A 130,584-nucleotide genomic window follows, 5' to 3' on the forward strand; every position below is an offset into this window, starting at 1 on the left:
TGCCTTGGTCAGACCACATCTGGAGTACTGCATCCAGTTCTGGTCACCACACTTCAAAAGAGACATTGAAACCCTGGAGAAGGTGCAGAAAAAAGCAACCAAAATGATTAGGGGATTTGAAACCAAGACTTACAAGGAGAGATTGCAGGAACTGAGCATGGATAGCCTAGAGAAAAGGAGGGCTAGAGGGATATTATAGAAGTATACAGGTATGTGAGGGATTACCACAGAGAGGAGGGGGTCACTCTATTCTCCAGAGCACCAGAGAACCGGACGAGGAACAATGGCTGATCTTCACTTTTATAGCTGGATAATTTATTCCAACGTCTTACTTTATATCTTCTTTTTTTCTGCAGATTTTTATATGGCTTGAGATGGTGGCAAGATAACAGATTAACAGAGTTGGAAGGGATTTTGGAGGTCATCTAATCCAACCCCTGCCAAAGTTTTCTGCGGAAAGGAGCGGGAAGCAGAGGAGAAATGGACAAACTTTAATTCTGGATCTCCATTCGGGGCTACTTTGCAGGGAAAAGGGGGATCCCATGACCCACAGAGGGCGGGGGCTCGAGGGGCAGGAAATCGGAAAGGGCCAGTTCATCCAGAGGGTCCAAGCAAGAGAGATGCATGTTTAAGGAGAGGAATCACCCCTTTTATCCTCTAAAGCAAAGCTGTGCCTCTCCCTGGTCTGACTGAGGGTTTTCTGTGGCTTCTCTCCAATTTCGGGGGTGTCTGTTTGTGATCACTAAGTCCTCGCTGGCTGCGGGGCTGCCCCTCCCCCTCCCTTATTATCCAAGGCAGAATCCCTCTGGCAGAATTTTGGCAAAGATTCGGGTTCGGCATTCAGGAGGCTGCCGAGAAGCGCCGCCGCCTGGCTGTCACCTTTTCAGAAAAGCCTGGCCGGCCGAAACGTGGACTCCAGGAAGGATGTCTTCATGATGTCAAAGCTCCGCCCATGGAATTCCCTATTGGGACGACCAGCCGACAGGTCAGCGGCCATAGTTCCCTCTAAGCTGAGCAGTGAGCAATCGCTCACTTAAAAATCATCATCAACTCAGAATTTTCCAAACTTGCTCAGAAGCCGAGAGGGAAAGAGTGAGAGGGAAGGAGAGAGAGAGGAAGAGAGAGAAACAGATAGAAAAAAGAGAGTAAGGAAAAGAGAAAGAAAAAGAATGAGAGTAAGGAAGAGAGAAAGAAAATCAAAATCTAGTTTGAAACTAGCTCAACTATTTAAGTGGCATTTTGATATTGATAGTGTTGCCCTATTATGAGCTCACTGTTATAGACACACAGTACAATATTTTGTTTTGAAATTCTCTGAGGCAAAACAGGGTGGGTTTTTTATGTTTGTTTGTTTGTTCATTTATTATCTCTGTGCCGCCCAGTCCCAAAGGGGCTGCCGCTCAGACACTATACTTTTCTGCCCACCCCCCCAAAAAATTAGAGGGAACACTGTCAACGGCTCTTCTGAAAAGGTGACAGCCAGGTGGCGGCGCTTCTCGGTGTTCTCACGAACCTGAACTTTTGCCGAACCTCCGGGTTCGGCGTTCAGGGGAACACCGAGAAGCCCCCTGGCTGTTTCGAAAGGTGACAGCTGGGCGGCGGCGCTTCTCAGCGGCCTTCTGAACCCGAACTTTTGCTGAACTTCCGGGTTCGGCATTCAGAACGCCGAGAAGCGCCCGGCTGTTTTAAAAGGTGACTGCCAGGCGGCAGCACCCAGCAGAGTGCCGTTTATGCGATTTTTTTTCCATGCACGCATTAATCCGTTTTACATTGTTTCCTATGGGAAACATTGTTTCATCTTACGAACTTTTCACCTTACGAACCTCCTCTTGGAACCAATTAAGTTCATAAGACGAGGTATCACTGTATTTTTCTTCTCTTCCATCCCCCCATCCCCAAGGCAGGCCTCCACTGCAGGGCAGTGGCTGACAGGCAGGGATGGATAGAGGGAAAATCCACCCATTTCAGGGAAGAAAGGGCGACCTCACCTACAAAAAGATATTGACAAAATTGAACGGGTCCAAAAGACGGGCTACAAGAATGGTGGAAGGTCTTAAGCATAAAACGTATCAGGAAAGACTTAATGAACTCAATCTGTATAGTCTGGAAGACAGAAGGAAAAGGGGGGACATGATCGAAACATTTAAATATATTAAAGGGTTAAATAAGGTCCAGGAGGGAAGTGTTTTTAATAGGAAAGTGAACACAAGAACAAGGGGACACAATCTGAAGTTAGTTGGGGGAAAGATCAAAAGCAACATGAGAAAATATTATTTTACTGAAAGAGTAGTAGATCCTTGGAACAAACTTCCAGTAGACATGGTTGGTAAATCCACAGTAACTGAATTTAAACATGCCTGGGATAAACATATATCCATCCTAAGATAAAATATAGGAAATAGTATAAGGGCAGACTGGATGGATCATGAGGTATTTTTCTACAGTCAATCTTCTAAGTTTCTATGACTCTATTTCTACAGATGTTGATCCTGGACCCCCGAGACCCCAAGATATACCTTGAGAATCATAAAAGGTCCGTTCCATCTCAGAGTACTTTGCTAATAATGCCTTTGTTGAGGCATTGATTTAATAACTGTTAATTCTATAATGCGGAAGAACAGTGTGGGTTTTGTTTTTCATATTAAGCCCATTTGCATCTGGGAACATTAAAAATCTTTGTGGACTAGATAAAACAAAAGGCAGTGATTTTACAAAGTGAAAATAGTGACTACAGTATTTGTTTGAGGGAGAAATGCAAATTCTAGATGACAAAAAATATTTCAGCAAGAAAATGGATGGAGCATTTTTAAATAAGTGGGAAGTGAAAAGTTTCAATTTGACATTTTATTTAAACATCTTCAACACCTATAGATTACTTTTAGCAGTTGATTTCATCCTTCTGAGGTCACTAAAATGAGGACCCAGATTGCTGTGGACAATAGGCTGACTTTGTAAAGCACTCAGAGATAAATTGGTAAAGCATTTGGGAGTAGCATATACATCTAAATGTAATTACTATTACTATATAGTTTCTCCTCAGCATGGATCCTTTTATGAAAAGATAAATGACCATTCTGAGCAAAGGTCTTTCCACACTCCATGCATTTATACTGTTTCTCCCCTGTGTGGATCCTCTTATGGGAAGTAAGTACACTGCTATGAGCAAAGGTCTTTCCACACTTTATGCACTCATATGGCTTCTCCCCTGTATGGATCATCTTATGGGCGGTAAGTGCAGTGTTATGAGCAATGGTCTTTCCACAATCCATTCATTTATATGGCTTCTCCCGTGTGCATCTTTCTGTGAATAGCAAATGCGCTGCCATGAGCAAAGGTCTTTCCACACTCCGTGCATTTATATGGCTTCTCCCCTGTGTGGATCCTTTTATGGGAAATAAGATAATTTCTATGAGCAAAGATCTTTCCACACTCCATGCATTTATACGGCTTCTCCCCTGTGTGGATCTTTTTGTGAATAGCAAGTGCAGTGCCCTGAGCAAAGGTCTTTTCACACTCCGGGCATTTATATGGCTTCTCCCCGGTGTGGATTCTTTTATGGGTGATAAAAGTATTCTTTCGAGCAAAGGTCTTTCCACACTCCATGCATTTATGCGGCTTCTCCCCTGTGTGCATCATCTTATGGTAAGTAAGATTACATCTTTGAGCAAAGGTCTTTCCACACACCATGCATTTGTATGGCTTCTCTGCTATGTGGAGCATTTTATGGGCAGTAAGTGAACCTTTTCGAGTAAAGGTCTTTCCACACTCCATGCATTTATACGGCTTCTCTCCGGTGTGGATCCTTTTGTGGACAGTAAGTGCACTGTTATGAGTATAGGTCTTTCCACATACCATGCATTTATATGGCTTCTCTGCTGTATGGAGCATCTTATGGGAAGTAAGTGAACGTTTCCGAGTAAAGCTCTTTCCACACTCCATGCATTTATATGGCTTCTCCCCTGTGTGGATCTTTTTATGGGTAATTAAAGTTTCCTTCCGAGCAAAGGTCTTTCCACACTCAATGCATTTATGCGGCTTCTCCCCAGTGTGCATCATTTTATGGTAAGTAAGATTACTTCTTTGAGCAAAGATCTTTCCACACTCCATGCATTTATATGGTTTCTCCCCTGTGTGGATCTTTTTATGGGTAATTAAAGTATCCTTTCGAGCAAAGGTCTTCCCACACTCCAAGCATTTATGTGGCTTCTCCCCTGTGTGTATCATTTTATGGGAAGTAAGATTACTTCTTTGAGCAAAGGTCTTTCCACACTCCATGCATTTATATGGCTTTTCCGCTCTGTGGATCCTTTCATGGATAGTAAATTGCCCCCTTGTTCTAAAACACATTCCACATTTAAAACATTTATAAGGCTTCTCTTTTTTGTCAATTGCTTTTTGAGATGTATGGTAGTTATTTCCAAGAGAAAGAATGGATGTCCCATTGTAATTTTGTCCCTTGTGTCTTGTTATAACATCTTCTCCTTTGTTTTGGGTTAAATAGTGTTCATTTACTTGTACTTTAGTTTTGATTAGCTTCACACTTTTCGCAGTATATTTTTTCTTCCTTTTCTCTTGTGGGGCAAGAATGTTTTGCAACGGAGCATCAGTAGAAGATGAGCTTTCCTGATTCCAATTCTCTGACTGGTTTCTCTCAGGGCTTTTGAATTCCATCTGAATTCCAAACTTCTCCATTCCATCTTCAGCACTGATTAATTGGAATGGTTCACAGGAATCTTGATTCTCCTGCCCATTAATACCTTCAAAGCAAAAGGGAAATAAAAACGATTAAAAGTTAGAAAAAAAGATCAAAATGTAGACAGTCAAGTGAACTTCCTTCTGAATGTCCCCACAATTCCATTTGGTTATATTTTGCATGCTCACAGTGGTGGAAATACACACAATGATTTCTATATTCAGGAGTCATGAAAGCTTTGAATATATCTAGAAAATATCTTTTTCTTTACCAGTCTATATCTATATCTTTATCTATATAGTGTATCAATGGTAATTGAAACAAATGTTCAAGTGCCTCCTCTATGCTGGTTGAGGCAGGTAGGATTCCCTTTGGGTACCATTTGTTGGAGGTCAAGAAAAAAGGAGGGTTTTGCCTTCCCTTTCTGCTCAAGATCCAGGGCAAAAGTCTTTAAAAACAAAGAGGCCTTCCCTCTCTTGGCAAACATTTTGCCCTGGTTCTGGTGCAGGCCTTGGTTAGCAGAGAGCATTATCACGCGTGATCACATGAGATCAATAGTGCTAGATTTTCCACTACTGATCTCACGTATATCTCACTACTTTAGGCTCCTTTTTTCTGCAAATGCAAAGCAACCGAAGGCTTACCACATTGTTGCAAGGTAACATAAAATTTAGAGAAGGAAAACAATAAAAATATAATTTTTGGCCTCTCTGTGTCCTGTCCAAGGCTCGTAATAGCTCTATAAGATGCACAGACATTTCCGCTCACTTTTGGAATGGTGGTGGGAGAATGGGGGGGGGGATATGTAGGGTGAATGTTGCAACACCTCTGCTGTCATTTCTAAGTATGAACGATGTTGGTGGTGCTGCAACCCTCTTATTTCAAAATGGGGTCTCAAGTACTTGGGGGAGAGCTGCCATAACTTGGAATGGTCACTAAGTGAACTGTTGTAACTGGAGGGTTCCCTTTGCCCTTGGATGCTCTGAGTGACACTGCACAAAGCCTTTGTTCTTGAATTGGATTGGGAGAAAACTATTTCATGGGCTCAGTGTGAAAGTTCTGTTCTCATACAATTTTGGAGGTTTCAGACAAATGGCAACACGCTCCTCTCACATGACCTCCAGAGGACACATAAAAGCACACCTCGTTCTTTTCAGACTCCACAGATAAATTCAAATAGAAATGGAAAAATACTGATAAGAACTGGCACATAAAGCATCTAAGCAAATAGACATTGACGCTTTCCTTCCTTGGAGCACCAGAAGACCAGATCCTTTCCCTCTCCTTCCCAGGGGACGGTATCTCATAATATTGATTTTATAATAAAAATAACTAACTATAATCTGTCTTTATGAACTCTGATTCGCGACTAGAAAATTCTTACCCAGAAAGACCACGTTCCTGTGGTTTTCCAGCATGACTTCCGAATGCAGCGCTTTCTGGTCAGGATCCAGCTGAGACCATTCCTCCTCAGAGAAAGACACAGCCACCTCCTCGAAGGACACAGGACTCTCCTGAACACGGGAAAAAGAACAGAACAAGAGGATTGGAAGATCTTTTCATGTTCATCAAAGATTTAGACAAGAGGATGGAAGGGAAACTCATCAAATTTGCAGACAAGATCAAATTGACTGGAATAACAACACTCCAGAAGAAAAGCTCGAGATATAGAAGGATCAGTAGATTGGTATCCTTCTAACATAATGAAATCAACAATGAGAAATGTAAAGTTCTACATTTAGGAAAGAAAACCCAAATGCATTCGCATAGGAGAGTTGATACCTGGTTCAACAGTAGTAAGTGCAACAGGCATTTTGAAGTCCTAGTGGACAACCACTAAAACATGAGTCTGCAGTATGTTGCCCCCCCCCCCCCAAAAAAAACCCCAAGAGAATCACAGGCTGCATTAAGAGGGATAGAATCAAGATGACATGCAGTGTTAGTACCACTTTATTATTATTATTATTATTATTATTATTATTATTATTATTATTAATTGGATTTGTATGCCGCCCCTCTCCGTAGACTCGGGGCGGCTAACAACAGTAATAAAAAACATCATGCAAATCCAATACTAAAAACAACTAAAAAAACCCCTTATCATAAAACTAAACATCCATACAAACATACCATGCATAAATTATAAAGGCTTAGGGGGAAAGGGTGTCTCAATTCCCCCATGCCTGATGACAGAGGTGGGTTTTCAGGAGCTTACGAAAGGCAAGGAGGATGGGGGCAATTCTAATCTCTGGGGGGAGTTGATTCCAGAGGGTCAGGGCCGCCACAGAGAAGGCTTTTCCCCTGGGCCCTGCCAAGCGACATTGTTTTGTTGACGGGACCTGGAGATAACCGGTCGCTGGGATTCGTGCCTTGATAAGACCACACTTGGAATATTGACTCCACTATTGTTTGCCAGATGTAAGAAAGATCTCGAGACTCTCGAAATAGTGCCGACAAGAGCAACAAAAATTACTACTGGACCAGAGGTTAAAGCATTGCTGTTTTACCGTTGCTGGAATTGGGTATGTCTACTTTCATGAAAAGAAGGACCAGGGAGTGACATAACAGCAGTGTTCCAAGAAGAAATAGATGGAACGCTTTCAAGGAGAGAACCAACCCACAAGTAAAGGGAAATTTCCTGATAGTGAGAATGATTTTCCTCCAGAAATTGTGATTGCTTCAACAAGGCACTTATGAAGGAATTGAAAATCCATTTATCTGAAATGGTACAGGGCTTCCTGTCTGAGCAGGGGTTGGACTAGAAGACCTCCAAGATCCCTACCAACTGTTATTCTGTTCCATTGTTCCAAAATTACCAAAGGAAAGCTATGCACCAAATTAATTGGTTGTGCATCACACAAGTCCTATGTTTAGGTGAGAAAATGGGCAAATCTGAAAAGTGCTTTCACTGAAATAATATTTGAGGAAGTTTTAGCAAGTTCATTGATTCTACGAAACCTTCAGTGTCTTTCAGTAAAGTAATCCCACTTCTGGATCAACTGATCTATTGCCCTGTCTATCATTGATTGATCTAGTAGTCTGACCCATTGGCTGAAAGGAAGAAAACAAAGGAGAGAAAATTCCCTGGGAAAATAATTTCTCAGCTTTTGCAAGGCGGAAATGTTTGATCTCCTAATCAGGGCACAAATCAGAGGAGTGCAAAATTATTTTGTATTTGTTTCGTATATATTTATTCTTAGTTTTTGAAGGACTTTTTAAAACTTGCTTCTTTTAACCTCAAAGTTGGAAGAATACCTAGCAGAAGAAGATAACCAGAGGAAGCTATGCTGGCTAAAAGGAACTTGAACCTGCTGTTCTGCTCTCCATGTTGTGGTAGAACCCAAAAATAATCCGGGCCAAACAAGGGGGGGAAATAGAAGGAGAGAGCACTCTGCACACCCGCTTCACTTCCTGAGAGGAGAATAGAAATCTAATAGCTTTTCCCTTTCTTACTTGATTTGAAGGTTCAACCGCTGTTTGATCTCCGTCATAAAAACCAGAAAGCTTCATTCTTTGTTTCTCTGTAAGGAATTAATGATTTCAAAATGCACAATTAACAAAATAGGAGGAGATATTCTATAGAAGAGAAAGCAAAAATAAGACAGATGGGCAATGTGAGGATCTTCCATTACCTCCTGAGCTATCCGGACTTTGATCTTCCCAAGGGATCTTCCTGAAAAATAGCTCCTGAGGGGGATTTGATAGATTCTTCTTTCCTTCAAGATCTCTGATCACCACAGTGTGGCACTTCAAATAGGAGGAAGGAAAAAAGAAGCAGAATTAATGTACATCAGACGACACAAAGAGGATTCTCAGATTCGGAACACAACCTCAAAGCCCCCAATATACATCCGTGAAGGTGAGTGAGAAAACAATGGAACAACATCCCAGGATTGGAGAACTGCCACGTATGATGAACGCTAGAGAGGTTTGGAATGGAGGGGTGAAGTATTCAACCACATTCTCTATTCCCTTCTGAGCTCTCACCTGCAACTGGACCTGCTCCCTCTGCTCCTCCGCCTGGCTCAGGAGGAGGCCTTCTGCTAGGGCCACCGCCTGGAAGCTGGTCTCTGCTCCACACTCCCGCACCCAACCTTCCATCTCTGGCGGAAGAAGGAACAGAAGCTGCTCCAGAACCACCAGGTCCAGCATCTGGGCTTTGGTGTGCTTCTCTGGTCTCAGCCATTGCCTGCACAAGTCATGGAGTTGGCTGCAAAGTCCTCGGGGGCCCTCAGCCTCCCGGTATTGGATGGAGTTCCAAGGCTGAACTTCTGAAGGGAGGATGGGTTCTTCCTCCAGGATCTTCTGCCCGGGTCTTGTCCAGAGCTTCCCGCCCTTCCCAGGCTGAGCGGCTGCAGGGCCTTTTCCGCTTCCCCCCTTTGCAACAGGTGGGGTCTCCATCCTTTCTCTGTCCTGCAGAGCAACTCCAAAGGGGTCCAAGGACTCTTGTGGGTCTCCAGACGCCTTTTCCTTCACGGGACCATTTCTGGGAACACAGGACGGATCCCTCCAGGTGATCCCCCTCTTTTTTTCTTCCCCCTGGAGAAAATGTGGCCTTGCAAAGACCACAAATGGCTTCCGGTTTCTGTCTCTGAGATGGAAGGAAAAACAAAGGCCCAGAATGAGAAGGTGGAATTCAGCCCCTGAGCGACCTTCACCCAACCTGCCCGGAGCCCCAAGAGGCTCATCCCAGCGCAGGTCCCAGGTCCCCCGAGCAGGGCCGGGAAGGAGGCAGCTGCAGAGGCCGCCCCGCTTCTCTCCCCCTCCGGAGACAGGATCGGGCCCTCGGGGAGCCTGGTACGAATCCCGCCTTCTCCTTCTCGCCCGGCTTCTCTTCTCTCCTGCTGGGCCTCTAGTAGCCCCTCCTCCCTCGCATGGGACCCGAGAAGAGCTCCTCCCCCACACCTCTGGATGTCCTCCCGGCGGAGTCTCCCTCTGATGGGAGCACCGTCGGTTAAGTACAGCGAGTGCGACGTCCTAGAGCGGCAAGGTTTAAAGATGTCACTTCCTTCTCAGCCTCTTCTGTAAAGTCCCTCATGACGTTCGCCTTCCGGTGGGCCAATGGGGAAGCGCCTGGAGTTCCCTTCTCTTGACAGAGCCCACCCCCTGATGGATTTGCGGCAAAGTGCCAGGAAGGGAGAAAAGGCGGGAAAGAGGAGCGCCTGACAATTCAACCTTAGCTCGGTTTCTTTTGAATACTTTTAATGTGAAGAAATTAAATTTAATGGTTGGAGAAGGAAATTGCACAATGTCCCCAATCCCCGTTGTGGCTAAGTGAGGGCGGGCTCCTGCCTGAGGGGATCTGCGCTATGATTGGTTGCTGAGGGTGGAAAGGGGGCGTGTCCCTTCCCCCGCCTTTTTCTTCTGGGCGCTGTTTGAGATTTACCTCAGGATTTATTTTATTTATTTATTAGATTTGTATGCCGCCCCTCTCCGAAGACTCGGAGCGGCTCACAAGAAGAAACAGTACGAATGCAATACTTTAAAACAATTTAAAACCCTTAATATAAAAACAATCATACATCTCATACAGACCATACATCACCTCGAGGTTTGAGTACTGTAATGCTCTCTACATGGGGCTACCTTTGAAAAGTGTTTGGAAACTTCAGATCATGCAGAATGCAGCTGCGAGAGCAGTCATGGGCTTCCCTAGGTATGCCCATGTTACACCAACACTCCGCAGTCTGCATTGGTTGCCGATCAATTTCCGGTCACAATTCAAAGTGTTGGTTATGACCTTTAAAGCCCTTCATGGCATCGGACCAGAATATCTCTGGGACCGCCTTCTACCGCACGAATCCCAGCGACCGATTAGGTCCCACAGAGTGGGCCTTCTCCGGGTCCCGTCAACTAAACAATTGCGGTTGGCGGGCCCCTGGGGAAGAGCCTTCTCTGTGGTGGCCCCGACTCTCTGCAACCAGCTCCCCCCAGAGATCAGAACTGCCCCTACTCTCTTTGCGTTTTGTAAGCTCCTTAAAACTCACCTTTGTCGTCAGGCATGGGGGAACTGAGATATCTCCCCCGGGCATATACAATTTATGCATGGTATGTTTGTATGTATGTTTGCTTAATAATGGGGTTTTAAAAAAAAAATTTAAATTGTAATTATTAGATTTGTTATGAACTGTTTTATTGTGTTGTGAGCCGCCCCGAGTCTGCTGAGAGGGGCGGCATACAAATCTAATTAATAATAATAATAATAATAATAATAATAATAATAATACGTAAAGGATGCTCCCGACTGTCTTCGTTACTGCGGCTGCTTAAGAAAGGAGGTTTATTGATATAAAACTACAACTTTGTGTCGGTGTCCTCCTCTTCCTTTGGACCACAGCTGCATATTTCCTCCACATTAACAATTGCACCTTCCAGTGGTGGGTTTCCATTCCCCCCCCCCCTGATATTGTCAGAAGGAAAATCAGGCCCAATTCCAAGAAGCGAATAAAATGAAGGCTGCTTAAAAAAAGGTTTATTGATGGGCAGAACCAAGAACAGGGGACTGGAGGAAGGACGCTCACTGAAGGAGAGAAGGGAGGAGCAGTGGAGGGAGGAACCACTCTAGGGGGAGAACTTGGTGGGTTCGGAGGGTCAACCCCTCTTCCTCATTGAGGTCAACAACTGCAGTTCTTCAAACAAAACCGAGTTGCCATTTGCAGGGGGTGGGTCAGAAAACCCCACAGTGCTGGGGTAAAAGCAGCCCTCTGGCAGCCCCTTTCCCAGGAAGGGAGCAAAAGGCGAAAGCTGCCCAGAGGGAGACTGCGCCCTCATCACTGGGGGAGGGGCAATTGCACCCAGAAATTAATTGTGTGAGTGTGTGTTTGTGGGGGGGGCGTGAAATCGCCCACGGGCTCCACATTTCAGCCCAGAGACCCCCACAAAGTCCAGACTCCTTCGGGATTGGGCGACATAGAAGTCAAATACATAAATAAATAAATTTATGAGTTGGTTGACTTGTTTTAATATACATGGGATTTTTAGTAGTAATTTTTAATTAGATTTTTTGTCGTGCTGTTTTTTTGTATTCTGTGAGCCGCCCCAAGTCTTTGGAGAAGGGTGGCATACAAATCTAAATAATAATAATAATAATAACAATAACAAAACAACAATAATAGTAATAATAACAACAATAATAAGTCTCAGGTGGCTGTGGGGCTGCGCCTCCCCTTTATTAATCTGCAGCAGCGCCCCCTCCAGGCAGGATCCAGGGGAGAAGGCAAAAGGAGGTCCAGACGCCCCTACAGGGATGACATGAACCCCCTCATTTGAGCTGCGGCCCCCCAAGACTGATCAGTCCACTTTCTCCGCTACTCCCTCCCTTCCCCCCCAACTAACTCTTCTATCGGGTGAATTCAAGGGGGACTCCTCCCAGGGAGGATTTCTATTGGTCTTTACATTTTTCTGGGCATTCCCAATTGCGAAGTTCGGAGGAAAAACACTCCCCCCAAATCAAACCCCACCGATTCCGCCTCTGGAGCTGGGAGCATCCACGTCCTTCTCTTTTTCAGGCGCTTGTAGGGCAGCATCCATGGGCTCTGCAGGGTTCCCCCTGATGCTGTTAGTGGGGGCGAAGTGGGGAAGGAGACCCCCTGTGAGGAGGGGGCAGAGCAGGGGAAGGAGAGGGGCCGGGAGGGGCCTTCAGTGCTCTTGGAGGAAGAGGAGAGTCTACCTTAATTTGAAATAAACCTTTAAGCTCCATAAATATCACAAAAATTGAATATTATGAAGGAGCCGGATTCTCAATTCCTGCGGTTTCGTCTTTGCCAAGGATCTCAACGTTTTACCTGCAAAGATGGTGAGAGAAGAACCGTTGCACTTACCTGAACGGTCTTCTCGCTGCACTGCAAGGAGAGTCCAACATGGGTTAATCTACAGCCTATTGGAAGGGACTGAGTTAAAAATTAGCATAAATAACCGGTCCAACCCCCATGTTGCCCTCTCTGGGTCAGTCTTATAATAAAACGAAGTCATAGTGCTAGCAAAACAAGGAAACTTTATTCAACTGATTCAACAGAATCCAAACTTAACTATGAATCGTCTAGTGACCCTGGGCCCAATAGCCGGGCGGGTTTGGACTCTCCTTGCAGTGCAGCGAGAAGACCGTTCAGGTAAGTGCAACGGTTCTTCTCCACTTGCACTGCTTCGGAGAGTCCAACATGGGATATACCCAAGCTTTAAACCATTAGGGAGGGAGAAGGCTGGACCAGGGGCGCAGACTCGGTGCACACTCTCTGCAACACTCTGCGTCCAAAGGCCGCTTCAGCTGAAGCGAAACTGTCCAAACGGTAGTGCTTGATAAACGTATTGGGGGCAGTCCAGGTTGCTGCCCTACAAATATCTTCAAGGGGGGCCTGTGTCGCCCAGGCCGCTGATGTGGCTGCACTTCTTGTAGAGTGGGCCGTGATACCCCTAGGTATTGGTGCAGACCTTGATTTATATGCTATGGCGATGCAGGAGCGTATCCAACAACTGACAGTCTTAGAAGATACTTTATTCCCCATGGATGCCGGGAAGTAGGAAACGAACAGGGCCTCTGTTTTCCGGAAGGAACTTGTCCGTCTTATGTATATTTTGATGGCACGACGGACATCAATCTTGTGCCACTTTAGTTCCAGTGGATGTGACCCTTTGGCACAAAAATCCGGAAGGATGATGTCTTGTGACCTGTGGAAGACAGTGTTTACTTTTGGTAAAAAGGTAGGATCAGGCCTCAGGACCACATTGTTTGTATGAAAAATGCATAAGTCCGGTCTGATTGACAAGGCCGCGAGTTCGGATACCCGCCTCGCTGATGTGATTGCTGTTAAGAAGGCCGTTTTAAACGATAAGAGACGAAGTGGAATATCTCTTAGAGGTTCGAAGGGAGGTTCTGTCAAGGCCTGTAGGACCAGAGGTAAGTCCCATGTAGGGAATCTGTGAATGGTGGGGGGTCTGATGTTCGATGCTCCCCTGATAAAATCCCGAATCCATGGGTGTTGTGAAATTGGGCGAGAAAAGTCCATTTTAAGGATTGTGGCTATAGCTGCCGTTTGCCTGCGAAGCGTGTTGGGTGACAGTCCTTTGTCCAACCCAGCTTGTAAGAATTCTAGGATCTGGATTACGGATGGGTCCTGTGGGTCCTGATTACGGTTTCTACAAAATAAACAGTATGCCCTCCATGTGGCCTGATAAATGCGGGTCGTGGAGGGTCGGCGAGCTGCCTGCATAGTATTTATCACTTTGTCCGGTAGTTGTTCTCTCCTCAATCTCTCCCCCTCAAGTGCCACACGGCAAGACTCCACCACTGAGGGTCTGGGTGGTAAATCGACCCTTGTGTCAGGACCACCTTGTGGTGTGGGATTCGCCAGGGGGGAGAAATTGAAAGACCCATCAAGTCTGCGAACCAAGGCATCCTGGGCCAGAATGGGGCCACCAAGAGGATTTCCGCTTGTTCTTGCAGCAGTTTGTTGACTACCTTTGGGATCAGACAGACTGGGGGAAAGGCATATAGCAGACCCTCCGGCCACTGGCATGACAGGGCATTGGTCTGCTCTGCTCCCGGCGAGGGGAACCTTGAAAAGAACCTGGGCAATTGGTTGTTGTGATGGGTGGCAAACAAATCCACCTGTGGTGTCCCGTATTTGTGAATGATCTCCATGAACAGATCGTTGCCCAGGCTCCACTCCGCCGGATTTATGGTGGTCCGGCTGAGCCAGTCTGCTTGAAGATTTGAGATGCCGGATATGTGTTCCGCCCTCAAGGATGATAGGTGTCGTTCCGCCCATTTGAACAGGGACTGGGATTCCCTCATCAGGCGACCCGATCTTGTGCCGCCCTGATGGTTGATGTGCGCCCTTGTCGCCACATTGTCCGTGAGGATCAATACGTTCTGACCTCTGACCTGTGCAGTGAAATGTCTGAGAGCCAGGTGAACGGCTCTGAGCTCCAGGTAATTGATGTTTGGGCACGTGAGCTCCTCTTCGGTCCAAAGGCCCTGGGCCACTCCCACCTCGGAGTGCGCTCCCCAGCCCGAGAGGCTCGCGTCCGTTGTTATGGTCATCTCCTGTTGTGGCAGGAACGGTGATCCTTGCGTGAGGGCTGATGACTTCCACCAAGGAAGTGATTTCCTTACTTCGTGCGAAATTGTCACTGATGCGGATGAGTGACTCGTTCTGTTCCGCTGAAAGGGAATGAGGAACCATTGCAGAGGCCTGGCATTGAGCCTGGCCCAAGGTAGAATGTCTATACAAGATATGAGTACCCCCAACAGTTGAGAGAGGAAGGCTAAGGTCGGAGAACGGTTGCGTTGTAGCTGTGTGACCAAGGTTTTGACCTTGGCCTGTCGTTCTGCTGAAAGGAAGACCATGCCGATTGTGGTGTCTATGTTGGTGCCTAGGTGAGGTAGGTACCTTGTTGGTGTAAAGTGGCTCTTTTGATGATTGATGGAGAAACCGAGGTGTTCTAGTGTCCTCATGGTTTCTGTTAGGTCGTGGTGAGCCCGTCCAGGACTTTTGGACAGGATGATGATATCGTCCAGATACGCCATGAGGCGTAGTGGACGAGACCTGAGATGAGCTGTGAGTATGTCCAGTAACTTTGTGAATGTCCTGGGTGCAGACGATAGGCCGAAAGGCATGGCCTTGTACTGGAAATGCTGGTTGTCGAGGCAAAACCGAAGGTATTTCCTGTAATCCTGATGTACTGGGATATGCAGGTAGGCCTCTTTGAGGTCTATCGACGTTAACCAATCCCCTTGGCGAATTGCTGCTAATATTGTCTTTAGGGAATGCATCTTGAAACGCCGATATTTGAGATATATGTTTAGTTGTTTCAAGTTTAGAATGAGGCGGCAACCACCGGAGGCCTTTGGTACTATGAACACGATTGAATAGTATCCCCGCCCCTCCTGATGGGACGGGACCCTTTCGATGGCGCCTATCTGGAGGAGGTGGTTGATCTCGTGATACAGAAGGTTGTTCTTGAGGTTGTTGAGGGTTGTTGGGCATTGCAGAAACCTGCTGGGAGGTTCCTGAATAAATTCCAAGGTGAGACCCTGGGCTATAGTTCTTAGAGCCCAAGAGTCTGTAGATATGGCTTCCCAAGAGGCGGTGAAGTGTTGTAGCCGTCCTCCTATAGGAAAGTTCTCGATGGAGTCATTTGTTCCTTCTATAACCTCCTCTGCTGGAGCCTCTGTATGGTCTCCTTGATTGTTGGAATTGTTTATTCCGGTCTCCAAAGCCACCCCTGTCTGCTCTGTACGAAGTTTGAGAGTATGACCCCTGAGTGTATGACCTTCCAACCTGGGGTGCATTGGAGGAGGCCTCTGCCCGAAAGGGTGGACGTCTGAAGTATGGTGTGGTCCGTCTGTCTTGCCTCCTGTAGGTTCTGGGTAAGACCTTCTTCTTGTCTTTATCCTCTATGAGGACCTTGTCAAGAGATTCACCAAACAATTTAGCACCATCAAATGGGGCTGAAGCCAGACGCCATTTGGACTTGGCGTCGGCTTGCCATGTCCGGAGCCAGAGTAAGCGTCGAGCCGACTGATTTGCCGCTAAAGCCCGTGAAGAAAAGCGGGATGCCGATAAAGTGGCGTCCGCGGAGAACTCTGCTGCCGCTAATAGCTTGTTGAGGTCTTGCCTCAAGCGGCCATCTTCCGGTCCTAATCTCGTGAGCATGTCTTGCAGCCAAAGGACCGACGCTCGGTTAAAAAATGAAGCAGCTGAGGCTGCTTTGAGGGCCCATGCATTCATTTGATGGGCCTTTTTGATTATGCTCTCGGCCCTCCGGTCTTCTGGTCGTAGGCCGTCTGCCACCTCTGATGGCACTAGCGCATTAGAAACAAGAGCCGCTACAGGGGCATCAACAGATGGGAATTCTAGTAAATTCTCCAATTCTGGTTCAAATGCATAGAATTTTCTTTCTGAGACAGTTGGGCCTAGAGCACCCGCTGGGTATTGCCAGGGTCTTTTAACATTGTCCAAGAACAATTTGGGAGCAGGTATACAGTCTGCATCCCTCTGGGTTTCAGTAAGTACCCTTGAGGTCGGTTGAGTGATTTCTGCCTGGTCAGCTGGCTTGCCAGGTGCATCTGAGGCGATAGTTAGCTTAGCCTTGTTCAAGAGTACACGAAAAATAGAGGGCCTAAAGAGGCCAGTATATGCCGGGGGTTCTGGAGGTACACCCTCATCCTCTGAGAGGCCATCATCCGGATCAGAACCATGCTCTCTAAAGCCCATGTCCTCCTGAAAGGATTCGTGCGTGGGAGATGGGGGTGCCGGAGCTGCCCATATATTCCTCTGGACAGATGGAGAAGGGCGAGGCGAAGCAGGGGGGGCACTGGGCATGTGTTGTTGGGCCCCAGCCACTATGCCATGGGAATAGGCCGAAGCAATCATGTCCTGCAATGCAGGTGGTAGGCGTTACCAGGTGTCTGGGGAGGATCTGAGGCCAGCTGCTGTCGGGGTGAATGAGGCAGTAGGCATTGGTTGAGATGCCATGTGCCATGCCGGGGAAGAAGAAGAAGAAGGCCTGGTAGTTTCTGGCCTAGTTGGCTCTGCCACCTGGGATGCACCCCCAAACCTATCCGGTGACCAGTCCCGATCAGTTGCTGATCCCATGCCCTCCGGGAGCCCCGGGGGGGTAGTACCTGTTATAGGTGCATTCTGTGGCATGGCAGCCTGCTTTTGCGCCTCCAATTGCTCCTCCAGGGCTTTGATGCGCCTTTCAGCATCTCTCATTGCAGAGGAGGTTTGCGAAGTTTTAGACTTGGGCTTGGAAGAGTGAGACTTCTCCTTAGCCTTTGTGATCGGGGCCTCTGCTGTCCCCTGTTGGGCTGGATCGGCCATGATGATGATTATAAGGCTCCGTGAGACCAACAGGTAATTATAGCTGCGTTTGAGCAATTTGGTCAGTAAAAATGGCCGCCGCTATTATGTTCCGCCTCTTCCTGTTACACAGGACATCCGGGCGATATAATTGGGTAATCGGGCTGTCCGTCAACCCTCCAAAATGGCGGCCCGGAGCTAAGCCTCAAAATGGCGGCGCCCTGTGTTTGGCGCCTTTATTGTCATGGCCGCGCCCATTACAGCTGCCGTTACGAACGGCGAAGATCTTTCTCGGGCTTCCTGGCTCAGCGCTCCGCTCGCCGGCTCGTTTCCCAGCCGCGGCTTTTCTTTCCTGGCGGGAAATTCAAATCTCTTTTCGTCGTGTCCGGCTCCCGATGGTCGCTCCGAACAGAGGTATGGCCGCGCAGGCCGGGGACCTCGTTCCTTGGGCGACGCCCGGTCCTTGGAGCTGTACCCTCGCAGGGAAGAGGCTCCGACCTGGGTGAAGAGAAGTGGGCATAGCTCCGCAGAACCAGGGGCCCAAACTGCCGAAATACATCCTGCAGTCTCTGAAAGACAAACAGAAAAAAATTTTATGTTAGTGAATATCTTAATATGCTTTATAATAAAACAATAAAAACAGTAAAAAGTTAAACAAATGTACAAGTTAAAACAACAAGACTACAAGAGTCATAGGAGTAAAACTCATGAGTCCCTCCACTATGACTGAGTTTTTTAGACTGACCCAGAGAGGGCAACATGGGGGTTGGACCGGTTATTTATGCTAATTTTTAACTCAGTCCCTTCCAATAGGCTGTAGATTAACCCATGTTGGACTCTCCGAAGCAGTGCAAGTGGAGAAAAGGAGATTTTACGGGGACAAAAATCATCCCTGGGATTCCCAAGTCCTAAAAATCCTTCGAGATTATCTTTCTTCTGGATGAGAGATGAAGGAAATACACATCTACAGAAGAAGAAGAAGAAAAAAAGAAGAAGAAAGAATCCACATCTACAGATATGATGTGTTAGAGGATCTGAGGCAATTTTGTTCCTTGTAAAAGGTTTCAATATTATTTTAAGAAGGATGGATCGGTGGACAATATATTAAACCAAAGAATAACTTTATAATTTCTTGCACTCATCTTTCACTGCATCCGTAGAAAACATATTTTCTAAGTCTTTGGAAGAGATTTGGGTTCCGCTTAGTTACATAAAGGCAGGTTAAATAGATCCTCAATTCCAAATTCTGTTTAAAATTTTTTGTGGGTCCAGAGGTGGCCTGGATCCTTTCCAGAGATGGGGGCTGCAGAGGTCAAACTCCCCCCTTGGCCCAGCACCGGCCTTAGCAGATCAGAGCTGAGTCCCTCCTGCAACTGAAGGAGGCAGCAGAGCCTGAATCTGCCCCACAGTTGTGTAAGTAGGCACAGCCAGTTTCACAAAGTCCGCCCTAGATGTGGTGTGTCCATTGCTCATCAGACTTAGACAGAACCTCTGGGCTCCTCCTTTCATTATTCCACCCAAATATTGCGCTTTTCTCGGAGATCTACCACCCTAGACACACGTGCAGTTTCTTTTGCGACTCAAAGGTGCACTGACAAAAATTGTAGTTTCATATTAATATAAATGTATTTAACATTCACAGCAGAGAAGATGGGAACATCCTGACAGGTAAATCTCAAAAGGCACCCGGAAGAAAAAGGCGGGAAAAAGGGGAAATGCCTCTTTCCACCCTCAGCAACCAATCAGAGTGCAGATCCCCTCAGGCAGGAGCCCGCCCTCACTCAGCTACAACAGGATGCTTGAGACCTTTGTATACTTTCCTTCTCCACCTATTAAATTGAATATTTTAACATTTAAAGTGTTTAAAAGAAACAAACCTAAGATCTAATTCATTAGATTGAATTGTCCTTCTAGAAATTGCTTCTAGATCTGCTGAGTAGAGGGATTTTAGCTTGGTTGTCTCTTTAACAGATTGCATTATGGGTAATGTAGTCCATGACATATGACCAATTCTGTGTCCCTGATTGACCACTATGGGACAAACAGCCTAGAGGCCAGAAAAAGCCCCGACCATTATGAATTCCAAACCGACCGGAAAGCAGCAAGTTGGTGGTGGGTTGCAGCCGTTTCTTGTGAACTGGTAATAAAAACAGTGGGAGGCTCCCAATGTCATCACAGGCAATCCGTTCATGTGGACAACCTTCTGCATGAGCAGAAAGGCCACACACGCACAAAGTGTGCATGCACTCCCAACCCAAACTGGTAGCCCAGGTAAGTAGAACCAACTACTAGTGTGCATGCTCTCTCTCTCACCATGGGAGCGAATTTACCTTCTTTTTGCACCGTGTAAGGAGACAGATTATGAGCAATTCAGGTGAATCTCGTCATGACTGTAAGTCTTTCCTATGAGAATGCCTGATAATAAATATTTTCTGCATGAAGTACCTTTATTGGGCGTTTATCTGCCTGGTTCAACTAAAGCCATAAGTTGGGAACAGAAGTTGAGGCTGGAATGTTTTCTCGCACTGTGCTAAAAAGAGCAGGAAGTCAAAGCCTATTTCCCTTTTAACCTCCGACTTTATTTTCTGCTTTCTTCTTTCCTTTATTTCCTATTTCTATCTTTCTTTATATTTTATATATTAAATAAATAAATAATCAGACCTAATAAAAAAAAATTACCAAATCACTCTAAAACTGCAACAGAAGATGAAAACCTCCATATGGATTAATATAAAAGAGGGGGAAAAGAATGGAGCCATGGGTCGAAAAGCTCAATAAATTGCGTGCTGCGGGATATCGCACATTAGCAGTTGTGACACATTTTTTGAGCAACATAGCCACAGCAGAGGGCTAAAAGAGCCACATGCAGCTCCAGAGTTGCGGGTTGCTGACCTCAGGACTAGATGGTGTCCCCTTCTCCCCCCAAAGAAAGGGGCCCCCTGAAAGGAATCTGGGGTGGGGGTGTCTCAGCAGAAGGACCAGGCTGCCATTCTCCTCCTCCCCGCAACCTGTCACCTTCGGCCTTCATTTTTCAGAGGTTTCAAACAAGACAGTCATCAGCGACAAACGAAAAAAATAATTTATGAGTGATGTAGAAAAAGGGATAGGGAAGAAAATCAGAACATAAAGAGAAACTTTTATAGAAACAGAAACATAGAAGACTGACGGCAGAAAAAGACCTCATGGTCCATCTAGTCTGCCCTTATACTATTTCCTGTATTTTATCTTACAATGGATATATGTTTATCCCAGGCATGTTTAAATTTGGTTACTGTGGATTTACCAACCACGTCTGCTGGAAGTTTGTTCCAAGGATCTACTACTCTTTCAGTGCCTTTGATCTTTCCCCCAACTAACTTCAGATTGTGTCCCCTTGTTCTTGTGTTCACTTTCCTATTAAAAACACTTCCCTCTTGAACCTTATTTAACCCTTTAACATATTTAAATGTTTCGATCATGTCCCCCCTTTTCCTTCTGTCCTCCAGACTATACAGATTGAGTTCATTAAGTCTTTCCTGATACATTTTATGTTTAAGACCTTCCACCATTCTTGTAGTCCGTCTTTGGACCCGTTCAATTTTGTCAATATCTTTTTGTAGGTGAGGTCTCCAGAACTGAACACAGTACTCCAAATGTGGTCTCACCAGCGCTCTATATAAGGGGATCACAATCTCCCCCTTCCTGCTTGTTATACCTCTAGCTATGCAGCCAAGCATCCTACTTGCTTTTCCTACCACCCGACCATGGTAAATAACATATTTTTCTTCCCTCTCACTGCAGGGTGGGGGTTGACAGGAAGTGATGGTTAGAGGGAGAATCTGCCCGTTTCAGGGAGGAAAAGGCTGGGAAGGACCAGGGACTCTTCATTTCATCTCCTGGTGATTCTGGAATGAGGGGGTAAATCGAGAGAGGGGACCACTCCCTTCCTGCAGAGGACTCAGAGCAAGAAAGAAGATGGGGCTAGGAGCAAAGGGGGCAGCCTGGGGGTCGCTTGAGTGAATGTCACAAGAGGGGGGGGCCACCAAGAACAGCCCACAAACCTGGGGTGCTCCCTTCCCAAAGGAGGACTGGGAAGGAACGGCCCCGTTCTTCCTTCCCATTTGCAATTTCCCAAAATGTAGAAAAATTCTGGGTAAGATGTTGTGGCAAATAAGATGACTTTTGTGACCAAAGGTCTTTCCACAATCCATGCATTTCTACGGCTTCTTCCCCGTGTGGGTCACCTTATGGGAAATAAAAGTATTCTTTCGAGCAAAGGTCTTTCCACACTCCACGCATTTAAATGGCTTCTCCCCTGTGTGGATCCTTTTGTGGGAAACAAGATGACTTCTTTGAGCAAAGGCCTTTCCACACTCCATGCATTTATATGGTTTCTCCCCTGTGTGGATCCTTTTGTGGGAAATAAGATTACTTCTTTGACCAAAGGTCTTTCCGCACACTATGCATTTAAATGGCTTCTCCCCTGTGTGGATCCTCTTATGGGAAATAAGATGACTTCTTTGACCAAAGGTCTTTCCGCACACTATGCATTTATACGGTTTCTCCCCTGTGTGGATACTTGTGTGGGAAATAAGATGAGTTCTTTGACCAAAGGTCTTTCCACACTCTATGCATTTAAGTGGCTTCTCCCCTGTGTGGATCCTTTTGTGGGAAATAAGATGACTTCTATGACCAAAGGTCTTTCCACACTCCATACATTTATATGATTTCTCCCCTGTGTGCATCCTTTTGTGGCGAATAATATGACTTGTCTGACCAAAGGTCTTTCCACAATCCATGCATTTATATGGTTTCTCCCCTGTGTGCATCCTTTTGTGGCGAATAATATGACTTGTCTGACCAAAGGTCTTTCCACAATCCATGCATTTATATGGTTTCTCCCCTGTATGGATCACCTTATGGGAAATAAAAGTATCCTTTCGAGCAAAGGTCTTTCCGCAATCTATGCATTTAAATGGCTTCTCCCCTGTGTGGGTCCTTTTGTGGGAAATAAGATACCTTTTTTGACCAAAGGTCTTTCCACAATCCATGCATTTATATGGTTTCTCTCCTGTGTGGATCATATTATGGGAATTAAGATGGCCTCTTTGAGTAAAGGTCTTTCCACACTCCATGCATTTAAATGGCTTCTCCCCTGTGTGGGTCCTTTTGTGGGAAATAAGATACCTTTTTTGACCAAAAGCCTTTCCACAATCCATGCATTTATAAGGTTTCTCTCCTGTGTGGATCATATTATGGGAAATAAGATGGCCTCTTTGAGCAAAGGTCTTTCCACACTCCAGGCATTTATATGGCTTCTCTTTTGTGTCAATCACTTTTTGAGATGTAGGGTAGTTATTTCCAAGAGAAAGAATGAATGTCCCATTGTAATTTTGTCCATTGTGACTTATAGCATCTTCTCCTTCGTTTTCAGTTAAGTAGTGTGCATTTACTTGTACTTTATCTTTGATTAGCTTCACACTTTTCCAAATATATTTTTTATTTATTTCCTCTTGTTGGGCAAGAATGTCTTGCATCGGAGCATCAGCAGAAGATGAACTATCCTGATTCCAATTCCTTGACTGGTTTTTCTCAGGGCTTTTGAATTCCATTTGAATTCCAAACTTCTCTGTTTCCTCTTTAGCATTGGTGATTTGGAACAGTTCACAGGAATCTTGATTCTGCTGCCAGTTATGACCTTCAAAGCAAAAGGGAAATGAAAATGATAACAGGGTTAGAGAAAAATATCAAAGTGTAGAAAGTCAAGTGGATTCGTTCTGAATTTCTCTTAAATTCCATTAGTTTGTATGTTTGAATGGCTACTGTAGTGTGATGTAGACATTACGATTTCTATATGAGTCACAAAAGCTTTGAAAATACAGTGATCCCCCGGTTATTGCGTCCCCGACCATTGCGAACAGGGTAATTTGCGATTTTTGAACCCGGAAGTCAAAACACCATCTGCGCATGCGTGCCCTTTTTTCTATGGGCACGCATGCGTAGATGGCGCCGGGCAGATCAACTGCTGGGCGGCTTCCCTGGGTCTTCCCCCTCTTGCTGGCGGGAGGGCGAAGCCCCCCCCAGCACCCGCTCGCCCGCCCTTCGCCTGGGAAGTTCGCCAGGAGTCAGCGGAGAACGGCGCGCCTGTTTTAAAACGATCGGAGCCGGCCGGCTCCGATCGTTTTAAAGCAGGCGCGCCGTTCTCCGCTGACTCCTAAAGCGGGGAAGTTCGCCAGGAGTCAGCGGAGAACAGCGCGCCTGTTTTAAAACAATCGGAGCTTTCCAATGAGTCCCGAAGACAAACGTCAAACTTCCGCGTTTGTCTTCGGGACTCATTGGAAAGCCGCGCGGGTGTTTTAAAACGTCGCCGCCGACATGGGGGGCTTGCTAGTACCCCCCCAAACCCGGGTTGGGGGTTCGGGGGGGTGCTAGCGAGCCCCCCATGTCGGCGGCGACGTTTTAAAAGAGCCGCGCCGCCCCCAATCTTCGGCTCCTCGCTAGCGCTGCGGAAGTTAAAAACACCATCTGCACATGCGCAGATGGTGTTTTTACTTCCGCAGCGCTACTTCGCGAAAACCCGCTCGTTGCGGGGGGTCCTGGAACGGAACCCTCGCAACGAGCGGGGGATCACTGTATCTAGAAAACATTTTTCTTCACAATTATCTATATATAAGCAGAGTCAGTTTTGAACGAAGGAACAGACTAGAAAAATAGAAGGGACCTTAGAGGTCTTTTAGTCCAACCCCCTGCTTAGGCAGGAAACCCTTCCACCACTTCCGACAAATGGTTATCCAACATCTTCTTAAAAGCTTCCAGTGTAGGAGCATTCACAACTTTGGAACCAAGTTGTTCCGCTGATTAATTGTTTTAACTGTCAGGAAATTTCTCCTTAGTTCTAAATTGCTTCTCTCATTTAGTTTCCATCCATTGCTTCTTGTTCTAATCTCATGTGCTTTGGAGAATAATTTGATCCGCTCTTGTTTGTGGCAGTCCCTGAGATATTGGAAAATGCTATCACTCCGGATCTGGTACAGGCGTCAGTTTGCAGAGAACTGAGAACTAAAGTACTTCAGTGCGAGATCACACAAGATTAGTAGTGCAAGATCTCAGGCTTTGCCGGCAGGCCTGGGGGCCATAAACGGACATCTTTTATGGCCAACTGTATGAATGGTGTGCATGTATATGATTATGACTGTCTTTTCTATACCAAATGGGTTTTTATTATGGGGGTTTTGTCTTAGATAATGTTTGACTTCTTTTTTTTTTTGCTTTGTATCTATTTACAGTGGTACCTCATCTTACGAACGCCTCTTCTAACGAACTTTTCAAGATACGAACCCGGTGTTTAAGATTTTTTTGCCTCTTCTTCCGAACTATTTTCACCTTACGAACCCAAGCCGCTGCTGCTGGGATGAAGGGGTTTCTTTTTTCCCCCTTTTTTGAAGAAAGAAAAGGGAGGGGCGGCTTGGAGGGAGAAAGACTTTGCATTAACAAAAGTAGGAGAACAGCGTGCTTGCAGGCACTGAAAGAGTGTCTTTTGAAGAAAAAAGGGAGGGGCGGCTTGGAGGGGGAAAGACTTTGCAGAGAACAGCCACAGGCACTGAAAGAGTGTCTTTTGAAGAAAGAAAAGGGAGGGGCGCCCCCCTTGCCTTTCTTCCTTCCCACTCACCCTTAGCCTAGCCTTGCTTCTTCCACCCACCCCCTTTAGCTGCTCCTCCCTGCCCTCTGTTCGCCTCCCTTCTAAAGTTTGGGATTTTCCTGAAGGATTTGCACACATTATTTGCTTTTACATTGATTCCTATGGGAAACATTGTTTCATCTTACGAACTTTTCACCTTACGAACCTCCTCCTGGAACCAATTAAGTTCGTATCATGAGGTACCACTGTATATTATATTTATATTATTAAAATATACCCTGAGTCCTTCAAGATTGGGCGGTATAGAAGTTGAATTAAATAAATAAAATAAATAAGTAAATACTAATGTTGCATGATCTCACACCGTAATACTTTAAGACTACATTCTTTTAAGAACTGAGGACTGCATGAGATCCAGGGCAAAAGTCTTTGAAAACTAAGAGGTCTTCCCTCTCTTATCAAACATCTTGCCATGGATCTTGTGCAGGACTTGTTAGCAGGTAACAGAGGCCTAAGGCATTATAGTGCAAGATCACATGAGATCAATAGTGCTAGATTTTCCACTACTAACTTCACGTATCTCTCACTACTTTAGGCTTCTTCTTTCTGCAAATGCACCGAAGTAGGCAAAGGAACCGATAAAAAGTTCTGTTCTCAGAAAATTTTGGAGGTTTGAGATAAATGACAACACACTCCTCTCAGATGACCTCCAGAGGACACATAAAAGCACACCTCATTCTTTTCAGACTCCACAGATAAATTCAAATGGAAATGGAAAAATACAAATAAGAAATGACACAGAAAGCATCTAAGCAAAGAAACATTAACTCTTTCTTTCCTTGGAGCACCAGAAGGCCAGATCCTTTCCTTCTCTCTCCCAGGAGACGGTATCTCCTAATATTGGTTTATTACATTGAAAAATAACTCTAATCTGTCCTCTTGAACTTACCCAGAGAGACCACATTCCTATGGTTTTCCAACATGACTTCCGAATGCAGCGCTTTCTGGTCAGGATCCAGCTGAGACCATTCCTCCTCAGAGAAATATACATCCACCTCCTCGAAGGACACAGGACTCTCCTGAACACGGGAAAAAGAACAGAACAGGAGGATTTGCAAGATTTTTTCATGTTCATCAATGATTTAGACAAGAGGATAGAAGGGGAACTCATCAAATTTGTAGACAAGACCAAATCAACAGGAATAACAATACTCCAGAACATAAGATCGAGATATAGAAGGATCAACAGATATGGGCCCCATCTGACAAAGCAAAATCAACAGTGAAAAATGTAACCACGTTCATTTAGGAAAGAAAACCCAAATGTATTCACATAGAAGAGGTGATACCTGGTTTAATAGTAGTAAGTGCAACAGGGATCTTGGAGTCCTAGTGGACAAACACTTAAATATGAGTCAGCAGTATTCTACAGTTGCCACAACCCCCCCCCCAAACCCAACAGAATGCCAGGCTGCATTAAGAGGGATAGAATCAAGATGACATGAAGTGTTAGTACCACTTTATAATGCCTTGATAAGACCACACTTGGAATATTGTATCCACTATTGGTTGTCAGATGGAAGAAAGATCTTGAGACTCTAGAAATAGTGCAGACAAGAGCAACAAATATTAGTGGTCTGGAGGCTAAAATATTGCAATTTTACAGTTGTTGGAATTGGGTATGTCTACTTTGATGAAAAGAAGGACCAGGGCGTGACATGATAGCAGTGTTCCAAGAAGCAATGGATAGAAAGAAGAGAACCAACCCACAAGTAAAGAGTAAAGGGAAATTTCCTGACAGTGAGAACAATTAATCAGTGGAATGACTTGCTTCCAGAAATTGTGGTTGCTCCAAACTGGAGGTGTTTATGAGGAAATTGAAAAGTCATTTATCTGAAATGTTACAGGGCTTCCTGTCTGAGCAGCGGGTTGGACTAGAAGACCTCCAAGATCCCTACCAACTGTTATTACATAGAAACATAGAAGACTGACGGCAAAAAAAGACCTCATGGTCCATCTAGTCTGCCGTTAGACTATTTCCTGTATTTTATCTTAGGATGGATATATGTTTATCCCAGGCATGTTTAAATTCAGTTACTGTGGATTTATCTACCACGTCTGCTGGAAGTTTGTTCCAAGGATCTACTACTCTTTCAGTAAAATAATATTTTCTCATGTTGCTTTTGATCTTTCCCCCAACTAACTTCAGATTGTGTCCCCTTGTTCTTGTGTTCACTTTCCTATCAAAAACACTTCCCTCCTGGACCTTATTTAACCCTTTGACATGTTTAAATGTTTCAATCATGTCCCCCCTTTTCCTTCTGTCCTCCAGACTATACAGATTGAGTTCATTAAGTCTTTCCTGATACGTTTTATGCTTAAGACCTTCCACCATTCTTGTAGCCCGTCTTTGGACCCATTCAATTTTGTCAATATCTTTTTGTAGGTGAGGTGTCCAGAACTGAACACAGTATTCCACTTCATCAGGTGTCACCAGGTCAAACTTGCTCCAAACAGGTGGACTAAGACAGGCCCCTGTCACTTCGACTGACTCATTGTCAGCCGACTCTGCACTCCAATTGGAGTCAAGGTCAGTCCGGATCTGAACGATTTTGTCTGCAAAAAACATATTAAAAGCCTCGGCACTACCCTGCAAGGGATCCCCAACTCCCCCCCCCCCGGAATTAAGAAGGGAGCGAGTCACCTGGCCGGTGAGATTCCATAGACGCAATCAGGCCGACATTGTATGCATGTCTTGTCGACCTGATCGCCACTTTGTAAATCTTAATATGAGCTTTTACAAGTGTTCGGTCAGATTCGGATCTGGTCTTTCTCCAACGCTTCTCTAGACTTGGCCAATAAAGAATTCCATTCTATTCAGTGCCTTTCAGTAAAGTAATTTCCCTTCTGGATCAACTGATCTATCAATCATTGATTGATCTAGTAGTCTGAGCCATTGGATCAAAGAAAGAAAACAAAGAAGAGAAAATTACCTCGGAAACTCATTTCTCAGCCTTTGCAAGGCAGAAATGTTTGATCTCTTAATGAAGGCGCAAATCAGAAAACTGGGAATTATTTTGTAACCCAAAGTACTGTGATTACATGCTCAACATGGCCATTCCTTTAAGAATTTAATGCATGAGTGGTTTTGGCTTTTATATACAGTGATCCCCCGCTCGTTGCGAGGGTTCCGTTCCAGGACCCCCCGCAATGAGCGGGTTTTCGCGAAGTAGCGCTGCGGAAGTAAAAACACCATCTGCGCATGTGCAGATGGTGTTTTTACTCCCGCAGCGCTAGCGAGGAGCCGAAGATTGGGGGCGGCGCGGCTATTTTAAAACGTCGCCGCCGGCATGGGGGGCTTCCCAGCAGCCCCCCAAACCCAGGTTGGGGGTCCGGGGGGTGCTGGCAAGCCCCCCATGCCGGCGGCGACAAGCCGTTCGCTGGCGCTGGCTCTGGCTCTCGGCGCTTTCGAGCTGACTCCTGGAGCGAATTCGCTTCAGGACTCAGCTCAAAAGCGCCGAGAGCCAGCGCCAGCGAACGGCTTTTCCGCGCTGGCTCTCGCCGCTTTCGAGCTGAGTCCTGGAGCGAATTCGCTTCAGGACTCAGCTCCAAAGCGCCGAGAGCCAGCGCCAGCGAACGGCTTTTCCGCGCTGGCTCTCGCCGCTTTCGAGCTGAGTCCTGGAGCAAATTCGCTTCAGGACTCAGCTCCAAAGCGCCGAGAGCCAGCGCCAGCGAACGGCTTTTCCGCGCTGGCTCTCGCCGCTTTCGAGCTGAGTCCTGGAGCGAATTCGCTTCAGGACTCAGCTCCAAAGCGCCGAGAGCCAGCGCCAGCGAACAGCTTGTCCGCGCTGGCTCTCGGCGCTTTCGAGCTGAGTCCTGGAGCGAATTCGCTTCAGGACTCAGCTCAAAAGCGCCGAGAGCCAGCGCCAGCGAACGGCTTTTCCGCGCTGGCTCTCGCCGCTTTCGAGCTGAGTCCTGGAGCGAATTCGCTTCAGGACTCAGCTCCAACGCGCCGAGAGCCAGCGCCAGCGAACGGCTTTTCCGCGCTGGCTCTCGCCGCTTTGGAGCTGAGTCCTGAAGCGAATTCGCTTCAGGACTCAGCTCCAAAGCGGCGAGAATGAACGGTGTGGGCGGGCGAAGGGCGGGCGGCAGCGAGGAGTTTGCGTGGGCGGTGGGGAAACTCCTTACTGTTGCCCGCTGCTCGCCCTCCCGCCAGCAAGAGGGGGAAGACCCAGGGAAGCCGCCCAGCAGCTGATCTGCCGGGCGCCATCTACGCATGCGTGCCCATAGAAAAAAGGGCACGCATGCGTAGATGGTGTTTTGACTTCCGGGTTCAAAAATCGCAAATTACCCTGTTCGCAATGGTTGGGGACGCAATAACCGGGGGATCACTGTACAGTGATACCTCGTCTTACAAACGCCTCGTCATACAAACTTTTCGAGATACAAACCCGGGGTTTAAGAATTTTTTGCCTCTTCTTACAAACTATTTTCACCTTACAAACCCATCGCTGCTGCTGGGATGCCCCGCCTCCGGACTTCCATTGCCAGCGAAGCACCTGTTTTTGCGCTGCTGGGATTCCCATGAGGCTTCCCTCCATGGGAAACCCCACCTCTGGACTTCCGTGTTTTTGTGATGCTGCAGGGGTATCCCAGCAGCGCAAAAACGGGCGCTTCGCTGGCAACGGAAGTCTGGAGGTGGGGCTCCCCAGTGAGGGGACTCTAAGTGAAATTGCAGCATCGCAAAAACAGAGGTCCAGAGGTGGGGTTTTGAGGACTTTGGTGTTTTTGCGATGCTGCAATTTCACTGATGCTCCCTTCGCTGGGAAACCCCACCTCCGGACTTCCGTTGCCAGCAAAGCGCTCGTTTTTGCGATGCTGGGATTCCCCTGCAGCATTGCAAAAACACAGAAGTCCGGAGGTGGGGTTTCCAAAGGAGGGGATCCTCAGGGAAATCCCAGCAGCGCAAAAACGGGCACTTCGGCTAGCAAAAGGGGCGAATTTTGGCCTTGCACGCATTAATAGCTTTTCCATTGATTCTTATGGGAAACATTGTTTCGTCTTACAAACTTTTCACCTTAAGAACCTCATCCCGGAACAAGTTAAGTTTGTAAGACAAGGTATCACTGTATATAGATACAATTTGTTTATTTTTGAACTATAGGTTATAAATGAGGCTTTTTAAAAATGGTAACGTGGCAATGCATTTAGTTATTTTTCATTCACCTTGCACAATTCCGAGTCAAGGAATTACCAAAAAATAAATAAATAATTAGTTCCTGCTACTGTGGTATGCTTTTTTCTATTTTAAAAAATAGCTTCTTGTAAACTCAAAGTTGGAGGAGTACTTAACAGAACAAGATAACCAGAGGAAGCTATGCTGGCTGAAAGGAAATTGAACCTGCTATTCTGCTCTCCATGTTGTGGAAGAACACACAAAAAAAAATCCAGGCCAAAAAAGGGGAGGGGAGTATAAGGAATATAAGGAGTATAATCCTCCCACAACTATTGTATCTCTTTCAAACAATCCCAACTAATTTAAATAGGAAATATTTTGAAAAATTAAATAAAATTATGACAAATTTTGTATGGGCAGGTGTTGCAGTATAGCATAAATGTTAGAATAGGATTGTATTATAATTACATATCTGGACCTCTAGCATAAAAATACTCTGCTTACCCTGATTCTATAACCCAGGACAGGAAGGGTACTAAACTCGCCTAATCTGCATTCCTGGCAATTACTACAGGGAAACAAAAGGGCTCAAATAAACATCTCACAATAAACAAAGTTTTCACCACTAGGGACAGGACATTATAGGATCAAAGGGGGGAATTTACATTGCCTGAAGCATACTACAGCAGGACAGGGTGATTAAGAAAGATTAGTAAGATAAGGCAGAAGACTTCAGAGAAATTAGGTGTGAGGAACATCTGCTCTTGGGAAGTTTCCCAGGAAATCGTTTCTTGATATCTATGGGAAAAGGAAGAACTCAAAAGATACGTTTGAAGTTATGTTATTGGATGTATCATTTGACATGTATATGTAATTATCCCCATTTCCTTATGTTCCCAAACAAAAAGGAGTACATGGCTCTATACCATGTCACTTCACCCAGAGAGAGACAATGTGTCCAAGCTTTCTTTCTAGGATTTGCGTTCGTGAGTGACCCCACACGGCTGGGTTGCACTTCGGCCCTTTTTGAGGACATTGCCTTCACTAGGGACTTTGACAGCATCCACAGGCAGGGAAAAGGCCAAGAATTAGTCTTATCTACAGGATAACAGGAGGCAAGGGGGTTTTGGACTCCCTGACTTTCAACTCTACCACCAAGCGTCAATAACACTTTGGCTCAAGGAATGGATTACCCTAAAAAATAAAAGACTTCTTTTGCTCGAGGGACATGATTTACATCTCGGTTGGCACACATTTCTTATGGACGGACAAGATAAAATATATACTTATTTTAAAACACATAAAGTTAGAAATGTCATAAATGAGATATGGACAAAAATTAAAAACCATCACTATCTACAAACTCCTGGGTGGCTCTCACCAACGGAAGCTACGATGCACCCCAAATACAACTGATACTAAAAAATTAATTACCTACTATGATTTGCTAAATGAAAGAGGAGAATTAAAAACAAATACACAATTAGATAACGAAGGAATTAAAATTGATTGGTGGCCACTAATGCAAATAAAAGCAAAATATGAAGTAGATAAAAGAAAAAGAGGAATATTAAAAAGGAAATCAGAGTTGGATTTGATAATATTAGGTCAAGATAAAAAATGATTTCTAGAATATACAATTTTCTGTTAAAACACAAAATGCAGAGCTATAACCTAAAAGGAAATACTCAAAGTTGGCATAAAAACTTTGAGTATGATATTGATTCAGATAAATGGGACATAATTTGGAATAAGAATTATAAACTAACCAAATCGGTCGCCTACAAAGAAAATACTATATATTTTCTTTATAATGTACTATAGGTGGCAATTCCCGCCAACACGGCTGGCGCAAATGTACCCCCTATTAAAGCCAAATTTCTGGAGATGTAATGAGAAAGCAGGGACTTATTTTCCCATATGGTGGACCTGCTCAGAAATTAGGAAATTTTGGAACAAAATACAAAATTGGATAGAGGAGTTGACTAAAACTCAAATTAACAAAAAACCCAAAGCATTTTTATTAGGCATTATAGATCAGAAGATGAAAAAAACCCTAATATTACTTAACGTTACATATTTTGACAGCAGCCAGAATTTCAATTGCACAATTTTGGAAACATAAAGACCTCCCAGATTCTATGTTAGTAAAGAAAATTATGGACTGTGCCGAAACAGATATGATGACGCTTATAATAAGTAATAAAGAAGACTCCGAATATTATAAGACTTGGAACGATTTTTACGAATGGTTAGAAACAAGAAAATAAAATAAAATTGAGATATTTATATGAAATAGATATATATAAATATAAAAAGGAATGAATTTATATCATTATTACATTCTTTGAGATAAATTATGAATAGTTTGATATATTAGAAATGTATTACTATACCTTTGATTGTAAGTGGTTGAAAGCACAACAAAATTGTAAATTAAGTGAATAACCAAAACCAATTTTCTCATATTACCGTCTGTATTAGCTGTGGAATGTATTCATTATAAGATGTGTTTGATGGATATGTACAAAATGATTAATTAATTGATATATTTTTGGGTTTTTTGGTTTCGTTTGTGTTCTTTTTTCCCCTTGTTTTTCTTTGTTATGCATGTTACATTTCGTGTTTTTCAATGTATTTTCTATGTTTTGTTTTTAATGTAAATAACTCAAGAAAATTATTTTTTTTAATTTTCCAATTTTCATTTCCTGAAACAAGAATAGAAATCTAATAACTTTTCCCTTTCTTACTTGATCAACCGCTGTTTGATCTCCGTCATAATAACCAGAAAGATTCATTCTTTGTTTCTCTGTAAGGAATAAATAATTTCAAAATGCATAATTAACAAAATAGGAGGAGATATTCTATAGAAGAGAGAGCAAAGGTAAGAAGATGGGTAATTGGAGGATTTTCCATTACCTTCTGTGGTGTCCTGACTTTGATCTTCCCAAGAGATCCTCCAGGGAATTGGCTCCTGAGGGGGATTTGATGGATTCTTCTTTCCCTCAGGATCTCTCATCTCCACAGTGCAGCACTTCAAATAGGAGGAAGGGGAAAAGATACAGAATTAACGTACATCACACGACACAAAGCGGATTCTCCGATTCGGAGCACAACATCAAAGTCCCCAATATCCGTATATGAGGTTGAGTGAGAAAATAGAACAATGTCCTAAAAGAATGGGAGAACTGCCACATGTGATGAACGTCAGAGAAGTTTAGGAAGAAGGGGTGAAGTATTCAACCATATTCTCTATTTTTTTCTGAGCTCCCAAAAGTGTCTCACCTGCAACTGGACTTGCTCCTTCTGCTCCTCCACCTGGCTCAAGAGGAGGCCTTCCGCCAGGGCCACTGCCTGGGAGCTGGTCTCTGCTCCACACTCCCGCACCCAGCCCTCCATCTCTGGGGGTAAAAGGAACAGGAGCTGCTCCAGAACCACCAGGTCCAGCATCTGGGCTTTGGTGTGCTTCTCTGGTCTCAGCCATCGCCTGCAAAAGTTATGGAGTCGGCTGCAAAGTCCTCTGGGACCCTCGGCCTCCCGGTATTGGATGATGTTCCAGGGCTGAACTTCTGAAGGGAGGATGGGTTCTTCCTCCAGGACCTTCTGCCCGGGTCTTGTCCAGAGCTTCCCCCCCTTCCCAGGCTGAGCGGCTGCAGGGCCTTTTCCACTTCCCTCCTCTGCAAAAGGTGGGGCCTCCATCCTTTCTCTGTCCTGCAGAGCAACTCCAAAGGGGTCCAAGGACTCTTGTGGGTCTCCAGACGCCTTTTCCTTCACGGGACCATTTCTGGGAATACAGGAGGGATCCCTCTAAGTGAGTTCGCTCTTTTTTGCCTTGCAAAGACCACAAACGGCTTCCAGTTTCTGTATCTTGAGATGGAAGGAAAAACAAAGCCCAAGAATTAAAAAGTGGATTCGGCCACCTTCACCCAACCTGCCCGGAGCCCAAGAGGCTCATCCCAGCGCAGGGCCGAGGTCCCCCGAGCAGGGCCGGGAAGAAGGCAGCTGCAGGGGCCGCCATGCTTCTCTCCCCCTCTGAAGACAGGATCGGGCCCTCAGGGAGCCTGGTGCGAATCCTGCCTCCTCCTCCTCGCCCGGCTTCTGTCCTCTTCTGTTTGGTCACCCTCCCATCACCACCACCACCCGACTTCCCCCTGCAAGGAGAGGGCGGCTGGGGAACATGGGACCCGAGAAGAGCCCCTCACCTGAGGCACATCTAGATGTCCTCCCCCCCACCTCTCGATCTCAGGGCAGCACGGGTTGAAGGAGTGTGGCGTCTTAGAGCGGCAAGGTTGTGATGTCACTTCCTTGTCAGCCTTCTCTGGAAAGCCCCTCGTAACGCTCGCCCACCGGTAGGGCAATGGGGAAGTGCCTAGAGTTCCCTTCCCTTGGCAGAGGGTGCCCCCTGGTGGATTGGCGGCAAATTGCCCGAATGGGAGAAAAGGCGGGAAAGAGGAGCGCCCGGGAGGGGGAGGGGCGAGGGTGTTGGGCTTGGAAGTCGGGGGAAGAAAGGCCCCTTTCAGAGGCTCCCTGCCCGACGAAGGCTTCGGCCTCTGTGCTTCTTCCTCCCTCCCCTTTTCTAGGAACCCAAATGCTTGGAAGGAGGTTCCGGTCTTTCTCCTGAGGCGTTTCTAGGGCGGTTGGGCTCTTCCTCCCCTCGAGCCCCCCTCTTCCCTCCGCTCGGCTTCCCCATTGAGGGGGGGCCGGGAGGTCTCGGGAAGGACCATCAGATGGGAAAGTCCCAGTTCCAGCAACCGGATTTTATATCTTTCAGCCTCCATCGGTTGCTCTTCTTTGCGCCTTTTCTAGATCTTTATTTATTTATTTAGTATAGAAAATGGAAAGAAAAATAGAACTAGGAAACTGAGGGAGGGAGAAGGGGGGGGGAAGAAAGCCTGGGGTACAAGAGGAAAAAAAGACCTTGATTTTAGCGCAGTGCAAGATAAATTAAAAAAGAAAACCATTCCATCCTGACAATTGAATCTCAGCTCTGTTCCTTTTGAAGACTTTCAATGTGAAGAGATTGAATTTAATGGCTGGAGAAGGAAAGTGCACAATGGTCCCAAACACCCCGTTGTGGCTGAGGGAGGGCGGGCTCCTGCCTGAGGGGATCTGCGCTCTGATTGGCTGCTGAGGGTGGAAAGGGGGCGCGTCCCTTTCCCCGCCTTTTTCTTCTGGGCCTTGTTTGAGATTTACCTCAGGAGGTTCCTGACTGTCTTCTCTGCTGCAAGTGTTCAATACTTTTATAGTGATATGAAACTACAATTTTGTTTATTCAATTTAATGGCTAGAGAAGGAAAGTGCACAATGGTCTACAGATTCTTACCCATGTTTTGTCTTTCCTGCGGGGAAGAAGGATAAAGTCCCTGGAATCGAGGCCCAGAGACTGGGAGCAGGTGGGCCCAGTGGGAGCCCCAGAGATGGAGGCACAGGGGGGTTTCTCTTCTCCTTTAAAGGGAACCACCAAAGGAGGGAAGGCCGCACCTTAGAAGTCAAGCCTGGCTTAGGGGACGGGTCTCTCCAGAGAGGAATTGGGATTCTTGGACCATGGTCCACAACCCCCACGTGGGGGCTCCTGGCAGGGGATGAGCTGCCCCTCACAAGGACCCAGAAGGTCAACTGTGGGAACCGACCACCTCTTCTCATCCAAACGGCTTGAAAGTGAAACCGAAGTGAGAGGGAGACAAGGTTTTAGAAGCTGATTCCCAACTCAAATCTCAGGGGAATCAACCAAATTGGAAGAAAAAGGGACATCAAGTAGAGGCCAAATATGGGGTCAATGAAAAGAGGACTCAGATGCACCAATACGAGGAATAAATGGGGTGAATTCCAGAGAAAACATCAGCCATAAAAATTTCATGACTTCAAGAGGACTCATTATTTCTGTCTCAGGGGGTAAAATACTCCCCCCTCCCCCAGTGTATTTAAAGAGGTTACAACAAATAGACAACATGCTGATGTGATGTTTCTGCTTATATTCAAAATATGAAGGTTTATCTATCCCTCCATCCCTCCATCCATCTATCTATTCTCTTCTCCCCAAAAGGGAACCACCCAAGGAGGAAAAGCCGCACCTTAGAAGTCAAGCCTGGCTTAGGGGACAATTCTCTCCAGAGAAACTAGGATTCTTGGACCATGGTCCACAACACCCACATGTGGCCAGGGATTAACAGCCCCTCACAAGAACCCACAGCTTGCCTCATCCACAGGGCTTGAAAGTGAAGCTGAAGTGAGGGGGAGATGAAGTTTTAGAAGGTAATTCACAACTGAAATTTCAGGGGAATCAACAAAATTGGAAGAAAAAAAGGACACAAAAGAGCAGATGTAGAAACCAAATATGGGGTCAGTCAAAAAGGGGACTCTGATGCACCAGTATGAGGAATAAATGGGAATAATCATCTCTTTCTCTCTCCCTCTCTCTCAATCTCCTAATCTCTCTCAAATTTATATAGCCCCCCAACTCACAACAAGTGACTCTGAGTCACATATAGCAAAGCTAAAAATGGGTATTTTCATGAAAGTACTACATTAGAAAAACATTCAAAATAATTAAAAAACTTTTAAAAGAAGGAATATCAGGCAGTCACTTTTTGCAGTGCCATTGAAACTTTGAGTGGTCACTACATGAACTGTTATAAGTCAAGGACTACGTCCAGTGGGTCACAGGAACTTGAAATATAAATTTAATATTTTATTACTGTAAATGTTGACTGCAGCCAGAATTCTTGATATGCAAAAATGGAAAGAAACCTCCATCCTCAGGATGGACAAAGTGGTGGAATGAGATGGATAAATAAACGCCTTTTTGACCAGAGCAAAGAATAGATATCCAGCCGTTTTTCTAAGCCACTTCCAGACTTTGTGGTTGAGGCAGAAAAAAAATGAAATCTGAATTTTGGAATTTAGTGATTGAAACATAGAACATAGAAGATTGACAGAGGAAAAAGACCTCATGGTCCATCTAGTCTGCCCTTATACTATTTCCTGTATTTTATTTTAGGATGGATATATGTTTATCCCTGGCATGTTTACATTCAGTTAATGTGGATTTACCAACCACGTCTGCTGGAAGTTTGTTCCAAGGATCTACTACTCTTTCAGTAAAATAATATTTTTTCATGTTGTTTCTGATCTTTCCCCCAACTAACCTCAGATTGTGCCCCCTTGTTCTTGTGTTCACTTTCCTATTAAAAACACTCCCCTCCTGAACCTTATTTAACCCTTTAAGATATTGAAATGTTTTGATCACGTCCCCGCTTTTCCTTCTGTCCTCCAGACTATACAGATTGAGTTCATTAAGTCTTTCCTGATACGTTTTATGCTTAAGACCTTCCACCATTCTTGTAGCCCGTCTTTGGACCTGTTCAATTTTGTCAATATCTTTTTGTAGGTGAGGCCTCCAGAACTGAACACAGTATTCCAAATGTGGTCTCACCAGTGCTCTATATAGCGGGATCACAATCTCCCTCTTCCTGCTTGTTATACCTCTAGCTATGCAGCCAAGCATTCTACTTGCCTTTCCTACCGCCTGACTGCACTGTTCACCCATTTTTGAGATTGTCAGAAATCACTACCCCTAAATCTTTCTCTTCTGAAGTTTTTGCTAATACAGAACTGCCAATACAATACTCAGATTGAGGATTCCTTTTTCCCAAGTGCATTATTTTACATTTGGAAACATTAAACTGCAGTTTCCATTGCTGTGACCATTTACCTACTAAAGCTAAATCATTTGCCATATTACAGACGCCTCCAGGAATATCAACCCTATTGTACACTTGAGAGTCATTGGCAAATAGGCAAACCTTCCCTACCAAATTATTCTCCCTTTTCCTTCTTTCCTGTGGAGAGGAAGGATAAAGTCCCTGAAAACGATGCCAAGAGACTCGGAGCAGATGGGCACAAATTATCACCAGCCAAGGAAAACTTGCCTCCTATCTTTTTCACTAACCTCAATGCCAATCAACTCCCTATTTTTACCTGTCACAGATGTAACATCTATAATATAGGTGCATAAAAATATGCATATTCAAATGCAACTTTATGTCAAAATAAATAAAGGAATTTAGTCAAAATGAAAATAACCATAGTAAATTGAGAATTAAATCAAGAAAAGGTGGATTTGGTGCAGGAGTTGGACCCACAACTTCATGCCCCTATGCCTCCCACTTGATTAGGGACCTGTTGGAAGACCCAATCTTTTACCACACTTAGCTAACTTCATAAGAATGGGCCATTCTTGTTGGTTCAAATGTCACCAGCCAATCTAAACGCATCCTATCTTTTTCATCAGCCAATCAAAACCCGCCTATCTTTTTTACCAGCCTCAGTGCCAAGCAATTCCATGTTTTTAGCTGTCACAGGTGTAACATCTATATAATATAGGTACATAAAAACATGTATATTTGAATGCAAGATTTTGAACAAATGAACATTTACATTTTTATTTATATAACTATAGGTAACAGTGTTGAGGGAATTATTTGTTTAGTAGAGTGATGGTGTCCAGGAAAAAACTCTTCTTGTGTCTAGTTGTCTTGGCGTGCAGTGCTCTGTAGCGACGTTTTGACGGTAGGAGTTGAAACAGTTTATGTCCAGGATGCAAGGGGTCAGTAAATATTTTCCCCTTTTTGACTCGTGCAATATACAGGTCCTCAATGGAAGGCAGGTTGGCAGCAATTGTTTTTTCTGCAAAAACTATAAATCTAAGTAGAAATGCTATTGCTATATAGTTTCTCCCGAGCATGGATCTTTTTATGAGAGGATAGATTACTATTCTGAGCAAAGGCCTTTCCACACTCCATGCATTTATACGGCTTCTCCCCAGTGTGGATCCTCTTATGGGAAGTAAGTGCACTGCTCTGAGAAAAGGCCTTTCCACACTCCATGCATTTATACGGCTTCTCCCCTGTGTGGATCCTCTTATGGGAAGTAAGTGACTTGCTATGAGTAAAGGTCTTTCCACAGTCCATGCATTTATACGGCTTCTCCCCTGTGTGGATCATCTTATGGGAAGTAAGTGACTTGCTATGAGCAAAGGTCTTTCCACAGTCCATGCATTTATAGGGCTTCTCCCCAGTGTGGATCCTTTTGTGGCAAATAAGATGATTTCTATGACCAAAGGTTTTTTCACACTCCATGCATTTATATGGTTTCTCCCCTGTGTGCATCCTTTTGTGGCGACTAAAATTACTTCTGCGACTAAAGGTCTTTCCACACTCTATGCATTTATATGGCTTCTCCCCTGTGTGGATCATATTATGGGAAGTAAGTGCACTAGTATGAGCAAAGGTTTTTCCACATTCCATGCATTTATATGGCTTCTGCCCTGTGTGGATCCTATTATGGGAAATAAAAGTATCCTTTCGAGCAAAGGTCTTTCCACACTCTATGCATTTATACGGTTTCTCCCCTGTGTGGATCCTTTTATGGGAAGTAAGTACACTGCTTTGAACAAAGGTCTTTCCACACTCCATGCATTTATAGGGCTTCTCCCCTATGTGGATCATCCTATGGAAAGTAAATGCATTGCTTTGAGCAAAGGTCTTTCCACAGTCCATGCATTTATATGGCTTCTCCCCTGTATGGATCCTCTTATGGGAAGTAAGTGCACCACTATGAGCAAAGGTCTTTCCACAGTCCATGCATTTATGTGGCTTCTCCCCTGTGTGCATCATCTTATGGTAAGTAAGATTACTTCTTTGAGCAAAGGTCTTTCCACACTCCGTGCATTTATATGGCTTTTCCCCGGTGTGGATTCTTTTATGGGAAGTAAGTGCACTGCTATGAGCAAAGGTCTTTCCACACTCCAAGCATTTATACGGCTTCTCCCCTGTGTGGATCATCTTATGGGAAGTAAGTATACTGCTTTGAACAAAGGTCTTTCCACAATCCATGCATTTATATGGTTTCTCCCCCGTGTGGATTCTTTTGTGGGAAATAAGTGTACTGGTACGAGCAAAGGTCTTTCCACACTCCATGCATTTATATGGCTTCTCCCCGGTGTGCATCATCTTATGGTAATTAAGATTACTTCTTTGAGCAAAGGTCTTTCCACACTCCATACATTTATACGGCTTCTCCGCTGTGTGGATCCTTTTGTGGATAGTAAGTTGCCCCCTTGTTCTAAAACATTTTCCACATTTCAAACATTTATAAGGCTTCTCTTTTGTGTCAGTCGCTTTTTGAGATGTAAGGTAGTTATGTCCAAGAGAAAGAATGGATGTTCCATTGTAATTTTGTCCATTGTATATTCTTATAGCATTTTTTCCTTTGTTTTGGGTTAAATGATGTTCATTTACTTGTACTTTAGCTTTGATTAACTGCATACTTTTCCCAATATCTTTTGTCTTTATTTTCTCTTGTTGCGCAAGAATGTTTTGCATCAGAGCATCAGTGGAATATGAGTTTTCCTGATTCCAATTCTTTGATTGGTTTCTCTCAGGGCTTTCCAATTCCATTCGAATTCCAAACTTCTCCATTCCATCCTTATCATTGATCGGTTGGAACAGTTCACAGGAATCTTGATTCTCCTGCCAATTATTAACTTCAAAGCAAAAGGGAAAAGAAAATGATTACAAAGTTAGAGAAAAAGCTCGAAGGTCAAGTGAATATCCTTCTGAATTGCTCCAAAATTCCATCAAGTTGTATGTTTGCATGCTCACAGTGGTGTGATATAATGATGATTTCTATATTCATGAGTTATGAAAGCTTTGAAAATATTTAGATATCTCTTTCTTTATAATCTATCTCTATCTATCTATCCATCTATCTATCTACCTACCTACCTACCTTTCTATCTGCCTATCTACCTACCTACCTACTATCTATCTATCCATCTGCAAATCTCACTCAGAGTCAGTTTTGAATTAAAGAATGGAATAGAAAAACAAAAGGGACCTTGGAGGTCTTCTAGTCCAACACCCTGCTTAAGCAGTAAAGCTTACCATCAATTCAGACAGGCGGTTATCCAACATCTTGTTAAAAACTTCCAGTGTTTGAGCATTCACAAGTTCTGGAGGCAAGCTGTTCCATTGATTTTTTTTAACTGTCAGGCAATTTATCTTTAGTTCTAAGTTCCTTTTCTCCTTGATTAGTTTCCACCCATTGCTTCTTGTACTGCCCTCAGGTGCTTTGGAGAATAATTTGACTCCCTCTTCTTTGTCGCAGCCCCTGAGATATCTGAAAATTGCTATCACTCCGGATCTGGTACAGGCATCAGTTCACATAACGAACTAAAGTACTTTATTGTGAGATCACAGGCCAGTAGTACAAGATCTCAGGCTACTAATTTCGCATGATCTCACACTGCAGTACTTTAGGCCTGCATTCTTTTAAGAACTGAGGACTACACGAGATCAATGTTCCCTCTAAGGTGCGCAGCTATGCACCCAAAAACAACCCCCCGCACAGTCTTTTCCAAGGCCACAAAAGGAGCTGGGCGTTGGAGTTGGGGGCGGGGAGCGACGAAAGTGCGGAGGCGTTGAGGGTTACTTTGAATGGCGGCCACGGCCGTCCCCACCCCCACCCAGCACCTTTCATCCTGGACTGTCAGCGAAGGGGCTGCAGGAGAGGTGGGCCAGGCATTCTCGAAGGGCTGGGAGAAAACCTTCTCACAGCGGAGGCCGGCAAAGGTTATTTGGAATGTCGGGCGCGCGTGCGCTCCCCATCCCCCTGCCAGCCCGCCCAGAACATTCAAAATAAGAAAAACCTTTGCCGGCCTCCACAGAGAAGAAAGGAAGAGAGAGAAAGAGAACAAGAGGGGGAGAGAGAGAGCAATAGACAGAGCGAGATAGAAAGAGAGGGAGAGAGGAAGTGAGAAAGAGAGAAAGAGGGGGAAGATAGCAAGAGATAGCAAGAGATAGCAAGAAAATGAGAAAGAAAGCAAGAGAGAGAGTGAGAAAGAGCAAGGGAGAGAAAGAAAACAAGAGAAAGAGAACGAGAGAGAGAGCAACAGACAGAGTGAGATAGAAAGGAGAGAGGGAGAGAGAAAGTGAGAAAGAGAGAGAGCAAGAGGGGGGAGAGAGAGAAAAAAAGGAGGAAGAAAGAGAGAGAGGAGAGAGGAAGGAAGAGAGTGAGAGAAAGAAAGCAAGAGAGAGAGGAGTGGAAGGAAGAGAGAGAGAGAAATGATAGAAAAAAGGGGAGAAAAAAAGAGAAACGAGAAAATGATTGAGGCAGAGAATGACAGAAAAGAGAGAGAAACAGAGAGAGAAGTGACTCTTGATTTAAAGCATATGGTAAAACGCACCCAAATAATAACAGACCCCCCCCCCCCAGTTCTCACCTGTTTTTGGAAATGGTTCAAGAGTTCACACACAGAGGGGGGGGGAAGGCAAGGATGGAAAAAGAGGAGAAGTGAGAGATGGAAGGAATGGGAGAAAAGGGGAAGAAGAGGGAGAAATGAGAAACAAATGAGACAGAAAAGGGGGAGAGACAGGAGAGAGACCCAGAAATGAGAACAGTGGTAGAAATTTGAGGTGGGATGATTGATTAAATATGGGTTGACTATAGAATATTGGTAAAATATATATTTAGGTGTTGTTTAATATTAAGATGTATCAATTTTAAAAAATGGATTAGAATTTTAGAACTACATAGAATTACATAGGTAAAATTAATGGAAGATACATATGATAAATAAGGGGTTTATGATATGTGCTGTATGATTTTTATGAGTTTGCATTATGAATTTAAAATATACTTGGAAATGTAGGAGATTTTTGAAAGTTAATAATAGTAAATGCCAAGTGCCTGAAAATTAATTGAGCTTGGAAATATTGAATGGAATTATAGAAAAGTATAATTTATGGAAATATATTAATTGATGCATTGGTGTTCAGGTAGATTTTCATAGTATTACCAGATTACTATAATACTATGATAAATATTTAAGAAATGAAGATTTTAAACCTTGGATTTATTAATAGTTGTGTTTTTGGTTTTGCTGGTTGCTTTAGTTTTAATAGTAATAGATTTTGGTTTTGTTTTATTATTAATTTCTTTTAATAAAAAAGAAGGGAATTTATTTATTCATTCATACATACATACATACATACATACACACACACACACACACATATACTTCTATGCCACCCAGTCCCAAAGGGACTGCCGCTCAGACACTATACTTTTCCGCCCACCCCGAAAAAAAATTAGAGGGAACATTGCGCAAGATCCAGGGCAAAAGTCTTTGAAAACGAAGAGGCCTTCTCTCTCTTGGCAAACATTTTGCCCTGGATCTTGTGCAGGCCTTGGTTAGCACAGAACAGAGGCTTAAAGCATTATAGTGCGAGATCAGGTGAGATCAATAGCGCTAGATTTTCCACTACAGATCCCACGTATCTCTCACTACGTTAGGCCTCTTTTTTCTGCAAATGCAGCGAAGAAGACAAAGAAGCCAATGGCTCGCCACATCGCCGCAAGGTATTGTATTTTTCGTACCATAACACGTACCTAGATTTAGAAAAAAAAACTTTTGGCCTCCGCACATCCCGTTTTTGCCCTCCATAGCATCCAGAAATATTCTCAGGCCAAAAACAGGCCCTCTGAGCCTCCCATTTTCAGCCATGTTGATGAAGCAAAAACAGGACTCACGGAGGGTTTAGAAGGCTAAAAACAGCCCCATATTCACCCTATAAGACCCAGAGATATTTCCACCTACTTTTTTGTGTGTGGGAGGGAAAGCGCATCTTATAAACTGAAAAAAGATGATAAGTCCTGCGGTGTAGGGGAATAGGTGGGGTGAATGTGGCAGCACCTCTCCTGTCATTCTTAAGTGTGAACGATGGCCATTGTACTGCAACACTCATAATTTTGGGAACGGCCACTAAATGAACTGTTGTGACACAAGGATTACCTCCGCACTCTGCATTGGTTGCCGATCAGTTTCCGGTCACAATTCAAAGTGTTGGTTATGACCTATAAAGCCCTTCATGGCACCGGACCAGAATATCTCCGGGACCGCCTTCTGCCGCACGAATCCCAGTGACCGGTTAGGTCCCACAGAGTTGGCCTTCTCCGGGTCCCGTCGACTAAACAATGTCGTCTGGCGGGAACCAGGAGAAGAGCCTTCTCTGTAGCGGCCCCAACCCTCTGGAACCAGCTCCCTCCAGATATCAGAGTTGCCCCCACCTTCCTTGCCTTTCGCAAGTTCCTTAAAACCCACCTCTGTCCTCAGGCATGGGGGAATTGAAAAATTTTTCTCCCTTCCCCCTAGGCTTATAGAATTTATACATGGTATGTTTGTTGGTATGATTGGTCTCTTAAATTGGGGTTTTTAGATGACTTTTTAATATTAGATTTGTTTTTTATTGTTGTTAGCCGCCCCGAGTCTTCAGAGAGGGGCGGCATACAAATCTAAATAAACTAAACTAACTAAACTGCATCCTAGGATGCTGTGTGACATTGCAAGAGGCCTTTGTTCTTGGATTGGATTGGGAGAATGGTCTTCCATGAGCTGAGTGTGAAAACATTGTTCTCTCAGAATTTTGAAGGTTTCAGAGGACAAATGACAACACATTCCTCTCACATGACCTCCAGAGGACACATAAAGGCACACCTCGTCCTTTTCAGCCCCCTACATTTAAGTTAAAATAGAAATGGAAAAATACAGATATGAAATGGCACAAAAAGCATCTAAGCAAAGAGACATTGACTCTTTTCTTCCTTGGAGCACCAGAAGGCTAGATCCTTTCCTTCTCCTTCCCAGGGGACGGTATCTCATAATATTGGTTTTATAATAAAAATAAACAACTATAATCTGTCTTCTTGAACTCTGATTGGTGACTAGAAAACTCTTACCCAGAGAGAGCACGTTCCTGTGGTTTTCCAGCATGACTTCCGAATGCAGCTCTTTCTGGTCAGGATCCAGCTGAGACCATTCCTCCTCAGAGAAAGACACAGCCACCTCCTCGAAGGACACAGGACTCTCCTGAACACGGGAACAAGAACAGAACAGGAGGATTCACAATAATAATTAATAATAATAATGTATTAGAGCAACAAAAGTTATTAGTGGGCTGGAGGCTAAAATATTGCTCTTTTACCGCTGCTGGAATTGGGTATTTGTACTTTCATGAAAAGAAGGACCAGGGAGTGACATGACAGCAGTGTTCCAAGACACAATGGATGGAAAGTTTTCAAGGAGAGAACCAACCCACAAGTAAAGGGAAATTTCCTGAAAGTGAGAAGAATTAATCAGTGGAATGACTTGCCTCCAGAAATTGTGGTTGCTCCAAAAGTGGAGGTGTTTATGAAGAAATTGGACAGCCATTTATCTGAAATGTTATAGGGCTTCCTGTCTGAGCAGGGGGTTGGACTATAAGACCTCCAAGATCCCTACCAACTGTTACTCTGTTTCATTGTTCCCAAATTACCAAAGCAAAGATATGCACCAAGTTATGTGGTTGTGCATCAAACAAAATGGGCAAATCTGAAAACTGAAGAAATATTTGGGGAAGTTTTATCAAGTTTATTGATTCTGCAAAACCTTCAATGCCTTTCACTAAAGTAATCCCACTTCTGGATCAACTGATCTATTGCCCTGTCTATCTTTGATTGATCTAGTAGTCTGACCCATTGGCTGAAAGGAAGAAAACAAAGAGAAAATTCCCTGGGAAAATAATTTCTCAGCTTTTGCAAGGCGGGAATGTTTGATCTCCTAATCTAGGCGCAAATCAGAGGACTGGAAATTATTTTGTATTTGTTTTGTATATATTCATTCTTATTTCTTGAAGGGCTTTTAAAAAATTGCTTCTTGTAAACTCAAAGTTGGAAAATGAACTTGAAATGCAAAGGAATAAGAAACCATAAAGTATGTTCTGAATGTAAAGAAGAAAAGTATTAAACTTGGAATTAAAGGTGAGGGTTTATTAGATGGAGAATCTGGATGACGAAAAGAGCCTCTTAAGTGGAGAAAGTGGAATTTGGCATTATATATCTGATCCAATAGGATAAATAGAAATTATCCTATTTCTTGAAGAACTTGCTGCTTGTAAAAATCAAAGTTGGCAGAGTACCTAGCAGAACAAGATAACAAGAAGAAGCAACTTGAACCTGCTGTTCTGCTCTCCATGTTGTGGAAGAACACAAAAATAATCCGGGCCAAACAAGGGGGGAAATAGAAGGAGAGAGCACTCTGCACACCCGCTTCACTTCCTGAAAGGAGAATAGGAATCTCATAGCTTTTCCCTTTCTTACTTGATTTGGAGGTTCAACCGCTGTTTGATCTCCGTCACAATAACCAGAAAGATTCATTCTTTGTCTCTCTGTAAGGAATAAATAATTTCAAAATGCATAATTAACAAAATAGGAGGAGAAGAGAGAGAGAGAGGTAGGACAGATGGGTCATCGGAGGATCTTCCATTACCTTCTGTGGTGTCCTGACTTGGATCTTCCGAAGGGATCCTCCAGGAAATTGGTTCCTGAGGGGGATTTGATGGATTCCTCTTTCCCTCAGGATCTCTCATCTCCACAGTGCGGCACTTCAAATAAGAGAAGGAAAAAAGAATCAGAATTAATGTACATCACACAACACAAAGCAGATTCCAAGATTCACAAAACAACATCAAAGCCCCCAATGTCCATCCATGGGGTTGAGTGAGAAATCAGAACATTGTCCTAAAAGATTGGAGAACTGCCATATGTGATGAACGCCAGAGAAGTTTGGGAAGGAGGGGTGAAGTATTCAACCACATTCTCTATTCCCTTCTGAGCTCCCTACAGTGTCTCACCTGCAACTGGACCTGCTCTTTCTGCTCCTCCGCCTGGCTCAGGAGGAGGCCTTCTGCCAGGGCCACTGCCTGGGAGCTGGTCTCTGCTCCACACTCCCGCACCCAGTCCTCAATCTCTGGGGGCAGAATGGACAGGAACTGCTCCAGAACCACCAGGTCCAGCATCTGAGCTTTGGTGTGCTTCTCTGGTCTCAGCCATCGCCTGCAAAAGTCGTGGAGTCGGCTGCAAAGTCCTCGGGGACCCTCAGCCTCCTGGTATTGGATGAAGTTCCAGGACTGAACTTCTGAGTGGAGGATGGATTCTTCCTCCAGGATCTTCTGCCCGGGTCTTGTCCAGAGCTTCCCCCCCTTCCCGGGCTGAGCAGCTGCAGGGCCTTTCCCGCTTCCCCACTTTGCAACAGGTGGGGTCTCCATCCTTTCTCTTTCCTGCAGAGCAACTCCAAAGGGGTCCAAGGACTCTTGTGAGTCTCCAGACGCCTTTTCCTTCACGGGACCATTTCTGGGAACACAGGACGGATCCCTCCAGGTGATTCCGCTCTTTTTTTCTTCCCCCAGGAGAAAATGGGGCCTTACAAAGACCACAAATGGCTTCCGGTTTCTGTCTCTGAGGTGGAAGGAAAAACAAAGGCCCAGAATGAGGTGGAATTCAGCCCCTGAGCGACCTTCCCCCAACCTGCCCGGAGCCCCAAGAGGCTCATCCCAGCGCAGGGCCCAGGGCCCCCGAGCAGGACCGGGAAGGAGGCAGCTGCAGAGGCCGCCCCGCTTCTCTCCCCCTCCGGAGACAGGATCGGGCCCTCGGAGAGCCTGCCTCCTCCTCGCCCGGCTTCTCTCCTCTCCTGCTGGGCCTCCACAAGGCCCACCCTCCCCTCCCCCGCTTCCCCTGCAAGGAGAGGATGGCTGGGGAGCATGGGACCCGGGAAGAGAGCCCTCCCTCACCTGGGGCACTTCGATGTCCTCCGTCTAATGCGAGCACCTGGGGTTAAAGAGAGCGAGTGTGGCGTCCTAGAGCGTCGAGGCTCAGTGATGTCACTTCCTTCTCAGCCTCCTCTCGCCCTGGACTGGAGGGGGGGGCAAGGGGGAAGCTCCTGGAATTCCTTTCCCTTGGCAAAGGCGCCCCCTTGGGGAAAGGATGGGAAAGACCTTGAATTCTTTTTGGCTCCGTGCAAGATAAATAATAATTTTTTAAAAGGCATTCTAACTTGACAATTCAATCTCAGCTCTGTTTTATTTGAATATTTTAAATGTGAAGAGATTAAATTTAATGGCCGAAGAAGGAAAGTGCACAAAGGTCCCAAACACCCCGTTGTGGCCGAGAGAGGGCGGGCTCCTGCCTGAGGGGATCTGCCCTCTGATTGGTTGCTGAGGGTGGAAAGGGGGCGTGTCCCTTTCCCGCCTTTTTCCTCGGGGCTTTTTGAGATTCTCCAGCCATTAAATTCACTCTCTTCACGTTGAAAGTCTTCAAAAGAAACAGAGCTGAGATTGAATTGTCAGGCGCGTCTCTTTCTCGCCATTCCTCCCATCCTGGAACTTGGGCCCAAATCCACCAGGGGGCGATGTCTGCCAAGGGAAAGAAACTTCCCGGAGGGTTTTGCAGAGGAGGCTGAGAAAGAAGAGACTGAGAGCCCGGCGGGAAAACAACCAAACGTGTCCCAGGTGAGGGGGGGGGGGGTCTTCCCGGTCCCCATGTTCCCCTGCCGCCCTCTCCCTGCAGGGAAAGCGGAAGAAGCGGGGGGAGGGGAGGCGGCGGCCTCTGCAGCTGCCTCCTTCCCGGCCCTGCTCGGGGGACCTCGGCCCTGCGCTGGGATGAGCCTCTTGGGGCTCCGGGCAGGTTGGGGGAAGGTCGCTCAGGGGCTGAATTCCACCTTCTCATTCTGGGCCTTTGTTTTTCCTTCCACCTCAGAGACAGAAGCCGGAAGCCATTTGTGGTCTTTGCAAGGCCACATTTTCTCCTGGGGGAAGAAAAAAAGAGCGGGATCACCTGGAGGGATCCGTCCTGTGTTCCCAGAAATGGTCCCGTGAAGGAAAAGGCAACTGAGAGTCCTTGGACCCCTTTGGAGTTGCTCTGCAGGACAGAGAAAGGATGGAGACCACACCTTTTGCAGAGGAGGGAAGCGGAAAAGGCCCTGCAGCCGCTCAGCCTGGGAAGGGGGGGAAGCTCTGGACAAGACCCGGGCAGGAGATGCTGGAGGAAGAATCCATCCTCCCTTCAGAAGTTCTGCCCTGGAACTCCATCCAATCATGGGAGGCTGAGGGTCCCCGAGCACTTTGCAGCCGACTCCACGAGTTGTGCAGGCCATGCCTGAGGCCAGAGAAACACACCAAAACCCAGATGGTGGACCTGGTGGTTCTGGAGCAGTTCCTGTTCCTTCTGCCCCCAGAGATGGAGGGCTGGGTGCGGGAGTGTGGAGCAGAGACCAGCTCCCAGGCGGTGGCCCTGGTGGAAGGCCTCCTCCTGAGCCAGGCGGAGGAGCAGAAGGAGCAGGTCCAGTTGCAGGTGAGACACTTCAGGGAGCTTAGTAAACAGTAGAGAATGTGGTTGAATACTTCACCCCTCCTTCCCTAACCTCTCTGGCATTCATCACATGTGGCAGTTCTCAAATTCTTGTAGGATATTGTTCCGTTCTTTCACTCAATCTCATGGGTGGATATTGGGGGCTTTGATGTTGTGTTGTGAATCTGGCAATCCGCTTTTTGTTGTGTGATGTACATTAATTCTGATTCTTTTTTCCTTCTCTTATTTGAAGTGCCGCACTGTGGAGATGAGAGATCCTGAGGGAAAGAGGAATCCATCAAATCCCCCTCAGGAACCAATTTCTTGGAGGATCCCTTCGGAAGATCCACGTCAGGACACCACAGAAGGTAATGGAAGATCCTCCGATGACCCATCTGTCCTACCTCTCTCTCTCTCTTCTCCTCCTATTTTTTTAATTATGCATTTTGAAATTATTTATTCCTTACAGAGAGACAAAGAATGAATCTTTCTAGTTATTATGACGGAGATCAAACAGCGGTTGAACCTTCAAATCAAGTAAGAAAGGGAAAAGCTATTAGATTCCTATTCTCCTCTCAGGAAGTGAAGCGGGTGTGCAGAGTGCTCTCTCCTTCTATTTCCCCCCCTTGTTTGGCCCGGATTATTTTTGTGTTCTCCCACAACATGGAGAGCAGAACAGCAGGTTCAAGTTCCTTTTAGCCAGCATCTCTTCCTCTGGTTATCTTCTTCTGCTAGGTATTCTTCCAACTTTGAGTTTAAAAGAAGCAATTTTTAAAAAGTCTTTCAAGAAATAAGAATGAATATATACTGTTCTGTCTGGGTCCCCCCAAACGCCAACACCAACTAAAAAGAGTAGCCAAACACACTGGTAAAAAGCAAAGGCAGTTTATATATTTGAAAACAAACACAGGTAACAAAAACTGTTCTTACAGACAGGAATGTTATGAAGCTTCACAAAGGTTTCACGACGGCCAGGCAATAAAACAGGATTCTTGCTGGCAAAAACAACACTGGAGGTAATAAAACCCACGCCTCCCCCAAGTCTTCAGCCTTCGAAGCCACAAGCCAGGATCAGAGACGCCAAGAATCGAAGCAAGGTCACAGGACTCCCAATAGATAACTCTCCACAATACAGTAAGGGCGGGCCTGCCTTTTCAACCCTGCTGAGGAGAACCACACCCAAACCCAGCTGTTACCAATTCAGGAATGGAAATACCTTGCAAATTGGCCCCTTCTTTGGGCTGCCCGTCTCTGCCTCATATCTATGATAGCCTGGGCGTCTTCATCTAATGAATCCAGGCTACTCGCTGGGGAGAGCCCCCCCCCCCCGGGGGTCTCTGGCTGCTCTCCCTCTTCCTCTTCTGCCTGGTCCTCCCCCTCCTGTTCATCGTCCTCCCCCTCTGAGCATGGATCCGGCAGAGTTCCAGCCGTTCCCTGAGGAGCCTCAGGCTGAATCACAACATATACAAAACAAATACAAAATAATTTCCAGTCCTCTGATTTGGGCCTTGATTAGGAGATCAAACATTCCCGCCTTGCAAAAGCTGAGAAATGATTTTCCCAGTAAATTTTCTCTCTGTTTTCTTCCTTTCAGCCAATGGGTCAGACTACGAGATCAATCAATAATAGACAGGGCAACAGATCAGTTGATCCAGAAGTGGGATTACTTTAGTGAAAGGCACTGAAGGTTTTGCAGGATCAATGAACTTGATAAAGCAATTTTCTTTTTTTTCTTTTTTTAAATACCGTATATACTCGAGTATAAGTCGAGTTTTTTAGCCCAAAAATGGGCTGAAAAACCCGACCTCGACTTATACTCGGGTGACTGACAGGTCACCACAAGAGGGTGCAAGCGGTTTAGGGAAAGACAGCCGTCTTTCAGCTTGAAAGAAGCGGCAACTGCCTGGTTAAGAAGGGAGAATCCACCCCCTAGCCAAACGGCTTTTTTCCTGTTTAGCGCTCGAACGCTGCGCTAAACAGCAAAAAAGCCGTTTGGCTAGGGGGTGGATTCTCCCTTCTTAACCAGGCAGTTGCCGCTTCTTTCAAGCCGAAAGACGGCTGTCTTTCCCTAACCTGCTTCCTGGAGACCGCTAAGGATAGCGCTCTGGGAGAGGGGGCAGCTGCCCGGTTAAGAAGGGAGTATCCACCCCCTAGCCAAACGGCTTTTTTTGCTGTTTAGCGCTCGAATGCTGCGCTAAACAGAAAGAAGCGGCAACTGCCCGGTTAAGAAGGGAGAATCCACCCCCTAGCCAAACGGCTTTTTTTGCTGTTTAGCACAGCGTTCGAGCGCTAAACAGGAAAAAAGCCGTTTGGCTAGGGGGTGGATTCTCCCTTCTTAACCGGGCAGTTGCCGCTTTTTTGCTGTTTAGCGCTCGAACGCTGCGCTAAACAGAAAGAAGCGGCAACTGCCCGGTTAAGAAGGGAGAATCCACCCCCTAGCCAAACGGCTTTTTTGCTGTTTAGCGCAGCGTTCGAGCGCTAAACAGGAAAAAAGCCGTTTGGCTAGGGGGTGGATTCTTGCTTCTTAACCGGGAGCAGTTGCCCCCTCTCCCAAAGCGATGTTCCAAAGCGGTCTCCGGGAAGTGACCGAGGGAAAGGCAGTCGTCTGCTTTTCCTTCAGCTCGAAAGAGGAGGCAAATGCCCCGCCTTCCCCCAGCCGGTTAACTTGAAGCGCTCGGTTAACCGGCTGGGGGAAGGCAGGGCAGTTGCTGCTTCTTTAGAGCTGAAGGAAAGGCACATGACTGCCTTTCCCTCGATCGCTTCCCGGAGACCGCTTTGGAACATTGCCTTGGTTGCGCCTGCCTCTCCTACAGCGGAGAGAGGCGGCAAATGGCCAGCCGCTCCCCCAGCCACTTAGCTGAGTGCTTCGGGAAGGTGCCGCCTGTCTTCGCTGTAGGAGAGGCAGGAACATCCGAAGCGCGTGGGGAAGTGGCTGTGGGAGGCAACGATGTTCCTAAGCCAGTGAGGTGGGGGGGTGTGACGAGAAGATAGAAGCAAGAATCCACACACACCCCCACTTTACCAGCTTTCCCCCCCTCTCCCTGCAAGCAAAAGAGCCAGCCAACCACTCCAATGTCGTGCTAGAGGGGAAAAAAGCCGGTGTGTGTGTGTGTGGGGGGGTGGATTCTTGCTTCTGTCTTCTCAATACCCCCCCCACCCCACCTCTCGGGAAGAGAGAGACAGGAAAGGACGCGGTTTTCTTCTGCCGGGTCGAGGACAAAGCGGGTGTTGAGGGCGGCGGGCGAACAATTTGTCAGTGGCGAGAGAAACATTTCAGTTGGGAGAAAACCCCAAGCTGAGAGTGCCTTTTAAAATCACTCTCCTCTCAGCCTCGGCAAGCTGCTGAGAAGTGGGATTTTCGGAGTGGGGAGGCAAAAACGCTCAGAATGTCACCACCGAGGCATTTCTCCAAGGAGCGGGGGTCCCTAAACTTTCCTTTAACCCCAGCGGACACAAAGATGGGAATGCGTGGTCGTCGCCAGCCACTCATCTGCAGGGGCTGCCCGGCGCCAAGGCAGAATTAAATTCAACAACCAAAATATTATATTTTTAAAAAACATACTTTTTTGACAGTTTGTTTGCCTTTTAAGACATCTGTCTGCTTGTGCCTAATGTCAACAATATAAAGTTTTGCCAGGTGAAAAATCTTTTGCCAGATTAGCTATGGATCCCACTGAAGAAATTTTAAAGAATACTCAAAATGATTCTTCATTTGCTTTGTAACCTTAAATAAAAAAAACAATACAGTATTGACTCTGTAATTTACCCGGGGAGGGGAGAGGAGGGGGGCACAGACAGACAGGAAAGGAAGACAGACAGACAGACAGACAGACAGACAGAGACCTATGACCACAATTGAGCTCAAAATTTGTTGTTAAGCAAAAGCATTGTCAAGTGAGAATCACCACATTTTACTCAATCCATGACATTTTCTAGCTAACAGTGATGTGCAAGCTAGGGAAGTACCGATACATCTGAAGACATGTGTAATGTTCTGGTTCTGGTTAACTGTGTGGCAGAAAGTGGACTCTGGGTTTGTTTTTCCTATTACAGTAAGTGAGGTTGAATGTACCATATATAATTTTACAAGAGCTCTCTCTCTTTCTCTCTCTGTATATACACATACAGTTTATATAGTAGATAATGTACAGTATATTTTTGTGTGCCTGTGTGTAATATTTATTTACACATATGGCATATATACATAGAATTAAGTATATTTTGGATGTTCAGTAATAGTAAATATAGAGGGAAATTGTATCTCTTTGAGGCAAGGAGAGGTCAAGTACCCTAACCCTAACCCAAACCAGCAGGAGCAGGGGATTGAGGTAAGTACCTAGGTACTTGCATTTTTTTTGCCTATACCTGCCTTGGGGGGATATATACCTGTTTACCCTCTTTTAAACTTACAGAGCTAGTTTACTGGCTTTCTTTGAAATAAATATTCTAAAACATTTAATCTACTGATGCCTGAATTGATGTAATTTTATTGGTTTCCATTTTTATAAGTTACCAGTAGCCGCTGCAATTTCCACCCTCGACTTATACAGGGGTTTATAAATTTTCCCAGTTTTTGTGGCAAAAGTAGGCGCCTCGAGTTATAGTCGGAGCGACTTATACTCGAGTATATACGGTAGTTTATTCGTTTTTTAAGAAAAGAAAAAAAGAAAAAGGGGCGGAAATAGGGATACAAAAAGTAAGGGGGATACAGAACAATAGACATGTTTCAACATAAAATATATAACTTATTATGTATCAGTTTTAAACATTCAACTGTGCATTTTCATGTTATACTTAATATTTAATGTTTTATGGTTTCGTATCTATAGATTTACTTAGCGATATATTAGTATGGTTAGATAAAATAAGATGGGATTTGGGTGGGGAAAGGGAGGGGGTGGTACCTGCAGTATAGCAGGCGTATGTAGTTTAACGACATTATTAAATTATAGTGTTGTGGCCGTGGGTGTGTATATTGAGGATAGTTGTATGTTACATTGTTAGTAATTTATAGATAGGTATCAGGGGAATTGAACTCAGACAGAACATCTAGTTTGTATTTGGTCTATGCTTTTGTTGTATTTGTTTTTCCTTTGGTGCAGAGTAAGGAGTTTTCAGTTGGTTTCTCTTTTATTGTGATTAGTGCTGGATAGCCATCTCTACCACTTCTCCCAGGCCTTGTGGAACTCGGATTCATTCTTCTTTTGCATTTCCATTGTCATTTTGGAGAGTTCAGCACATTCCATGATTTTGCTAATAATAGTTAAAGTTGTGGGGATGTTTTTTTCTTTCCATTGTTGGGTGTATGTTAGTCTGGCGGCAGTCAATATTTGTACGATAAGATATCTGTCTTCTTTGGTAGCTTTCTGTCTCAGGACACCTAGGAGAAACAGTTCGGGTTTGGTTGTAATCTTTATCAATAGGACTTGGTCTATTATTCTTTTAATTTCTGTCCAGAATTTTTTGGCATATGTACAGGTGATAATAGGTTCCTTGTTTCTTTTTGCACTTCCAACATAGGGGTGATATATTTGGGTACATTTTTGACAGTCTGGCTGATGGAAGATGCCATCTGTAAATCATTTTGTAGAGGTTTTCTTTGTAGGATATCGCAGGTGTTGGAGTGGAAAAGGCAGTTGAATAGGTATAAAATTCATTTGGGGATAGCCATTTCGGAATTGCTAAGTAGTAGGGTTTTTTTATTTGGTGCCATATTGATATTAGAGTATTATAGTGATTTTTAAAGTGTTTTGGTATTTTGTTTGGTTCCATCATTAAAAATGGATGCCGTCCTGACCGTATGTCAAATCCTTCCAATGTGAGCAGTCTTGTATTTTGGAGAGTTATCCAATCTTTGATTTTGGTCATAATCGTGACTTGATAGTATAGATAGAAATTGGGTAGGCCAAAACCACCTCTAGACCTATGGTCTTGGAGGTTTTTTCATTTTATTCTTGCCTTCTTTTTTGTCCAAATGAATTTTCGAATTAGTTTATGGAGATGTTCAAAGAATGATTGGTTTAGTTTAGTGGGGGCTACTTGAAATAAATATAAATATTTAGGAAGGATATTTGATTTAATTGCGGCAATCTGGCCCATTAAAGATAATTTTAGGTTTGTCCATCTAGCTAGATCTTTTTGTATGTCTTGTGCAAGTTTGTCATAATTGTCTTTTTTATTGGTGTCGTTATTTGCTGAAATTAAGATGCCCAGGTATTTAATTTTTTCCACAATTTTTAGATTAAGAGCTTGTTCTAGTAGGGAATTTTGTTTTTCTGTCATGTTTTTGGTTATAATTTTGGTTTTGTCTACATTAATTGTGAGGCCAGTTATTTCCCCAAATCTGTGAAGTTCGTCCAATAAGATATGAGCTGAATTGAGTGGATCTTGAATTATGAATACCATGTCGTCTGCAAAGGCTTGAAGTTTGAAGTGTTCTTTTTTTATTTCGATTCCATGTATTTGTCTAGTATTTCTTATATTTTTTAGTAATGTTTCCATGGCAAGTATGAATATTAGAGGTGCCAGAGGACATCCCTGACGTACACCTCTCATGACTGTTATTTCTTCTGTAATAGATTTGTTGAAGAGTATTTTAGCTGATTGGTGTGAATAAATGGATTTAATTAAATTAAGGAAATTATTGCCAAATTTCACATGTTCTATTTGTGCTATGAAATATTCCCAATATAAAGAATCAAAAGCCTTTTTTAGATCTATAAATATAAGGGCCATTGGTTTGTCTGGGTTTTCATTGTAATATTCTAGGGTGTTAAGTATGGTCCGAGTATTATTACTAATATTCCTTGCCGGTAGAAATCCATTCTGGTCTGAGTGAATAATATTATTTAGAATCTTTTTAAAACGTTCTGCAATTATTGTCGAAAATATTTTATAGTCTGTAGAGATTGGTCGGTAATTTTCTAGGTATTTTTAATCTTTATTTTCTTTTGGAATGATAGTGATGTAAGCTTCGGACCATGTTTTGGCAAGGTTGCCTTGAAGTAAGGCTTCGTTGTATACTTTTAACATAAGTAGTTCTAATAAGTCCTGGTGGTGTTTATAAAATTCCGAGGGGATTCCATCAGGTCCTGGGGTTTTGTTGTTGTGTTGTTTTGCAATGGCCAATTTGATTTCTGTGAGGGTAATAGTCTTATTTAATTTGGTGCTTTCTTTGTCTGTTAGCTCTAATGTTTCGTTTTGAAGTAGATACAGTGGTACCTCAAGATACGAACCCCTCGTCTTACGAACAACCCGAGATACGAACCCGGGGTTCAGAAAATTTTTGCCTCTTCTTACGAACTTTTTTCGTGTTACGAACGGCAAACCCGAACTTCCGGGTTTGGCATTCCGGAGGCTGCTGGGAAGCCCCGCAGCCCGGCTGTCACCTTTTAAAACAGCCAGGGGGCTTCCCAGTTGCCTCCCGGAGCCAAACCCGGAAGTTCGGGTTTGGCGTTCGGGTTGGAGAGGCTGCTGGGAAGCCACCCGGCTGTTTTAAAATGTGACAGCCGGGCTGCGGGGCTTCTCGGCGGCAGCGGCAGGTACGTAAGACGGAAAACGTTCAGGAGGCCGCTTTGGGTTTTTGGCTGGGAGGGAGGGCAGGAGGTCCGACGCTGGGGGAGGGAGTCAGGAAGGTCCTCCTGCTCCCCCCCTCAGCGAAAAACACAAAGACGGTCTGCCATCGCATGACAGGCAGGGCGGAGCAGCGTGGAGCAAAGGGAGTCTGAAACCGCCAGCAGCTTCAGTTTCCTATTGCTCCGCGGGCGGCGGCAGACCGCCTTTGTATTTTTGGCTGGGGGGGAAAGCAGGAGGCGCAGGATCAGGCCGGCGGTGGGCACGGGAGAGGCAGCAGGTCTGCATCCTGGGCGGGTGGGCGGGCCGCGGGCGAGGAGGCGCGACCGAGCGGGCCGGCTCAGGCTCTGGCTAGGACGGGGCGGGCAGCGGCTGGGCGCGGCAGCGAGGGTGCGTCTGACTCGGGGCTTGCGGCGCCTGACGCAGCGGGGAACAACAGCGTGGGAGGCAGGAGAGGACCAGGCAACCGGAGCAGCGTTGCCGCTGCTCCCGACTTGGCTTCCCTGGCCGCCTGGCGCTGCGATCTTCCAATCTTCCCTTGGCGATCTTCTGATCTTTCCTGGCTTCCCTGGCCGCCTGGTGCTGCGATCAGAAGATCTTAGCGCCAGGCGGCCAGGGAAGTGGCCAGGGAAGCGGCCAGGGAAGCCAAGGTAACATCGGAAGATCGCAGCGCCAGGCGGCCAGGGAAGCCAAGGGAAGATCGCCAAGGAAAATGCCCAGCCCAGCACCCCCCCCCCCCGGAGGCGTTTTCCTGGAAGGAATGCCATCCACCACCGAGCTTTTCGTAATCTGTTTAAATTTCCTTCACTCCCCCAACATTCCCCGCCTTGCCTCGCTTGACTGGCCAGAGGACATGACATTCACCGCCTCCTGTGCCTCCTTCGGCTTTGTGATTGGGCAGAGCGGCGGGAGGCGCGTCCAATCGCAAAGCCGAAGGAGGCACGGGAGGCGGTGAATGTCATGTCCTCTGGCCAGTCAAGCGAGGCAAGGCGGGGAATGTTGGGGGAATGAAGGAAATTTAAACAGATTACGAAAAGCTCGGTGGTGGATGGCATTCCTTCCAGGAAAATACCCAGCCCAGCCCCCGTGGAGGCGTTTTTCTAAAAGGAGTGCAGTCACCACCACCGAGCTTTTCGTAATCTGTTTAAATTTCCTTCACTCCCCCAACATTCCCCGCCTTGCCTCGCTTGACTGGCCAGAGGACATGACATTCACCGCCTCCCGTGCCTCCTTCGGCTTTGTGATTGGGCAGAGCGGCGGGAGGCGCGTCCAATCGCAAAGCCGAAGGAGGCACGGGAGGCGGTGAATGTCATGTCCTCTGGCCAGTCAAGCGAGGCAAGGCGGGGAATGTTGGGGGAGTGAAGGAAATTTAAACAGATTACGAAAAGCTCGGTGGTGGTGACTGCACTCCTTTTAGAAAAACGCCTCCACGGGGGCTGGGCTGGGTATTTTCCTGGAAGGAATGCCATCCACCACCGAGCTTTTCGTAATCTGTTTAAATTTCCTTCATTCCCCCAACATTCCCCGCCTTGCCTCGCTTGACTGGCCAGAGGACATGACATTCACCGCCTCCCGTGCCTCCTTCGGCTTTGTGATTGGGCAGAGCGGCGGGAGGCGCGTCCAATCGCAAAGCCGAAGGAGGCACGGGAGGCGGTGAATGTCATGTCCTCTGGCCAGTCAAGCGAGGCAAGGCGGGGAATGTTGGGGGAATGAAGGAAATTTAAACAGATTACGAAAAGCTCGGTGGTGGATGACATTCCTTCCAGGAAAATACCCAGCCCAGCCCCCGTGGAGGCGTTTTTCTAAAAGGAGTGCAGTCACCACCACCGAGCTTTTCGTAATCTGTTTAAATTTCCTTCATTCCCCCAACATTCCCCGCCTTGCCTCGCTTGACTGGCCAGAGGACATGACATTCACCGCCTCCCGTGCCTCCTTCGGCTTTGTGATTGGGCAGAGCGGCGGGAGGCGCGTCCAATCGCAAAGCCGAAGGAGGCACGGGAGGCGGTGAATGTCATGTCCTCTGGCCAGTCAAGCGAGGCAAGGCGGGGAATGTTGGGGGAATGAAGGAAATTTAAACAGATTACGAAAAGCTCGGTGGTGGATGACATTCCTTCCAGGAAAATACCCAGCCCAGCCCCCGTGGAGGCGTTTTTCTAAAAGGAGTGCAGTCACCACCACCGAGCTTTTCGTAATCTGTTTAAATTTCCTTCATTCCCCCAACATTCCCCGCCTTGCCTCGCTTGACTGGCCAGAGGACGACATTCACCGCCTCCCGTGCCTCCTTCGGCTTTGTGATTGGGCAGAGCGGCGGGAGGCGCGTCCAATCGCAAAGCCGAAGGAGGCACGGGAGGCGGTGAATGTCATGTCCTCTGGCCAGTCAAGCGAGGCAAGGCGGGGAATGTTGGGGGAATGAAGGAAATTTAAACAGATTACGAAAAGCTCGGTGGTGGATGACATTCCTTCCAGGAAAACGCCCAGCCCAGCCCCCGTGACTGGCCAAAGGACATGACATTCACCGCCTCCCGTGCCTCCTTTGGCTTTGCGATTGGGCAGAGCGGCGGGAGGCGCGTCCATAGGCTTGGTCGGGTCGCCGCAGCACCCTCCCTTCGCCAACCCTTTGGCGGTCACCGGTGGGCTTAGGGTGCCTCGGCACCGACTTCGCTGCCCCTTCCCGAGCCCAGCCCCGTGACATTCGCTTTCCTCCCGCCCGCAGCCGACTGATCGTGGGCTCCTTCGCAACCTCGGAGAGCTTCCTGGTTTTCGTGAGCTTTCATGCCCTGGAAGCTCTCCGAGGTTGCAAAGGAGCCCACGATCAGTCGGCTGCGGGTGGGAGGAAGGCAAATCCCCCGTGGGCTCCGTTACATCTTCCGCTGCCAGCCAGGCCATGCTGGCGGCAGCGGAACAATCGCCTTCCTCCCGCCCGCAGCCGACTGACCGTGGGCTCCTTCCCGAGCTCCCTTCCTGAGCCTCCCGTTTTCTCTCCCCCCCTCGCCCCTTCGCCTCCCTGTGTTCCTAGGAGAAGTGCTGGGGATTGAGGCAAGACAGACCTTCTGCTCCTCACCAGCACTTCTCCTAGGAACACAGGGGGGCGAAGGGGCGAGGGGGCGGAGAGAGAACGGGAAGCTCAGCATTCCGTCAGCCGCAGCGCTGGCTGTCAACTTTTCTTTTTAAAACTGGGCAGGAGCTGACTTGCCTCCCCAGTGCTAAAAAGAAAAGTTGACAGCCAGCGCTGCGACTGACGGAATGCTGAGCCTCCCGTTCTCCCCCCCCCCCACCTCGCCCCTTCCGGTTTCGGCGTTCGGGAGACCGCTGGGTTCCCAGCTGTCTCCGAACGCCAAACACCAAAGCCCCGCGTTCGGCTTCAGGAGACAGCTGGGAAGCGGCGCGGCTCTTTTAAAAGATGACAGCCGGCCTGGGGGGCTTCCCAGCACCCCCGAACCCTGTGCTGGGAAGCCCCCCAGGCCGGCTGTCACCTTTAAAACAGCCGCGCCGCTTCCCAGCAGTCACGGAAAGCCGTTTTTTTGCGGGGGGTTTTTTGGTTGCACGGATTAATTGACTTTACATTGTTTCCTATGGGAAACAATGTTTCGTCTTACGAACCTTTCGTCTTACGAACCTCCCCCCGGCACCAATTAAGTTCATATCTTAAGGTACCACTATATTCCCTAATTGCAGAGTTATCTGTTGTATCTGAATTATATAGTTCCTGATAGAAGTGTTTTATTATGGTTTTCTTTTCCTCTGTGTTTTCAAGGAACCTAGATTATCGTAAAGGAATTCTATTGTTTTTTCCGCCTTTTGTTGTGCCAATTTAAAAGCCAGCCAGCGGCCGGGTTTGTTTGTGGATTCAAAATTTATTTGTTTTAATCTTTTAATTTTAGCAGTAAGTTGTTGCTGGGTTTCTAGGTTTATTTCATGTTTTATAGATTTTATTTTAATAAGGGTTGTTATGTCATCCGGATGCTGTTGGAGAATTGTTTCTGCGTCTTGGAGTTTTGTATTAAGATTGTTGAGCGTCTGTATTCTTTGTTTATTGTTATAGGCTGAGTAAGAAATATATATTCCACGTATATAGGCTTTCATTGTATCCCAAATTATCTGAAGAGATGTATCTCCTTCATTATTGGTCTTTATAAAGGTTGGTACTTCATTTTCTAGGTGGGTTTTAAATTGTTTTTCATTTATGGTGGATTGGTTCATAGTCCATCTTTGGCATATTGTGTTATTCTGGTTGTTAAGAGTTAGGAGTATGGGGTTGTGGTCGGCCCAAGAACCCGGTAAAATCCGTATTTCTTTTATTTGATTAATGATATAAGAATTAGACCAAGCCATATCGATACGTGACCATGATTTGTGTGGATGTGAATAAAAGGTGTATTGTGATTTCTCTGGGTGGTGTGTTCTCCATATGTCTTTAAGTGCAAATTCATATGTTAAGTCTTCGAATGTAGTTGGGATAGTTTTCCTTAATTGTTGCTGTTTATTACTCTTGTGGTCTTTGTTTTTATTTTGTATCGCATTAAAGTCGCCTATAATAATGAAATTTGTTAAATTCCTTTCCATTACTTTTTTGTGTAGTTGTGAGAAAAATATCGATTGGTTGATGGTAGGTGCATAGATTCCTATTATTGTTAGTTGTTCGTTTCTAATAGTTATCTGCACCATTAATATTTGACCGTCGGTGTCTTCATAGAAAAGTTTTGGTCTGTATTGGGTTTTAACATATATGGCAATTCCTCTTTTTTTAACTGATGCCGAGGAAGTAAAGAGTTTGCCAAGACCGGGGAGAAGTAGAACCATGGCATCCTTTTTGGTAATATGTCTCTTGCAGACATGTTATATGAAAGTTGTGGTTTAGAAGTTTGTGGAAAATCTTTTTTCTTTTTCTGTCTGAGTTCAACCCACTAATATTAGTTGAGAATATGGTGATATCGTTTTCTTGTGATAAAATGTGTGGGTTTTTGTCGCTTTTATTTTCTTGCTTCTTACATCTGGCAACCAGTAGTGGAGTCAATATTCCAAGTGTGGTCTTATCAAGGCATTATAAAGTGGTACTAACACTTCATGTCATTTTGATTCTATCCCTCTGAATGCCGCCTCTGATTTTGTTGGGTTTTGGGTTTTTTGGTGGCAACTGTACATTATTTGCTGACTCATATTTAAGTGTTTATCCACTAGGACTCCAAGATCCCTGTTGCACTTACTACTATTAAGCCAGGTGTCACCTCCTCTATGCGAATGCATTTGGGTTTTCTTTCCTAAATGAACGTGGTTACATTTTTCACTGTTGATTTTGCTTTGTCAGATGGGGCCCATATCTGTTGATCCTTCTATATCTTGATCTTATATACGGGAGTGTTGTTATACCTGTCGATTTGGTCTTGTCTACAAATGTGATGAGTTCCCCTTCTATCCTCTTGTCTAAATGAATGATGAAGATAAACAGCTGTTATGAATCCTCCCATTCTGTTCTTTTTCCCGTGTTCAGGAGATCCCTGTGTCCTTCGAGGAGGTGGCTGTGTCTTTCTCTGAGGAGGAATGGTCTCAGCTGGATCCTGACCAGAAAGCGCTGCATTCGGAAGTCATGCTGGAAAACCATAGGAACGTGGTTTTTCTTGGTAAGAGTATGACACCAATCAGAGTTCAAGAAGACAGAATATAGTTAGTTTTTTTATTTAAACAACCAATATAATGAGACATCATCTCCTGGGAGGGAGAAGGAAAGGATCTGGCCTTCTGGTGCTTCAAGGAAGGAAAGAGTCAATGTCTCTTTGCTTATATGTTTTTTTTGCCATTTCATATCTGTATTTTGCCATTTCTATTTGAACTTAAATGTTGGGGTGTGTAAAAAGAACGAGGTGTGCTTTTGTGTGTCCTCTGGAGGTCATGTGAGAGGAGTGTGTTGTCATTTGTCTCAAACCTCCAAACCTGTGTGAGAACAGAACGTTCCATCGGTTCCTTTGCCTACTTGGGTGCATTTGCAGAAAGAAAAAGCCTAAAGTATTGAGAGATATGTGAAGTCAGTCGTAGAAAATGTAGCACTATTGATCTCATGTGATATCGCACTATAATGCTCTAGGCCTCTGTTCCCGGCTATCCAAGGCCTGCACAAGATCCAGGGCAAAATGTTGGCCAAGAGAGGGATACAAAACTAATAAATAATAATAATAATAATAATAATAATTATTATTATTATTATTATTATTATTATTATTATTATGCAAACATACAACCTAATGGACAAATTCAGAAGGAGATTCACTTGACTTTCTACATTTTGATGGTTTTCTCTAACTTTGTCATCATTTTCATTTCCCTTTTGCTTTGAAGGTCATAACTGGCAGCAGAATCAAGATCCCTGTGAACTGTTCCAACTGATCAATGATAAAGATGGAATGGAGAAGTTTGGAATTGGAATGAAAGTCGAAAGCCCTGAGAGAAACCAGTCAAAGAATTGGAATCAGGAAAGCTCATCTTCCACTGATGCTCCGATGCAAAACATTCTTGCCCGACAAGAGAAAATGAAGAAAAAATATATTGGAAAAAGTGTGAAGCTAGTTAAAGCTAAAATACAAGTAAATGAAAACTATTTCACCCAAAACAAAGGAGAAGATGCTATAAGAAGACACAATGGACAAATTTACAATGGGACATCCATGCTTTCTCTTGGAAATAACTACCTTACATCTCAAAAAGCGATTGATACAAAAGGGGAGCCATATAAATGTTTGAAATGTGGAAAATGTTTTAGCAGAATGTGGCAACTTAGAATCCACGAAGGGATCCACACACGGGACAAGCCGTATAAATGCTTGGAGTGTGGAAAGACCTTTACTCGTAGCAGTGCACTTACTTCCCATAAGAGGATCCATACAGGGGAGAAGCCATATAAATGCATAGAGTGTGGAAAGACCTTTGCTCAAAGAGGTCAACTTACTTCCCATAAGATGATCCACACAGGGGAGAAGCCGTATAAATGCATGGAGTGTGGAAAGGCCTTTGCTCAAAGAGGTCAACTTACTTCCCATAAGTGGGTCCACACAGGGGAGAAGCCGTATAAATGCATGGAATGTGGAAAGACCTTTGCTTATAGCAGTGCACTTACTTCCCATAAGAGGATCCACACACGGGAGAAGCCATATAAATGCATGGAGTGTGGAAAGACCTTTGCTGATAGCAGTGGATTTACTTACCATAAAATGATCCACACACGGGAGAAGGCATATAAATGCATGGAGTGTGGAAAGACCTTTGCTGATAGCAGTGGATTTTCTTACCATAAAAGGATCCATTCTCTGGAGAAACTATATAGAAATAGCAATTCCACTTAGATTTATATACTACTCCACAACGCTTTACCACTTTACCTCTGAGTCATGTACAAAGTCACCTTATTGTCCCCAGCAATCTGTCCTCATTTTAGCGACCTCAGAAGCATGAAAGGCTGTATCAACTACTAAAAATAATGTACAGTAGATGTTTTCAATAAAATGTCAAATTGAAAGTTTTCAATTTCCACATGAAAAAATGCTCCATCCATTTTCTTGCTGAAAATTTTTTTCGCATCCAGAATTTGCATTTCTTCCTCAAACAAAGTCACAATTTCACTTTGTAAAACCATTGCCTTTTTATAGCTGGTCCACAAAGATTTTTTAATGCTCCCAGATGCAAATGGGCTTATTATGAAAAACAAAACAAACCCACACTGGAATTATTTGTCTGGATGGCAACAGATTAGATCCCAGCTTTAATTTACAACTAACCAATTGAATGTTCTTCAGCATTATAGAATTAACAGTTATTAAAACAGTCCCTCAACAGAGAGCAACACTGTTAGCAAAGTACTCTGGACATTTTAAGGACCCTCTTAAAGGACCCTGTCCCCCATTAATCCATCTAACAATTGTGCCACTTAGAGGATTTGGTGAAGGAGGAGAACAAACGGGATCCCGTCCAAAGCTCTCCGGTGATCTTGGGATCTGCCTGATCTCCTCAGCCTCCATCTGCCCCCACTCACTTTCCCCAATTCCTTCCACACTCCCTGCTGCCCCCCATCCCAGGCAAGCTGGGACTTGGACCCCTCCCCATCTCCTTCACCAAGAATGGCGGTGGAGGTGGTTGGATGGGAATTGCTGGAAGGAGAAAAAGAGCCAATCAGGAACCTTCATGGACTGGAGGACTCAGAGGGACCCCCTCCCCATCGATAGCCCAAAATAGGTTGCACAATCTTCATTTAATAAACTCTCCAAGAACAGAAGTTCCCCAAAATATTTCTTAATGGGACCCTCTTGGCCATCTGCTAAGCTTGATGAGTGGCCTCCCCTAGATGGCCCCCTCCCCACAACCCTTCCTCCAGCCCCACAGACTCACCTTTCTTGGCCTTCAGGTAGGAGAAGAGCCCCACAGCCAGGAAGGCCACTCCTATCACGGCCCCCATAATCCCCGTCCAGATTTTGGCCCTGGCAGAGAGGGAGGAACGGGGCTCTGGGGAAGGAAAAGGAGCCTCACCTGAGCAGGAGTATCAGGCCCACCTTCCTCCAGGAGAGTCCGTTCTGGTTCCCACCACCACAGAGAGGGTCACTCCCCCTTCTTTTTTTTTCTTTTTTTTAATAAAATTTTTATTATACAAATAATACAGAATACATCACATTGTACAAAACATGAAATAGTGGTCAAAACAAAAGAAAACAGTCGAATAATGTATCAATTTACAAAGTACAAATTAGAAACCTTGTAAAGGGGAGGGAAAGAAGTAAGTAGGAAAAGGGTACAGAGGAGGAGAGAGAAAGATAGAAAAGACAAGAAACATAGAAAGGATAGAAAGGGTAAAGAATTCGGGGAATGTCCGGGGGAGCTGTATTGAAAATGAGAACTGGTTCCTATTTTATTAGCTCGTTGCCATGGTTCGGTTTGTTCATCTAAATTGATAAATGCCAGTGTTGAATTAATCAAATTATGGAGATTTTAGGGAGTAGTAGTAAAGATATTATCAGCATATATATAAAGTCTCTTAATATTATGTAAAATATAGAATAGCTATACAGTGATCCCCCGCTCGTTGCGAGGGTTCCGTTCCAGGACCCCCCGCAACGAGCGGGTTTTCGCGAAGTAGCGCTGCGGAAGTAAAAACACCATCTGCGCATGTGCAGATGGTGTTTTTAACTTCCGCAGCGCTAGCGAGGAGCCGAAGATTGGGGGCGGCGCGGGTGTTTTACAACGTCACCGCCGACATAGGGGGCTCGCTAGCACCCCCCGAACCCCCAACCCGGGTTTGGGGGGGTGCTAGCAAGCCCCCCATGTCGGCAGCGACGTTTTAAAACACCGGCGCGGCTTTCCAATGAGTCCCGAAGACAAACGCGGAAGTTTGACGTTTGTCTTCGGGACTCATTGGAAAGCTCCGATCGTTTTAAAGCAGGCGCGCCGTTCTCCGCTGACTTCTAAAGCGGGGAAGTTCGCTAGGAGTCAGCGGAGAACGGCGCGCCTGCTTTAAAACGATCGGAGCCGGACGGCTCCGATCGTTTTAAAGCAGGCGCGCTGTTCTCCGCTGACTTCTAAAGCGGGGAAGTTCGCTAGGAGTCAGCGGAGAACGGCGCGCCTGCTTTAAAACGATCGGAGCCGGCCGGCTCCGATCGTTTTAAAGCAGGCGCGCTGTTCTCCGCTGACTTCTAAAGCGGGGAAGTTCGCTAGGAGTCAGCGGAGAACGGCGCGCCTGCTTTAAAACGATCGGAGCCGGCCGACTCCGATCGTTTTAAAGCAGGCGCGCCATTCTCCGCTGACTCCTAGCGAACTTCCCCGCTTTAGAAGTCAGCGGAGAACGGCGCGCCTGCTTTAAAACGCGCGCCTGCTTTAAAATGCGCGCCTGCTTTAAAACGCGCGCCGTTCTCAGCTGACTCCTAGCGAACTTCCCCGCTTTAGAAGTCAGCGGAGAACGGTGCGCCTGCTTTAAAATGCGCACCTGCTTTAAAACGCGCACCTGCTTTAAAACGCGCGCCTGCTTTAAAACGCGCACCTGCTTTAAAACGCGCGCCGTTCTCCGCTGACTCCTAGCGAACTTCCCCGCTTTAGAAGTCAGCGGAGAACGGCGTGCCTGCTTTAAAACGATCGGAGCTGGCCGGGCGAAGGGCGAAGGGCGAGCGGGTGGGCGAGCGGGTAGCCGGGCGAAGGGCGGGCGAGCGGGTGCTGTGGGGGGGCTTCGCCCTCCCACCAGCAAGAGGGGGAAGACCCAGGGAAGCCGCCCAGCAGCTGATCTGCCCGGCGCCATCTACGCATGCGTGCCCATAGAAAAAAGGGCACGCATGCGTAGATGGTATTTTGACTTCCGGGTTCAAAATTCGCAAATTACCCTGTTCGCAATGGTTGGGGACGCAATAACCGGGGGATCACTGTATACCAGATTTGTAACTGGTCGTGTTTATATCCATCGTATCAATCTTATGGCGTGTTATTCTCACTCTTTTTTCCTAACCAGTTGTAGAAAGGATCCCAACAGTTATTGAATGTGGCCTTTGTTTCGTTTCTGACTAATATAGTTAATTTTGTCATCTCTGTGCAGTATTTAATTTTTTTTATTATTGCATCATTCGGAGGTATCTCCTCGTTTTTCCACCACTACGCAAAGGTTAGTCTGGCTGCTGTTGTTAAATGGACAATTAAATGTATTTGGGATTTAGGTAGATTTTGTCTAATAATGCCCAGAAGAAAACATTCAGGTTTTTTTTCTATGTTCAGTTTGAGTATTTCGTCAATCCAGAGGAATAGCTATTTCGTATATGGCTAAAGAACACAAACTAAAAAAGCAGAAATTGGTTAAACTAGAAGAAGATTATAGATTTCTAGAAGAAAACTTACAAAAATATCCCCCCAAAAAAGAAATTAAACAAAAAATGTCACAAATAAAACATGAGTTAAACTTAATAGATCAACAAAATCTAGCACAACAAATTAAAAGTAGCAATCAATACAATTTTGAAAATGCTAATAAACCTAGCAAATGGTTAGCCAATAAACTCAAAAAACAAAAAGAAAAGAAACTCATAAATTGTCTCAAGACAACAAATGGGGAAATATGTCATGATTTGGAAAGTAAAAAACAGATTGCTTGTGACTTTTTTAGCAAGCTTTATGATAATCCTGAAAATACACCTAACTTCACACATGACCAAAAAATACAAGAAATTTTAGAACAGGCCAATCTTCCTAAAGTACCACAAGAAATGAAAGATATAATAAATAAGCCAATCACCGCTATAGAATTAAAAGAAGCAATTAAAGGGCAAAAAAATAACAAAGCCCCGGGCCCCGATGGCCTCCCAACTGAATTATATAAAGACCTCCCCAAAGAAATGGAAAAGGCCCTGTTAGAAACGTTAAACGAGGCCCTAGATAGAGGCATAATACCAACATCCTGGACAGAAGCAAATCTAGCGCTAATATCTGTTGTGATTCCGTCTGAGGCTCCTCAGGGAACGGCTGACCCTCTGCCGGCTCCATGCTCAGAGGGGGAGGATGAGGAACAGGAGGAGGAGGAGGAGGCCCAGGCAGACGGGGAGGAGGAATATCAGGCCGAGGGAGAGGAAGAACAGCCTGAGTCCCCCGGGGTGGAGCTCTCCCCAGCAAGCAGCCTGGAGTCCTTAGATGAAAATGCACAAGCCATTATCGATCTCAGGCAGAGAAGAGCAGCACAACGAAGGGGACAATTAGCCAGGTATTTCCAGCCCTAAATAGGCAACAGCTGGGTTTGGGTGTGGTTCTCCCCAGAAAGGCTGAAAAGGCAGACCCACCCTTCCTGTATTGTGGAGTATTATCTTTGGGAGTCCTGGGACCTGGCTGTGATCTTTGGCGTCTCTGATTCTGGCTTGTGGCCTTGAAGGCTGAAACCTTGGGGGGAAAGGCGTGGGTCTTATTCTCTACAGTGGTGTGTGTGCCAGCAAGAAGTCTGCTGTATTGTCTGGCCGTCAGGACTCTGCTGTGAAGCCTCATAGCCTGCCTGTTGGGAAGAACAGGTTTTTCTCTGTGTTTATTTTTCAAACTATAAAGTGCCTTTGCTTTTACCAGCGTGTCTGGCTGTTTTTTCCAGTTGGTGTTGAAGTCTGGGGGCACCCAGACAGAACAATATCCAAAAAAGATACGGATCCTACAGATATAGCTAACTATCGTCCTATTTCTCTTTTAAACGCCGACTACAAAATCTTCAGCTCCATTCTAGCTAGTAGAATTAAAGGATTCCTAAATCAATTCATACATTCGGATCAAAATGGCTTACTCCCCCTTCTCAGGGCAGGATGGGGTCCCCAGACCAGGAGGGGTGGGAGGGAAGGGCTTACCCCACTGGATGGTGATGGGGGCCTCCAGGCTGGCATGCTCCACCTTGCAAGTGTAGACGTCCCCCCGCTGGGTCTGGGTCTTCAGCATCACCTGGAGCTGGTAGGTCCAGTCTCCGTTCTGGAGCTCCTCCCCGAAGGCCACGCCCTCCTCTGGCTGGCCGTTCTTCAGCCACTGGACCTCGATCTCCAAGGGGTAAAAGCCCGTCATTGTGCAGAGGAGGATGGTGTTGGGGGAAGTTGGGTCTATCTTGGTGGGGGAGATGGTGACGGTGGGCTTGGCTGGAGGGAGGGAGGAGAAGGAGGCACATGAGAGACACAGGAGGGCCCAGAACAGAAGACCAAGTTGGTTGGTTCAGGCCAAGATCCCTTTTCACTCCTGAAAAAACTATTTTGTGTTTTGAGTCATCTTCCAAAGTAAATTGCAGCAAGAAATCAAAAGGGATCCTGAAAGAGGGCATACAAATCTAATTAAAATAAATAAATAAAATAAAATTTAAAAAGTTTCATTTTTTTGTGACTGGGATCAGTTGCAGTCTCCATAAAAGAATTCCCGAAAGAGGCAAGTCTGACAGGGATAAATGCTGGAAAGGCCAAGAGGTGGAAGGGACCTTCTGCCAGATGTGGTGGACATGGAAAGAAATAATGCAGAAGACAGAAAGGACAGACGCAGCACGAGTCGGAGGATTCCTGGAATCTTGTTGAAAATGAAACCGCACTTTTAATTGGGTGTATTGCCACAAGCTTTCTTTGTTTATTCAGTAAATTTAGTTATTTGTTAAATGTATTTGCCAAAGTGGCCACAACTAACCCAAAGCCTTACAAACACTCTCCTAGGTATGACTGCCTCCTCCTCTTCAGGAGTCCAGGAGAATCTCCAGAATTGCCAATTGAGTCTCTGGGACGATCCCCCCACAGCCTCAGCATCACCTGTGTCCCCAGAGGTGCAGGTGTAATCTGATAACATCAGCGTAAGGAGGAGACCTCCAGCCCTGGTGATGGCAGCGGCTTCAGGCAGAGGTTATGGAGGGGAGGGAAGAGGGCAGAGCTTAATTCCTCTATGCGGCCATGAAGATGATCAACCAAGATGGCAGAAAGAAAGCAAGAAGAAGCAAGAGGAGAAGAGAAGGGATGGGAAGAGAGAAGGGATCCAGAGGGGATCTTTTGGGGAAAGGGGAAGTGGGGATAGTTGGAGGCTGAGGAGATCAGGTGGGTCCCAGGATCTCAGCAGAGCCTTGCAGGGGATCCTTTGTGATCTCATCCTTCAGCAAATGCTGCAGCTGGTCTAAACTCCTGGATGGATCAATGGGGGGGGGGTTGTGTGGATGCGCCCCCAAGAGGGTCCACAATTGACCCATTCCAGCCCAGATCCTTTGACAACCATTTTGTTTCCTCTTGAGAGATTTTCTGATTAACTGTAAATTCTGTCCTGCTCAAGAACAACCACTTTTGAAATGGTCATCTGTCCTTCCAACCTGGGATCTGGTCAGATTGCAGACCAATAACAGCATTCCAGGGGTGGGTTGTTGCATTTTTCAGGCTGATCCCATTTGCATCTGGGGACCTTAAAGGCCTTTGTGGGATTTGCTAAAAAAAAGAGAAGGCAGTGGATTCACAAAGTGAAAGTGGCCTTTCTTAAAAAACAGGAAATGCAAATTGTGGATGAGGAAAAAAGTCTTTTAAGAAGAAAAGGGAAGGATCAGATTTTAAATCCGTGGAAATTCAAAAGCTTCAATGTGGCATTTTTACATGTTTATGTTTATAGCCCATCCCAAAACTCCTTATTTTCAAGACTGCAGTGTGAAGATTTTGAGGTTCCAATCTGGCCAGATGGGAGTTCGTGGAGAATTTAAGTGGATGGGGAAAATATATTTTTTCTTTCTTTTTAAATACCTACTGAGGGACACAACTTTTTCCCTCTGCCCCTCCAGGAATTCAATTGAATAGACAAATAAGAGAACTCTCGATTTAAAACAGCAGGAGTACAAAGTATATTTTATCTCCCCCCATCATATTTTTATTGATTTATTGTTATTTATTATTTATCAATTATTTATTATATTATATATTTATTGACTTATTATTGTTTATACTTTATTTATTGTAATTATTTAGTTCATTCTTTATTCTTTATTTAGATTATTACTTTATTACTTACTGGTTTTACTTTATTATTTTATTATTATTTATTTCAGTTTCCATTTATTCAGTTTTATTTATGTATGTATAGGTTTAATTTGCTTATTTAATTTTATACATTGATTTATTTGGCTTAGTTGCTTCTTTATTGCAGTGGAAATGACTCGGAAGGAAGAAGAAAAAGGCAGAGAAAGGAGACCACAAGTGGCTTCCGTGGATTCTCTTGGAAGATCCCTCTCAGAGGCCTGGACCCCCCTTGGAAAGGAAAAGAAAGGGGGGGGGAGATCTTCCCCCAAAATCTCCCCCCCCCCCGACTCACCTCTCCGGCCAACCACAGAATTGCTTTGGGAAACCTGGTAGTTGTTCCGGCAGACGGAATCCACAGAGGTCTTGGCGTCCTGCAGGATGCGTTTGTCTCTGTTCCACGCGTCCGCATCCACCTTCCCCAACTCCGTGACGGCCTCGAACTCCCCGCGGTCGCTGTCGAAGCGGGCGTATTCCTGCCGGTCGTAGATGAACCTTAACAGGTATCTCGCCCGCTGCGTCCCGTTGAGGAAGTGGCACTCGTTCTTCGTCTGGTGCAGGAAATGGGCTGCGAAGGGGGTGGGGTTAGGGAGGAAGGCCGTTAGGAGGGACCCCAGGGCCCATCGTTCCCAGCCTCTGGTGGAGGAGGAGGGAGGAGGGAAAGGGGACTCCCTCAACCCTAGCGAGGGAGGGAGACTGGCTGTTGGCGGGGGCTGCAGGGCAGGGAGGGGAGAGAGGGGGAAGAAAGAGGGAGAAAGGTGGGAATAAAAGGGGAAGGGCAGGGCAAGTCTTTTTTCTTAAATGGCAAAAATCCTTTTGCTCAAATGCGTCTTTTCCCTCCGGTGGATTCAGGGCTGAAAATGCGTTTCGCGCTTTCGCTTTCGTTTTCCCTTCCCTTCCTCTTTCCCTGCAGCCCCCTCCGACCGAGACGTTAGGGGGGGGCGAAGGAGGAGCCCGGCTGCGACTCCCCCCCCCCCGGCTTCAATCAAGGAACGGGGGTCCCTCTCTTTTCTCCTGGGGGTGCAGGTGGGGAGGAAGGGGGAGGAGACCACCCAGAGATAGAGGCTGTCGGAGGCTCTGGTGACCCATAAGCTTTCTCCCCCCCCCCTTCTCCGCCCATCCCTCTCCTTACCGGGGCTCTCCTTCCCCCCTCCGCTTCCGGGGATCCGGACCAGCGCCCCCACAAGCAGCACCAGCGGGACCCCCACCAAAGCCATGGATGAGGCGGCCCCACCAGCGCCCCACCGAGAGAGGCGAGAGATGCGGAGGTTCCCAGCCCCACAGGCGGAATCGGGAGGTCTGGATTGGGGGGAGGAGTTTTCTTCGGACTTCGGTATTGGGCGTGTCCAGAAGGAGCAGGAGGGCCAATGGGAGGACTCCCTTCTGCAGCGTCATCGGTCTCCGGGCAGAGTCTCCCTTGACTTCGCCCGATAGAGGAGATAGTCCGAAGCCGAGAGAGGAGCGGAGGGAGGGGGAGGGGGGACGTGCTCAATCTTGGGGGGCTGCTTTCTAGGGGGCTCCTTCATGCCGGCTCCGGAGCGGAGGGGAAGGTGGGCTCCCTTTTGCAACCCCCTCCCCATCATCCTCCCCCACTGTCCCTTTCTCTGGACGCCTGGAGGGGCGGACTGGATGCCCTTTGGGTTCCCCCAGTGCCCAGTGGGCGACCAGGCTGGAGCTGCGGAGACTCCCGAAAGGCCGAGGGGACCCGGAGCTGGAAGGATCCTTCTGGGCTCCCCCCACCCGCTCAGCCTGGAAGGAGCGAGCCCCGGGCAGCTGCCCTGGGTGACAAGGGGGGAGGCGCCGCCCCATGCAAGGCTGGAATTCGGGGGTCACCCCCTCCCCCCACCCGAAGGGAAGCCAGGAAAACCCTCTGCTGGCAGTCCGGGCAGGAGGAGAAGGAGACGATCTGCGGGGATCCCTACTCACCCAGCCGGATCCTCTCCCCAGGCCCTCCCCTTCTTCAGGGGGAATCTCCGGAGGGATCTGGTGGCTTTCCCAGAGAAAACGGCGCTTCCCTTCCTTCAAGCACGCGTCTCCCTCGCTCACAACGTCTGGACGAAGCGCCTCAACCTCGGTCGTGTAGGAATCTCCCTCTTTCTTCCGGTGGGTCGGAGTATCCCCCTTTTCCTGCCAAAGCAGATCCCGGGATCCAGTCTGGCCGCTTCTCCCCCGCTTCCCGCTCCTTTCCTGGGAGAACTCCCCCCCCTTCGCCACCAGGCACAACCCTCGCCCCTTTCAGCAGAGAAAGACCTCGAGGGACATTGGGGGAGGAATTTCGCCCTTGGATTCCGCAGATCTCGAGGGGAATCGGGGGGCGGTTTTTGCCCCCAAAACCCACAGTCTCCCTCTGGTGATTCTTTCCCTCGGATAAGAAGGGCGGAAAAGAGAAAGTGAAAGTGGGAAGGAAACGGGGAAGGGAAAGAAAGTGGGGGATGAAAGGGAAAAAGAGAGGAAGGAAACTTTCTCCCACCAGAATAAAATGGAAAGTGAAATTGCAGCCTCGGTTTATATTTCTTCTCTAAGTAAATACAACAGTTTCTATAACAGCAATTTCACTTCCAGGTAGAAAAATTTCAGATTTCATTTCCAGGTAGAAAAATAGCTGGATCTCTATTCTTTCCCCTGGTCAAAAAGGGGTTTATTTCTCCATCTCTGTCAACTTCTTCACTCCATCACTTTGTCCCTCCTGGGGATGGAGGTTTCTTTCCACTTTTGCATATCAAGAATTCTGGCTGCAGTCAGCATGCGCAGTAATAAAGTATTACATTTATATTTCAAGTTCCTTGTCCTCCTCTGCCCCATGGCTGAGTGTCCAGGTGGGGCAGCCCCTTTGTGCAGCAGCCCCACCGGAAGGAGCCCTTGACTCACAACAGGCCATTTAGTGACTAAAGTTTCAATGTCACTGAAAAAAGTGACTCTTTGCCTAATAGCAGTGTTCCCTCTAATTTTGGGGGGGGGGGGGCGGAAAAGTATAGTGTCTGTAGTTACGGCCCGCAGTGTTCCCTCTAACTGGGCGGCACAGAAATATTAAATAAATAAATAAATAAATAAATAAACAAACAAACAAACAAACAAACAAACAAACAAACAAAACAAACAAATAAAAAACCCACCCTGTTTTGCCTCAGAGAATTTCAAAATAAAATACTGTACTGTGTATCTATAACAGTGAGCTCATAATAGGGCAACTCTATCAATATCAAAATGCCACTTAAATAGTTGAGCTAGTTTCAAACTAGATTTTGATTTTCTTTCTCTCTTCCTTACTCCCATTCTTTTTCTTTCTCTTTTCCTTCCTCTCTTTTTTCTATCTGTTTCTCTCTCTTCCTCTCTCTCTCCTTCCCTCTCACTCTTTCCCTCTCGGCTTCTGGGCAGGTTTCGAAAACTCTGAGTTGATGATGATTTTTAAGTGAGCGATTGCTCACTGTTCAGCTTAGAGGGAACTATGCCTAATAGTCTTTCTTTTAAAAGTGTTTTACTGTTTTGAATGGGTTTTTTAAATACTCGTTTTTAGCTTTGCTGAATGTGAACCAGTGTCACTCGTCATTAGTTGGGGGGGCTCTATAAATTTGAGAGAAATGATGGGGGAGAGATAGATAGATAGAGGGATGGAGGGATGGAGGGATAGATAAACTCTAACCTTTATATTTTGAATAGAAGCAGAAACAGTGGAGTATTTGTTCACATCAGCAGGTGGTCCATTTGTTGTAACCTCTTCAAATACAGTGGGGGAGGGGGAGAGAAAGAAATGATGATGAGTCCTCTCAAGTCAGGAAGGTTTCTCCGGCTGAGGTTTGAACCTGCAGCTCCCTCCACAGATTTTCTCCAGAATTCACCCCGTTTATTCCTCGGATTGTTGCATCGAAGTCCCCTTTTGGCTGACCCCGTATTTGGTTTCTACCTCTGCTCCCAAATAATTACAAGACGATTATTTATTATTTTATTTTATTTATTTTATTTATTTTATTTATTTTATTTATTTTATTTATTTTATTTATTTTATTTATTTTATTTATTTTATTTATTTTATTTATTTTATTTATTTTATTTATTTTATTTATTTTATTTATTTTATTTATTTTATTTATTTTATTTATTTTATTTATTTTATTTATTTATCTATCTATCTATCTATCTATCTACCTACTTACCTATTTATTTATTTATTTATTTATTATTTATTTATTTTTATTTATTTATTTATTTATTCGATTTGTATGCCGACCCTCTCCCTGGCCCAGCACCGGCCTCAGCAGGACAGAACTGGGTCCCTACCTGCAGCTGAAGGAGGCAGAGGCCCAAACTGCCCCACAATTGTGTGTTTGCACACACCCAGTCACACAGAATGGGCCCCAGATCCAGAGAGACTCTGGTGGGACGCCCATCGCTCTCCTGATCAAAGCAGAACTTCTGGGCTCTTTTCATGTTTCCCCGTGTGAAGTTTTGATTTTCTCTTAAGTTTTTCCTGACACCCACACCACACACACGCAGAGAGAGAGAGAGAGAGAGAGAGAGCAGCAGCTCTTCCTTCTGCAAGCCCCAACAGCTGAAGCGGCGCTTGGGCTTCGCTTCCCCAGCCTGAAGCGTTGGGCTCCTCCGAAGCGGAACTGAGGAACTGGCCAGGATCCAGCAGGCAACAAGCCTCCATTCTTCATCAGGGCAGCTCAGGGACCCCCCTCCTCCGCCCCATGGCTGAGTCTCCAGGTGGGGCAGCCCCTTTGTCCTGTGACCCACTGGAAGGAGTCCTTGACTTATAACAGTTCCTGTAGCGACTGCTTGAAGTTTCAACGGCACTGAAAAAAGTGTCTCTTTGCCTAATATTCCTTCTTTTAAAAGTTTTTAAAAATTGTTTGAATGTTTTTCTAATACTTTCATGTAAATACCCATTTTTAGCTTTGCTGATTGTGACCCAGTCACTTGTTGTGAGTTGAGGGGGCTATACACATTTGAGAGAGATTAGGAGGGAGAGACAGAGAGACAGAGACAGAGAGAGGATAGGTAGATAGATAGATAGATAGATAGATGGATGGATGGATGGATGGATGGATGGAGTCCACGTTTCGGCCGGCCAGGAAGGACGTCTCTGTGACGTCAAAGCTCCGCCCATGGAATTCCCTATTGGGATTCCCCACCTCTGTTTGAGCCTCCCGACTGGCCGACAGCTCCGCGTCTCTTTTGCAAAGCTGACAGCTGGGTGGCGGGGCTTCTCGGCGTCCTCTCAAACCAGAATGCCGAACCTGAACTTTTGCTGAACTTCTGTGTTCGGCGTTCGGGAGAATGCCGAGAAGCCCCCCGTCTGTTTCAAAAGGCGAAAGCCGGGTGGCGGGGCTTCTCGGTGCCCTCCCAAATGCCCAACCCAGAAGTTTGGCAAAAGTTCGTGTTTGGTGTTCGGGTTCGGGAGGATGCCGAGAAGCCCCCCCGGCTGTTTCAAAAGGCGACAGCCGAGCGGTGGCGCCCAGCGGAGCGTCATTTTTGCGGGGGGTGTTCTTGCACGCATTAATTGATTTTACATTGGGAAACATTGTTTCGTCTTACGAACTTTTCGCCTTACGAACCTCCTCCGGGAACCAATTAAGTTCGTAAGACGAGGTATTACTGTATTTCGGTTTCACCAAACCATGGCTTCAATTCAGATTTTTTTAATGTGCAAAGGAGTCCAAGATCACTTAAGAAGATATAAAAAAGGACATCTCGGGACATCGCTCTAGCTGCACACTTTCCTAGCAAAGGAGCAGAGAGCAAAGGTGAGGAGGAGGAACCAATCGAGGGGGGGCTCTGAAATGGAAAACTGAGCAACCCCCCCAATCATACTCTTCCCATAGGCATCTACCATAGATGCCCCCTCCTAAAAAACCACATTCATGTCTGACTATCTTTCTCCCCAGCACCATTGATTCTAAGGAAAAGGAAAGATGGGTTTTAGTCCTTGTCGGTGGTAACAGGTAATATCTGATCTGCAAGCTTGGTATGTTTTGATACGCAGAAGCCGGTTTTCTTCCCACTTCCGTTCCCCCCTCCCCCAGCCATTTCTCTCCCCCAACCCCATTTTTATATATAGTTGATTAATAAAAGCCAGTCAGAGCTGCAGTGAAGACCATAGTTCCCTCTAAGCTGAGCAGTGAGCAATCGCTCACTTAAAAGTCATCATCAACTCAGAGTTTTCCAAACCTGCCCAGAAGCCGAGAGGGAAAGAGTGAGAGGGGAGGAGAGAGAGAGGAAGAGAGAGAAACAGATACAAAAAAGAGAGGAAGGAAAAGAAAAAGAAAAAGAATGGGAGTAAGGAAGAGAGAAAGAAAATCAAAATCTATTTTGAAACTAGCTCAACTATTTAAGTGGCATTTTGATATTGATAGAGTTGCCCTATTATGAGCTCACTGTTCTAGACACACAGTACAGTATTTTATTTTGAAATTCTCTGAGGCAAAACAGGGTGGGTTTTTTATTTATTTGTTTGTTTGTTTGTTTGTTTATTATTTATTTTATTTATTTATTTATTTATTTATTTATTATTATTTCTGTGCTGCCCAGTCCCGAAGGGACTGCCGCTCAGACACTATACTTTTCCGCCCACCCCAAAAAAAATTAGAGGGAACACTGGTGAAGACCACTCTCTGGTGGCACTGAAGGGAAATCTGAGGGATAGTTCAGCTGGCCTCCATTCCACAATTTTAACCCCCAAGGTTTAAGAGAGGAACTTCTTTCCCATTCTCTGGACTGGCGATGAAGAGCTCTCCTCCAAACAAATTTCAGCCCCTCCAGGTCCCCCCCCTCCAAGGTGCCATGAGTGGAGGGATGATAAACCTTTATGGAGGGTGAGGACTACAACTCCCCACACCTCTAGCCAACAAGAGTGTCAAAATCAATGGTGCGCAATTTGCGCACAACGGTTGCGGCACCGTCTTCACTGGTCTGTCGTGAACCGTCATCGTTTTTTTCTTTTAATTTTTTGGGTTTTTTTCCTTCCCGTTCATGCGCAGAAGCAAAGTCACATGTACGCATGGGCGCCTGAATCACGAGGATGCACGCACAGGGCACCAGTGTGCCGGTGGGAGGAACCTGCCGTTGGTCAAGATGTGGCCACCTTCAGACAACACACATGACCAGGCCGGGCCAGGCCCCTCCTGACCGCTGCTACATTCAGACCAGGGGAAAGCCATATTCACCCTCCCTCAATGGCTCCTGGGGGACCTTGGGGGCCTGTGGGAGTTGTGGGAACCCTTCAAAGCCTTTAAATGGACTCCCCCTCCCTAGAAATATGGCTCCATCTCTTAGGGAAGGACCCTAAAATGGACCATTTCAGAAATTGAGGGAATTCCGGTGTCTCTTTACGGATGCTCAAAGTAGGAGGAAGAAACGGGATGAAGGTGAAAGCGGCCATTTGTAGAAGGGAGAATCAAACCAGGGTGGTTGGTTGTTTCCCAGGAGCAACTACCTAAGATGTGAATTAGGGGCTTTAAAAAATAATGAGGTCCACAGATTATTCTCCCTTTTCCTTCTTTCATGTCCAGAGCTGACCTTCTAGGTCCTTGTGAGGGGCAACTCACCCCCACCAGAAGCCCCGATGTGGGTGTTTTGGATCCTGGTCCATGAATCCCAATTTCTTTATTATTTATTTAAGCCTCTCAGTCATGTTTTTAATAATTGCTCCTGGGAAACAACCAACCACCTTAGTTTGATTGTCCATTTTGGAAACAGCTATTTCAGTTCCCCTGAACAATGGATCATGCCTTTATTTTTTCTCCTAAACAATTCCGCTCTGATCCCCCCACCCCGTGGTGTCCTTTCTCCAGGTTCTTGCAAGAGGAGGTATTGCCAACAGGAGCCCAGATCTTCTCTGAGTTTCAAACAATTCCTACAGTCACACAGCAACCGATTCTTCCTGTGGGGACCCCAAGACCGCACATGAGAAAAGGGAGGGGAAAATTCCGCCCCAGGGATCAAGGCCACTGGAATTCTGCACAACCAGTCTGGATCAGCTCTGGAGGGGGCCGGGCTCAATTGGGGGGCTGTCCAGAGACATCTAGGGGTGCTGGAGAGAAGGAAGGGGTCTTCCACTCAAGACGGCAACATGGAGCCCCACACTTCCCCCTGTAGAGCTGGTCTTCCCCTCTATGTCAAACGTCTCCTGCACCAGGAACGGCTTCTTATGGATTTCCTAAAGGTCATCTAATCCAACCCCCTGCTTGAGCCTTCACCATTTTACCATGCCATTCGAAAGAGTCCCCAAAAGGGAGGGGATATTGGCTGACAAAATGGGGCAGGACCCTCCAGTTGGGAGGAAGAGAAATCGCTCAAATGGCTGGGTGAATGTAGGGGGAGTCTCGGGTGCCCCCAATGGCTCCCCACAATTGCCGAGGGAGGACCGTCCCTGCTGGCATTCTGCTCCTCAAAGGGGGCCTTGAGGGGGAGCAGAGCAAGGGGCCCCTGAGTAGAAGGGGGTCCAGCCCCTCCCCTCCCTGGATCTGCCCACTCGCCTCCCACATCAGTTCTGGCTTTGGACCCGAAGTAGCCGGGATGGTTGATCCAGAGGCAGCGGAGGGAGGGGCCTCCTGTGGGGGCAGGAAAGAGGAGGAAGAGGAGGAAGAAACGAAGGATTCCAGGGTTTTCCTACATCTGACGTTTATTCTTTCACAGCAAAGCGAAGGGAAGGGAAGGGATTTGTAGGAAGAATAATGTAGATGAAGCTGCTGTGGGTTCAAAGCCAGGAGACATGAGGGGGCTTGACTGACAGGTCAGCCCAGCATCCCTGGGGACAGTCTACATGGTCTCCACCCCTCCCTCACAGGAAAGAAAGTGGGGAGGGGTCTGTTCTCAGCAAGAGAAGGTCCATGCTGCCATTCTCCTCCTCCCCCCAACTTGCCACCTTCTGCCTCCATTTTTCAGAGTTTGCAAACAGGACAAAGAGTCATCAGAGACCAAAGAAATAAAAATAAATCCTTTTGCATTGGAGAGCAGGATTAATTCATGATTAATTCATGAGTGCTGCAGAAAAAGAGAAGGCGAAGAAAATTAGAAATACAAAGAGGAACTTTTACTGTAGATAAAGGAGCAAAGGCTGGGATTCTTCATATGAACCAGGAAGATGGGGCTAAGATCCGGGGGGGGGGGGGGGTGGCAGCAAAGGGGGGAGGGGGGGTCACATCGCCAGAAATAGTGTGAATTGTCACAAGGTGAAGGGGGGAGGGTCAGGAAGAACAGCCTGTCAAGGGTCCAACTAATGAACCCAAACAGGTCTGCATGGGGTGCCAAGAAGGATCATCTGGGACTGGGGAGGTGGGGGGTGCAGTTCACGGTGAGGTTTTGGAGGGGGTCCATTCAGTCAAGAAGGGGCATCGCAAGGGCTTAGCTCCACCTTCCATCTGTGGACAGATAGAGCTGTAGAACGAGCAAATTCAATGATAGAACAATACCCGAGAAGATGCTATTGGGGGAAAGATCAAAAGCAACATGAGAAAATATTATTTTACTGAAAGAGTAGTAGATCCTTGGAACAAACTTCCAGCAGACGTTGTAGATAAATCCACAGTAACTGAATTTAAACATGCCTGGGATAAACATATATCCATCCTAAGATAAAATACAGAAAATAGTATAAGGGCAGACTAGATGGACCAGGAGGTCTTTTTCTGCCGTCAGACTTCTATGTTTCTATGTTTCTATGTTTCTATTTATTTATTATTTATTATTATTTATTATTTAGATTTGTATGCTGCCCCTCTCCGCAGACTCGGGGCAGCTCACAACAAAGTGAAAACAATTTACAACAAATCTAAATTACTGTTTAAAAATATTTAAAAGACCCCATTTTCTAAACACACATACATACAAACATACCATTCATAAATTGTATATGCCCGGGGGAGATGTCTCAGTTCTCCCATGCCTGACGACAAAGGTGGGTCTTAAGGAGCTTACGAAAGGCAAGGAGGGTAGGGGCAGTTCTAATCTCCAGGGGGAGTTGGTTCCAGAGGGCCGGGGCCGCCACAGAGAAGGCTCGAGGTGATGAGGGCATGAGTGACTGTGAGCAGTGAGTCCTGGTCCAAATAGGGCCGCAACTGGTGCACCAGGCGAACCTGGGCAAACGCCCCCCTCACCACAGCTGAAAGATGGTTCTCTAATGTGAGCTGTGGATCGAGGAGGACGCCCAAGTTGCGGACCCTCTCCGAGGGGGTCAATAATTCCCCCCCCAGGGTAATGGAAGGGCAGATGGAATTGTCCTTGGGAGGCAAAACCCACAGCCACTCTGTCTTATCCGGGTTGAGTTTGAGTCTGTTGACACCCATCCAGGCCCCAACAGCCTCCAGACACCGGCACATCACTTCCACTGCTTCATTGACTGGACATGGGGTGGAGATGTAAAGCTGGGTATCATCAGCGTACTGATGATACCTCACCCCATGCCCTTGGATGATCTCACCCAGCGGTTGAGGGGAGGGGCGGCATACAAGTCCAACAAATAAATAAATAAATAAATAAATAAATAAATTATCATGTTAATTATCAGCAGTTCAGCTGGGCAGATCTCCTGCCATTGGCTAAAGTGGCCTCCAATCCCACAGAGCATAGTAGTGTGGGACTTACCCCATTTTTAAAAAAGTTTCTTTATTGATTTTTTAAAAAGAAAAAAAAAGATATTTCACATATGTTTTGTTCTTGTTTTACAGGTCTTAATCCATTTCTATTACATTTTAAATATATCATTCATTTCTCTATATATTCTGTTAAATTATGTACATTCAAATATAAGTATCATAAGTAAAGCATAGTATTAGAAGAGAAAAAAAAGAAAAGAAATATGAATAACTATACATTTTTTTTCAGTTTCTGTAATAGAGTACTCATTAGTCCATGTTTTTATTTCATTTCTTTTAATATGACGAAGTATTTACTTTTATTTCTATACATACTGATACAGTGGTACCTCATCTTACGAACGCCTCTTCTAACGAACTTTTCAAGATACGAACCCGGTGTTTAAGATTTTTTTGCCTCTTCTTCCGAACTATTTTCACCTTACGAACCCAAGCAGCTGCTGCTGGGATGAAGGGGTTTCTTTCCCCCCCCTTTTTTTGAAGAAAGAAAAGGGAGGGGCTGCTTGGAGTAGGAAACATTTTGCAGAGAACAACGTGCTTGCAAAGGAACTGAAAGGGTGTCTTTTTAAGAAAGAAAAGGGAGGAGGGAGGGGCAGCTTGGGGGAGGAAATTTTTTGCAGAGAACAACGTGCTTGCAAAAGCACTGAAAGGTTGTCTTTTGAAGAAAGAAAAGGGAGGGGTGCCCCCCTTGCCTTTCTTCCTTCCCACTCACCCTTTAGCCTAGCCTTGCTTCTTCCACCCGCCCCCTTTAGCTGCTCCTCCCTGCCCTCTGTTCGCCTCCCTTCTAAAGTTTGGGATTTTCCTGAAGGATTTGCACGCATTATTTGCTTTTACATTGATTCCTATGGGAAACATTGTTTCATCTTACGAACCTTTCACCTTACGAACCTCCTCCTGGAACCAATTAAGTTCGTATGATGAGGTACCACTGTACTTTGTATTGTTACTTTTCAGTTTTTGTTTTGAATCCATTCGTGCAATTTGTGGCATAATTCTTTATATTTTATTCCCTTGATTGAGTTAGTCATTTCGTCCATTTCTACACATCTATATATTTTATCAATAATTAAACTTTCCACATTTGTGCCAGTGATATTCTAACTGCAGTGATTATATGTGTCATAAGGAAAAGCGTTTGCTTGGAGTAATGGGTTTTCCAAATTCCTAGGAGCATACCCTCTGGGGCAGGGGTCCCCAAACCGTTTTACACAGGGGGCCAGTTCACTGTCCCTCAGACTGTTGGATGGCCGGACTATAAAAAAACCCTATGAACAAATCCCTATGCACACTGTACATATCTTACTTAAAGGAAAAAACAAAATGGGAACAAATACAATATTTAAAATAAAGAAGAAGTAATTAAGTTGGTGAGTGAGACCACATTTGGAATACTGTGTTCAGTTCTGGAGACCTCACCTACAAAAAGATATTGACAAAATTGAACGGGTCCAAAGACGGGCTACAAGAATGGTGGAAGGTCTTAAGCATAAAACGTATCAGGAAAGACTTCAGGAACTCAATCTGTATAGTCTGGAGGACAGAAGAAAAAGGAGGGACATGATCGAAACATTTAAATATATTAAAGGGTTAAATAAGGTCTAGGAGGGAAGTGTTCTTAATAGGAAAGTGAACTCAAGAACAAGGGGACACAATCTTAAGTTAGTTGGGGGAAAGATCAAAAGCAACATGAGAAAATATTATTTTACTGAAAGAGTACTAGATCCTTGGAACAAACTTCCAGCAGACGTGGTAGATAAATCCACAGTAACTGAATTTAAACATGCCTGGGATAAGCATATATCCATCCTAAGATAAAATACAGAAAATAATATAAGGGCAGACTAGATGGACCATGAGATCTTTTTCTGCCCTCAGACTTCTATGTTTCTATGTTTCTAAGTAATAAAGTAATAAAGTAATTTATACTTCTTTATTAACGTAAATTTAAATTTAAATCAACAAACTCCCTCCATTTCTCCTTCCTTCCCTCCCTCCTTGCTCTCCACTTCTTTCTTCCCTCTACCTTTTTTCCTTCTCTCATTTGTTTCATTTTCCTCTCCTTCATTCTTTCCCTCCATTTTCTCATTTTTCTCCTTTTTCTCTCTCTCTCTCACTCTCTTCTCATCTCTCCCTCTTAGAAACAGAAGGCAGAAAAAGACCTCATGATCCATCTAGTCTGTCCTTATACTATTTTTTGTATTTTATCTTAGGACGAAGGGATCTCCACGGCGGCCGGCCTCGGAGGCTACAGCAACGGAGCGCCGAGAAGGACCAACTGTTGGTTCCTTGAAGTCGTCACCGCCGCAGCTTCCATTCGGGCGAAGGGATCTCCATGGTGGGTGGCAGTTGCGGTGGCAGCTTCAAGGGACCAACATCCAGTCCTTCTTGCTGCTGCGTTGCTGCAGCCTCCGAGGCCATCCAAGGAGATCCCTTCGCTCAAACGGAGGCTGTGGCGGTGGCATCGGAGGCTGCAGCAACGCAGCACCGAGAAGGACCGGCTTTTGGTCCCTTGAAGCTGCCCCCGCCTCCAGGCAAATTGGGGGTTTCCTGAATCTCCCGTCCACTCAAGGCGGAAGAGGAGGTGGCGAGGAGGAGGAGGAGGGGAAGAGCCAAGGGGCGGGGAGGAAAGTGGGCCTACAATTGGCCCCTTTCTTCCTCGCCTTTAGGGAGAGGAACTGTTGCTGCTCTGCCATAGGGCAGCAACAGTTTCTCTCCCTAAATGTGGCAAAGAAAGGGGCCAATTGCAGGCCCACTTTCCTCCCTGCCCCTTGGCTCTCCACTTCCTCCTCGCTCAGCAGCAGACCACGGTAAGTGAGTGCACAGGAGATTCGGGAGCTTATTATATCTATTGGTAAAATCTCATGCACTGCCGCGGGCTGGATAAATTGCCTCAGTGGGCCGCATCTGTCCCACGGGTCGTTGTTTGGGGATCGCTGCTCTGGGGTATATTCTATCTCCTCTTTTATAATTTCTGTAAGCCATCTGTGAGTTGTTTTCCATACTTTTTGAATTTTAGGCCAGGACCACCACATATGAAAAAAAGAGCCTTTTTGTTTTTTACATTTCCAGCAAGTGTCTTGTAGTGTCGGATAAATCTTTGCTAACCTTGATGGGAGCATGTACCATCTATAGAAAAGTTTGTAAAAATTTTCTTTATATGCTGCTGACAGTGTGATTTTAGAAATTGTATTCCATGATCTCTCCCAATCCGCTAAATGTATATTGTGTCTTGTTTGAGGAATTGTTGGTAAATTTTAGTAATCTATCTATCCTCCTGTCCTATCAAAATTTTATCTAGAGTATTGGTGGAGATTTCAATGCTGGGAGTTTGTCTATCTTTGTTATATCTGGATTTTATTTAGTCCGGGAGTCCAAGGCCTCCTCTGTTTTTGCTATCCTGAAGGTATGAAAACTTGATTCTAGGTTTTTTGTTTTGCCAGATAAATCTTGAAAATTTTTAATTAATTTCCCTAAAAAAAATTTGTTCTATATTAATAAGCAGTGACTTGAAAAAGATAAAGAAATTTGGGGAGGGTATTCATTTTGATTACTGCGATTCTGCCTAGTATTGATAATTGTAGATCTCCCCACTTTTCCAGATTTATTTTAGTTTCCTGTGCAAGTTTCTCATAATTGTCTTTCTTGATGGATAGAATCTTTTTAGATATAGTTAGTCCTAAATATTTGGTCTTTTTGGTGGTTTGAAGGTTTGTGACATCTTCTAATTTCTTAATTTGCTTCAGGGTTATGTTTTTTGTCATGAGCTTTGTTTTTTGTTTGTTAATTTTTAATCCTGAGAATTAACCGAATCTCTCTTTCTCTGAGTAGTTCGGGGGTTGAGTTTATAGGGTCTTCCAAGAAGAATACTACACCATCTGCATATGCCCGCAATTTGTATTCTTCATCTTTCATTTTAATTCCTCTTATTTCTTTATTGGGCAACCCTGGCGTACCCCTTTTTCTATGGGAAATAGATTGGTCATGTCACTATTTATTATCGCCCTGGCTGACTGAAGGGTATATATGTTCTGGATTATATTTTCGATTTTTTTGCCAAATTTTAGTTCTCTAATTAATTATAATAAGTATTGCCAGCTGACATTATCAAATGCTTTCTGTGCATCCAGGAAGGCGAGAGCTACCTGCCTTCCTGGATGCGCTTCACAGTACTGTAGGATGTCTAATACTGTTCTGGTACAACACGAAATTTGTCTGTGTGGTAAAAAACCACTTTGATCTGTGTTGATAATTTTATTTAAATTTTTTTTAGTTGTTTCAGCCAGTATCGACATGAAAATCTTGTAGTCTGTGTTCAGCAGTGATATCGGTCTGTAGTTTTGTATTTTATCTTTATCTAGTCCTTCTTTCAGAATCACTGTTATATAGGACTCCCTCCATGAGTCTGGGATTTTTGCCTGTTCTAAAATTTTGTTGTATGTTTCCAATAGGATGGGTTCGAATGTTCCATTATTCTTTTTATAAAATTCTCCTGGGAAACCATCAGGGCCTGGAGATTTAATGCTTTTTTGTTTTTTCAAAGCATGTTGGATTTCCTGAATAGTTATTTTGTCATTTAGCATTTGTTTATCAAGATCATCAATTTGTAGTGCATTGTTTTCTAATATGTATTTTGTTATTTTAGAAATTTCTGTTATGTCTTGTTTATATAGATTTTTATAATAATCCTGTATTATTTCTTTTTTTCTGTTGTTCCATGTATTGGACCCTTCCATTTTTATCTACTAATTGATAGATCAATTTATCACTTTTTTCTTTTTAAATCTTTTGGGAAAGCCATCTGCCTGGTTTGTTGGCTGTTTCAAAATAAGTTTGTTTTGTTTGCTTTATATTTCTAATTTGTTCTTGTTGATCTATGATGTTTATTTTATATCTGGCTTCCCTCAGTAATTTCAGAGTCTTACTGTTTGTTGGGTATTTTTGAAAGTTTCTTTCTAAACTTGTAATTTTATATATATAGTGATTGTATTCTTCCTTCTCCTCTCTTTGTTTTTTTTGCTGTGTATGCTATTGTTAATCCTCTAGTGCAGGGGTCTTCAAACTTGACAACTTTAAGACTTGGGGACTTCAACTCCCAGAATTCTCCAGCCAGCAGAACAGTAGGGAGAATTATGGGAGTTGAAGTCCACAAGTCTTAAAGTTGCCAAGTTTGAAGACCTATGCTCTAGTGTATGCCTTTAATGTATCCCAAAGTATTTGTGTTGAAGTAGGTTGTTTCTTGTTTTCTACAAGGAATAATTCTACAAGGGGTTATTCCAGAGGCACTCATCCACAGTTTGGCAGAGTCTCTTGCGGAGGCCTGGAATACGGCTGCTGCGGAGGCTCTTGACCGGATTGCGCCTTTGCGACCTCTCCGCGGCGCTAGACCCCGTAGAGCCCCATGGTTCAACGAGGAGCTCCGGGAGTTGAAACGCCAAAAGAGACATCTAGAGAAGCGATGGAGGAAGAGTAGGTCTGAATCTGATTGAACACTTGTAAGAGCTTTTATTAAGACTTACAAAGTGGCGCTTTAGGTACGGCAAGATGCGCGTACCATGCCGCCTTGATTGCATCAGCGGAATCCCGCCCAGCTGCTCTGTTTAGGGTGACCCGCTCCCTTCTTAATCAGGGGGGAGTTGGGGAGCCCTTGCAGAGTAGTGCCGAGGAGTTTAACATGTTTTTCGCTGATAAAGTCGCTCAGATCCGGGCCGACCTCGACTCCAACTGTAAAACAGAGTCGACTGACAACGAGTCAGTCGAGGTGACTGGGGCACGTACTTGTCCACCTGTCTGGGAAGAGTTTGATCTGGTGACACCTGATGAAGTGGACAAGGCCATTGGAACTGTGAGTTCCGCCACCTGTCTACTGGATCCGTGTCCCTCCTGGTTGGTCTCGGCCAGCAGGGAGGTGACACGGAGCTGGGCCCAGGAGATTACCAATGCTTCCTTGGGGAGGGGAGTCTTTCCAACACTCTATAAAGAAGCGCTCGTGCGCCCCCTCCTCAAGAAGCCTTCCCTGGACCCAGCCGTACTTAATAACTATTGTCCAGTCTCCAACCTTCCCTTTATGGGGAAGGTTGTCGAGAAGGTGGTGGCGCTCCAGCTCCAGCGGTCCTTGGAAGAAGCCGATTATCTAGGTCCCTGACAGTCGGGTTTCAGGCCCGGTTACAGCACGGAAACCGCTTTGGTCGCGTTGATGGATGATCTCTGGCGGGCCCGGGACAGGGATTTATCCTCTGTCCTGGTGCTCCTCGATCTCTCAGCGGCTTTCGATACCATCGACCATGGTATCCTTCTGCACCAGTTGGAGGGGTTGGGGGTGGGAGGCACTGTTCTCCAGTGGTTCTCCTCCTACCTCTCTGGCCGGTTGCAGTCGGTGTTAGTGGGGGGTCAGAGGTCGGCTCCGAGGTCTCTCCCTTGTGGGGTGCCTCAGGGGTCGGTCCTCTCCCCCTTGCTATTTAACATCTACATGAAACCGCTGGGTGAGATCATCCAAGGACATGGGGTGAGGTGTCATCAATATGCCGATGATACCCAGCTTTACATCTCCACCCCATGCCCAGTCAACGAAGCGGTGGAAGTGATGTGCCGGTGCCTGGAGGCTGTTGGGGCCTGGATGGGTGTCAACAGACTCAAACTCAACCCGGAAAAGACGGAGTGGCTGTGGGTTCTGCCTCCCAAGGACAATCCCATCTGTCCATCCATTGCCCTGGGGGGGGAATTATTAACCCCCTCAGAGAGGGTCCAAAACTTGGGCGTCCTCCTCGATCCACAGCTCACATTAGAAAACCATCTCTCAGCTGTGGCGAGGGGGGCGTTTGCCCAGGTTCGCCTGGTGCACCAGTTGCGGCCCTATCTGGACCGGGACTCATTGCTCACAGTCACTCATGCCCTCATCACCTCGAGGTTCGACTACTGTAATGCTCTCTACATGGGGCTACCTTTGAAAAGTGTTCGGAAACTTCAGATCGTGCAGAATGCAGCTGCGAGAGCAGTCATGGGCTTACCTAGGTATGCCCATGTTTCACCATCACTCCACAGTCTGCATTGGCTGTCGATCAATTTCCGGTCACAATTCAAAGTGTTGGTTATGACCTTTAAAGCCCTTCATGGCATCGGACCAGAATATCTCCGAGACCGCCTCCTGCCGCACGAATCCCAGCGACCGATTAGGTCCCACAGAGTGGGCCTTCTCCGGGTCCCGTCAACTAAACAATGTCGGTTGGCGGGTCCCAGGGGAAGAGCCTTCTCTGTGGTGGCACCGGCTCTCTGGAACCAACTCCCTCCGGAGATTAGAACTGCCCCTACTCTTCCTGCCTTCCGTAAACTCCTTAAGACCCACCTTTGCCGTCAGGCATGGGGAAGTTAAACATCTCCCCTGGGCACGTTTAATTTATACATGGTATGCTTGTGTGTCTGTTAGTATATGGGGTTTTTCTTAAATCTTTAAATATTTTAATTAATTGGATTATTATGATTGTTTCACTTGTTGTGAGCCGCCCCGAGTCTTCGGAGAGGGGCGGCATACAAATCCAAATAATAAATAAATAAATTCTATTTCTTTATTAATCATCTTTGTATAGTTTTCATCTTGAAGTAAATTTGTGTTTAGTGTCCATCTCTTATATTCTTTCTTTTCTCCCTGCCATATAATCTTTAGCAGATTATGATAAGTCCAGCTGTTTGGTTCTATTTTGACTAATTTTAATTTTTTATACATCCCTTTATTTAACCATATCCTATCTATTCTGGAAAAGGATTTGTGTGGTGCTGAGGATAAAATAAATTGTTTCTCTTTTCGGTATCTTAATCTCCAAATATCTATAAGGTCTAATTCCTCTGCCATTTTATTAAATGTAATAGATAAGGTGGGTCTTTTCATTTTATTTTTGTTCCCTGCCTTATGATCCATATTTGGATCCACAATCCCACTGTAATCTCCAATTATGCAGATGTTTCTAAAATCAATTTGAAGTAGAATTTCATGATTTTTTTTCTAAAATTGATTCAGTTTTTGGTTTGGGGCATTTCAATTTCAGTCATTATATATCTGCCCTTTGGATCTGCTCTTATTTCTTTAGGTTTTATTTCCCCCCCCACATAGATGGCCACCCCTCTTTTATTCTTTTCGTCTAATGATATATAAAATTCCCCCAGCTTGGGATATTCCAGATATTTTTTATGCGATTGTTTGATGTGTACCTTTTAAAATAGCCACAGGGGTGGAATTTGTCCCCATGCTCGAATGCCCTCAGGAACCTCCCCTCCCACAGTGAGCCTAAGAAATTAAACAAAAATGCCTATAACTTATAGGACGGGCTGAGATGAGGGAGGAAGAGGAGAAACTCACCTGCAGGTGGTTGGATGGGAATTGCTGGAAGGAGAAAAAGAGCCAATCAGGACTCTTCATGGGCTGGAAAACTCAGAGGGACCCCCTCCCCATCGATAGCCCATAATAGGTTGCACAATCTTCCCTTAATAGCCCCTCCAAGAATAGAAGTTCTCAAAATTATTTTTCAAGGGGACCCTCTAGGCCACGTGCTAAGCTTGATGAGGCCTCCCCTAGATAGTCCCCTCCCCACAACCCTTCCTCCAGCCCCACAGACTCACCTTTCTTGGCCTTCAGGTAGGAGAAGATCCCCACAGCCAGGAAGGCCACTCCTATCACGGCCCCCATAATCCCCGTCCAGATTTTGGCCCTGGCAGAGCGGGAGGAATGGGGCTCTGGGGAAGGAGAAGGAGCCTCACCTGAGCAGAAGGATCAGGCCCACCTTCCTCCAGGAGGGTCCATTCAGGCTCCCCCCACCACAGACAGGGTCTCTCCCCCTTCTCAGGGCAGGTTGGGGTCCCCAGACCAGGAAGGGTGGGAGGGGAGGGGCTTACCCCACTGGACAGTGATGGGGGCCTCCAGGCTGGCGTGCTCCACCTTGCAAGTGTAGACGTCCCCCCGCTGGGTCTGGGTCTCCAGCATCACTAGGAGCTGGTAGGTCCAGTCTCCGTTCTGGTGCTTCCTGAAGGTCACGCCCCCCTTCTCCGGCCACCCATTCTTTAACCACTGGACCTGGATTTCCATGGGGTAAAAGCCCGTCATTGTGCAGAGGAGGATGGTGTTGGAGGAAGTTGGGTCCATGTTGGCGGGGGAGATGGTGACGGTGGGCTTGGCTGGAGGGAGGAGAAGGAGGCACATGAGAGACACAGGCCCAAAGTCATTATGTGAAGTCCAAGGTGGGCCTGACACAGCTTGGGAGTGAGAGAGAGAGATGCCACCACACATTCCTTTCTCCAGATGCCATGGTAACAAACACAGGAAGGAATCAGGAATCCTGCATAGGATTGGCCCTCATGACTGCACTTGTGGGTGTGGGGATGCGAGATGGGGTTTTGACCCGGATGTAATCTAAGGGACTCAGAGTTGGAATGATTCCAGTCGAATCCAGACATGGCTGTTAATAAATCCTTCCTGGTGAGAAGCACAGGCGTGGAATTGTTTTATTTCTCGGAATGCCATTTTGGTTCGCTAACTAGGGCCCAGAACAGAAGACCAAGTTGGTTAGATCAGGCCAAGATCCCATTTTTACTCCGGAAAAAAATATTCTGCGTTTTAAGTCATCTTTGAGAGTAAATTGCAGCAAGAAATTAAAAGGGGTCCTGAAAGGGGGGAAAAGGTTAAATCCTTCGTGACTGGGATCTGTTGCAGTCTCCAGAAATGAATCCCTGACAGGGACAAAGGAGAGGAGAGAGGGCAGAGACAAATTCCTGTACGCGGCCATGACGGTGAGCAACCAAGCTTGCAGAAAGAAGGCAAGAAAGATGGGGAGTTGATGCTCCTTTGTTGCAGTCCATTGAACAAGAAGCAAGACTCAGAGGTGACTTTTCCAAGAGAAATCGAAGCTGAATTAATTTTGGGGAGGGTTCAGGAAAGGTGGGGAGCCTCTCTTGGTGGGCAGAGAAAAACTTTGGCCCAGATCTCTCCAGAGAGAAAAGTCGGCTCAGAAGACATAAAAAGACGAAGCAAATATGCTGATTCTGTAAACTGCTTAGAGAGGGCTGTAAAAAGGACTAGGAAGCGGTATGTAAGTCTAAATGCTATTGCTAATATGTAATTTATTGTTATTATTAATATATTAGTTATTCTATTATTTAGTTACTGTTTTTAGGGATTTAGTTTATCATTTCATTTCTTATGTATTTTATTGTATTATTAATTTTATTTATTTCATTTTTTTTATGTATTTATTATTTATTATTTATTTATTATTGCTTTTTATTTATTTTCTTATTATTTAATTTATAGCTATTATTTCGTTTATTAGTTATTCTATTATTTAGTTCATTTTTATGTCTTTAAGTTTATCATTTTATGACTTATTTGTTTTATTTTATTATTTGTTTTATTGATTTCATTGTTCATTTATTTAGTTTTCATTGATATATTTAATTTGTTTATTTAATTTTATACATTGATTTATTTTACTTACTTATTTATTGGATTGAGAAGATGCCGGAGTGGAAATGACTCCGAAGGAAGAATAAAAAGAACCGAAACTGCAGATAAATTGTCTTTCGTGGATTCTTTGTGCACATTCATTTTTTCTTAAATCCTAAAATATGAAAAGCCCCAGAGGGGGAGGGAGCCTTCCCGAAGGGGGTCCCAATGAGGATGTGGGGCTTTGCTTGGGGGGGCACACCAGGGACGCCGATAGACCGGTTCTACTGGGAGTGGCGTCAGGGGCCCGGCCAAATTGAATAATGGGGGGGGGGGGGGGGGCGGCGTCCGCCAAAAACTCTCCAACCCCGATTGCGACGAACTCTGCCTCTGCGGAGCTTCTCCGACCGCGGCCCGCACCTTCTTCCCACCCCTGCGAGGAAAGAAGGCAGGGAGGTCGGCAGACAGGCAGGGAGCCCTGATGGCAGCCGCGGAAGGAGCTCGGCCCTCCGGAAGCCAAGCCACGCTGCTAGGGAAGCGGAATTGGGGAAGTCGGGAGAGGGCTGAGCCTGGCCGGCTTCTCCGCCGGCCTTGTGTCCCCCCAAGGATTGCGACTTGAGGGCAAGAGAGCCGCGCCTTTCGGCCTCCAGAGGTGCTGGGCCGGGGGTTCGGGGGGGCCGTGAACACCGCCCGCCGCCTGGAGCCAATGGCTTCTTTTGGGCTTACTCGCTCGAATTCCTGCTGCTGGCGCTGGGAGCAGGTAAGCGTGTGCGGGCGGCCGGGTGGGAAGGGCGAGGCACGAGGGGGAGGCAAGTGGAGATCCCGGTCCCTCTTTTCATGCTCAGTGAGCCTTTCTTTGGAGTTGCCTTTCTTTCTTTCTTTCTTTCTTTCTTTCTTTCTTTCTTTCTTCCTTTCTCTCTTGCTCTCTTGCTCTTTCATTCTTTTTTTCTTTCTCTTGCTTTCTTTCTTTCTCTTTCTTTCTCTCCTTCCTTCCCTCCTTCCATTTCTTTCATTCCCCTTCTCTATTTTTATTTCTCTTTCATTCTCTTTCTTTCTTTTCTCTTTCCTTCTTTCTTTCTTTCCTTCTCTTTCATTTCTTTTTCTTTCTTTCTCTCTTTCTCTCCTTCTTGCTCTTTCATTCTTTTTTCTTTCTCTTGCTTTCTTTCTTTCTCTTTCTTTCTCTCCTTCCTTCCCTCCTTCCATTTCTTTCATTCCCCCTCTCTATTTTTATTTCTCTTTCATTCTTTCTTTGTTTTCTTTCCTTCTTTCTTCATTTCTTTTTCTTTCTTTCTTTCTCTCTTTCTCTCTTTCTTGCTCTTTCATTCTTTTTTCTTTCTCTTTCTTTCTTTCTTTCTTTCTCTTGCTTTCTCTCCTTCCTTCCCTCCTTCCATTTCTTTCATTCCCCCTCTCTATTTTTATTTCTCTTTCATTCTTTCTTTTCTTTCTTCCTTTCTTTCTCTCTTGCTCTCTTGCTCTTTCATTCTTTTTTTCTTTCTCATTCTTTTTTTCTTTCTCTTTCTTTCTCTCCTTCCTTCCCTCCTTCCATTTCTTTTATTCCCCCTCTCTATTTTTATTTATCTTTCATTCTCTTTCTTTCTTTTCTCTTTCTTTCTTTCCTTCTTTCTTTCTTTCATTTCTTTTTCTTTCTTTCTCTCTTGCTCTTTCATTCTTTTTTTCTTTCTCTTGCTTTCTTTCTTTCTCTTTCTTTCTCTCCTTCTTTCCCTCTTTCCCTTTCTTTCATTCCCCCTCTCTTTTTATTTCTCTTTCATTCTCTTTCTTTCTTTTCTCTTTCTTTCCTTCTTTCTTTCTTTCATTTCTTTTTCTTTCTCTCTTTCTCTCTTGCTCTTTCATTCTTTTTTTCTTTCTCTTGCTTTCTTTCTTCCTCTTGCTTTCTCTCCTTCCTTCCCTCCTTCCATTTCTTTCATTCCCCTTCTCTTTATTTCTCTTTCATTCTCTTTCTTTTTTTCTCTTTCTTGCTCTTTTTCTTTCTCTCTTTTACCTTCCCTTCCTCTATTTCTTCTTTTCTTTCTCCTTCCTACCTTCTTCCCTCCCTTCCTTCAGTCCTTCCTCTCTTACTCTCCCCTTTCATAAGTTTCCTTCCTTCCTTCCTCTGTTCCTGTCCCTTCCCCCTTTCTTTCTTTCTTTCTTTCCCTCCCTCCATTTCTTGCTTTCCTTCTCCTCCCTTCTTTCCTCCCTCACTCCCTTCTTTCACTCCTTCCTCTCTTACTCTCCCCTTTCACACCTTTCCTTGCTTTCTTTGCACCCTTCCTCTGTTCCTGTCCCTTCCCTCTTTCCTTCCTTCCTTCCCACCCTCCGTCCATTCATTCACCCATTCCTCTCTTGATCGCCCCTTTTACCATTCCTTCCTTCCTTCCTCCTTCCTCCTTCCTTCCTTCCTTCCTTCCTTCATAGCTCGCCCTTGCCTTTCTTCCCTTCCTTCCAGATGGGAGTGCCCCCTCAAGACACCCGCCCGACTGCTGGTACCCTGCTTTTTCTCTCCCCTCGTCCTTTCCAGCTCCTCGCCGGTGGCTGCCGGGTGTGGGATCCCCCTCCCCTCTCCCCTCGCTAGAAAGCACATGGTTTTGTCAACAAGGCCTCTTCCAAGAAGGGAGAAGTGCAAAGGAGCCGTAAATAAGCCTCACTCCACCTGACCGATGCCAGGAGGATCTTTCTTTCCCTCACCGCTCCCGCTTCTTTCTTTCTCCTGGACGAGTCCACACAATCGGCTTAACCCAGTTCCTGAAATAGCCTATGGCAGTGCTTCCCAACCTTGACAACTTGAAGATATCTGGACTTCAAGTCCAGATATTTTCAAGTTGCCAAGGTTGGGAAACACTGGCCTATGGGACCGCCTCGCTTGGCGTGAAGCGGGAAATGATCCCCGGGGGATGGAGTGGCTTGGCGACTTAAAATAGTTTTAAAATGGCGGGAGGGGGAGACACTTAGGCTGTATGGGGCCCCAAAATTCCTGATGGCGGCCCTGGGGCACACAGAGGAGGGTGGGTCGGGCAGAGACCTGGATCCCCTTTTGAAATAAGGGTTTCCGTCATTGATCTTTTGATTAATTTTTTATCATCACTGAGTTTTAATCGTCCGGGCCTTTGAAATAAAAGGAAGGAAAAAGAGGGCGGGGTCCCCTCCCCAAAAACTCCCCCCCCAAGACTCACCTCTCCGGCCAACCACAGAATTGCTCTGGAGAGCCTCGTAGTTGTACCGGCAGCGACCCACAGCGGCCTTGAAATCCTGCAGGTACTCCTCGTCTCTGTTCCACGCGTCCGCAATCGCCTCCCCAAACTCCGTGACGGCCTCGAACTCCCCGCGGTCGCTGTCGAAGTGGACGATCTCCTGCTGGTCGTAAATGAGCCTCCACAGGAGCCTCACCTGCTGCGTCCCGTTGCGGAAGCGGCACTCGGACTTCTCCTGGACCAGGAAATGGGCTGCAGGGAGGGCGGAGGAGGAGGGAGGCCATCAGGAGGGACTCCAGGGCCCATCGTCCCCAGCCTCTGGTGGAGGAAGAGGGTCCCGCGGAAAAGGAGAGAGGGTGGGGGGGACACCTTCCTTTGACAGTGGAGGAGGGCGCTCCCTGGAGGAGGGAAAGGGAACCACCGTAGCCTTAGAGATGGAGGGAGAAGAAGGGAAGAAAGAGAGGGAGGGGAGGGAAGATAGGAGGAGGGAAGGAAGGGGAAGGGAAGGAAGAGGGGGAAGGGTGTCAGGAGGGAGGGGGAGGTCAGGGCAAGTCCAAATTTTCAGATTCAGAAGAAAAACGGAAGTTTCAAAAAAAGCCAAAATCCTTTGGCTCAAATGCGTCTTTTTCCTTCTGTGGATTCAGGGCTCAAAATGCCTGTTTCCCTCTTTCGCTTTCGCTTCCTCTTTCACCCGCAGCCCCCTCCGACCCAGACGCTGGGGGGGCTAGGGAGGGGCCCGGCTGCGACTCCCCCCTCGGCTACAATCGAAGAACGGGGGGTCCCTCTCCATCCTCCTGGGGAGGGGAGCATGAGGGAATGAAGGGGGAGGGGACCACGCGGAGATCGAGGCTGTTGGAGGCTCTGGAGACCCGTAAGCTTTCTCCCCGCACCGCCTCCTCCCTCGCCCACCCCGTCCTTACCGGGGCTCTCCTTCCCCCCTCCGCTTCCGGGGATCCGGGCCAGCGTCCCCACCAGCAGCACCAGGGCGACCCCCACCAAAGCCATGGATGAGGCGGCCCCACCAGCGCCCCACCGAGAGACGCGAGAGACGCGGAGCCTCCCAGCCCCAGAGGCGGAATCGGGGGGCCTGGATTGGAGGGAGGAGTTTTCTTCCGACTTCGGCATTGGGCGTGTCCAGAAGGAGCAGAAGGACTAATGGGAGGTCTCCCTTCTGCAGCGTCATCGGTCTCCGGGCAGAGTCTCCCTTGACTTCGCCCGATAGAGGAGATAGTCCGAAGCCGAGAGAGGGGAGGGGGAGGGGGGACGTGCTCAATCTTGGGGGGCTGCATTCTAGGGGGCTCCTTCATGCCGGCTCCCGGGGGGAAAGTGGGCTCCCTTTTGCGACCCCGGCCCCTCCCCACCATCCTCCCCCACTCTCCCTTTCTCTGGGCGCCTGGAGGGGCGGACTTTATGCCCTTTGGATTCCCCAGTGCCCAGAGGGCGCCCAGGCTGGAGCTGCGGAGACTCCCGAAAGGCCGAGTGGATCCGGAGCTGGAAGGCTTCTTCTGGGCTCCCCCCACTCGCTCAGCCTGGAAGGAGGGAGTCCCCCGCAGCTGCCCCGGGTGACAAGGGGGGAGGCGCCGCCCCATTGATGGCTGGAACTCTGGGGTCACCCCCTCGCCCCACCCCGAAGGGAAGCCAGGAAAACCCTCTGCTGGCAGTCCGGGCAGGAGGAGGCGGAGAGGATCTGCGGGGATCCCCCCTCACCCAGCCGGATCCTCTCCCCAGGCCCTCCCCCTCTTCAGGGGGGAATCTCCGGAGGGATCTGGTGGCTTTCCCAGAGAAAACGGCGCTTCCCTTCCTTCAAACACGAACGTCTGGACGAAGCGCCTCAACCTCGGTCGTGTAGGAATCTCCCTCTTTCTTCCGGTGGGTCGGGGAGATCCCCCTTTTCCTGGCAAAGCAGATCCCGGGATCCAGTCTGGCCGCTTCTCCCCCCCCCCCCCCGCTTCCCGCTCCTTTCCTGGGAGAACTTCCCCCCCTTCGCCCCTTTCAGCAGAGAAAGACCTCGAGGGACATTGGGCGAGGAATTTCGCCCTTGGATTCCGCAGATCTCGAGGGGAATCGGGGGGGGGGGCGGTTTTTGCCCCCAAAACACACAGTCTCCCTCTGGTGATTCTTTCACTCTGATTAGAAGGGCGGAAAAGAGAAAATGAAAGTGGGAAGGAAACGGGAAAGGGAAAGAAAGTGGGGGAGGAAAGGGAAAAAGAGAGGAAAGAAACTTTCTCCCACCAGAATAAAATGGAAAGTGAAATTGCAGCCTCGTTTTTTGTTTCTTCTCTGTGTAAATACAACGGTTTCTAGAACAGCAACTTCACTCAGTCACTAAATTCCAATGTTCAGATTTCATTTTTTTTCTATCTTAACCACAAAGTCCAGAAGTGGCTTCCAGATATAAAAACAGCTGGATGTCTATTCTTTGCTCTGGTCAAAAAGTTTATTTCTCCATCTCTGCCAACTTTTTCATACCATCACTTTGTCCATCCTGGGAATGGAAGTTTCTTTCCATTTTTGTATTTAAAAAATTCTGGCTGCAGTCAGCATGCACAGTAATAAAGTATTAATTTATATTTCAGGTTCCTTGCCCTCCTCCGCCCCATGGCTGAGTCTCCAGGTGGGGCAGCCCCTTTGTTCTGTGACCCACTGGAAGGAGTCCTTGACTTACAACAGGTCATGTAGCGACCACTCGAAGTTTAAATGGCACTGAAAAAAGTGACTCTTTGCCCAATGTTCCTTCTTTTAAAAGTTTAATTATTGTGAATGTTTTTCTAATACTGTACTTTCATATAAATACCCCTTTTTAACTTTTCTATATGTGATCCAGTCCCTTTTTGTATGTTGGGGGGCTAAGTACATTTGAGACAGATTAGGAGATTGAGAGAGGGAGAGGGAGAAAGGGAGAGAGAGAGAAAGAGATGATTATTCCCGTTTATTCCTCCTATTGGGGCATCAGAGTCCCCTTTTGACTGCCCCCATATTTGGTTTCTACCTCTGCTGTTTTGTGTCTTTTTCCTTCCAATTTTGTTGATTCTCCTGAGATTTCAGTTGGGAATCAGCTTCTAAACCTCCATCTCCCTGTCACTTCGGCTTCACTTCCAAGCCCTGTGGACGAGGCAAGCTGTGGGTCCTTGTGAGGGGCAGCTCATCCCTGGCCAGAAGCCCCCACGTGGGTGTTGTGGACCATGGTCCCAGGACCCCAATTTCTCTCTGGAGAGACCCGTCCCCTAAGCCAGGCTGGACTTCCAGGGTGCTGCCTTCCCTCCTTGGATGGTTCCCTTTATGGGCAGAGCGGGAGAGAAAACCCCCTGTGCCCCCATCTCTGGGGCTCCCACTGGGCCCTCCTGCTCCCAGTCTCTGGGCCTCGATTCCAGGGAGTTTATCCTTCCTCCCCGCAGGAAAGAAGGAAAAAAGGTCCATGGGGAGGAAACACGCGGCTGCTGTCCAAAGGAACAGGGAGACACTGAGAAAAATCTGCCCTTTTATATCAAGAGAAATGAACGTTCGCAGCAGAGAAGACAGTCGGGAGCCTCCTGAGGTAAATCTCACACAGCGCCCAGAGGGAAAAGGCGGGGGAAAGGGACACGCCCCCTTCCCACCCCCAGCAACCAATCAGAGCGCAGATCCCCTCAGGCAGGAGCCCGCCCTCCCTCAGCCACAACGGGGTGTTTGCGACCTTTGTGCACTTTCCTTCTCCAGCCATTAAATTCACTCTCTTCACAGTAAAAGTCTTCAAAAGAAACAGAGCTGAGATTGAATTGTCAGGCGCGTTTCTTTCCCGCCATTCCTCCCATCCGGGCACTTTGCTCCAAATCCACCAGGGGGCGGCCTCTGCCAAAGGAAGGGAACTCCAGACGCTTCCACATTGGCCCACTGAAGAGCGAACGTCACGGGGGGTTTGTAGAGAAGGCTGAATAGGAAGTGACATCACTGAGCCTTGCCGCTCTAGGACGCCCCACTCGCTCTCCTTAAACCGTGGTGCCCCGTGAGACCGAGAGCCTGGCGGGAAAACATCCAGACGTGTCCCAGGTGAAGGGGGGCCCTTCCCGGTCCCCATGTTCCCCTGCCGCCCTCTCCCTGCATGGGAAGCGGAAGAAGCGGGGGAGGGGAGGAGGCGGGATTCGCACCAGGCTCCCCGAGGGCCCGATCCTGTCTCCGGAGGGGAGAGAAGCGGGGCGGCCTCTGCAGCTGCCTCCTTCCCGGCCCTGCTCGGGGGACCTCGGCCCTGCGCTGGGATGAGCCTCTTGGGGCTCCGGGCAGGTTGGGTGAAGGTCGCTCAGGGGCTGAATTCCACCTTCTCATTCTGGGCCTTTGTTTTTCCTTCCACCTCAGAGACAGAAACCGGAAGCCATTTGTGGTCTTTGCAAGGCCACATTTTCTCCTCGGGGAAGAAGAAAAGAGCGGAATCACCTGGAGAGATCCGTCCTGTGTTCCCAGAAATGGTCCCGTGAAGGAAAAGGCATCTGGAGACCCACAAGAGTCCTTGGACCCCTTTGGAATTGCTCTGCAGGACAGAGAAAGGATGGAGACCCCACCTGTTGCAAAGGAGGGAAGCGGAAAAGGCCCTGCAGCCGCTCAGCCTGGGAAGGGGGGGAAGCTCTGGACAAGACCTGGGCAGAAGATCCTGGAGGAGGAAACCACCTTCCCCTCAGAAGTTCAGCCCTGCCATTTCATGAAATATTGGGAGGCTGAGGGTCCCCGAGGACTTTGCAGCCGACTCCACGACTTTTGCAGGCAATGGCTGAGGCCAGAGAAGCACACCAAAGCCCAGATGCTAGACCTGGTGGTTCTGGAGCAGCTCCTGTTCCTTTTGCCCCCAGAGATGGAGGGCTGGGTGCGGGAGTGTGGAGCAGAGACCAGCTCCCAGGCGGTGGCCCTGGCGGAAGGCCTCCTCCTGAGCCAGGCGGAGGAGCAGAAGGAGCAGGTCCAGTTGCAGGTGAGACACTTTAGGGAGCTCAGAAAACAGTAGAGAACGTGGTTGAATACTTCACCCACCCTTCCCAAACTTCTCTGGCGTTCATCACATGTGGCAATTCTCCAATTTTTGTAGGACTTTGTTCCGTTCTTTCACTCAATCTCACGGGTGGATATTGGGGGCTTTGATGTTGTGTTGTGAATCTGGCAATCTACTTTTTGTTGTGTGATGTACATTAATTCTGCTTCTTTTTCCCTTCCTCCTGTTTGAAGTGCTGCACTGTGGAGATGAGAGATCCTGAGGGAAAGAGGAATCCATCAAATCCCCCTCAGGAACCAATTTCCTGGAGGATCCCTTCGGAAGATCCACGTCAGGACACCTCAGAAGGTAATGGAAGATCCTCCGATGACCCATCTGTCCTACCTCTCTCTCTCTTCTCCTCCTATTTTGTTAATTATGCATTTTGAAATTATTTATTCCTTACAGAGAAACAAAGAATGAATCTTTCTGGTTATTGTGACGGAGATCAAACAGCGGTTGAACCTTCAAATCAAGTAAGAAAGAAAGGGAAAAGCTATTAGATTTCTATTCTCCTCTCAGGAAGTGAAGCGGGTGTGCAGAGTGCTCTCTCGTTCTGTTTCCCCCCTTGTTTGACCCAGATTATTTTTGTGTTCTCCCACAACATGGAGAGCAGAACAGCAGGTTCAAGTTCCTTTTAGCCAGCATCGCTTCCTCTGGTTATCTTGTTTTGCTAGGTATTCTTCCAACTTTAGAGTTTAAAAGAAGCAATTTTTTTAAAGTCCTTCAAGAAATAGGAATAAATATATACAAAACAAATACAAAATAATTTCCAGTCCTCTGATTTGCGCCTTCATTAGGAGATCAAACATTCCCGCCTTGCAAAGGCTGAGAAATGATTTTCCCAGGGAATTTTCTCTCTGTTTTGTTCCTTTCAGCCAATGGGTCAGACTACTAGATCAATCAATGATAGACAGGACAATAGATCAGTTGATCCAGAAGTGGGATTACTTTAGTGAAAGGCACTGAAGGTTTTGCAGGATCAATGAACTTGATAAAGCAATTTTCATATTTGTCCATTCTCTCACCTAAACCTAGGACTTCTGTGATGCACAACCTTTTAACGGTGCATATCTTTGCTTTAGTAATTTAGGAACAATAGAAACATAGAAGACTGGCGGCAGAAGAAGACCTCATGATCCATCTATTCTGCCCTTATACTATTTTCTGTATTTTATCTTAGGATGGATATATGTTTATCCCAGGCATGTTTTCATATTTGCCCATTCTCTCACCTAAACCTAGGACTTCTGTGATGCACAACCATTTAATTTGGCGCATATCTTTGCTCTAGTAATTTAGGAACAATGAAACAGAGTAACAGTTGGTAGGGATCTTGGAGGTCTTCTAGTCCAACCCCCTGCTCAGACAGGAAGCCCTATAACATTTCAGATAAATGGCTGTCCAATTCCTTCATAAACACCTCCAGTTTTGGAGCAACCACAATTTCTGGAGGCAACTGATTCCACTGATTAATTGATCTCACCATCAGGAAATTTCCCTTTACTTGTGGGTTGGTTCTCTCCTTGAAAATTTTCCATCCATTGTGTCTTGGAACACTGCTATCATGTCACTCCCTGGTCCTTCTTTTCATGAAAGTAGACATACTCAATTCCAGCAACGGTAAAACATCAATGCTTTAACCTCTGGTCCAGTAGTAATTTTTGTTGCTCCTGTCTGCACTATTTCTAGAGTCTCGAGATCTTTCTTACATCTGGCAACCAGTAGTGGAGTCAATATTCCAAGTGTGGTCTTATCAAGGCATTATACAGTGGTACTAACACTTCATGTCATCTTGATTCTATCCCTCTTAATGCCGCCTCTGATTTTGTTGGATTTCGGGGGTTTTTGGTGGCAACTGTACATTATCTGCTGACTCATATTTAAGTATTTATCCACTAGGACTCCAAGATCCCTGTTGCACTTACTACTATTAAGCCAGGTATCACCTCTTCTATGCGAATGCATTTGGGTTTTCTTTCCTAAATGAACGTGGTTACATTTTTCACTGTTGATTTTGCTTTGTCAGATGGGGCCCATATCTACTGATCCTTCTATATCTCGATCTTATATCCGGGAGTGTTGTTATACCTGTCGATTTGGTCTTGTCTACAAATGTGATGAGTTCCCCTTCTATCCTATTGTCGAAATGAATGATGAAGATAAACAGATCATGCGAATCCTCCTGTTCTGTTCTTTTCCCCGTGTTCAGGAGAGTCCTGTGTCCTTCGAGGAGGTGGCTGTGTCTTTCTCTGAGGAGGAATGGTCTCAGCTGGATCCTGACCAGAAAGCACTGCATTCGGAAGTCATGCTGGAAAACCATAGAAATGTGGTCTTTCTGGGTAAGAGTATGACACCAATCAGAGTTCAAGAAGACAGAATATAGTTAGTTTTTTATTTAAAAAACCAATATTATGAAACATCGTCTCCTGGGAGGGAGAAGGAAAGGATCTGGCCTTCTGCTGCTCCAAGGAAGGAAAGAGTCAATGTCTCTTTGCTTAGATGATTTATGTGCCATTTCATATCTGTATTTTTCCATATCTATTTCAACTTACCTGTGGAGGCTGAAAAGAACTGACTGGTTTGTTTAACCAATCCCTGTTAACAGGAGATGTTCCTGAGGTTTGGAGAATGGCCAGTGTTGTGCCTATCCACAGAAATGGCAGTAGAGAAGAAGCTGGTAACTACAGGCCAGTTAGCTTGACATCAGTTATAGTTGAAATGATGGAGACTCTACTCAAAAATAGGATAAATCAGCACCTAAAAAACAATAACTTATTGGACCCAAATCAGCATGGCTTTACTGAAGGCAAATCATGTCAGACTAATTTCATTGATTTCTTTGACTATGTCACAAAGGTGTTGGATGAAGGTGGTGCCGTGGATATTGCCTATCTGGATTTCAGCAAAGCCTTTGATACGGTTCCACATAAAGAGCTGATAGATAAATTAGTGAAGATTGGACTTAATCCCTCGATAGTTCAGTGGATTTCAAGCTGGCTGAAGCATAGACATCAGAGAGTTATTGTTAATGGCGAGTATTCTGAGCAGGGACAGGTTACAAGCGGTGTGCCACAAGGGTCTGTTCTGGGTCCTGTTCTTTTTAATATGTTTGTGAGTGACATAGGGGAAGGTTTGGTAGGGAAGGTTTGCCTATTTGCCGATGACTAAAGTGTGCAATAGGGTTGATATTCCTGGAGGCGTCTGTAATATGGTAAATGATTTAGCTTTACTAGATAAATGGTCAAAGCAATGGAAACTGCAGTTTAATGTTTCCAAATGTGAAATAATGCACTTGGGGAAAAGGAAACCTCAATCTCAGTATTGTATTGGAAGTTCTGTGTTAGCAAAAACTTCAGAAGAGAAGGATATGGGGTAGTGATTTCTGACAGTCTCAAAATGGGTGAGCAGTGTGGTCAGGTGGTAGGAAAAGCAAATAGGATGCTTGGCTGCATAGCTAGAGGTATAACAAGCAGGAAGAGGGAAGTGTTCAGTTCTGGAGACCTCACCTACAAAAAGATATTGACAAAATTGAACGGGTCCAAAGACGGACTACAAGAATGGTGGTAGGTCTTAAGCATAAAACATATCAGGAAAGACTTAATGAACTCAATCTGTATAGTCTGGAGGACAGAAGGAAAAAGGGGGACATTATCGAAACATTAAAGGGTTAAATAATGTTCAGGAGGGAAGTGTTTTTAATAGGAAAGTGAACACAAGAACAAGGGGACACAATCTGAACTTAGTTGGGGGAAAGATCAAAAGCAACATGAGAAAATACTATTTTACTGAAAGAGTAGTAGATCCTTGGAACAAATTTCCAGCAGACGTGGTTGGTAAATCCACAGTAACTGAATTTAAACATGCCTGGGATAAACATATATCCATTGTAAGATAAAATACAGGAAATACTATAAGGGCAGACTAGATGGACCATGAGGTCTTTTTCTGCCATCTGTCTTCTATGTTTCTATGTTTAATTCAAAACTGACTCTGAGTGAGATTTGCAGATAGATAGATAGATAGATAGATAGATAGATAGATAGATAGATAGATAGATAGATAGTAGATAGATAGGGGGTGGCATACAAATCCAAGAAAGAAAGAAAGAAAGAAAGAGATACAGTATCTAAATATTTTCAAAGTTTTCATAACGCATGAATATCATAATGTCTATATCACAACACGGTGAGCATGCAGTCTTCAGAGTCTTCTGAGAAGGGGATCAAAGAAAACTAATAAATTATTACTAGTTATTATTGTTATGCAAACATAAAACCTAATGGAATTTTGGACAAATTCAGAAGAAAATTCACTTTCATTTCCCTTTTTGCTTTGAAGGTCATAACTGGCAGCAGAATCAAGATTCCTGTGAACTGTTCCAACTGATCAGTGCTAAAGATGGAATGGAGAAGTTTGGAATTGGAATGATATTCAAAAGCCCTGAGAGAAACCAGTCAAAGAATTGGAATCAGGAAAGCTCATCTTCCACTGTTGCTCCAATGCAAAACATTCTTGCCCGACAAGAGAAAATGAAGAAAAACTATATCGGAAAAAGTGTGAAGCTAGTTAAAGCTAAAGTACAAGTAAATGAACACTTTTTAACCCAAAACAAAGGAGAAGATGCTATAAGAAGACACAATGGACAAAATTACAATGGGACATCCATTCTTTCTCTTGAAAATAACTACCTTACATCTCAAAAAGCGATTGATACAAAAGGGGAGCCATATAAATGTTTGAAATGTGGAAAACGATTTAGAACATGGGGGCAACTTACTATCCACAAAAGGATCCACAGAGCGGAAAAGCCATATAAATGCATGGAGTGTGGAAAGACCTTTGCTCACAGCAGTGCACTTACTTCCCATAAGAGGATGCACACAGGGGAGAAGCCGTATAAATGCATGGAGTGTGGAAAGACCTTTGCTCGAAAGGATACCATTATTTCCCATAATAGGGTCCACACAGGGGAGAAGCCGTATAAATGTATGGAGTGTGGAAAGACCTTTGCTCGAAAGGATATCTTTATTTCCCATAATAGGGTCCACACAGGGGAGAAGCCGTATAAATGCGTGGAATGTGGAAAGACCTTTGCTCGAAAGGATACCTTTATTTCCCATAAGAGGGTCCACACAGGGGAGAAGCCCTATAAATGCATGGAGTGTGGAAAGACCTTTCGTCGCAAAAGTCATCTTATTTCCCATAAAAGGATCCACACAGGGGAGAAGCCGTATAAATGCTTGGAGTGTGGAAAGACCTTTGTTCGAAGAGATAATTTTATTTCCCATAAAAGGATCCACACAGGGGAGAAGCCATATAAATGCATGGAGTGTGGAAAGACCTTTTCTCAAAGCAGTGCGTTTACTTCCCATAAGAGGATCCACACAGGGGAGAAGCCATATAAATGCATGGAGTGTGGAAAGACCTTTGCTCATAGTAGTGCACTTACTTCCCATAAGAGGATCCACACAGGGGAGAAGCCGTATAAATGCATGGAGTGTGAAAAGACCTTTGCTCGAAAGAATAGCTTTATTTCCCATAAGTGGATCCACACAGGGGAGAAGCCGTATAAATGCATGGAGTGTGAAAAGACCTTTGCTCATATCAGTGCACTTACTTCCCATAAGAGGATCCACACACGGGAGAAGCCATATAAATGCATGGAGTGTGGAAAGACCTTTTCTCAAAGCAGTGCATTTACTTCCCATGGGAGGATCCACACAGGGGAGAAGCCATATAAATGCATGGAGTGTGGAAAGACCTTTGCTCATAGCAGTGCATTTACTTCCCATAAGAGGATTCACACAGGGGAGAAGCCGTATAAATGCATGGATTGTGGAAAGACCTTTGCTCATAGAAGTGGATTTACTTCCCATAAGAAGATTCACACAGGGGAGAAACCGTATAAATGCATGGAGTGTGGAAAGACCTTTGCTCATAGCAGTGGATTTACTTTCCATAAGAGGATCCACACAGGGGAGAAGCCGTATAAATGCGTGGAGTGTGGAAAGACCTTTGCTCAGAGCGGTACTTTATCTTCTCATATAAGTATCCATTCTCTGGAGAAACTATATAGCAATAGCAATTCCACTTAGATTTATATACTACTCCACAATGCTTTACCACTTTACCTCTGAGCCGTGTATAAAGTCAGCTTATTGTCCCCAGCAATCTGTCCTCATTTTAGCAACCTCAGAAGCATGAAAGGCTGTATCAACTACTAAAGATAATGTATAGAAGTTGTTTTCAATAAAATGTCAAATTGAAAGTTTTCAATTTCCACATTAAGAAATGCTCCATCCATTTTCTTGCTGAAATATTTTTTCGCATCCAGAATTTGCATTTCTTCCTCAAACAAAGTCACAATTTCACTTTGTAAAACCATTACCTTTTTATAGCTAGTCCACAAAGATTTTTTTAAAAAAATATATTTTATTGTTTTTTTCAAAATAACAAACATAACAAACAAAACATACAACATTTAGTGGAGCTACAGTCGCTCCACTCAGAGTAGAAGTCATCATCATCATAATAATAATAAAAGAAAAATTTGTCTATAAAATACATATGGTTATATAAGATAAAAATGTCAGTTTTAATATAATGAATCTAAGTCTATATCAAAATTTATAAAAATGTATATCTAAAAAAGAAAATTTTTCAGAGAGGAAAAAAAGGAAAATTTATGTTTATACTAGTAATTACCATCTTATACAGTTCTAATACTAAATTCAAATACAGTTGTACCTCATGATACAAACTTAATTGGTTCCAGGAGGAGGTTCGTAAGGTGAAAAGTTCGTAAGATGAAACAATGTTTCCCATAGGAATCAATGTAAAAGCAAATAATGCGTGCAAATCCTTCAGGAAAATCCCAAACTTTAGAAGGGAGGTGAACAGAGGGCATGGAGGAGCAGCTAAAGGGGGCAGGTGGAAGAAGCAAGGCTAGGCTAAAGTGTGAGTGGGAAGGAAGAAAGGCAAGGGGAGCGCCCCTCCCTTCTCTTTCTTCAAAAGACACCCTTTCAGTGCTTCTGCAAGCACGCTGTTCTCTGCAAAGTCTTTCCTCCTCCAAGCCGCCCCTCCCTTTTCTTTCTTCAAAAGACACTTTTTCAGTGCGTGCAAGCACACTGTTCTCCTAGTTTTTTAAATGCAGTCTTTCCCCCTCCAAGCCGCCCCTCCCTTTTCTTTCTTCAAAAAAAGGGGAAAAAAGAAACCCCTTCATCCCAGCAGCAGTGGCATGGGTTCGTAAGGTGAAAATAGTTCTGAAGAAGAGGCAAAAAAATCTTAAACACCGGGTTCGCATCTTGAAAAGTTCGTTAGAAGAGGCGTTCGTAAGAGGTACCACTGTATACAAGATAATATAACAACACACTTATCTCTTTTTCCTTGTTTCCCACCAAGTAGATACTTTCTGCCAAATTTCATAAAATTCTGATTCTTGGTTGTTTAACCGTCTCGTCATCATATCTAACTCGGCGCAGTCTAAAATCTTTTTGAGAATATCTGTTTCTTTTGGAATCTCAGTATCTTTCCATTTCTGTGCAAAGGCTATCCTAGCTGCTACTAATATATGAACTATTAAATAGTATATATCTTTTTTGTATTTATTATTTGATATGCCTAATAAAAAAAATGCTGGTGTTTTCTTAATTTCTAGTTGTATTATTTCTTTCAGCCATTTTTCTATTAGATTCCAATATTCTTTTGCTTTTGGGCACGTCCACCAACTATGATAATAAGTACCTATTTCTGTTTTACATTTCCAGCAATTGGGTGAGTTAGTTTGGAACATTTTTGAAATTCTACTTGGTGGTACGTGTCATCTATAAAACATCTTGATCTGATTTTCTTTAAAAGCAGTTGACTTTGTTATTTTCCAGTTATACTTCCATACCTTTTCCCAGGTATTTAAGTTTATCTCTTTATTTAAATTTCTACACCAACTAATCATATTGTCCTTTAATATCCATTCTATATTTTTACAATTAATTAAAAATTTATATGTTTTTCCTATCAGTTTTCTTTGGTCTGTTGTTAATAATATACCTAATATATTATTATCTTTTCTAAGTATATATATTGTTTTGTCTTTATGGAATCTTGACTTAATTTGTGTATATTGCTACCAGTCTATTACCAGACCTGCTTCCAACAAGTCCTGTTTTGTTGATGGTCTACTAAGTCTTTATATTTCCAAATCTTGTCCCCTTGTAGTAAATTTGGAGAGGTTATGGCTTCAATAGGAGATATCCATTCAGGCATAACTGAAAAGTGATCTTTTTTTACATCATTCCAGACATCTAGAAACATAGAAACATAGAAGTCTGACGGCAGAAAAAGACCCCATGGTCCATCTAGTCTGCCCTTATACTATTTTCTGTATTTTATCTTAGGATGGATATATGTTTATCCCAGGCATGTTTAAATTCAGTTACTGTGGATTTATCTACCACGTCTGCTGGAAGTTTGTTCCAAGGATCTACTACTCTTTCAGTAAAATAATATTTTCTCATGTTGCTTTTGATCTTTCCCCCAACTAACCTCAGATTGTGTCTCCTTGTTCTTGTGTTCACTTTCCTATTAAAAACACTTCCCTCCTGGACCTTATTTAACCCTTTAATATATTTAAATGTTTCGATCATGTCCCCCCTTTTCCTTCTGTCCTCCAGACTATACAGATTGAGTTCATTAAGTCTTTCCTGATACGTTTTATACTTAAGACCTTCCACCATTCTTGTAGCCCGTCTTTGGACCCGTTCAATTTTGTCAATATCTTTTTGTAGGTGAGGTCTCCAGAACTGAACACAGTATTCCAAATGTGGTCTCACCAGCATTCTATATAGCGGGATCATAATCTCCCTCTTCCTGCTTGTTATACCTCTAGCTATGCAGCCAAGCATCCTACTTGCTTTCCCTACTGCCTGACTGCACTGTTCACCCATTTTGAGACTGTCAGAAATCACTACGCCTAAATCCTTTTCTTTTGAAGTATTTGCTAACACAGAACTGCCAATACAGTAGTCAGATTGAGGATTCCTTTTCCCCAAGTGCATTATTTTACATTTGGAAACATTAAACTGCAGTTTCCATTGCTTTGACCATTTATCTAGTAAAGCTAAATCATTTACCATATTGCCGACGCCTCCAGGAATATCAACCCTATTGCACACTTTAGAGTCATCGGCAAATAGGCAAACCTTCCCTACCAGACCTTCCCCTATGTCACTCACAAACATATTAAAAAGAATAGGACCCAGAACAGACCCTTGTGGCACACCGCTTGCAACCTGACTCTGCTCAGAATACTCGCCATTCACAACAACCCTCTGGTGTCTATGCTTCAGCCAGCTGCAAATGCATTGAACTATCCAGGGATTAAGTCCAATCTTCACTAATTTATCTATCAGCTCTTTATGTGGAACCGTATCAAAGGCTTTGCTGAAGTCCAGGTAGGCAATATCCATGGCACCACCTTCATCCAACACCTTTGTGACATAGTCAAAGAAATCAATGAGATTAGTCTGACATGATTTGCCTTCAGTAAAGCCATGCTGATTTGGGTCCAATAATTTATTGTTTTTTAGGTGCTGATTTATCCTCTTTTTCAGTAGAGTCTCCATCATTTTAACGACAACTGATGTCAAGCTAACTGGCCTGTAGTTACCAGCTTCTTCTCTACTGCCCTTCTTGTGGATAGGCACAACACTTGCCATTCTCCAATCCTCAGGAACATCTCCTGTTAACAAGGATTGGTTAAACAAATCAGTCAGGGGGGTAGCAATGACAGATCTGAGTTCTTTAAGAACTCTGGGGTGGATGCCATCTGGACCCATTGCCTTATTTATCTTTAATCGTTCAAGTTCTTCTAAGACATCGGCTTCTAAGATCACTGGAGCTGAATCTCATACATCTATGAGTGCCTTTCTAATAATATGCCTCTTAAAATAAGAATGTGTTTTATAGCTGGTCCACAAAGATTTTTTAATGCTCCCAGATGCAAATGGGCTTATTATGAAAAACAAAACAAAACCCACACTGGAATTATTTGTCTAGATGGCAACCAGATTAGATCCCAGCTTTAATTTACAACTAACAAATTGATTGTTCTTCAGCATTATATAATTAACAGTTATTAAAACAGTCCCTCAACCGAGAGCAACACTGTTAGCAAAGTACTCTGAGATGGAACGGACATTTTAAGGACCCTCTTGGGGGATTCACCCAGACACCCCCACCTGTCCCCATCAATCCATCTAACAATTGTGCCACTTAGAGGATTTGGTGAAGGAGGAGATCAAGAGAAGAAGATTATAAGAAAACTGAAGGGGAACTTCAAAAGCAGCCACAAAATTCTGGATTAAAGCATCAGATGCTCTTAATTAAACACAAGCTAAATCTGATCAAAAATGATAAACTAGCTCAACAGATTAAAAATAGTAAACAATACTATTTTGACAATGCAAATAAACCCAGCAAATGGCTAGCAAATAAGCTTAAACGCCAAAAAGAAAAAAAACTGATTAATTGTGTTAAATCGGACGAAGGAGAGATTTGCCATGATTTGGAGTAAAGTTCTTCCAAAAGAAACCGTAGAACCTCTTCTAGAGCTTTTTAATGAAGTTTTAGAGGAAGGGAAAATTCCACCCTCATGGAAAGATGCTAATCTAGCATTAATAGCGAAAAAAGATACTGATCCAACCGATATTGCTAACTACCGTCCCATGTCTCTTTTAAAATCGGACTACAAAATCTTTAGTTCTATCCTTGATAGCAGGCTTAAAATATATTTGAATCAATTTATTCATTCAGATCAGAACGGATTTCTCCCAGGTAGACAATTAAAAAACAATATAAGAATTATCCTAAATATTCTGGAATATTACGAACTGCACAGTGAAAAACAAATAGCTCTAATCTTTTTAGATGCACGGAAAGCGTTCGATAATATTTCATGGAAATTTATAGTGAAACAATTAGAATTTATGGACTTTGGTACAAGTTTTATAAATGCAATTAGAGCAATTTATTCAGAACAATTTGCACATATTATTATAAACGACGAGGCTTCGACAAAAATTAACATTCAAAAAGGCACAAGGTTATCCATGATCACCCCTCCTTTTTATCTTGACTTTAAAAGTCTTAACCAGAATAATTAGAAACAAAGAAGAAATAACTGGATTAAGATGTAAAAAAGAAATTTATAAACTTCAGGCCTTCGCTGACGATTTAGTGTTTATATTAGAAGACCCGATAGAATCAGGACCAAATCTTTTAAAAGTACTGGAAGAATTTGGCAAAGTGGCAGGTTTAAAAATTAACAAAACCAAAACAAAAATGTTAGTTAAAAATCTGAACAATTCGCAAAAAACAACCCTTGCCAAAAAATTAAACCTACCAATAACAAAAAAAAAAATCAAATATTTAGGAATTAACATAACAGCGAAGGTCTCAACCCTGAAAGAGGATAATTACAATAATTTGGTAATTAAAATTAAAAAAGATTAAGAGAAATGGGATAAATTGCAAATTTCTTTTCTCGGAAGAATTGCAACAATTAAAATGAACATTCTCCCAAAAATAAACTTCCTTTTCCGAACCATACCCATCTATTTTACAGACTTTATACTTCGGCCATCAATAAAAGATTATTCTTTTTTACCAGCCTTGTCTGGAGTCTCTCTCTCTCTCTCTCTCTCTCTGCAGCACTTCGGAAATCTATTTCTGATTTCCAGGAAGTGGAACATCAAAATGGTAATGACCTTTAAAGCCCTACATGGCAATGGACCAGAATACCTCCGGAACCGCCTTCTACCGCACGAATCCCAGCGGCCGATAAGGTCCCAGAGTTGGCCTTTTCCGGGTCCCATTGACCAAACAATGTCATTTGGTGCGCCCCAGGGGAAGAGCCTTCTCTGTGGCAGCTTTCCCCCCTCTTCCTCCTTGCTCCCTCCCTCCCACTTCCTCCCTTCCCCCTCCCCTTTCATCTTCCCTACCCCTCCCTCTCACCCCCTTTGCTTCCCCCTCCCTCCTCCCTTGTCCCTCATACTTCCTCCCTCCCACTCACTTTTCCTTCTCCCCATCTACCCCTTGCTCGTCCTTACTCTCCCCTCGCTTACCCCTCTCATCCCCCTCCCCCTCCCTCCTTCCCCTTTCCCTTTCATTCCCCTCCCTCCCCCTCACTCTTTCCCTTCTGATTCCACTCCCAGTTTTCCATCCTGTTCTGCGTGGGCAGCCTTTCCTCCCATCTGAGGCTGGACTGGGGGTTGGCATTCCTCATGGACTGGAGACTGGGAGGAATGGGGTGACCTCTCTGGGTGGGAGGAAGGTAAAGAGGGGCCTGGAGACCCCCCCCTCAATTTCCTCTCTTGGGCTCTGAGCCTCAAGAAGGTTTTTGAGTTTTCAGAGAAGGGTGGCATACAAATCTAATAAATTGAATTGAAGGTGAGAAAAGCTAAAGGGCTCCTGTATTTAGAAGTGGGGGCAAGGACCAAGGAAGATGAAATTAAAAGAAAAGGTCAAATTCCCCCCTGGCACAGCACCAGCCTCAGCAGGCCAGAACTGGGACCCCACCTGTAGCTGACAGAGAAGGCGGAGTACAATTCTGCATCACAACTGTGTGTTTGCACACACCCAGTCACAACAAATGGGCCCCAGATCCAAAGAGACACTTTTTGGCTCTCTCCATTAGGGGGTCTGGATTCCAGGATCTGCTTTGCAAGAAAAAAGGGGGTCGCAACCCACAGAAAGAAAGAGGGAGATTCCTATTGGTTGAGGGGCAGAGAGTTGGAAGGTCTTCCCCTTCCACTGCAAGATTTTGATTTTCTCTGAGTTCTCTGACAGCCCCACTACACACACACACAAACAGAAACATACAAAGATACACACAGAAACAGCAGCAGCAACAGCTCTTCTTTCTGCAAGCCCCAACAGCTGCAGAGGCGCTTGGGCTTCGCTTCCCCAGCCTGAAGCATTGGGCTCCTCCGAAGCGGAACTGAGGAACTGGCCAGGATCCAGCAGGCAACAAGCCTGGATTCTTTATCAGGGCAGCTCAGGGACTCTCTTCCTCCGCCCCATGGCTGTGTCTCCAGGTAGGGCAGCCCCTTTGTCTTGTGACAGACTAGAAGTAGTCCTTGACTTATAACCGTTCATTTAGCGACTGCTTGAAGTTTGAACGGCACTGAAAAAATTGACTCTTTGCCTCACATTCCTTCTTTTAAATGTTTTTCTAATTGCTTCAATGTTTTTTTTAATACTTTCATGTAAATAGTTGTTTTTAGCTTTGCTGTATGTGAACCAGTGTCACTTATTGTGAGTTGGGGGGCTATATAAATTTGAGAGAAATGATGGGGGGGAGAGATAGATAGATAGATGGAGGGAGGGATGGATAAATCCTAACCTTTCTAACCTTTGTATTTTGAATATAAGCAGAAACATTAGAAGTATATTTGTTCACATCAGCATGTTGTCCATGTGTTGTAACCTCTTTAAATACAGTGGGGGAGGGGGCAAGTATTTTACCCCCTGAGAAAGAAATGATGAGTCCTCTGGAAGTCATGAAGGTTTCACAGCTGAAGTTTGAACCTGCAGCTCCCTCCACAGATTTTCTCTGGAATTGACCCCATTTATATTCCTCACATTGCTGCATCAGAGTCCCCCTTTGAGTGACCCCTTATTTGGTTTCTACATCTGCTGTTTGGTGTCCTTTTTGTTTCCAATTTGATTGATTCCACCGAGATTTGAGTTGGGAATCAGCTTCTAAAACTTAGTCTCCCTCTCACTTCGGCTTCACTTTCAAGCTCTTCAGGTTCCTACAGCTGACCTTCTGAGTCCTTGTGAGGGGCAGCTCATCCCCTGCCAGAAGCCCCCACTGGGGTGTTGTGGACCATGGTCCAAGGATCCCAATTCCTCTCTGGAGAGACCCGTCCCCTAAGCCAGGCTGGACTTCCAGGGTGCTGCCTTCCCTCCTTGGATGGTTCCCTATGTGGGCAGAGCGGGAGAGAAAACTCCCTGTGCCCCCATTTCTGGGGTTCCCACTGGGCCCACCTGCTCCCAGTCTCTGGGCCTCGATTCCAGGGAGTTGATCCTTCCTCCCCGCAGGAAAGAAGGAAAAAAGGTCCATGTGGAGGAAACACGCGGCTGCTGTCCAAAGGAAGAGGGAGACACTGAGAAAAATCTGCCCTTTTATATCAAGATAAATGAACGCTTGCAGCAGAGAAGACAGTCGGGAGCCTCCTGAGGTAAATCTCCAACAGCGCCCAGAGGAAAAAGGCGGGGGAAAGGGACACGCCCCCTTCCCACCCCCAGCAACCAATCAGAGCGCAGATCCCCTCAGGCAGGAGCCCGCCCCCCTCAGCCACCACGGGGTGTTTGGGACCTTTGTGCACTTTCCTTCTCCAGCCATTAAATTCCCTCTCTTCACATTGAAAGTCTTCAAAAGAAATAGAGCTGAGATTGAATTGTCAGGCGCGTCTCTTTCCCTCCACAGATGGATTACAGCATTCCTGTCAAACAGACAACAAGTGGTCAAAATAGGAAGCACCATATCCACCCCTGTCCCAGTTAAAAGCGGTGTTCCCCAAGGTAGTGTACTGGGACCAACGCTCTTCATTCTCTACATCAATGACCTTTGCGATTACATCACAAGCAACTGTGTCCTCTTTGCCGATGATGTAAAACTCTTCAACACCACCGATAACACTACTACTCTCCAAAAAGACCTTGACGCTGTTTCTGAGTGGTCTAACACATGGCAACTCCAAATCTCAACTAGCAAATGCTCTGTCCTACACATTGGGAAGAAGAATCTAAACTTCAAATACGAACTTAATAATCAAACTATCACAGATAATCCCCACTCGGTTAAAGACCTTGGTATACTAATAACAAAAGATTTAAGTGCCAAAGCCCACTGCAACAATATAGCCAAGAAGGCTTCAAGAGTTGTAAACCTAATCCTACGTAGCTTCTGCTCTGGCAATCTCACACTACTTACTAGAGCTTACAAAACTTTCGCCAGACCCATCCTCGAATACAGCTCATCTGTTTGGAACCCATATCGCATCTCAGACATTAACACCCTTGAAAATGTTCAAAGATACTTCACCAGAAGAGCCCTTCACTCCTCCACTCGAAATAGAATACCCTATGAGACTAGACTTTCAATCCTGGGCCTAGAAAGTTTAGAACTAAGACGCCTTAAACAAGATCTAAGTATTGCCCACAAGATCATATGCTGCAACGTCCTGCCTGTCGGCGACTACTTCAGCTTCAACCACAACAACACAAGAGCACACAACAGATTTAAGCTTAATATTAACCGCTCCAAACTTGACTGTAAAAAATATGACTTCAGTAACCGAGTTGTCGAAGCGTGGAACTCATTACCGGACTCCATAGTGTCATCCCCAAACCCCCAACACTTTACCCTTAGATTATCTACGGTTGACCTATCCAGATTCCTAAGAGGTCAGTAAGGGGCGAGTACAAGTGCACTAGAGTGCCTTCCGTCCCCTGTCCTATTACTCTCCTATATCTCCTATATCTCTTCTTCTATTCTTTCATTGATATATTCTATTCCTATATATATATGTATGTGTATGTGTATGTATGTATATAGCTTAAACATGTGACATATATGTATATGTGTGTGTATATATATATATATATATATATATATATATATATATATATATATATATATATATATATATATATATATACTCTATTCCTATATTCTATATATTCTATATATTCTATTCCTATATATATAGAGTATATATATATACTCTATTCCTATATTCTATATATTCTATATATTCTATTCCTATATCTTCTTTGCTATTATTTCTTAGATATATTTTACTATGAGTATCTCCTCTATAACCTTCATCATGTATTTTACTATGTGTATATTGATATATACTCACTAAAACCCTCATTGTGCATTGGACAAAATAAATAAATAAATAAATAAATAAATTCCTCCCATCCGGGCACTTTGCTCCAAATCCACCAGGGGGCGGCCTCTGCCAAAGGAAGGGAACTCCAGACGCTTCCACATTGGCCCACTGAAGAGCGAACGTCACGGGGGGGGGGGGGGGGTTTGCAGAGGAGGCTGAGAAGGAAGTAACATCACTGAGCCTTGCCGCTCTAGGACGCCCCACTCGCTCTCCTTCAACCGTGGTGCCGCGTGAGACCGAGAGCCCTGCGGGAAAACCTCCAGACGTGTCCCAGGTGAGGTAGGGGGCCCTTCCCGGTCCCCATGTTCCCCTGCCGCCCTCTCCCTGCAGGGGAAGCGGAAGAAGCGGGGGGAGGGGAAGAGGCGGGATTCGCACCAGGCTCCCCGAGGGCCCGATCCTGTCTCCGGAGGGGGAGAGAAGCGGTGGGGCCTCTGCAGCTGCCTCCTTCCCGGCCCTGCTCGGGGGACCTGGGCCCTTCGCTGGGATGAGCCTCTTGGGGCTCCGGGCAGGTTGGGTGAAGGTCGCTCAGGGGCTGAATTCCACCTTCTCCTTCTGGGCCTTTGTTTTTCCTTCCACCTCAGAGACAGAAACCGGAAGCCATTTGTGGTCTTTGCAAGGCCACATTTTCTCCTGGGGGAAGAAAAAAAGAGCGGAATCCCCAGAAATGGTCCAGTGAAGGAAAAGGCGTCTGGAGACCCACAAGAGTCCTTGGACCTCTTTGGAGTTGCTCTGCAGGAGAGAGAAAGGATGGAGACATCACTTTTTGCAGAGGAGGGAAGCGGAAAAGGCTCTACAGCCGCTCCGCCTGGGAAGGGGGGGAAGCTCTGGACAAGACCCGGGCAGAAGATCCTGGAGGAAGAATCCATCCTCCGTTCGGAAGTTCAGCTCTGGAACTCCATCCAATACCGGGAGGCTGAGGGTCCCCGAGGACTTTGCAGACGACTCCACGACTTTTGCAGGCGATGGCTGAGACCAGAGAAGCACACCAAAGACCAGATGGTGGACCTGGTGGTTCTGGAGTGGCTCCTGTCCCTTCTGCCCCCAGAGATGGAGGGCTGGGTGAGGGAATGTGGAGCAGAGACCAGCTCCCAGGCGGTGGCCCTGGCAGAAGGCCTCCTCCTGAGCCAGGCGGAGGAGCAGAAAGAGCAGGTCCAGTTGCAGGTGACACATTTCAGGGAGCTCAGAAAACAGTAGACAATGTTGTTCAATACTTCACCCCTTCTTCCCAAACTTCTCTGGCGTTCATCACATGTGGCAGTTCTCCAATTTTAGTAGGACATTGTTCCGTTTTCTCTCTCAATCTCACAGATGGATATTGGGGGCTTTGATGTTGTCTTGTGAATCTGGGAATCTGCTTTGTGTTGTGTGATGTACATTAATTCTGCTTCTTTTTCCTTCCTCCTGTTTGAAGTGCTGCACTGTGGAGATGAGAGATCCTGAGGGAAAGAGGAATCCATCAAATCCCCCTCAGGAACCAATTTCCTGGAGGATCCCTTCGGAAGATCCAAGTCAGGACACCACAGAAGGTAGTGGAAGATGCCCCGATGACCCATCTGTCCCACCTCTCTCTCTCTTCTCCTCCTATTTTGTTAATTATCCATTTTGAAATTATTTATTCCTTACAGAGAAACAAAGAATGAATCTTTCTGGTTATTGTGACGGAGATCAAACATCAGTTGAACCTCCAAATCAAGTAAGAAAGGGAAAAGCTATTAGATTTCTATTCTCCTTTCAGGAAGTGAAGTGGGTGTGCAGAGTGCTCTCTCCTTCTGTTTCCCCCCTTGTTTGGCCCGGATTATTTTTGTGTTCTCCCACAACATGAAGAGCAGAACAGCAGGTTCAAGTTCCTTTTAGCCAGCATCGCTTCCTCTGGTTATCTTGTTCTGCTAGGTATTCTTCCAAGTTTGAGTTTACAAAAAAAAAATTTAAAAAAGTCCTTCAAGAAATAAGAATGAATATATACAAAACAAATACAAAATAATTTCCAGTCCTCCGATTTGCGCCTTGATTAGGAAATCAAACATTCCCGCCTTGCAAAAGCTGAGAAATTATTTTCCCAGGGAATTTTCTTTCTGTTTTCTTCCTTTCAGCCAATGGGTCAGACTACTAGATCAATCAATGATAGACAGGGTAATAGATCAGTTCATCCAGAAGTGGGATTACTTTATTGAAAGGCACTGAAGGTTTTGCAGGATCAATGAACTTGATAAAGCAATTTTCATATTTGCCCATTCTCTCACCTAAACCTAGGACTTCTGTGATGCACAACCTTTTAACTTGGTGCATATCTTTGCTTTAGTAATTTAGGAACAATAGAAACATAGAAGTCTGACAGCAGAAGAAGACCTCATGATCCATCTATTCTGCCCTTATACTATTTTCTGTATTTTATCTTAGGATGGATATATGTTTATCCCAGGCATGTTTAAATTCAGTTACTGTGGATTTACCAACCACGTCTGCTGGAAAGTTGTTCCAAGGATCTACTGCTCTTTCAGTAAAATAATATTTTCTCATGTTGCTTTTGATCTTTCCCCCAACTAACTTCAGATTGTGTCCCCTTGTTCTTGTGTTCACTTTCCTATTAAAAACACTTCCCTCCTGAACTGTATTTAACCCTTTAACTTATTGAAATGGTTTGATCATGTCCCCCCTTTTCCTTCTGTCCTCCAGACTATACAGATTGAGTTCATGAAGTCTTTCCTGATACGTTTTATACTTAAGACCTTCCACCATTCTTGTAGCCTGTCTTTGGACCCGTTCAATTTTCTCAATATCTTTCTGTAGGTGAGGTCTCCAAAACTGAACACAGTATTCCACATGTGGTCTCACCAGCGCTCTATATAGTGGGATCACAATCTCCCTCTTCCTGCTTGTTATACCTCTAGCTATGCAGCCAAGCATCCTACTTGCTTTTCCTACTGCCCGACCACACTGCTCACTCATTTTGAGACTGTCAGAAATCACTACCCCTAAATCCTTCTCTTCTGAAGTTTTTGCTAACACAGAACTGACAATGCAATACTCAGACTGAGGATTCCTTTTCCCTAAGTGCATTATTTTACATTTGGAAACATTAAACTGCAGTTTCCATTGCTTTGACCATTTATCTAGTAAAGCTAAATCATTTACCATAGTACAGACGCCTCCAGGAATATCAACCCTATTGCACACTTTAGAGTCATGGGCAAATAGGCAAACCTTCCCTACCAAACCTTCCCCTATGTCACTCACAAACATATTAAAAAGAATAGGACCCTGAAGAGACCCTTGTGGCACACCGCTTGTAACCTGTCTCTGCTCAGAATACTTGCCATTAACAATAACTCTCTGATGTCTATGCTTCAGCCAGCTGCAAATCCACTGAACTACCCAGGGATTAAGTCCAATCTTCACTAATTTATATATCAGCTCTTTATGTGGAACCGTATCAAAGGCTTTGCTGAAGTCCAGATAGGCAATATCCACGGCACCACCTTCATCCAACACCTTTGTGACATAGTCAAAGAACTCAATGAGATCAGTCTGACATGATTTGCCTTCAGTAAAGCCATGCTGATTTGGGTCCAATAAGTTATTGTTTTTTAGATGCTGATTTATCCTCTTTGAGTAGAGTCTCCATCATTTTAATTATAACTGATGTCAAGCTAACTGGCCTGTAGTTACCAGCTTCTTCTCTACTGCCCTTCTTGTGGATAGGCACAACACTGCCCATTCTCCAATCCTCAAGAACAACTCCTGTTAACGGGGATTGGTTAAACAAATCAGTCAGGGGGGTAGCAATGACAGATCTGAGTTCTTTAAGAACTCTGGGGTGGATGCCATCTGGACCCATTGCCTTATTTATCTTTAATCGTTCAAGTTCTTCTAAGACATCAGCTTCTAAGATCACAGGAGCTGAATCCATACAGCTGGAAGCAATGTTATATCCCTCTATAGTATTATTTTGTAAGGTGTCTTTTGTAAGGTGTCTACTTATTCCCATCAGTGCATGTATTATTCCCTGTACTAATCTTCATGAAGCTGCATTTTTTCTTCTTCCTATCACTAATATATCTGAAGAAGGTTTTATCCCCCTTCTTTACAGATTTGGCAATTTCTTCCTCTTTTGAGGCTTTAGCAGCATATATGAAACAATATAACAGTTGGTAGGCATCTTGGAGGTCTTCTAGTCCAAACCCCTGCTCAGACAAGAAGTCCTATAATATTTCAGATAAATGGCTGTCCAATTCCTTCATAAACACCTCCACTTTTGGAGCAACCACAATTTCTGGAGGCAACTCATTCCACTGATTAATTGTTCTCACCATCAGGAAATTTCTCTTTACTTGTTGGTTGATTCTCTCCTTGAAAACTTTCCATCCATTGTTTCTTGGAACACTGCTATCATTGATTGATTGATTCATTGTTAGAGTTGAAAGGGACCATGAAGGCCATCGAGTTCAACCCCCTGCCCAAGCAGGAACCCTGTAGTACACCAGTCAAGTGGCAGTTCAATCTTCTCTTAAAAATGTCCAGAGTGTTGGAGTTCACAACATCCACTGGTAGGTTGTTCCATTGGTTGATCGCCCTGACCGTCAGGAAGTTCCTCCTTATCTCCATGTTGAATCTCTCCTTGGTCAGCTTCCAGCCGTTGTTCCTCATCTGGCCCTCTCTGGTCCTTCTTTTCATGAAAGTAGACATACCCAATTCCAGCAACGGTAAAACAGCAATGCTTTAACCTCTGGTCCAGTAGTAATTTTTGTTGCTCTTGTCTGCACTATTTCTAGAGTCTCGAGATCTTTCTTACATCTGGCAAACAATAGTGGGGTCAATATTCCAGGTGTGGTCTTATCAAGGCATTATAAAGTGGTACTAACACTTCATGTCATCTTGATTCTATCCCTCTTAATGCTGTCTCTGATTTTGTTGGGTTTCAGGTTTTTTGGTGGCAACTGTACACTACTTGCTGACTCATATTTAAGTGTTTGTCACCTAGGACTCCAAGATCCCTGTTGCACTTACTACTATTAAGCTAGGTATTACCTCTTCTATGCGAATGCATTTCGGTTTTCTTTCCTTTATATGCCGCCCTGAGTTTTCGGAGAGGGGCGGCATATAAATCCAATAAATCTAATCTAAATGAACATGGTTACATTTTTCACTGTTGATTTTGCTTTGTCAGATAGGGCCCATATCTGTTGATCCTTCTATATCTCGATCTTATATCCTGGAGTGTTGTTATACCGGTCAATTTGGTCTTGTCTACAAATGTGATGAGTTCCCCTTCCATCCTCTTGTCTAAATGAATGATGAAGATAAACAGATGTTATGAATCCTCCCGTTCTGTTCTTTTCCCCATGTTCAGGTGAGTCCTGTGTCCTTCGAGGAGGTGTCTGTACATTTCTCTGAGGAGGAATGGTCTCAGTTGGATCCTGACCAGAAAGCGCTGCATTCAGAAGTCATGCTGGAAAACCATAGGAACGTGGTCTCTCTGGGTAAGAGTATAATACCAATCAGAGTTCAAGAGGCGAGATTATAGTTAGTTCTTTATTTAAAAAACCAATATAATGAGACATCGTCTCCTGGGAGGGAGAAGGAAAGGATCTGGCCTTCTGGTGCTCCAAGGAAGGAAAGAGTCAATGTCTCTTTGCTTAGATGCTTTATGTGCCATTTCATATCTGTATTTTTCCATTTCTATTTGAACTTATCTGTCGAGTCTGAAAAGAACGAGGTGTGCTTTTGTGTGTCCTCTGGAGGTCATGTGAGAGGAGTGTGTTGTCATTTGTCTCAAACCTCCAAACTTGTGTGAGAACAGAACTTTCCATCGGTTCCTTTGCCTACTTGGGTGCATTTGCAGAAAGAAGAAGCCTAAAGTATTGAGAGATATGTGAAGTCAGTCGTAGAAAACGTAGCACTATTGATCTCATGTGATATCGCACTGTAATGCTCTAGGCCTCTGTTCCCGGCTACCCAAGGCCTGCACAAGATCCAGGGCAAAATGTTGGCCGAGAGAGGGAAGGTCCCTTCGTCTTCAAAGACTTTTGCCCTGGATCTCGTGCAGTCCTCAGTTGTTAAAGTTCTTCAATGCCTGGAGGTGTGAGATCACATGATATTAGTAGCCTGGGATCTTGCACTACTGGTCTTGTGTGATCTATCCCTAAAGTACTTTAGATCTCCGCTCTCTGTGAACTGACTCCTATACCACATCCAGAGTGATGACAGTTTTCCAATATCTCAGGGGCTGCCACAAAGAAGAGGGAGTCAAACTGTTCTCCAAAGCACCTGAGGGCAGGACAAGGGTGAAAACTAATCAAGGAGAAAAGCAACTTAGAACTAAGGAGAAATTTCCTGACAGTTGAAACAATTAATCAGTGGAACAGCTTGCCTCCAGAACTTGTGAATGCTCCAATACTGGAAGTTTTTAAGAAGATGTAGGATAACCATTTGACTGAAGTGGTGGAAGGCTTTCCTGCCTAATTGGGGGGGTGGACTAGAAGACCTCCAAGGCCCCATTTGTTTTTCTATTCCATTCTTTAATTCAAAACTGACTCTGAGTGAGATTTGCAGATAGATGGATGGATAGATGGATGGATGGATGGATAGATAGATAGATAGATAGATAGATAGATAGATAGATAGATAGATAGATAGATAGATTATAAAGAAAAAGATAGCTAAATATTTTCAAAGCTTAACGCATGAATATAGAAATCACAACACTGTGAGCATGCAGTCTTCAGAGTCTTCTGAGAAGGGCGGCATACAAAACTAATAAATTATTACTAATTATTATTATTGTTATGTAAAAATACAACGTAACGGAATTTTGGACAAATTCAGAAGGAAATTCACTTGACTTTCTACATTTTGATGGTTTTCTCTAAATTTGTCATCATTTTCATTTCCCTTTTGCTTTGAAGGTCATAACTGGCAGCAGAATCAATATTCCTGTGAACTGTTCCAACTGATCAGTGATAAAGATGGAATGGAGAAGTTTGGAATTCGAATGAAATTCGAAAGCCTTGAGAGAAACCAGTCAAAGAATTGGAATCAGGAAAGCTCATCTTCCACTGATGTTCCAATACAAGACATTCTTGCCCGACAAGAAAAAATGAAGAAAAAATATATTGGGAAAAGTGTGAAGCTAGTTAAAGCTAAAGTACAAGTAAATGAACACTGTTTAACACAAAACAAAGGAGAAGATGCTATAAGGAGACACAATGGACAAAATTACAATGAGATATCCATTCTTTGTCTTGAAAATAACTACCTTACACCTCCTAAAGCGAATGACAAAAAAGAAAAGCCTTATAAATGTTTGAAATGTGGAAAATGTTTTAGAACAAGGGGGCAACTTTCTTTCCACAAAAGGATCCACAGAGCGGAAAAACCGTATAAATGCATGGAGTGTGGAAAGACTTTTGTTGATAACCGTGCACTAATTTCCCATAAGAGGATCCACACAGGGGAGAAGCCGTATAAATGCATGGAGTGTGGAAAGAGCTTTGCTCATAGCAGTGGATTAACTTCCCATAAGAAGATTCACACAGGGGAGAAACCATATAAATGCATGGACTGTGGAAAGACCTTTGCTCATAGCAGTGCACTTACTTCCCATAGAAGGATCCACACAGGGGAGAAGCCGTATAAATGCATGGAGTGTGGAAAGACCTTTGCTCGAAAGGATACCTTTATTTCCCATAAATGGGTCCACACAGGGGAGAAGCCATATAAATGCATGGAGTGTGGAAAGACCTTTGCTCGAAAGGATACCTTTATTTCCCATAAGTGGGTCCACACAGGGGAGAAGCCGTATAAATGCATGGAGTGTGGAAAGACCTTTGGTCGGAAAGATATCTTTATTTCCCATAAGTGGGTCCACACAGGGGAGAAGCCGTATAAATGCATGGAGTGTGGAAAGACCTTTGCTCGAAAGGATACCTTTTTTTCCCATAAGTGGGTCCACATAGGGGAGAAGCCGTATAAATGCATGCAGTGTGGAAAGACCTTTGCTCATAGCCGTGGACTTACTTCCCATAAGATGATCCACACAGGGGAGAAGCCGTATAAATGCATGGAGTGTGGAAAGACCTTTGCTCGAAAGGATATCTTTTTTTCCCATAAGTGGGTCCACACAGGGGAGAAGCCATATAAATGCATGGAGTGTGGAAAGACCTTTGCTCATAGCCGTGGACTTACTTCCCATAAGATGATCCACACAGGAGAGAAGCCATATAAATGTATGGAGTGTGGAAAGACCTTTGCTCGAAAGGATACCTTTATTTCCCATAAGTGGGTCCACACAGGGGAGAAGCCATATAAATGCATGGAGTGTGGAAAGACCTTTGCTCAAAGCAGTGGACTTACTTCCCATAAGATGATCCACAAAGGGGAGAAGCCGTATAAATGCATGGAGTGTGGAAAGATCTTTGCTCGAAAGGATAGGTTTGTTTCCCATAAGAGGATCCACACAGGGGAGAAACCATATAAATGCATGGAGTGTGGAAAGACCTTTGCTCATAGCAGTGCACTTACTTCCCATAAGAGAATCCACACAGGGGAGAAGCCGTATAAATGCATGGAGTGTGGAAAGATCTTTGCTCATAGTAGTGCACTTACTTCCCATAAATGGATCCACACAGGGCAGAAGCCTCATAAATGCATAGAATGTGGAAAGACCTTTGCTCGAAAGGATAGCTTTGTTTCCCATAAGAGGATTCACACAGGGGAGAAGCCGTATAAATGCATGGAGTGTGGAAAGACCTTTACTCATAGCAGTGTACTTACTTCCCATAAGAGGATCCACACAGGAGAGAAACCATATAAATGTATGGAGTGTGGAAAGACCTTTGCTCATAGCAGTGCGCTTACTTCCCATAAAAGGATCCACACAGGGGAGAAGCCTCATAAATGCATAGAATGTGGAAAGACCTTTGTTCGAAAGGATAGCTTTGTTTCCCATAAGAGGATCCACACAGGGGAGAAGCCGTATAAATGCTTTGAGTGTGGAAAGACGTTTGCTCATAGCAGTGTACTTACTTCCCATAAGAGGATCCACACAGGGGAGAAGCTGTATAAATGCATGGAGTGTGGAAAGACCTTTGGTCGCAAAAGTCAGCTTACTTCCCATAAGAGGGTCCACACGGGAGAAGTCGTATAAATTTTCTACTGCGGCTTTATTTCCTGGCTCCAATCCTCCCCCGCAGGCAGGTGGAACTGATTAGGAGGTTCCGCCCCAGACGCCTGATGCACCCTGAGGGCTTTCAGAGGGCGCTTGGGGTTTTACCATATTCACTCGTCCACAGCTCGGCAGAGTCTCTCGCTGAGGCCTGGAACAAGGCGGCAGGAGAGGCTCTTGACCGAATTGCGCCATTGCGACCTCTCTGGCATTAGACCCCTTAGAGCTTCAATGTTCAACGAGGAGCTCTGCGAGTTGAAACGCCAGGAGAGTTGTCTAGAGAAACGATGGAGGAAGAGTAAGTCTGAATCCGATCAAACACTTGTAAGAGCTTTTATTAAGACCTACAAAGTGGCGCTCAAGGCGGCAAGATGCGCGTACCATGCCGCCTTGATTGCATCAGTGGAATCCCGCCCGGCCGCTCTGTTTAGGGTGACCCGCTCCCTTCTAAATCGGGGGAGTTGGGGAGCCCTTGCAGAGTAGTGCCAAGGAATTTAACTTGTTTTTCGCTGATAAAGTCGCGTGCAGAACGCGGACGTGAGAGCCATCGTGGGGCTTCCTAGATTCGCCCACGTTTCTGCAGTACTCCGTGGCCTGCATTGGCTGTCGATCAGTTTCCGGTCACAAATCAAAGTGTTGGTTATGACCTTTAAAGCCCTGCATGGCATTGGACCACAGTATTTCCGGAACTGCCTGCTACCGCACAAATCCCAGCGACCGATAAGGTCCCACAGAGTTGGCCTTCTCTGGGTCCCGTCAGCCAAACAATGTTGTTTGGCGGGCCCCAGGGGAAGAGCCTTCTCTGTTCCAGCCCCGGCCTCTGGAATCAACTCCCCCCGGGTATTACAACTGCCCCCACATTCCTTGTCTTTTGTAAATTATTTAAGACCCATCTATACCGCCAGGCATGGGGTAGTTGAGACATCTTTCCACCAGGCTTTTAAAAATATCTTTATGTTTGGGTATGTATATGTTGTTTGCTTTTTAAAATATGATAGGGTTTTATGTGCTTTTTAATATTAGATTTGTTTTCGCTGGAATATTGTTTTTATTATTGTTGTGAGCCGCCCTGAGTCTTCGGAGAGGGGTGGCATACAAATCGAATGAATAAATAATAATAATAATAATAATAATAATAATAATAATAATAATAATAATAATAATAAATGCATGGAGTGTGGAAAGACCTTGACTCAAAGAACTCAATTTATTTCCCATAAAAGGGTCCACACAGGGCAGAAGCCTTATAAATGCATAGAATGTGGAAAGACCTTTGCTTGAAAGGATAGTTTTATTTCCCATAAGATGATGCACACAGGGGAGAAACCACATAAATGCTTTGAGTGTGGAAAGACGTTTGCTCATAGCAGTGCACTTACTTCCCATAAGAGGATTCATACAGGGGAGAAGCGGTATAAATGCATGGAGTTTGGAAAGACCTTTGCTCAAAGCAGTGGATTTACTTCCCATATGAGGATCCAAACAGAAGGAGCCGTATAAATGCATGGAGTGTGGAAAGACCTTTGCTCAGAATGGTCATCTACTCATAAAAGGATACATTCTCAGGAGAAACTATATAGCAATTGCAATTCCACTTAGATTTATATATTACTCCACAATGCTTTACCATTTTACCTCTGAGCCGTGTACAAAGTCACCTTATTGTCCCCAGCAATCTGTCCTCATCTTAGCAAACTCAGAAGCATGAAAGGCTGTATCAACTGCTAAAAATAATGTATAGAAGATGTTTTCAATAAAACGTCAAATTGAAAGTTGAGGGATGAACCCAACTGTGGAATCGGGTGATCGGTGTGGAGCCGAGCTCCGTCTAATACCACCACTCTATAGGCATCGATCAGTTCTTTGTGGACTGCAGACCCTGGGAGAAAGGATCTGAAGATGGGGGTAGTGGCAGTCCAGTTTTCGGAGTGACGACTCGACCGACAGAGCGGTTTCCCCCCCCCGGAATGATCGTGCACCTTAAGAATAGGATCGTAATTCCCATCAATGCATTTATTATTCCTGGTACTAAGCTTCGTGATGCTGCAGTTTTTCTTCTTCCTATCACTAATATATCTGAAGAAGGTTTTATCCCCCTTCTTTACAGATTTTGCAATTTCTTCCTCTTTTGAGGCTTTAGCAGCATCTATTATCTGTTTCGCCTCCTTCTGTCTCATTTTATACCCCTCTATATTAGCTATACTTCCAGACTCTTTATACCTCCTATATGCAGCCTTTTTTGCATTGACTATAGCCCTTACATTATTGCTAAACCATAGCAGTTTCTTCTTCCTTTTACCTTTAGTTATTTGCCTTACATACAGTCCTGTGGCTTTTGAGATGGCCTTTTTTTAATACAGTCCACTGGGTGCTCGCTCCTGCCATTTTATCCCTCCCCTTTAATTTATTATTTAAATATTCCCCCATTGCATTAAAATTTGTTTTTCTGAAATCCAATACTTTGGTTGCAGTATAGGATTGCTCACAATCAGTTTTTACATCAAACCACAAACATAGATGGTCACTGCAACTTAAATTTTCTCCCACCTTGACCTCTGAAACCCAATTCCCATTCGTAAAAACTAAATCTAGAATATTCTCCTCTCTAGTTGGTGTCTTAACCAGCTGTGCTAGAGCTGCTCCTGTAAAGGCCTCTACTATATTCTTACTTTTGCATGTTAGGGTACTGGGGATATTCCAGTCAACATCAGGCATGTTGAAATCACCCATAACCACAATATCTCTCTTTATTGCCATTTGGGTAATTTCATCCACCATCTTGTTGTCATATTCCTCAGATTGCCCTGGAGGCCTATAGATCACCCCAATTCTAATGACAGAACCGTCTTTATTTTGCATGCAAATCCAGAAAGTCTCTAGATCTTTACATATATTTTGAATCAGTGTTGTTTTTAGACTTTCTTTAACATAAATGGCTACTCCACTTCCCCTTCTCTCTATTCTATCCTTCCTATACAGTGTATATCCTGGTATGGATATTTCCCATTCATTAGAATCCTTAAACCATGTATCAGTTATGGCAACCAGATCCAAATTATCTCTAGATATTATGGCCATTAACTCACAGAGCTTGTTGCTCAAGCTTCGAGCATTCATGCACATTACCCGAAGAACATTATTTTCATTATTAGTTTACCCCTTATCATCAACAACTACATCTATTTTATTTACAGTTCCCTTTTCATAAGCTTCCAGAAACTGATTTATCCTCATTGGTCGGGGACAGAAATCATCCACATCAGTTACATCTCTGTCCCCTTTACCTGTCCAAAAAAGTTCTGAATTCCTCACCGAGCACCTGGATACCTCTGTATGATGGATGCAAACCATCCCTCTTAAACAACTCCCTATTAGACCACCTACTGACATCATGACTTACATAGCCAAAACCTTCAGCTTTACACCACTGCCTTAACCACACATTAAACTCTGTGATACAAGTTGTTTTATCCTACTGGCCACAAACTGGTAACACCTCTGAGAAAGTCACTGAATCAGTTATTTTACCCAGCTCCACACTTAGACATTGAAAATCTCTTTTTACTACATTAACATTTCTCTGGGACAAATCATTTGTGCCAAGATGCACCACCACATCAACATTATTACCTTTACTCACAGCCTTGACAATGTTTGTAATCCGCCTCCTGTCCCTGCTGGCAGTGGCCCCTGGGAGACACCTCATCACCTTCACCACATCCTTACTCTGTCCCAAATCAACACCTCTAACAGTCGAGTTACCCGCAAGAAAATGTGTCCTCTTTTTATTTCTACTAACTGCACTTGATGGTTTGGTGACACTATGCACCTCATTTACAACAACTTCTTCTTTGAACATCCCCTCATTCTCCGCCTGAGGGGCCTTGCTAATACCTATAACATCCTTCCTATTTAAATCCGCAAGAACATTATAGGAATTTGATACAGAGAGACCAAAATTGCTATGTTTTTGCTCAACTGCACGTAATCTTCCTGAACCAATAGTTGTCCACACAGCCCTTCTCCTCGGGGGGGCGCTGTGGAAGTGGAGGCTGCACACATGTCTGCATTACAGCACGTGGCTGGGACAATCAGTAGCAGCGATTGGGATACGGGAGGAGTGAGAGAGAGAGAAATTTGAAACCACCGCACATTCCTTGTGCAGAGTCCAAGGTCGACTTAACAAGTGAAGAAGCCAGCACACCTTTCCCTGGATTGGTCCACATGATTGCACTTGTGGGTGTGGGGTTGTGATAATGAACTTTAACCTAGAGGTTAACAGGAAGGGATTTTAGTGTTGGTATTGACAGCATCAAATGCAAAATTGCTTTGATAATAAATAGAACCTTCTGTGAGAGCACAGCAGTGGATTGTGATTTATTTCTCAGATGCTAGTTGGTTTGCTGACAACAGATACCAACACTCCTCTTCAAAAGAATGGAAAAGAAACAATTAACCAAGAGCCTGAGCGTGGAAGGGCTTGTAGTTTCTACCCCCCTCTCCTGGAGGAAGCAGCCGGAATCCAGCAAATCAGAGGTACAGGGGGAGGTCTCCAGCATGGGAGACAGGAGGTCGGGGTTGAGATGAGGAAACCAAATGCAATTTATTTTTCGAAGAAGGACAGAGAGGTTCGTCTTGTGGTCAATTACCGGAATTTGAACTGTGTGCATGCAGAACACGTATCCTCCCCCCCCATGAAGGACTTG

At 45.1% G+C, this 130,584-nt stretch overlaps 5 protein-coding genes and 2 pseudogenes across 7 annotated transcripts; 3 read left to right on the top strand and 4 right to left on the bottom strand.

Moving 5' to 3' along the window:
* Nucleotides 1-2,829: 2,829 nt before the first annotated feature.
* On the bottom strand, nucleotides 2,830-47,529 carry LOC139162986 (zinc finger protein 208-like; annotated as a pseudogene).
* LOC139162964 (zinc finger and SCAN domain-containing protein 31-like) lies at nucleotides 26,070-34,572 on the bottom strand. The gene is made up of 4 exons (XM_070743877.1): nucleotides 34,493-34,572; nucleotides 33,576-34,157; nucleotides 33,210-33,324; nucleotides 26,070-26,193 (listed from the first exon to the last, which is right to left on the bottom strand). The coding sequence occupies exons 2-4, from the start codon at nucleotides 33,987-33,989 to the stop codon at nucleotides 26,150-26,152; spliced, it is 573 nt and encodes a 190-aa protein (XP_070599978.1). The 5' UTR covers nucleotides 33,990-34,157; nucleotides 34,493-34,572; the 3' UTR covers nucleotides 26,070-26,149.
* Nucleotides 47,530-48,380: 851 nt separating the features above from the next.
* On the top strand, nucleotides 48,381-64,608 carry LOC139162916 (zinc finger protein 506-like). The gene is made up of 6 exons (XM_070743822.1): nucleotides 48,381-48,670; nucleotides 48,918-49,511; nucleotides 49,762-49,876; nucleotides 49,978-50,045; nucleotides 62,569-62,698; nucleotides 63,411-64,608. Exons 2-6 carry the CDS (start codon nucleotides 49,098-49,100, stop codon nucleotides 64,409-64,411), a joined length of 1,728 nt encoding a protein of 575 aa, XP_070599923.1. The 5' UTR covers nucleotides 48,381-48,670; nucleotides 48,918-49,097; the 3' UTR covers nucleotides 64,412-64,608.
* A 485-nt stretch (nucleotides 64,609-65,093) lies between these two features.
* On the bottom strand, nucleotides 65,094-72,958 carry LOC139158442 (SLA class II histocompatibility antigen, DQ haplotype C beta chain-like; annotated as a pseudogene).
* An 8,059-nt stretch (nucleotides 72,959-81,017) lies between these two features.
* On the bottom strand, nucleotides 81,018-96,826 carry LOC139162948 (H-2 class II histocompatibility antigen, E-S beta chain-like). Of its 3 annotated transcripts, none has more exons than XM_070743858.1 (6): nucleotides 96,684-96,826; nucleotides 95,746-96,015; nucleotides 91,036-91,314; nucleotides 90,763-90,876; nucleotides 90,503-90,526; nucleotides 81,018-81,130 (listed from the first exon to the last, which is right to left on the bottom strand). In XM_070743858.1, the coding sequence occupies exons 1-6, from the start codon at nucleotides 96,766-96,768 to the stop codon at nucleotides 81,099-81,101; spliced, it is 804 nt and encodes a 267-aa protein (XP_070599959.1). In that variant the 5' UTR covers nucleotides 96,769-96,826; the 3' UTR covers nucleotides 81,018-81,098. The 3 variants fall into 3 exon arrangements, with proteins under 3 accessions (XP_070599959.1, XP_070599960.1, XP_070599961.1); XM_070743859.1 differs by lacking the exon at nucleotides 81,018-81,130 and adding an exon at nucleotides 82,415-83,685; XM_070743860.1 differs by lacking the exons at nucleotides 81,018-81,130; nucleotides 90,503-90,526 and adding an exon at nucleotides 82,415-83,685.
* A 2,795-nt stretch (nucleotides 96,827-99,621) lies between these two features.
* On the top strand, nucleotides 99,622-107,059 carry LOC139162888 (zinc finger protein 708-like). Its single transcript, XM_070743788.1, has 6 exons — nucleotides 99,622-99,789; nucleotides 100,093-100,696; nucleotides 100,948-101,062; nucleotides 101,162-101,229; nucleotides 102,966-103,095; nucleotides 105,095-107,059. The coding sequence occupies exons 2-6, from the start codon at nucleotides 100,283-100,285 to the stop codon at nucleotides 106,849-106,851; spliced, it is 2,484 nt and encodes an 827-aa protein (XP_070599889.1). The 5' UTR covers nucleotides 99,622-99,789; nucleotides 100,093-100,282; the 3' UTR covers nucleotides 106,852-107,059.
* A 9,873-nt stretch (nucleotides 107,060-116,932) lies between these two features.
* On the top strand, nucleotides 116,933-127,054 carry LOC139162887 (zinc finger protein 493-like). The gene is made up of 6 exons (XM_070743787.1): nucleotides 116,933-116,992; nucleotides 117,300-117,879; nucleotides 118,130-118,244; nucleotides 118,344-118,411; nucleotides 122,066-122,195; nucleotides 123,621-127,054. The coding sequence occupies exons 2-6, from the start codon at nucleotides 117,466-117,468 to the stop codon at nucleotides 125,858-125,860; spliced, it is 2,967 nt and encodes a 988-aa protein (XP_070599888.1). The 5' UTR covers nucleotides 116,933-116,992; nucleotides 117,300-117,465; the 3' UTR covers nucleotides 125,861-127,054.
* The last annotated feature ends 3,530 nt before the right edge of the window (nucleotides 127,055-130,584 follow it).

This window comes from Erythrolamprus reginae, chromosome 2, assembly GCF_031021105.1.
Source record: "Erythrolamprus reginae isolate rEryReg1 chromosome 2, rEryReg1.hap1, whole genome shotgun sequence".
Classification (NCBI taxonomy): Eukaryota; Metazoa; Chordata; class Lepidosauria; order Squamata; family Dipsadidae; genus Erythrolamprus; species Erythrolamprus reginae.

Excerpts from the sequence above, each read along its gene's own strand:
- LOC139162887 (XM_070743787.1), top strand. The coding sequence starts at position 117,466 with ATGGAGACATCACTTTTTGCAGAGGAGGGAAGCGGAAAAGGCTCTACA. Across the intron at positions 118,245-118,343 it reads AAGTCAGGACACCACAGAAG|AGAAACAAAGAATGAATCTT; the intron begins GTAGTGGAAGAT and ends TATTCCTTACAG. Across the intron at positions 118,412-122,065 it reads CAGTTGAACCTCCAAATCAA|GTGAGTCCTGTGTCCTTCGA; the intron begins GTAAGAAAGGGA and ends CCCCATGTTCAG.
- LOC139162964 (XM_070743877.1), bottom strand. The coding sequence starts at position 33,989 with ATGGAGGCCCCACCTTTTGCAGAGGAGGGAAGTGGAAAAGGCCCTGCA. Across the intron at positions 33,325-33,575 it reads AGGAGCAAGTCCAGTTGCAG|TGCTGCACTGTGGAGATGAG; the intron begins GTGAGACACTTT and ends TCCTATTTGAAG. Across the intron at positions 26,194-33,209 it reads AAGTCAGGACACCACAGAAG|GAGAGTCCTGTGTCCTTCGA; the intron begins GTAATGGAAAAT and ends TCCCGTGTTCAG.
- LOC139162948 (XM_070743858.1), bottom strand. The coding sequence starts at position 96,768 with ATGGCTTTGGTGGGGGTCGCCCTGGTGCTGCTGGTGGGGACGCTGGCC. Across the intron at positions 96,016-96,683 it reads AGGGGGGAAGGAGAGCCCCG|CCCATTTCCTGGTCCAGGAG; the intron begins GTAAGGACGGGG and ends CCCTCCCTGCAG. Across the intron at positions 90,527-90,762 it reads CTACCTGAAGGCCAAGAAAG|CAATTCCCATCCAACCACCT; the intron begins GTGAGTCTGTGG and ends TTCTCCTTCCAG.
- LOC139162916 (XM_070743822.1), top strand. The coding sequence starts at position 49,098 with ATGGAGACCACACCTTTTGCAGAGGAGGGAAGCGGAAAAGGCCCTGCA. Across the intron at positions 49,877-49,977 it reads ACGTCAGGACACCACAGAAG|AGAGACAAAGAATGAATCTT; the intron begins GTAATGGAAGAT and ends TATTCCTTACAG. Across the intron at positions 62,699-63,410 it reads TAGGAACGTGGTTTTTCTTG|GTCATAACTGGCAGCAGAAT; the intron begins GTAAGAGTATGA and ends TTTGCTTTGAAG.
- LOC139162888 (XM_070743788.1), top strand. The coding sequence starts at position 100,283 with ATGGAGACCCCACCTGTTGCAAAGGAGGGAAGCGGAAAAGGCCCTGCA. Across the intron at positions 101,230-102,965 it reads CGGTTGAACCTTCAAATCAA|GAGAGTCCTGTGTCCTTCGA; the intron begins GTAAGAAAGAAA and ends CCCCGTGTTCAG. Across the intron at positions 103,096-105,094 it reads TAGAAATGTGGTCTTTCTGG|GTCATAACTGGCAGCAGAAT; the intron begins GTAAGAGTATGA and ends TTTGCTTTGAAG.